The sequence below is a fragment of the Podarcis melisellensis genome, assembly GCF_964234715.1.
Source record: "Podarcis melisellensis genome assembly, chromosome: 2".
Classification (NCBI taxonomy): Eukaryota; Metazoa; Chordata; class Lepidosauria; order Squamata; family Lacertidae; genus Podarcis; species Podarcis melisellensis.
The window spans coordinates 34,476,731-34,598,626 of NC_138529.1; the positions used below are offsets into that span (position 1 = coordinate 34,476,731).

Genomic DNA, 121,896 nt, shown 5'->3' on the forward strand with positions numbered 1-121,896 from the left:
CCAGTTAATTGACACAGCTGAGGTTGATGGGCACACAATGGTGAAGGCTCCACTGATATGTCACCGTATTCCACTTCTTTGTGACAAATAGGGTAATGCAGAAATTGAAAGATGCTTTCTCTGCCTTCCGTTCCTATCCAAAGCTAGCAGATGCTTCGTATTTCAAGATGAAACCATAGCAGTTTATATCTGAAGCTGGCAATATTTTGTTGTTGTTGTTGTTTAGTCGTGTCCGACTCTTCGTGACCCCGTGGACCAGAGCACGCCAGGCACTCCTGTCTTCCACTGCCTCCCGCAGTTTGGTCAAACTCATGCTGGTAGCTTCGAGAACACTGTCCAACCATCTCGTCCTCTGTTGTCCCCTTCTCCTTGTGCCCTCCATCTTTCCCAACATCAGGGTCTTTTCCAGGGAGTCTTCTCTTCTCATGAGGTGGCCAAAGTATTGGAGCCTCAGCTTCACGATCTGTCCTTCCAGTGAGCACTCAGGGCTGATTTCCTTAAGAATGGAGAGGTTTGATCTTCTTGCAGTCCATGGGACTCTCAAGAGTCTCCTCCAACACCATAATTCAATATTTACCGGTAGATGAAACCAATGTTCACAAGTCATTTAGATCTGGGTCTTCCACAATACAGGGTCCTGTTCTCTTCCTGTCCTACTAGCACCTAGAGCAGTTTTCTATCTCCCAACCTGTATGCTTGCCATTTTCTACCTCAGCTCTGCTCCTGGTCCAGGGCCTGATCAAGACATTTTGCTGCCTGAGACGTTGTAAACTTAGGGCATTTTTGCTTACACAGCTTATACAGCAGTACCTTCGTTAATTGTCTTCTAACTTGTGGAAACCTAAATTGACCAGCATGCTCATTTGCTTTGCAAATGCCTCTTCCTCTTTTTGCATTAACAATGATTGGGCTTGACAAATAGGAGGGAGAGAAGCTCAAGAACTATTTAAGCCTCACGTGGCTTAACATAAAATCACAAAACCTTCATTATTTGGCTGCAAGCAAGGACACATCAGTCTCCCTGCAATCCCCCCTCCTTGCGTGACCTCATGACGCCTCCCCAGTGATACAAAGCGTGAGAACAGGCGGCCTGAGAGCCCACTATGCCATTTTCCCATCTCCCCCCCTCATGCAATCTAATCTTATCCATCTCACCTGGGTCATCATCTTTTAGGGCAATTACTCTTTACCCAGAAAATCATGAGCTCAAGGTTTTCAAAACATTGGAAAATTTCAGTTCTTCTCTCCCTTGTGGACAATAACAGCATCCCTGATTTAAGGGAGGGAAGAGAAACAAGGCTCAGAGTTCAAAAGCCGCACCAATATAATACAGAGTTTTATCCTTCTTGTTATGATAAATACTAGATCATCCTTCGCCAGCCTGGTACCCACTAAATGTTTTGGATTACAACTTGCAATAGAATGGGAAATACAGGTGTTTATTGAACACTGGGGATTATGTGCGCTGGAGTTGTACTGTTTCTATTGCTGGTCCTCCAGACTATCATGGAGAAGTGGATAGAGCTGTCAAAACATCTAGCTTACAGAATCATGTAATTGTAGATTTGGAAAGGGACCCTGGGGGTCATCTAGTCCAGCACCCTGCAATGCAGAAATCTAAACTAAAGCATCTCTTTAAAGAACCTCTTATGGCATCTCTATTGTCCCAACTTGATTCCACCAGTAAATTGCTGTGCAGTGGGAAATAATCCTGACAGCAGCCCACCTGCCCACATTAAAGTCCACACAGACAACTCACTTGTTGTTGTTTTTTGGTTTTTTGGTTTTTTTGGAGAAAGTAGACAGAAGGAACTTTTTCTCCCTCTCTTTTTTTTATAGTTTTCTGGTTTTGCAATTTACAATTGCCAAACAACCAAAACAAAAAATGGTCAACTTGTTTGGGTAAAAGGATGATGATTGGTTGCGCATTTATTTACTGCAGTGCGATATCTGTATGCAATTTCCTCAGGTTTTTCCAGCTCAACCTGAGAGTATGGCCAGATCATTCATAAATTGCGAACGGATCAAAGCAGCTCCTCATCATATTCTGATACAATGGAGCAAAGTGACCTTTGGATATTTAGACACTCTTCCTTGTTAATGTGTCTCGTGGCGAAAGCAGTAAAGCACTACCTCCTGCAAACCAAGCAAATGAGGCATGCATGCCTCACAGATTCCTGTAGCCGAATTCCTGCAGTGACCCTCTATTGCACACTTACCCTTCGTTGGCTTTGCTAGTGAGCAGAGGAAAAGGCACACTTACTCGTTCACAGAGACCCCTCTTCAACCCTCTGCCTTAGAACAGGAGTGGGAACCAGTGGCTCTTCAGATGTTGTTGTATTCCAACTCCTGTCAGCCCCAGCCAGTATGACCAATGGTCAGGAATGATGGAAATTGCACTCTGGCACCATGTGGACGACCATAAATTGTGACATCTCACCCTTCAAACCCTGCATGAACTAAAAATGCCACTTCGCCGGTTTCCTTCTGTATTCTCCATTGCTAATTACCCCGATAGCAAATGTTGGTAAATGTGTTTTGAGTGCCTGCTATTCTGTCAGAAATACAAGCAGATCCACCTCAAGATTAAACATTCTTAAGAAAATGCATGCATTTAAAGAAAGTTCCTTTGGAAGCTGGTGAAGGTCAGGCTATATTGCAGATTAAATAAACACAGCATAAACCACGAGCAGAGAAGTGCCTTCAGCAACGTGTAACACAGTGTGGGCTCAAGCAATAATCCTTGAAGTGAAAATGCCAACACACACGAGTGTTTCTATTTTCATCTTTGAAATCCTGAAGGGCAGGTGTTAATACATCCATGCTGAGCATATAATAATGTACCAGAACCCTTTTTGCAGGGGGTGGAAAGAGAGGAACCATCAGCAAGCAGACCTTTGCACCTTGAGTGTTCCTCAACCTCAAGATGGGCAGTTCCAAAGAAAGTCCATCTTTCACACAAATTATCGCATTTCATCTCTCTTTTGTTCTGGCATTCTAAATGTGACACTCCTTTGGATCAGAGGGCGGGAAGGGGGGCTCCATGCGGAAGACCATTTGTCCTTTATGAAGGGTCTTCCCACCTACAAATGTAGCGATGGACAGTGAAGTCGGGTCACATTTTGGAAGTGGAGAAAATATTTTCCTGGGACTGGTGGTGAAAAATACTGTTCCAGAATTAACATTCACCAAAATTCAGCAATACAGTAATTCATCTGTCGGATCAAAGGGTTTCCCCCCTCTCCCCCTAGGAACTAATCCTGAAGGGACATCCAGTAGATAGCTAACGGTTCTCACCACAGAACTGCTGAAAGGGGCTACACCACAAACACAGAGTACAGACGGATTTAATACATTCTTATTGTTTTAACTTTGCATTTACAGTGGTACCTCGGGTTAAGAACTTAATTCGTTCCGGAGGTCCGTCCTTAACCTGAAACTGTTCTTAACCTGAGGTACCATTTTAGCTAGTGGGGCCTTGCACTGCCACCACACCACCACTGCACAATTTCTATTCTCATCCTGAGGTAAAGTTCTTAACCTGAGGTACTACTTCCGGGTTAGCGGAGTCTGTAAACTGAAGCATCTGTAACCTGAAACGTTTGTAACCCGAGGTACCACTGTATTATTTCTCTTTTGGCATACCACCGCAATATTTCTAAACAGTGGGCAGTTTAAAATCCCATAATGAAATAATAGAGGAACACATTAGGGTGTTGCCAGTGCACAAGCCAAGGGGCAGAGAGAGAAGGAGGGAGGGAGGGATAGCTTGAGACCCTCCTCTAGAGGCTCTGAGAATACACTGGCAACCACACACACACCTACTGAGCCAACAGGTGCATGAGATGTTCACTACAACTGTGTCTACCAGGGTGTGGGCCGAGGGAGCCAGAGCTGACAGGAATTGTTCTCCTGGCATGCTGGCTGTGAAAGGGACAGGCTGCACCTGCGGCTTCAGGTCACTGGTAGCCTCATTCTCCCAAGCCCCTTCTTCCTTTCATGGGCATGTCCTGGCCTGCCAGCCTCATTGTGCCACACATTTGCCTCGGCCGAGAAGCACGTCAGCCAGTTAACGGCTGGGTGCCATGGATGTTGTTTATATTTGTTTACCTCTCTGGCCTCCCAAAGGTGCGCGGAAGGAAGGAGGCGAAGTAATTAAGGAGCTGGGCTCCCTGGGGCAGGTCACTCTGCAGGACGTGCATCTCGACTGCCGCCAAGCAGGCCAGCAGAGCGCAGTGACGTGGCAGAACCTCACCTGGCTATCTGTCTCTCAGCCCACCTTGGTTTTAGCCCCTATGCTCAGCAGTTGATGCAGGGCGCATTCAAGTCACATTTGCCCTTCACTTGTTAAATCCACTTGTTAAATAGGTACCACTCCGGCTGGAAGGTAAACGGCGTTTCTGTACGCTGCTCTGGTTTTGCCAGAAATAGCTTAGTCATGCTGGCCACATGACCTGGAAAAACTGTCTGCGGACAAACGTTGGCTCTCTTGGTCAGTAAAGCGAGATGAGCGCCGAAACCGCAGAGTCGTTTGCAACTGGACTTAACTGTCAGGGGTCCTTTATCTTTGCCTTTAAGGCTGCTGGGGTTTTTTAAGCGACATGTTAAGATATACCGGTATGCCAAATAATAGCTTGTTTTGTCACAATGCATCCCAGGCCTAAAACTACAAGTCATCTATTAAAATGAAGATGGAGCACACACATGCATGCGTAGGATTACCAACTTTTAAATTGCCCTTCCCTTGCCTTTAACAGCAGCTTGCTGTATAGATATCAGCAGGGGGTGGTGCTTATCTCTGTATAATGTGAAAAGTGTCACCTGCTGATTTCTGCAGTTAAAGCTGTTAAGCACCAGAGAACAGACCAGTATGGTCAGTTGGCAACCTTTCAGATAGCTTCAAAATCTCTGGGCCCTCTTTCCTCTATGAAGGATCCAATTCATAGCTGTAAATACGCAAGCTGATCCAGCATTGGAAAACAAAATCAAATGGTCCCACAGCTGCTTTGGAGAAAATACTTTGACCTGAAACACTGCTCTCTACAGGGACCAAAAAAAAAAAGAAAAAAGCCTAACACACAAGCACTGGCACAGTGTGTTCTCTGCAAATCCCCTGGGTTGGAAACTCCCTATCTGGAGACAGTGCTCTGAGCTAATGATGTTGAGATTGGGTTGAGCACACACGCTTGCCACAGCAGATGGTGTTCTTTTTTGTGCTAGGCTCTGTAAACTGCAGATCTGAAGCACACTTGAACCTAAGCTGCAGGTTAGCAGCTTTGATTTGAAGGGCCAAAGTAAAATGAAATGCCACCAGCATGGGGCACCTGTGGAGGCCACTGTAAGCATTCAGACATACATTTATAACCATGATTATCACGCATACATACCTGAATTTTAAAATAATCAGGTTGGGGTTTCTCATTTGGGCTGCTATTATGATTTCGGGACTAGTGACCGACTGTGTAAGGTCATGGGTTGTCCTTGAATTTGTATGGAGTGGGGATGGAATGCAATTTAAAGCAAACAGACAGGTATGTGTGCATGTGGAAAATCAGGAACTTCCATTGTTCCCTTGCAACAGAACTAATATTATGTGGGAACTGGCAACTGGGAAAGTATCCCTCTTGTTAGGAGGATTTTGTTAATGTCATCCAACAGAGGAGGAATAGACATAAAGAGTGAAGAGGACAAGACTGATTTACTGTCACAGCCTGATCTAGGATTTAATGCATGACAGTGTTCTGGAAAAGAAGCCAGCTGTGAGCTGATAGCCTCTCGATGCAGGAAACCTCTGTCTGGTTCCTAGCTCTGCCAACTCAGTCTCTATGCAACACCATAGGAAAATACCTTAGCCCTTTTATTCCCAAATGGCATTCTAGGACCATCTAGGCTTCCTTTACTGAAGTTCTCTTGCATAGCCAAGGGCAGTGCAAACTTTTGTGAGCAGCAAGACACCTCTAGAAGTTCAATCCATTCAAATACAAAGCACTAGACACTTGCAAACTGTCCACCCAGATTGCTCCTGTAACAATGGCAAAAAACAACAACACCCCGTTTAAGTGGGTGAAAGGAAATTCATGGCATGTGATAGGCACAGTTACCTGCTAATGACTGCAAAGCAAACCTCTTTAAAAGCACAGAAGCTGATCCCCCCCCCAAGTGTTGGCAACTCAATATGGAGGTATTGCCTTCAAGCCTGTGAGAGATCTCTCCTGTTTGTGGCACACCAAGCTAGATTATCATTGGCTGTATTCCGTATTCTGATACTCTAATAGTATTAGAATACTATTTAACAAGTGAAGGGCTATTTTTGCACTTTGATGTGTTTTTGAACTGCTAGGTTGGCGGGAGAAAGGACCAAGCAACGGGAGCTCACCCCATCGCGGGGATTCGAACTGCCGACCTTCCGATCTGCAAGCCCAAGGCTCAGTGGTTTAGACCTTAAGTAATGATAATAAAACAGAAAACCCTAGTAGATCCTTCCTAGATCCGCTCTCCAACTATGACAACAATATGAATGGCCTGGGGAACTCATGAGATCTTTTCCAGTGCTGGGTCTTTTTTAGAAGTGGTAGGATAATAAACATGATTCAGTGATAGATATTTTCAAATCAGACATCAAAACATGTCACTGAGGCTGCAACACTGCACACACTTGCCTGGGAGCAAACCTACTGAACTCTTAGGACTTGTACTTCTGAGTAGACACACTTAGGATTCCACTGTCTGTCTCTTGTGCTAATTGTGTCACTCGCAAATGTTGTGAGATGATACAACACCGAAAATAAGTCAAATGTAAGCTGTATCCGAGGCAAGCTATATTGTTGCTTTACAAACCCAGTTTCATTTTGTAGATGTATGCTGTTCTATAGCAAGTCAGATCATTGGTCCATCTAGCCCAGTAGATGAACTGGTAGCAGTTCTCCAGGGTTCCAGACAGATGTCTTCCTCAGTCCTATCTGAAGATGCCAGGGATTGAAGCTGGAACCCGGTGCATGCAAGGCATGGGCTTTACCACTGAGCTACGGGCTAGAGTCAACTAATGAGTCCCACTAGCAGAAGCCAATGCAAGGACTTCTCCTAGTGCAATGGGGCTTTCCCATCTCTTCTCCCACCCCTGCACCTACCTATTGGTTCAGTGTATGGGTCAAGGAAACCCCCAGAACACAGCACATGAATAGACGGGAGATCATTCAGCTTGCAAGCTGAAATCCTTATGCTGGGGGAACAATCTCCTTAGCGCTTGGTTGAATTCCTTCCATAGCCACCTCCCCTAAGTTAAGATGTAAAACACAAGCTTGCAGTACGTTATCTTGCAGGTGTACTAGTTGGGGAGTTCTGCCTGCAGCAATCTGTTGAGTGCACATTTAGTGGCCAACCTGAGTTTGCTTCTGCGTAATGTGTGAAATGGACTTCAGCTTCAGATTTGAGAGCAATTCTTATCTAGTAAATCCTATGGCAGTTGCGGGCGGGCGGGCTGGGCTAGAATGCCCCACAAACCAAAATTGGTTGAGGAACAAAACTGAACAATGAAGCTATTAAGCTTCAACATTTCCCATTTGGTCCTGGATTAGAACTGTAGCCCAAGACACTTGCTGCTTTTTTAAAGAGCCTAAAATTTAGACTATCCAGCTGATGAGAACAAGCACAAGAACTCCCAAAAAGAACAAAGGGGAAGAAGAAAAAAAAGAGCCCGTTCCCACGAAATCTCTGGCTTCATTTTGCCAAGCAAAGGGGCATTTGAACAACATATCTGAATTTCTGGATTCTTCTCTGCACTAGAAGCTGGATTCCTCAACTTTGGACATTTCTTCATTACTATGCACCATGTGTCCAGCCCTTCTGCTCCCCTGCACCATTCCTTATTTTTTCCCACCCTAGTGAGTAATGTTAGAAGGGGACGAATTTTCAGGATGAGGAAAAAAAATGTAAAGGGGGGTGGGTAGGGGTTGGGGAACCATCAGCTGTGACCTGCTCAGAAGGCAAGGCGTCAAATCCTCCTGAAGGAAACAAAAGCTGGGCAGATTAGCATTTCCAAACTGAGCAAAGACTGGGCCCCATTGCAGAGCTGTTTATTCTAGGCGTTGATTTTCAATATTTAGAATGATTAGCAAGTGAAAGCAGGTTGTTGCCAAGATGGCTCTGTGCCAACCCCTGTACTCAATGGAAGAGAAAGAGCAACAAATAAAAGGATGGCAAGAACCAGTGAGGGGAAAAAGAGGAGGGCTTATGTGTATATTTTTCCTCTGAAGGGGAGAGCAGTTTGAGGTGTTGGTGTTTGCCCGGCGAGAAAGGAAGATAGTTTGCAGGACAGCTGGGGGAATATGGTAAACAAGCAACAGAAAAGTAATAATCATGCTGATCCAAATGGCGGCCATTGTATTATGTTGAACCTTTGCTCCTCAATAGTCCTCTGTCATTATTTTCCCAAGAAGGAGCCAATCTCTGAAATGCTGTAGATTTGTTGCTGGCTCCAGAAAGAGCTACACAGCCCTTGGATGGAATGAAATGAATCTTACAAAGGGAGCTATGAATGGGGGGGGGGCAGAGGGTTGTCCCTAATGCATGCAACTCATACATGTTCAGATTTAAATCTCTTGTTACAGCTGCAGCAAGCTTTTATTTACGGTCATATTCAGATTTCTTACATCATTAAGATCAATCAGTTTTGACTCTACAAATGCGCTCTACCTCATGGATTGGGAACCTGTAATCCTTCAGATGTTGTTGACGCTAGTTCCTACCATCCCTGACAACTGGTCAAGCTGAGAGTTGGAACCCAACAACCAGGGGCGTACATAGGGGTTGGTCAGGTTGGTACCTGCAAAGGGCGCAGGTCCAGGTGTATGTGTGCAAAAATCACTCTGGCTTGGAGTGGCTAGGAGCACACCAGCACACTCCCTGAACCGCTCCTCCACTGCTCTGGACAGCCAGGTGAGGCATGCAGGCTCCTCTGGGCACCTTGGCAGAGGTGATGTGGGCCGTTGCAGCAACCCTGCAGGGCCCCTCCCCAGTCATCCAAGTGTCCATTGGGGCTCCAAGGGCACATAGGACGGCATGTGTGTGTGTGTGTGTTCCTTGCCAAGGGTGCAAGGAAGCCTTGGAACACCTCTGCCAACAACCTCTGGAGAGGCTCCCTTCCCATCCCTGATCTTCTCCCCAGCTCACCATATAGACTGCATCCCAGGTCACGTTTAGCCAATCTTCTGGCCCAGGCCCCTCCACAGATTTCCACTTACCAGCTAACTCAATTCTTGCAGCTATAATTAAGCCAGGTGGTTGTTTGAAAGTGAATCAACCACACCCCACTAAGCATATGGACATCCAGATGAGGACCAGGAATGGACCAAGTTTATCCTTATGTGATTCCATAAGCCTCAGTAATGCCACAGAATCCTGGAACTATCTGGAGGAGTCCTGAACTACACAGATCAACCCCTTTGGATTTCAGCCATTGCTAGAGCCAGTGTGGTGTAGTGGTTAAGAGCGATAGACTCATAATCTGGGGAACCGGGTTCGCGTCTCCGCTCCACCACATGCAGCTGCTGGGTGACTTTGGGCCAGTCACACTTCTCTGAAGTCTCTCAGCCCCACTCACCTCACAGAGTGTTTGTTGTGGGGGAGGAAGGGAAAGGAGAATGTTAGCCGCTTTGAGACTCCTTCGGGTAGTGATAAAGCGGGATATCAAATCCAAACTCTTCTTCTTCTAGTTGCTTAGGCAATGCCACCAGCCTGCTGAAAGCTGTGAATGGGCACCACTCCTGTGATGGTAGCAGTGAAACGACGGAGAGCACTCAGGTGTTACAGCAGTCTTCTGCAAGTTGGTGGTGCCCTCTAGATGTTTGGGACTACAGCCATTCTGGCTAGGGTGGACAGGAGTCATAGCCCCAAACATACAGATGGCAGCACCAAGTTGGCAAAGCTGTGCTACAATACTAAGAACAAAGAGAGGCATCCTTCCTGGCTAACAGAGGACAGGATCTCACTAACGCATTAGTTGTCAACCGGGGCACCCTTGAGAGACTTGAGGAACGTTCAGGGGAGCCCTCAGGGGGCCATTAACTTGCAACCCGCATCTTCCTGAATTATCTTTCTCTCTGAGGAAGTTTCAGGGGAGCCGGTGGGGATACAACAGGGCAGGGCAAGGGAATCCCCACTTACGCGTTGACCAGGAGTGATGGCGCCTTGGCTCGCCAGGAGCAGGATGGCTTCCAGCCATGTAGAGAGCTACAGAGAGGCAAGAGAGTCCTGCCCAGGTAAGGGGGCAAGCAGTACAGAAGGGTGGGGAAGACCTGATGCCAGCCGGGCCCAGGGAACTTCTCCACAATCATTGCCAGCGTTTGGCTTCCTGGGAACTGGCTCACTTGGAGAACTCTGTGTTGCAATTCCTGCATTGCCGGGGGTTGGCCTACATGGCCCTTAGGGTCCCTTCCAACTCTACAGCTCTGTGATTCTTGTTTTTATGGAATCAAAGTGGCAGATGCAGGCAGGGCCATCTTAAGCATATCCGGCGCCGGGGTGCAAAGATCCCTCCAGCGCTGAGGCCCACCCCACCCCCCATTTCCTAGAGTTGTTGACCTTTTTTAGGAAAGGTTCCCCAGAGTTGTGACCTTACATGCTTACACATTATCTCTAACAAGCCCTTAGAACAAAATAAAATGAAAATCTAATGAAGTCCTCAATTCCAAAGCAATAGGACCTTAAAACCCGCCGGCGTCTTTAAAGGACTTTTTGTTGGTGTTTGTTTTTAACCACTAACTGCATGGAGAACACGCTCTCAAGTCCATCCTTACCTCCGAACTGAGTCCTAATGGTAGTGCGCCCCCCCCAGCATTCCCCTCCCACCGCCCCAAATCTGAATGAATCCCTCCTCCAGCTTTTTCCTCGATGGAAGGGTCGGATGGTGACGTTCTTGGCCCCCCTCCCCATCCTCCCTGCCCCCTGCGCTGGGTAGCTTGAGGCTCACTTGCCACGTGGGGCGGGCAGGAGGGAGAAGGGCGCTGTGTAGCTTTGCGTGCCGCCGCTGCCGCTGCCTCCTCTCCTGGGCAGGAAGCAAGAGAACGCGGCTGGCCATAGGAAGAGCCGCTGCTGCCGCCACCCAGCATGCCACCGAAGCTGTGCCTGGTCGGTCCCGGACTCCTGTTGCTGGGCACCCCTGATGGGTGGGTGCCATGGCGCAGGGCACCACTAACCCTAATGGGTAAGACGGCCCTGGATGCAGGTTGTGACCTTTTTTAAGTCCCTCACCCCATAGGGCACCCCAGCCATTTTAAGTGTCTTGGTCAGGTGTTCTGGAGGCAGGAAGTGATTGTGCGCACACCAGAACAAAACATTCTCATTTGCTGTTGGGGAAAAGGCAATTTCCGCTAGCCAAGGCCCGTGGGAAAGATGCTCAGCCCCTCTACCAACAAGAGGCCTGCCTAATCCGAAGAAGCCTGCAACTAACCCATTGTCTCTAGAAGGGCTGCATTCGCCTCAGCTCGGGGATGGGGAGCAAATTGCTCTAACCCGAATTAGCTGCATGGCTATGGAAGAAAAAGAAGCAGCAAGCAGGGTCGATGGCCATTGCACAGTTTGCGTTGCACAATTCTTGTTTGATCTGCCAAACTGCAAAGCATTTGCTCTGCTCGCACACACAGGGAAGGAAAAAACCCTTCCTTTCTTCCCCGCTTTGGAAAATAGCCCTCAACGCTTTTTGTGAAACTGACTGGCTTAAACAAACAAATAAGATTCCACCACGTTCCCCCCTCCACACACAAAAACCCCTGGCAAGCTCCGCTCGCTCCTCCCCACCCTGGCCTCGCTTGTGGTTTTGCAGTTAGGGAGGGAAGCGCGCCACTTCCCCCGGGAATGGAGCGAGGCCTTGAGGTGCCTGGGTGGGGAAGAGTCCTGCCCACAAGCTTTGGTGTTGGAAAACTCCTGCTTTTACCAGGCAAGCCCGGGCAGGCCGAGCAGCGAAAGGGCCGTGACCTGCCTTTCTCGGTGTTTCTCCCCCCCCCCTTCTTTTTTCTCTCCCTGAGTACACATAGTGCTTTGTAAGAGGCGCTGTAGTCTCCCCCCAAGCTCACGTTGGAGGGCAAAGTTGACAACCCAGGGGGAGAAAGTTTTATTGTCTCGCATTCTTTGCGCTCAATCTCCTCCTTGTTGGCTGCTGGAAAGCGTCAAGCTCTGAGGGAATCGAAGTTTAAAAATAATAAGAAAAAGGGGGGGGGAAATGGGGAAAAAACAAGACCCCCGGCTCCAGGTCCCCCCCCCACCTCTCGCCCTGGTTACGCCACCGTTGTTCCCATCTACTCTCCCCGCCACCCCCGTTACAAACGCATCTTGTGGGCTGCTGTTGCACACAAACGTTTGAAAGGGTGGACCCGACGCGACCCCTCACTGGTGGGGTGGAAAACCACTCAGAAATTTGTTTCGTTTTTAAAAACTGGACAAAAGGTGGTGGTTTCTCTCTCCTCGCCTCCCACCCCTTTCCTCCTAAGCCTCGTATGACGATGCGGCTTTTATTTCGCTCTCCCTCCTGGGGCCTGGCTGACACTTTGCTGCTGCAAGAATCGTAGGAGGGTGGGGTGTTTTTTTTCATCCGCTTCCTCGTTTCCCTTTTATATTTCAAAGGGTTTCCATTTTGCAGGGGTGGGGGAGAAGCCGAAGAGAGTGGGCTGGAGGCGGGGGGGGGGTCCTTGCTTTTTTTTTTTTTTTTTAAAGCGCTGGTTGGCACAGCTGTTTTTGACAACTGCCCGGGCTAAACAACACGTAACTTGGGAGGCCTGCTGTCCCCCTGACAGACGGATTTGTATTTACTTAAAAGCCGTGGGGGTTGAGCTGGAGCAGCATTGCTTGGTGTGGGGAGGTGGTTGACCCGCCGTCAGTCCCACTTTCCCTCCGCATTTAAACCTTCCCAAGCTCTTGGTGGCCCCATGGGAGCCAAAATCATACAGGTACCTGGATTTTCCCAATCCCAGCAACTTCAAGGTGATGGAGGGGGTTTTATATTGTGAAAACAGAAGGGGGGGGGGAGAAGGATGACCACACACACAAACACGGCAATCACAGGTTTCTCTCTTGTAACTGGGTAGTTTGGGCTGCCTACAACAATAAAAGTTGAAATGTCCTGTTGTTGGGGAATTGATGTCCTTTCTACCTCAGTTGATGCCTTTTCTGCATCAGTAGATTTGCTATGGAGCCCCCTGCACAATGTGCAGACGTGGCCTCTTGGATGCTGGCAAGTGAGATACCCCAGCTGTGGTACATAATAGGAAATAAAACGAAAGGGATCTGAGCATCTCAGAATTCACTCAATGGTACTGTGGTCCACCATTATTATTATTTTAATGATAGTTTGGAAGACTTTTGTTGCAATGCCTCATGGATACCAGTCTCATTTGGTGGGAGTGGGAATATTAAGAGTTGGAGGAGAGAGAAGTTGGGGGTACAGGCAGGCGGCAGGTAAATGGGTGAGGAGGGAGGAGATGCAGGGCCCTTTGCTCATGTACAACAGGAGTGGGGAACCCATTGGACTCCAGCTCACATCATTCCTAGACAACATGGCTAATAGATAGTGCAGAGATGATGGGAAATGTAGTCCAGCAACATCTTGAGGGCCACAAAAAGTTCAGCTAGATAGAGAAGTCAGATTGTTAGGAGTTGAGGCAGGCTGAATCCCTATGCCCCCTTTTTAATTCTTGGATTATCTGAGCTAGCTTCCTGGTGAGGTGTTGGGACATTAAGTGGAACGAAGGAAGGGGCTCTGTGCAAGATTCCACACCTCCATGTAATAATGATTTTAAAGGTCTTGTGCTTCTTACTAGCTGCCAGTTTCCGCTTTCCCTATGGCTGTACCAAAGGTGAAGGTTTCATGAACCAATGCAAATTCTCTAACATACTCCCTAGCTTATGAGACTGCTGAAACTTCCTATTTAAAAAATACATGGATGCCTCCTATTGAAGCTGCCATACCCCAGTGAAGCATGGTGTCCCATAAGCTCACCATTTTGACCTGGTATCACCCTAAAACAACCCACTCACTACATGGCTTGACCAGTGTGTGGCTGGCATTCTCTCCTGTGCTGTTCCTCAAGTGCCTTTCTGCCACTCAAAGGTCATTAGTTCACCCTCCCTAACCTTTCATGTTTCCTTCTCTCTCCTTGCCTCCAACATCTTCACAGAAGCAATTGCTTCTGATCATAATTAGCCTCAAGTGGATTCATCTATTACTGTCTCCTTTGTGTGTGCTTCACTCCCGTGCTTTTCTCAGGGTACCTGGGCCATCTCTTCTCCACACCAGAGCTCTCTAGCTTGGAGTGAGCACAAGATAGTTTCCACTACAGAAATGGACTGAATTTTCTTCATTTCATCAAGTCCCACCCCCACGAGAAGGGTTGGGGGATCTTTTTCCAAATTAAAGGCCACATTTCCTTCTGTGCAACTTTCCAGCAGCCACAGGCCAGTGAGGTACCTGGCCAGAGGTAAAAGTGAGCAAAGGAACTAAATCTCACCTCTGTACCATAAACTACTTTATGCTACACAAACACACACCTCTCTCAATCCTCACCCAGAGGGCATTAGCAAAGCTCAAGGACACATTCCAAAGCAGGGCAGTTGAGGGGGGTGGCTGAGAAGGGGGGTGCAGCTTGGGGAGAGGGGTGTGGAGGGCCACAGTCAGTCCCCAGGCCTGAGGTTCTCAACACCTGCTCTAGAGTGTGAAGTGCTACCTCAGTCCCTTCTCTGTTCTCTCTGAAAAGGAAAGGACGGTAAATACACGATACTAATATACCTTTTCAGCTATGCTAAATGTCTATATCTTGAACCAGTTCCATTTTGCAGGTAAACCTTTATTTGGAACCCCACGGTGCAAAAAGATGACTAAGAGCAGGAGCAAAGCGCCTCTCTCTCTCTCTCTCTCTCTCTCTCTCTCTCTCTCTCTCTCTCTCTCTCTTTCTCTCTCTCTCTCTCTCTCACACACACACACATGCTGCTCCTCTCCTCCTGAGTGTCTTTTCCTTGTCTTCACCCTGAAAGATAGCTCACTTGGTAGAGCATGAGGCTGTTGGTCTCAGGGTTGTGAGTTTGAGCCCCACGTTGGGTAAAAGATTCCTGCATTGCAGGGAGTTGGGCTAGATGGCCCTTGTGGTCCCTTCCAACTCTACACTTCTATGATTCCCAAAGCTGCTTTTTGTCCTGGGCTTGTTAAAGGGTCCATCAGAGCAATGTAACATGCTTCTGCCCGTGATATCTAATGTGATGCTAAAATATAGGGAGCAGCTCATCCTTACCAAAGCAGAGTTTCCAGGCAGCTGGTGGTGCCTGCAAATCCCACTTATAGTAGGGTACTCTTGAGTTCAAGCTGGGCTGCCAAGTGAAAAAGAATCATTGGCTTTCCTGCTGTCAAAGTGACACCAGGTGATTGGCAGGTGATGGCTCCATCCGCCTGTTGAAGTGAACTTCAGGGGATGGGAAAATTCACCCTTGCCCTGAATCACTGAGGTCCAAAATGCTGCTCACTCCGTTTTTGGTCTTGCCTTCAGGTTGCCCTAGTACGCCTGGGTCGCTCCTCTTCACTACTGTAGCTCTCTGTCCTTCTGTGTCAACTGTTTGTGGAATTACAGCTAAGGCTCCACAAAGGAAGTAGACATCGCAGAGGAGGTTGCCTTGCTGGGTGAATGTGCAGGGAAATATAAGAAATGAAGTGCTGAGCATCATGTCTCCCTAGTAGAAATCTCACTGGTTATATAACATAGTTCAGGAAAGCCCTTCCCATAATCCCAGATCTGGTTGCATTATGCATCATTGGTGCATCAAAATGTGATTGGGAACTGCCCAAAGCCATTTCAGTCCCCAAAGTAGGCCTAAACTAGCTTGAAATGAATCCAGATGATCTGGGGAAGTGTCTGTAGCAAGCTCTGGCCATGTTTTATTGGATGAATTTCAGTTGTTACAGTCTGGAGATGCGAATAATTGTGCTACAATTGTGCTGACTACTATCAAGTTGACTTGACCTTTGTCTTTCATGGTTAATACAGTGGTACCTCAGGTTATAGACGCTTCAGGTTACAGACTCCACTAACTCAGAAATAGTACCTCGGGTTAAGAAGTTTGCTTCAGGATGAGAACAGAAATTGTGCTCCGGCGGTGCGGCAGCAGCAGGAGGCCCCATTAGCTAAAGTGGTGCTTCAGGTTAAGAACAGTTTCAGGGTAAGAATGGACCTCCAGAACGAATTAAGTTCTTAACCTGAGGTACCACTGTACTATATTAAGCTGAATAGGATCTGGAGCCATGGGGTGGGCAGTGCCACTTTACAAGAGAGGGAAGTCTTGAAAGAGCCAGCTTTAAGGATTCATCCAGAAACTTCTTAGCACTATGTTGAATTATACCCAGTCCATCAGTAGTGCTAGAAAGCCCCAGTGTGGAAGTTTGTATAGTTTGTATTTGTATAGTTTGTATTTGTAGTGTGTGCATTTTGAGAGATAGCTCCCACCTTGTTTGTATAGCACAGCCTTTGCCAACTTTGTGGCTTCCAGATGTTTTAGGGTTACAACGCACATCAACCATAGCCTGGAGCTGCTCAGAGCAGTGGTCTAAAACATCTGGAGGGCAGAAGCCTGATGCGGCAAATGATTTTTGTGAGTAACTTTATGCCATATTCCTCCACCTAGATCCTGCGAGCAACAGGTGGCCTGACGCTCCCAGGTTGTTATAAGGGGGAGGGGGGAGGAGCATAATTTGATTTTTATCTCCGATAGGTTCACCAGGAGGCAAATTGGATTTATTCCATTCTCACAACTTGCCCTTTTGTGCACAGATGAGTAGTTGGTTCAGCAAGACACATTTGCCTTTCTTATTAGAACTTCCATCTGCTGATTCTCCTCTAGACTTTGCTATGTTTCTGAAGCCATTGATCTCTAGAATTACACTGTGCTCCTGAAGCTGTATGGAGACTGGGACCAGGCTTTCAGCAGTAGGCAGTCTAGAAATTCAAGCCAACTTCCATAGACCTAAACTGATCTGTACCTCTTGAGAAAAGCTTGAACAAATTCACTATTCTAAACGTGCAAGACGAACATGAATTTAAATACCTCCTGATACTGGTCATCCTGATACTGGTCATTGACTGCAATAAAGCGACTTTACTCATTAGGAAAACACTGAAATTAGATTTGCAGCACTATTAGGTTTTTTAAAAAATAAGTTGATGCTGAGCACCGGGTCCATTTTGCATGAAAGTCCCCATTTCATTTTAGTTCTGAAATATATGCTCTTCCATAATTTAAAATAAGGGCTTTTCTTTTCCAGTAGTTACCCAAACTAATTTTTATTTTTCAATAAACAAGCAATAAGGAGAGAGAGAGACATGTACACATATCTACGGACATGATTAAGGTTTCTAATATTGTTTCCAACAGCAACAGTTCCTAGCTTGCTATTTTTCATTAATCTAAACACACTCCAAAGAAAATCTAGTATTTTAACTCACTGTAAATTAACAACATTTCCAACAGCAAAGGAGTGGATTAGAATCTGAATTGCTCATATTTCAGTTCCATGTCAGTGGTTCCCCTCTTCCCCCATTATATTTAGGTGATCCATATGGTTTCCAGATACAGTACTCTTCTACACTCCCACTACAAATCAAATAGAGGGCTGAATCCTGCTCAGCTCCAGGAAGCTCTGTTGATTTTTATTAGCAATATTAATACCAGCTGGTCCCAGAATATGAACATACTTTGCCTTCCATTACTTTGCTTTTTCAGGTACTCATATGCCTGTGACTTTTCCAGGTGTGTGTGTGTCTGTGTATCTCCAGAGCAGTCTTTACATTGACCTTTGGAGGCAATATATTTTAGACTAGAGATGGCCAGTTTGGGGGGCCATGTGCTTTAGCACCCAAGTAATGAAGACTAGGCAGGAGGTGGCAGTTCATCTGTGAATGTCACAAGGCAGAACATTTTTACTACCCAGGAGGCGTGGCTCGGTTACCCTTTAGGAGTCTAGTACTTGGCAGGGTGTAAGCTGTCCATGCTCGGGGGCAGTTTATGTTATCTGGGAATTTATGTCCTACATTCCTGCAGATGCTTCAAGGAATAAATGGCGTCTATCCCCATCCCAAAAATGGGACTACCTTGGTGCTGCCCAGAACTCATAAACTCTTGATTACACAAAAAAATTGTATCGGAGGTTGGATGTGTAGTCCACAGGTTGCCCTTTCTAGACTGTGTGCACTCTGCATATCCCAAGATAAAAAAATAAATTTGGGTCAAGTGCTTGGAAAATAGAATGTGCAGCCGATGTGTATAGACAGTGTGTAGCAACTCAGAACCAAATGCACATTTACTGCACATAAAAACACCCCTTCAGACTTCTGCCTATAGAGGGATTCAATGGCGTACCTTTGAGGGATGGTGTGAGGATGATTGTAAAGCACACTGAATACTAAAAGTGCTAGGAAATAACAATGCTTCATTGCCGCATCTCTCCTTGCACACTAATGTGAGCACAGGACTAATATTGGTGGCAGAAAGCAAAGAGCTGTGCTTGGATTCTCTGCAGATTCATCTGTGTCCATGATGCGGGTTATTTTTTTAAAAAAAACTGTGAACAAAGAGAATATAGCATGGGAAGCAGCCATCTCTAGGTGTCAAATTATTGTCCCTGGAAGTCTAGCTCTTTTGTTAAAATAAACTGGTGGGCGGGCAGAATACTCTGATGTGAACAGATGCGGTTCTAAAGAGGCATTTATCGCACTTCATCATATTTGTCACACAGAAACAGAAAGCCTGCACTTTTCTCCCCAGGTTGTAGCCTTTCCCCACTTAAAAATCATTGGGGCAGACTGATTAAGGGGATGGAAACATTAACATTTCAAAACATAATGCACGTGGGTGTACATTATTCAGGAAGGTGCAGAGAAGTAAAGAAAAAAAAAAGGATTGACGTTTGCTTGATGAACGTTCTGTTTGTTTCTGCATCTGCTAAATGCAGACAGTAGAGCTTTACCATTCCAGAAAGGTAAATACCCATAAAATATCATCATGTTCCAGACAAGACTGCCAGGTTCCCAGGGGGAATCTCCATAACTATTGGGAATATGCAGAGTTTACTTTATTTGAATGCACATAAACCTTGAGATGACTACAGTATTGGCTTAACATTAGCTGTGGGCTAAACACCTAGCTGGGTGGCAACTTCAGTTCTAGGATGGAACTAAATAAGAAGGCAGGGGGAAAGCTTTCATTTGCAGTTTCCACTGCATATACAGCCTTTGACCTGTAACCACCCACTTAAGACTATGGGCACACGTACGGTTTGAAATGCACAGGGCTTGTTATTCCACAGAGTGCTTTTGTACATAGCACTTTGCCATTGTACATAGCTTTGCACAGCAACGTTGCCTAAAGCGGGAGTTAGTCTCTGTGCTATCTGTACATACAGGTAGGAGGAGTGTTTAAGAAGCAGGGAACAGCGATGTTCTCTACTCCCCTCCATTCATGTAGTCTAGTCACACCCCCTAAGCGCTGGAATAAATGGTGCAACACCTCACCGCACTTGCACATGTGTAGTTCCTTCCTCACTTTGAAAAAAAGTGCATTTTAAAAATATACAGCGGGGTGTTGTCGGTATGTACGGCACCACAAAAATGCACTTTCATCCAGCACTGAATACAAATTATCACACAGTGTGTACCTACCATGAGTCTAGTGCCACTTATTAACATGCCCATTCAGAGTTTTGTTTTAAACTCTCGCTGGCTAGAGACTCAAATATACGGAGACATTAACTAAAGCAGAGCAATATTTTAGAAGTACCCACTTGGGATCGCTTGGCCAAAAGGAGAGGAAAAGAATAGCCCTTCATTACTGATCAGTTGTGTTGGCAACTGATTTGTCGGAGTCTGTCTTTTAATCACACAAATTCCTTCATAGCTTCCAGTTAGGAAAAGGTACGGCACTTTGTTAGTTGTTCAAGACTTTAGAGGGCCTGCCTGCCATGACTTCAAATGTCTAGGCTTTACAGTATACACAGTCAAGATTGCAAAAATGTAAAGAATTTAAGATACAAAAATAAGTAAAAAGGACCGTCTAGACTAGAATGCCAGGTCCCCATTTGTGGATTTTTAAAAATCCTCTACTGGCAGGAATTCCCACTTGCATATTTTATTACATTTCCCCGCTGTATAACAAATGCTTGATACACTTCAATCTTAATTAACATTATTTCAAACAATCCTCATTCCCCACCCCCGCTGTAAATACTCTACTGATTGTGCCCTGTAGCTAAAAATATAGGTTTTGTAATAGATATATAGATATATAGCAGGCTCTCTATTTTATAAGCCTGAAAGATCTTGCCTTGTTGATTCATTTCTGAACATACAGATGTCGACATCTAAACTAGTCCTAGATAGACTGGTGGCTGAAATTCCTAGAATACAGATGGGAATTGTATTTGCCTGCTACTTAATTGTCCCATGTTTTACCTATAAGAAATTTTCCCTGGGTAGAAACAATGCAAACACACTCACATGGAAGAGAGGGATGGAGGGAGAAGCAAATGGACAAAAGAAGGAAGAGGAAATTACAGAAATCACAGATCTAACATGTTCTTAGTAACCAGAAAAGGCCAGCTCTTCCATCCTATTCCATTATATTCAAATGTCATGCCCTCCCCTGCAAGGAAGATATGCCCTTTTCAATTCCCTCCACCCCCAAAGTAGAAAAATTCCATATTTCTTTAAAAGAACACAAAAATAAGTACTGTATTATTATTATTTTGTTGTCTTTTGGGGTACAGAGTTCCCCGTGTGTTGCTTTCAGATACATCCTGCCAAATTCTCCAGATCTTTCCCTCCCCACCCCTGACACCTCTGTGATCCACGTGGTCCCAAGAATGAAGATGTCTTGTTTGCTAGAGGATTCTACTGTTAGTGTAAAGTCCTGCAGCACTGGGCCAATCTTCTTCATACAGCAGGTCAACCTGGGATGATCTTGAGCCTTCCAGCCAGGGCTCTTGTCACTCATTAAAGACACCCAGCATTGCTCCAGTCATTCATTTCCGTCTGCAACGAAGGATCGTTGAGTTCAAAGAGTGGATCTATGTTGACAGAACTCGAGAGGTAATCGTTTCTCCCTTCATCCCAGGGATGCTGGAGGAAAGAAGTGGCAATGAAGGTCTCGTCAAAGTCCAAGCTGTTCTGGTTGGATTCGGTTAGGATGTAATCCTGCCCGGCAGGGCACCACTCCTGTGGGCAGTCAATATGTCTTCCATGCACAGTCAAGTCTACATCCCTGGTTATTGGGCTGATAGGAGGAGTGATCTCCAGATCCTCAAAGGTGGAGAAGTCACCATTTAAGGTGGTGTCGAAGATAGCTTCCCAGTCAAAGTCACCTTTCAGAGACCCAAGCTCTGTCTGCTCTTCCTGAGTAAGCAGAGGGGAGCTGGCGAGACGGGCTGTCTTGCACATTCGCTTGGGGAGTGGCTGCTTGCGTTTATGGCTCATTTTCCCGTCTGCTGGGTTCCAGTTCCGGTCGCCGGTGGCTTCTTCAAACTCTTTGAGCAGCTGCTGAGACTCCATGTTGATTTTCAGGATGCTGTTGTTTTTCCAAGATGCCGCCGCCTGGTGAGCCAATGAACTGGAGCCAGCATCCTGCTGGAGTCTTCCGGTGAAAGCTGGGTGGATTTGCACGGGGGGCATCCTGCGCTTCTTGAACGCTCCGTTCATCAGCCTGTCTGCATACTGGGGGTCGATCTTCCAGAATCCACCTTTCCCTGGTTCGTCCTTCTCTCGTGGCACCTTGATGAAGCACTTGTTCAAGGACAGGTTGTGCCTAATGGAGTTCTGAAACCAGAATTAAACAAAATGGAGTTTTAATATCAGTAACTGCAAACATAAACCCACATTGAAGTGAATACAATGAAGGCGGCTGAATCAGCTGTAAGAGTGAAGGTCTTTTCAGCAAGGAAGAAGGCTGAAGTGGCTTGCCACAGTGAAACTGAATCTGGAATAGAATAATGCTTAAATGAGCCACGTAGCCAGGCATATTTCTACAGATAAATGACCATCCTATACACCTTTGAAATATATGGATTCGTGCCTCAACTCCCATCACAATATTTTAACCATCATGATCAACCAAGAACGTCAGATCATGTCACTTTAAATTCATGGCCTATAGATGCTAATGGCAAGTGTGGGGAGATGAGGGGTGTTCTTTAGTACCCTGTCTGCTTTTTCTTGTGCATGCATTGCATAGAGTTAGGGCACATTCAACACACAGAAATTCCCAGAAATTCCCAGAAAGAACCCTGGGAACTGCAGTTAGGGGTGCTAGGAATTGTAGCTCTGTAAGGGGGAATTGATGCTTTTGAATTATGGTGCTGGAGGAGACTCTTGAGAGTCCCATGGACTGCAAGAAGATCAAACGCATCCATTCTTAAGGAAATTAGCCCTGAGTGCTCACTGGAAGGACAGATCGTGAAGCTGAGGCTCCAGTACTTTGGCCACCTTATGAGAAGAGAGGACTCCCTGGAAAAGACCCTGCTGTTGGGAAAGATGGAGGGCACAAGGAGAAGGGGATGACAGAGGACGAGATGGTTGGACAGTGTTCTCGAAGCTACAAACATGAGTCTGACCAAACTGCGGGAGGCAGTGGAAGACAGGAGTGCCTGGTGTGCTCTGGTCCATGGGGTCACGAAGAGTTGGACATGACTAAACAACAACAACAACAACAACAAGGGGGAAACTACAGTTCCTGGGACTCTTTTGGGGAAGCCATGTGTTGGATGTACTTTAAATGTAGGGTATGGATTTGCCCTTAGTGTCAAGGTTTGATTCTGCTAAAATGCTCTAAGTTGCCCTGAGCTTTCAGGAAAAGATAGGCATCTTATGCCATGTGTGTCTATATTACAAGTTTAAACGACTTTCAAAGCACACCCTGGCTTTCAAATTGCTGTTCTGTGCAGAAGTCTCTAAGAAATAATTCTCGGCACTCTTGCAAAGCTACCATTTCCAAGGTGTTGTCAAGGAAGTCAAGAAGAGAGCTAAATGAGATTAAATCTAAATCTGTACTTAAAACTTTTCATAAATAATAATACTTAAAATGTGAAAAGGGTCTTTCATCTCCCTCATAGTACACAGACACTCGTTCTCTTATTGACACACCTTTTCTAGTCTGCTGCCCTCCTTCCATCACTCCTTTAAATAACAAACATGCCAGCAGAAGTGGAGCCAAGACCGAGCCACCAAGAAACTAGAGTAATTAGGGGGAATCCCAAAATTTACAGAAGTACAAAACATCCTTAAAAACAACTGATGTGGTTAAAAAAAAGAGATGATACTCAGTAACCACAAAAAAAAAAATAGTTTCAGCTGGAAAAGAAAACCAGAAAACCATGGTGGAATAGCCTGAAGACAGGTATGGATGGATGTACAAGATAATATAATGATCCAGTACAGTGTTGGCACGAGAAAAAAATATGGATGGTGGAAGAGAAAGTGCAAAGACAGTTTTGATGGAGGCATATGTGGAAGATTAAGAGGAAAATTGACCTCTGGAAATAAGGCACCCCAACAATCTCTGCAGGTGGAGGGCAAAGAAAGAGAAGTAATTTTTAAGCAACCACATGCCCAGCCTTGCTGTCCTTTAGTGATGCTTAAGGAAAGACATTTATATTCCCACAAGCTCCAGATCATTCAGAATTACTGGAGGGGGAGAACACCTTAATATATGCAGATGCCCTCCATTTATCCTGAGTGTCAGTCATCATAAGATCAAGTGTCTCCTTTAATATGCCAACAACACCCTGCCCATCTGGCTGGGTTTCCCCAGCCCCAGTTACAATGAATAGTTTCTTTCAATCTAAGAGACTGCATATTAGGCCTGGACCAGAACAGACTGTAATGCAGTGAAATAGTGTAGTAGAAATAGCGCCTTTTTCCCTTCCATGGTGCTAGAAGAGACAGTTTCTGTTTCACTAGTTTTGGTCAGAAGTGTTCACAGCAACTTTCTGAACAGTGAGATGAAGAAGATCACCATCTCACTTCCTCAAAATCAGAAGAGAACAGACCTCAATGCTTTAGGAGACCAGAAAGGTAAGCCAGACATTTTATGGCCCTCATAGTTGGATTGTTTTTTAAACCCCATGCTAGCCAGAAAACTGATTTTGGCCTGGCTGATGTGTCACTTTAAAAACCTATGGTTTAAAATTGAACATGCAAGGTACTTGAGGCACTGTTAACATCTCAGCTGCTTTGCTCTTCCTCTACTCATGCCAGACTGCTAGGATTGTCTAAACCTGGGCTCATTGTTTTTTTCTCCCTCCAAACAAACCATAAACTGTAAATTACCTAAGTTTGTTCTTGGCTTCTGGTTTGCTTGCATAAAACAAACAGTGAGCTCAGGTTCTCAAGTGTCACTAATCCAAACCATGGTTTCATTCCTGGCAGGCGTAGGGGAGGAATGAAGCAGCTGCGGTTTTTGCTCTGTGCACCAGCACACTGCAGGTTCACCTTTTAAAGCACAGCTAAGCTTCAAATGATGTGTGAACCAACATGTCTGATGCTCAAGGATTATCCCAGAAACCACAGCTACCATGGTACACTATGGTGCTAAATATGACGACACTGTGAAAGAACCACTTCATTTGACAGAAATGGAAAAGGGGACACAACATAACCCCCCCTTGCTCTGCACACTCACTGGCCTCCTTGGTATGGATTGCTTATATTTACACACCCATGTACGACACACATTTGTGCACCATGGAACATCCTTTGGTTGGAATGGACTTCATATGAAATCACCCTCTGAATCATCATAAAAAGAAAAGAAAAATCAGAAAAGCTCTAGGAAAAAACAGCAACAAAGAGAGAAACCAAAAGAAGGGGCATTTACTGTTCCCATAGAGCTACTCCTCAGAAGAATGAATGTGCGTGTCTGGAGTGATGTGCACAATCAGAAAGGAAACTCTGTTATTGGGTAAATAACACCCTCTTATAGAGCACAAAGCCAGGAGGGTGTTAAGAGATTGGATATGGTAAAGGATTGTGTGCAAGAGTTTTTCATTCTTTTTTTTTCCTTAAAAAAAAAAGTTGCCTGGATATCTTTATGCTTATTCATCCATAATCCGTATTGCCAAAGAGCAAAAGCAAGGCTTGAATGCCTGGAGGGCTAAATAATAATAAGAAGCTATTCCTCTAGGCTGAAACTCCCTGGGTATCTTGGCTCCTTTCCAAAGCACACAGCTCCCACAGGAATCTCTCCCCATCCCCCCACCCCCCTGCTTATGGGTGGCATGACATTTTGACTTTGTGTCTGCACTTACAGGAACTGGGGTTGACGAGGCGGGTGAGAACATGGGCACGGTGGGAGAAAGGGGAAAGAAAGAAAGAAAGAAAGAAAGAAAGAAAGAAAGAAAGAAAGAAAGAAAGAAAGAAAGAAAGAAAGAAAGAAAGAAATTCCTGTGAACGCGCTGGTCTTCGATGAGTCAGAATTTACTGTTTAATGAAATTTTACAAGGGTCAGAGAATAACCCTCTTCCCTGCTAGAGTCAGTTTAAATCTGCTGGGCTTGCCTACAAGCTGATTATTACCCAGCTAGTTAGCATATTTATCATTCTTCCCTGCAAGGATCCATCAAACCACCTGCATCACGATAAAGAGGGAGTGAATACTGGGTTTTTGTTTTTTTTAAAAGGGGGAAAGAAAGAACGGGAAAGTTTGCATCAACCACATCAATATGCAAGGGTTTTTCTTTCTTTCTTTTTGTACTTATTAATCCCCATGTTGTTGTTAATTCTGTAAAACATAAAATGTTCCAATCTCATAGGAAACCTAATGGATTTAGTTTTGGTCAATACCTTTATTAGGATTTAGGACCACTAGAATGTCAGAAAATAGTGAGCAAGCTTTTGAGTTCTCCAGAAGTCCTCATCAGGCTAGATGTTACACTTGTTTTATGCATTGTGACCATGGTAGGAATCAGAAACATCCACTACACTGAGCAGCATTATTGTAGTGACTGCAAGCAATAGTGTTTTGGCACATCAAGAGAGCTGGTTGTGATACAGTCTACTAGGAGGATTGGAAACAAGTTAGTAGTGTGTAGTGGCAGCCTTTTGACAGGTGATGGAATGACAATAATTCTGTACCATGTCATGTCATCACCATCATATCCAGCCACCTAGAATCTAGCTCATTCACTAATCACTTAGGATGGAGAGGAAACTGTTTCACCTTAAGCAGGGGTGCCAACTTCAATAAAATACTGGAGGGCCCAGATAAGCCCCACCCCTCGTAATTGATCACATGACACAGTGCACGCACACCATTTGAATGGCAATGCCCATCAACTTAGTGGGGCGGTGGTCCCCTCAATTTTTTGGGGGGTGAATTCCCTTCAACCCCTAGGAGTTGGCTCTTATGATCTTAAGGATGATGTGGCAAGGAACATCTCAAGAGGGTTTCCCTCAAGGATTCAACACTAAAACTACCCATGAATATCAAACTGTCACATCAATTGTCAGAAATGAATGACATGTACTCATCATTTTCCTTTGACTGAGATGATGATGATTATTATTATTTTTAGAAAACAGTGCTTTGAGAGCAGAAGGGAAAGTACAAGGTATAGAATTAAGAGTGGATGCTTGAAATAGGCTGACTTTTGGGTCTCCGTCTATTGGTGTGGGGCTACAGATTCACTGTCTTACCAGGACTATTTGAAGGACATAAAAAAAATTGCAAGCCATATAGATGCTACAGCAATAGAGTCCAGTTAAGTACCTTATAAAGACCTGGTGAACAAATTTTATTTGGATTTTCTGATAGGCAAAACTTTCCCTCTTTTTTCCTACCCAAACTTTTACTTGTCCAGCCTACCATTGACTCAAATATTTTTAAACCTCAAGGAGCCAAAGACACAAATGAGTCTACCATGTATCACAGACATTGGGAATTGAAGGAGGTGGTGCTCAAGGACAGAGATTCCTCCTTACACTGTAGTGCTTGCTATGGGAGGGAGAGAGCCTCAACATGCATTATTTCAATTTTGTTGTTAACATGGTAACAAAAGTGAATTTATTCTCATTACAGGCCACAGCCTTCATTGCAGGCTGATGTCTTATGTCCAAGGCTGTTCAGCTGGTGGTCATGAGACTTTGGCTCTTCATATGCTGTTATTGGGTTTCAACTCTCATTACCCTCAGCCAGCATGGCCATTGATCAAGGATGATGGGAATTGTAGTCTAGCAACACCTTGCAGGTTACTTACACCTCTCCAAGAGGTTAGTGAAAAGTTATATTTCTGTCTTTGACCATTTGAGGCACTGCATACTTCTGATCCAATATCACAGCCATTCTACACTTAGATGCACCTCTTTCCTAATAACCTCTCTCAAATCTTTATTTTGCCTTATCTCAAATGCTTCTCCACAGTCAATCTTGGAAAGCATCAGCTCGCACAGAAAAGACACATCAATTTCTTTGGCACTTGCGTTTCCTCCTCAGTGGATCAAAGGGTGGGATAGGGGGGAAAGAAATTTATACCCCTGACTTTTTCTCCTCTTTCTCCCTAGAAGTGTATGAAGCAGTTGCTTGTTTTAAATGCTCTCCAGGCATGATGCAAATCGGCCAAGTATATCCTACTTGTGTGACCAACTAACTTTTGGATACAAGAAATTAAGCTTCCAGATACCAAATATGGAAGATAGTTCCATATTCAAAGAGCTGGTTTCCAAAGCCCTCCTAACAAGATTGTTCCCACTGAAATCTGGAAAAAAAAACCAAAGACATTTCAGGGTGGAGCATTAAGATTTACAGCAAAGTGCAAGGCTTATTCTTGGGTATATTCAAGATAAAATTTATTTTAAAAAAACAGGTATCCTGAGAGTGTTTGTTGTGGCTATTTTTTCTACCTCATTGTAACCAGAAATATAAACACTTGTGGGGAATAATCACATGTTATCCACAATGAAGGATGGAGTGGGGTTGACTGCCCCCTTCCCTCTCTAAATGGTACCCCTGCCTCCCAGTTGTGCAGTTAATTGACTCCAAATGTCCATTTATGACTGATTGGATTATCAGCATTAAGCATCCAATGAAAGATTGGAGGAGAATCACCTCTAGGCAACGCCACCCGCCTCTTGGCTCCTACTCTGGCCATCTTTACTTTTCTTTCGCCCTCCACCTGTTTCCTTCTCTCTTCCCCTTAACTGCCCGTGTTGTTTTTCTGTACTTTCTATGGCACTTCCTTTACGCTTGTTGGAGCCTCAAAAAAAAGGACATCCTCTCAATCATCCACAGTCTTTGTTAGATAATTGCTACCTTCAAAAGGAGAAAATGCCTGTTTACATTGCTCTGCTTTCTCATTTACCACAACCTCTGTGTGCTACTAAGTGCTTATTCCAGGCAAAACACCTTGATAGGAAACATACCAAGCAACAGTAATTGCACTCTAGGGAGAAGGAAGCACAGAAAGGAGCTGCAGCATGAATACTACAAACACTTGGTCGCTTTCTAATGTCATAGAAGGTTGACAGGAGATCTGTTCCTCATCTCGTGGCAAGAAGGTCTTACAGCCACCTCACCACAGACATAGCTGGTTCTCCTGTAAGGTGGCACAACTGACAGTGATGGAACCTTACATTATGTATGTATGACAAAAGATGATCCAGGAAAAAGGGTGCTAGTGTTTAAATTTGCACACCCACCATACATTTAAAGCACATAACCACCCCCCCTTATAATCTTGGGAACTGCAGTTTGTTATAGCTGCTGGGGATTGCAGTTCTGTCGGGGTGAGCTACAGTTCCCAGGATTTATTTGGGGTGTGAATGCTTTGAATGTGCTCAAAAGGTATGGTGTGGGTCCAGCCCCCGGTTGCAAACCTAACTCTACTTAGCTGGGAGTAAGTCCCATCAAGTAAGTCCCTGGCGTGCTCTGGTCCACAGGGTCACGAAGAGTCGGACATGACTAAACGACTAAACATCAACTGTGTTGTGTGTTAAGAATGTAGGGAGCTGTTTGCTGCTCTAAGCATGGCCATTTTTAAGGATTCTGGCCAAGTAGTTTAGATTTCCTTCATTAGCATATTAGGTGTACACAACACTTGCTCACATGGAAATTATGAGAATTTAAATAGTGGTGAAACAGTTTCACTGTCAGATAATGCAAGTCATAGAAGCATCAAGGCTGATTTGGGAGGATGGCTGGTCATGAACTGCAGTGGGTAGCCAACAGAAAACATGGAGACAGTAGCAAGTGCACTATAACCTCACCCACATGACTGGGTGGCCAAAATGCAGAGAGGCATGGGCTGTCCCATCCTAGACACCTACCTGCCATGTGGGGTCTGCATGGCGGAAATAGCAGAAATTATCTGTAATCCATTTATAGATGTCTGAGAGGGTGATTTTGGTTTTCTTGCTCGCTTCCATCGCCATGCAGATGAGCGTGGCATAGGAGTAAGGAGGCTTTACATGGGGATTAGTCTTGTAATCTATGTCTTCCAATGGCTGGCCTTGCAGGTGTGCAGTCCTGGATGTGGAAGAGGAGATTGGCTTGCCAGGGGTATGGGGCATCCCCATGCAAGCCGGGTCACCAGCTAGAGGGGAACAGGGTGCAGCAGAGCCAGGGATCTTGTGATAGCCGTGAGGATCTGTGCTGCAAGGGGAAGAGCTTGCCTTGCCCATGTTGGCGTTGATGATGGAGAATTCTTGAAGCCACTGTAGGCTGGTCAAGCTGTCGTCCAGGTTGCTCGAATCCGCCATGCTGCTTTCCTGGCCTTTCTCTTCTTCAGACTGCACGTTCAGCCAGCTGTCAGTCATGTCAGGGGAAGCCAAAATAGGCAAGTCCAACATTCAGGAATTGTGGGAGAGCAGGAAGGGGGAAGAAGGGGGAAGGGCAGGGGGTGACAATCCTGCAACAATAACACGAAGAAGTTCAAAGCCCCTAACAAATGGGCGGCTCACAAACAAACACTTGAGCAGGTTGTTTTCTAGCCAGACACTCTAAAAGCACTGGAGCCAAATATACCCTTGAGGTAATCCCAGAGAATTGAGCCATCCCTGGGTGTAGGATCCCCTTCTCAAACCAGCCTGCTTAACTAGCCTGCTTTATGCAGACTACAGCCTAAGATGGGTGGAATTCACCCAAATGCCCCTTTTTTTCTTTTGTGGCAAGATTTTTCGCAAAACTGCCAAGAATCTAAGTAGCATTTGTTCCTATTGAAACACTTAAAACCCAGCTAGAAACATGCAACTGAAATGAACATGTTAGTATCTCCTTCTAGGTAAATAAAAATTTATTCAGCTTCATAAATGCTTCAGCTTGCAAACCTGACAGTCCCTAACTCTTTTACAGATTCCATCTTAGTGATTTGAAGTAGCCTCTGTTTTAAATCTGTCATTGATTCCTCACTCAATGCACAACACCATCAGTTTTTGTTTTTGTTTTCTTCAATATTAGAGGTATGAATACTGCCCTAAAAATGGTTAAGATGGTGGGAGTTTCATGCCATTCCATAATGCCTAGAATTTCCAAGGCCATCTTGGGGATAAACGTGATTCATTTTTTTTAAAAAAGGAAAATCTACCTCCAGCAACACAATCCATAAGTTGAAGCACTTTCATTAAGGCAAGTGGCACCCCAGTGCCAAACACATTATGTGATGTATATCCCATTGATTTCAATGGGACCTACCTTCAGGTAATGGGCTTAGGGTTGTAAATTGCTCCCATTGATTTGGCAGGGAGCTAAATTGGTTTAAACCTGACTGCTTTGACTCAGCTGGTTCATAGAGCAGAGGGTAAAATCACACCTAGGCTGCTCAAGGCTGTAATCCTGTACCCAGAGAGTAAGCCCCATTTACCTCAGTGGGGCTTAATGCCCAGTATATTATGCATAGGACTGGGCTGCTTTGAAATCCTATGAATCTTGTATGCCACATATGTAAGCATAACAAGAGGGTGTTTAGGTTGGAGAACCAGAAGAAGAGTGGCCGAGTACCTGTATTTAAGCTTTACTCCTCCTGAACTAGTACATGAAGATTCATGCCAACCATCTTCACATGAAAAACACAGAATTCAATCAAGCCCCCCAAAGGCTCTTACCATGGATTATTTCTTCCCCTTTTAAATGAAAGTGTTGTTACATTTGCGTTGATGGATTCATGAGAGGGTCCATCCTCTGCATTCACGTCTGGCCAGAACCATAAAATTAAAAAATTGTGTGCTGGGAGGATTCCAGCCTCCCCAGGATAACGTGGCGGAGAAATAAAGCTGGCCTGCCCTCCCCGCCTTATGAAGAAACAAATAATTCCGTTTATCTTACCTGTTCCTACGAAGGAATCCCACTACCGCCAAGTGTTTACTACTAAGCGCCGAATATTCAGTGGGGTGAAGTGTGTGGCGGTGGGGGCCGGGTAGGGAAATAGGGTAGATTTCTACTGCTCTCCCGTTGGATGAATTATTACGCCCCTCGCTGCCAGAGCCCTTTTATTCCGGAGCCGCTGTGATTTGTAAGCAACAGAATGACTGTCAATAAGTAGCTGCTCCGAAAGGCTTCTCTGGATGCTATGGAGACGCTCCGCCCCTATAAACAGCTTCTGCCCCTCTCATTGGTCCTCGGATCTCCATGGAGAGCGCAATCACTTGGCAGGGTTTCTCTCTCTCTCTTTCTCTGCGGTTCTGCTACTTTGCACAAACTTTGTTTTGCCCCCCACCCATCTCTCTCCCCTCCATATCGCGCCCCCCTCCCACTTGCTTCATTTGCCACCAGTTAATTTTTAGTCACGGATCCTGGCTGCCGTGGTGGGAAAAGAGAAGCTTATGAAACCTTTAAAATCAAAGTGCTTTTAAATATCTGATGAAACGCGATCGCACGCATTTTCTTTTTAAAAAATAAACGACCCGGCGAGGGGGTGGGGTGGGGGGTTTCTTTTCAAAAGCGCGTGCTTGTGTGTGCGCGCGCGCGCGCCCCGTCGGCTGCTTTGCTTGTAAGGGTGGCTCGGTTGGTATGTGGCCACTGCTCACACAGAGGGGGGGCGGGGTGGGCGCTTGGGAATTATTTGCTGTGAGTTTCATTAAGACAAATTAAAGTCCACTTGAAACAGCTCCCAGATGCCCATTATTCTTCGGGATACTAAAGGAAAGCTGGAGGTGTGGGGAGAGAGATCCCCTCTGCCAAGAACAAACAACCCAGCAACCAGAAAGATTCCAGGCCTTGGAAAAAAAGGGAACGATTTCAACCGCCTGCTCCTTCCTTTCACTAGGGCAATTTCCCCCCCTCTTCTCTTTAGCTTGGCGTTGCTTTTGTCCACTCTGATCGGCAGGGCAGTTGCTGACTCTCTCCCCCCCTTCAACCCCCCCCCCCCCATCGACGAGGCATTACCTCTGCTTTGAAGTTATATTTGAGAGAAAACGATGAAGAGTCATTGCTTGCCGTTGGAGGGGTGCGGAGGAGGAGAGGGCATTCATGTGCAAAGGTCTTGGCTCTCCTTGAACCTTGGCCATGGCTGAATTAATAGTTAGCCTTTCATGATGCTAAGAAATTCCGGGGGCCAAATTGACCCCACGTGCAGTTTGGGCCCAGAAAAGGCAGCCTGCACAGCTTCTCCCCTCTGCTTACCTGCTTCAGTTCTGAGAAGTTTGCCTTCTCCCCTTGACCTTTGTGTAACCTGAAGTAATTAGATGAAAGGGGATAGGGGGAAAAATATTGTGTGTGTAGGAGAACTGCAGACCCTGCATCAAAAAGGTTGCTGGATGTGCCCCCCTCTTTAATTAAGAGGCTACAGTCACAGCCCAATATAATAGGATGCCCCCTCCCTTCTTTCAGAAAAAAGGGATGATTGAAATGGATATTAGGTATTTATTACATGTTCATGCTGTTCTTCCTCCAAATAGTCCATGTCTCTTTATTCTTACAACAAGCCTGTGAGGTAGGCAAGGCTGAGAAGTACTAATGAGCTCAAGGGGAGCTTTATGGCTGAAGTGCCATTCTACCATTCTGCCTACAATTCTCTCTCTCTCTCTCTCTCTCTCTCTCACACACACACACACACACACACTGAAATCAAGTACATTTCCCACATGGAAATCTGTCTTAGAAATGGAAGGTGAGCCTACCTCGTCCAGGTCAGCTGATGCTCTGAGGTGTGTTTTATTCTGGAGAACTTCAGCAGAGTTTTGCTGGGCAGAGCTGAACTGTGGTGACATCAACACACCTGGCTAGTAGTGTCCAAATATTTCTGTTAATCAGTCACTTCCCCTACAGTCTTTGAAAAATTAAAACAGGCTGCAGTAAGGTACGGGCAGGCAGGGGAGAAATGGACAGAAACCCTCCCCACATCAAAAGGACAGCAGAGATGTGGAACAGTTCCCAAAACCTTGTTTTGATTTTGCCCACAGCCCACCAAGACAAATGAGTCTTCTACCATGGCTGTTTTCAACTGAACAAGAGTGGTGGACTGGCTAGAATCTCAGACTAGGACTGGGTAGATCTTGGATTGGCCCGTCAGTATCCGTTAGCCTAAACTACCTCACAGGGTTGTCATGTGGATTAAATGAAGCAGTGTGCTTGTGTGGAAATCAAGTATAGTGCCTTGGACTCCTCAGAGGAAAAGCAGGATACAAATGTTATGAGACCAGTATCACTCCTTCACACATAAAGCCAATCTCTTGCCCTTAAAGATCTTTTCTCTCTCTCTCTCATATTGTTTATCTGACATTTACATTCCATTGCCCTCACAAAAGCATCAGACAATGCCCCGCTAAGACAGTTTACCCACTTTGGAAGCAGGCCCAGCGCCAACGGCAGAGGTTGCAACATACCAGTTGCTCACTCACAAAGAGCGGCGCACATCTTGAGTTAAAGGGTGCTCTCTGCCGTTTACACTTCTGCTCTGCCAATCTCAGAATGGAAATTATATTGGCGCAGTTCCTCCTCTAATGATTTTAAAGCACATTGTCTCTAGTGCACCACCCATTACGGACTGTCTCCAACCCCCCAGTTATCAACCGTCCTGTTAAATGTTCATGCGGTAAGCGTTACTGCTGTGAAACCGAAACACACACATTAGCCCCCCCCCCCCATCTTCCTGGCAACTAGTTAATAGGGCACAGTTCTATTTGCTGGCGAAGTTAGAATTGCATGGTGAGCATTGTTTAATTTTCAGTAGCAAATAAATAGCTGGTATATGTGAGAATGTGGAAGGGTGAAGGACAGTTGCAATCTGAAAGGACAAACTTAGTTCTAATTCAGTGAAGTTAATTTAACAATCTGTAAAAATAAATAATTGTTGCATCCATGTAGCTTGCTCTTGTAGAACAAAAACTGTCCTGTTTCATCATGACTATGCTTGTTTATAAAGGCAAGGGGTACAGAAGATGCTAGAAGTTGTCTTCCTTGAGCCCTTGAACCACTATTCAGGGGTTAGGGTCAGGGAGGTGTGACTCATGAGGTAAAAAAACAGCAACCCCAAACCTTCCTTTACCTGTGCTATATCGGGGGCAAGTAACGGGGGCACCTTTTTTTCTTTCTTACCCTCCAGAACCTCTCTGTCCCCCAGTCTGTATAGTAACACAATGATTGGAATCCAGCCTAAACTTGAGCCCTAGAATCCACCATCCCAGTATTTTGCGAGCAATGAGATACTATACATTTTGGAAACATTTTAAGAGTTTGCTATTTTTTAAGGAAAAGTTTTGATAAAGAAATAGGGGAGATGACAAGCATTCTGGAGCTTCTCATCACCCTACAAGTGAGCTACCCCTAACAGTCACGGCTCTTGCAGGGACAGGTGGCGCTCCAATTCTAGAACTGAAACCCATATTTGACTCACAAAATCCAACTTACAAAATCACAAGGCTGAAATTCAACATTCTGCAATATTTGGATTTGTAATAACAGATGTTCTGGTAGTACAATTCAAATTTGGGTGGCAGAGATGTTCTGCTGTTCAGACCTTGTTTGTGACCAGACTATAATTTAGTACTGGCAGATCTCTCCCACCCATTTCTTCTCAAAAAGCTTCTCGTTCATGTAATTTCTACCTCTTGTGTAATTTGCAAATCCCTTTCTCTGGGGCAATAAGAGTGTGTTTGGCTCTTGCATGCCATCTTCTGATTTCAAAGACTCACTACACCTCCCATATAACTCACTGTGGCCCTAGGCCGTTGTTTTAAGTGACGCAAATAATAGTTCCGGCTTCTATAGATCTGTTACTCAGTTCCAGGCACATCAATAAAAAGATGAATCCTGACATTTTGAAAATGGCTTTTGTGTTGCTGAGATGTAGCTGTCATAAGAAGCAGATAGGACAATATGTCCTAAGGAATGTTAGAACAGCCCCCACCCATCAAAATTTATTTTTAAACAAATGAACTGACAGGCAAGCAGCAGCCTGCCCCTATGACTTAAACCGCTGCCCATAATAGTGTGGTGGTAACACATCTTTTACCTCAGACAATGACACACACAAACAATTCCAGGCAACAGCTGTCCATCCCTTGTAAACAGCTTTATTCACTCTTTTAAAGAGCCATGCAGTCATAAATACATATTGCATTGCTGCCACTGAGGTGCACACAAGCGTGTCTAGAAGGTTTCATAGTCCCATGTTGTGGCATGTGCACCCATTAAGAACAGTCTGACTGTACTCTTCCATGGGGCACAACTTGCTTCCCTGCTGCACGTGCCTGCTTCACAGTAACAAATTCAGATGGAAACCATCTTGCACCTGCAATTTCTGTTGCCTTTGACTGTCCCCCACCCCTGTAAAGGGGGGAAATAACAAAAAGAAAATACATTTCTCCTCAATAACCCCACCCCACATTCCATCCATGTTGCCACTATTACAATTTTCTGAGAAATCTCTGGAACATAAACAAGAGTTTGCTTCAGAGGGGTATGTGAGGGAACTGAGGAAAAACACACAACCATGCTGCCTATGCCAGTCCTATGTTTCTTGTTATTGCTTTTCCCAGTCTTCAGGTCTTGCTTCATACAGCGTTTTGAATGCTTAGGTAAATCTTGAGAAAATGCACTTTATCCTACAACAGGCTTACTGGTGGAGCAGTGGGAAAAGGAGAACTTGATTAATTTAACTAAAGCAAGCATTTCTGGTGTTCACCAACCCCACTATCCCTTGTGAGGACTCCCAAGACCACACGTCCATTTTCCCAAGACTCCAATACTGAAAGCTCCTCAGCGTGGTAATTAGCAGGTTAAAGGCTGTATCCAAGGTCTAGAGTTTTGTCATGACCACCAGTCAATTACAGTAAAGGCCAGAGCCACATGACAGGCATTTCACAGTGGAAGGTGTGTATATTTACCCCTTTGTCTCTTGTAAACAGATTATACAGAAAAACCTGACTGACCAGCTGGGGTGGGGTGGACAAAATAACTATGTGCACACTTGGGACGCAATACCTCTTTGTTGTTTCTAAAGACACAACCGATGTTCTCCAGAAAAACTGAAAAGTGTCCAGCATTCTTCTTAATCCTCTCATTCCCCTCTTCAAGGAGAAACAAAAAGTAGACAGGGAAATGGAATATTGAAGGGTGTGTTGCTGGTGAAGAAAATGCAACACAAATGTTTTCTTGCTTGACCATACACAGGAAGATGCGACAGAAAGGCCTGAGACAAAGTCTTTGATGATGGGGGCCAGTTAACACAAAGCTAAAGATGTAACCTGCTCTCTTCCTTCTGGAGGATCAAAGGAGTCTGCCGAGAAAGACTTGTGAAGCCATCTTTGTGCTACACCATTAATTTTGTTCTACAGTAGGAAAGAGTTAAAGGAATGAAAGTGGTAGGAGGCGAGAGTAGTCAAGCCCAGCTTAAAAAACTCACCACCAATCTAACCTTACCTGAACAAGAGGAGACTTCACTCATCCCCACTCCACCCCCCACAGTTGCAATTGCTCAAATGCCACTTTGGCCCCACAGTTGCAATTGCTCAAATGCCACTTTATGTTCATTCCTTTTTTCTTTTCTTTTTTTGCCAGGGTGTACTAGAAATCACACCCTCAATTCAAGAACAGCAAAACTTCCAATGGTTTTAGTGCAAATATTCTCAAACAGCAGGTTCTAAAACGACTGTGTTGGTGATTCACCAGACTGCTGGCAACTAGCCTCTGCACAGTAGGGGGAGGCTTGACAATGCAGCACAAGGAAGGATGAGAATTTCGACTCAACAGGTGGGTCCCAACCAAAGACCAAATTCGACTGCTGGGATGGACAGCTTGTTAAAATGACTGGGGAACTGCTGGCTTCAGCAGGACTTGTGTACACTCATCACCAAGGAAACCAAGACCATTAACAGTGAACAAATGCATAGCTAATGATGCATTTAAAAGGCCTTTATCACATAGGGGGAAGACTGCACTTTTAAGTAATGCCATGCATGAAGTTTAAGGGACAGTCTGCCTTAATAATATCACTTTACAAGTGCACTTACTAACGCTCCTCTAACTTTGTGCCAGTTAATCTTTTCCCAACCACAAGTCCACATGCCTAACTTCACCTGTTCTGTCACCTCTGATGGGGTCCAAAATTAGCAGAAAACAGCCACTAGGGCGGTGTTGTGTTTTCACACAATGAATCTCTTTTGTCATTTTCTCTTGACTGGCTGTCTGCTTACCATTTCTCTCCCCCATTCTAAGATACAGCTGCTAGATGTTCCATATTTTAGGGGGGGGGGACCCTTTGTACTAGATCTTGCCACTTCTATGCAGCACAGAATTCAGCCCAGATCTTGAATGGATACTACATATCCCCAATATTGATTGCTTAGTTGTGACATGGAATCATTATCCGGGCAGCTCAAAAGACTTCAGGGTGAGTGTAGAATGGGTGAAGGAACTATAATCTCATTTCTTCTGCTATCAGGTCTGCTGCATGTATTAGGTGGCATCAAATACATGTCTTCCACACTGCGTGGATGTGATAGGGAGCTGTGCCAATGCATTAGTTTGCAAGTATGAATTTGTCCTCTGTGTACATTACATTTTTACAGGTACACATTCTACATGCACCTGTCAAGAATTATAAATAGGTGAAGCAGCATTAATTCCTTGATTTTTTTTTTTAAAAGGGAAACGGGTATTATGGCAATTACCAAACAATTATTCGGTTACACCATAAAGACAAAGATCAGCAGAGAACAGGGAATGCTGAGTTGACAAGATGATAACAGGAGACAAAACATCAATGTTTATGGAGGCAACCATCATTTGAACCCAACTCAAGCCATTCAGCCAGTCCTACTGTGTGTGTTCGTTTTAACATAGAATGATTACAAGGGCAATGTGGATTCTTGGCTACCATGTGTGGTGTTTAAAACAATGTCACATCATCTGCAGGGTTTGACAGGGGTAATGCCCACAGCGTTGCTGCTTTAAGTGTTTTAGGGAAACATGTTCAGTGCTGTGATTTTCCTCTCCATACAATGCAACATCATCGAGGGCACAGAAGTCCCAGCATGCATTGCAAATCTTCATCGTACTCCAGGTTGATACTGCTGGCAGAAAAGTGGCGCCTCAGGGTCTGGCTGTGATTCAGAAGATTGTCAGCTGATGCCTGGATACCTATGAGAAGAAAAGTAATGGATAATACTATTGGTGAGAGCTTAGCGGGATAATAGGAAGCAGAATACCAGCGCCAAAGAATGGAAAAACAAGAGGTTTGTGCTTTAAAATTTAGGCAAGTAATAGATGTAGTGGTCTACAGACTCTGGCAAGAGTATTGGAAGACTGGTTCTTAATAACGGCCAATAACTAGGGGTGGCAGTTTTTACAGAACTCATTTTAGGTCCTCATTGAGCCCTGGGTTCATTCTATAACACTGACATTTGTTACAAGGTATATCTGAATTTCGGTAAAACTAATTTTTATTTTATTTTTTTTAAAAATTTACCTTTTCCTACCTGCACTTAAAATATAGTAATGGAGGTTTGTCATAATTTCTTCTACCACTTTAACCATCCATTTAAAGAAAAGGAAACTTATCATGCTCTTGGGTCCTCCAGGTGATCATGAAAAATTGGACAAGCCAGCCAACATAAATAGCTGTTTATAGTATCTTCACTGCAGGTTTGACAGGTTACCCATACAAATGTGAATATGGAAGCTGCTGCTGTGGTTTCAAACAAAATGAAAGTTTCTGAAAGTACACAAAGCATGCCTACAAATGTCTTCCATATAAGAACAGGCAGATGGTGTCTGGAAGTATCTTAGGTCCCTTCCTAAACTTAGCAGCCTCACACTGTGAGAAGATCTTCAAATGGTTGCTGGATTTAGTAAAAGGAATTGCCTGTGAGCCTCTTCATTCTAGGAATATTTTGATATCTTCCATTCCGTAAGAACAGCCCTATTGGCCCAGGCCTGTGTTCTGTGATCGCAGATGGACAGACTTAGGAAGTTGATAACATAACAGGACCATTTTAACAGAGTGCTGTACATCATTCCCTATAATTCTAACTTATATTAGTTTAGCTATAGCCCAAGTATGAAAATAGCCGCCCTGGGCACAGCGCAGCTATTTATATTCTCATCTTTGATGCAGTGAATAAAAAGTAGACATTTTAATTATTTGGCATCTATGGAGCCTACAGTCAAGAAATGCCATAAGTTATAAGCTGGGATTTTCATTTACTACAGGAAGCAACTAAGTACATCTTTCATGTGCTTTAATTTGACCCCAAGGCATTATATTTGTACTAAACAAAAAAAAAAAGAAAGAAAACCACTTGCCAGCCTACAGCATAGTTATATGCTAAATGAGGCAATTAACTCCTGCAAAACAGCTCTAAATCTCATACACTTTGCAGGGATTTCATTAGGAAATCATTACTGCGTAGAGAGAAAGTGCAACTATTATATAGAAACCAAATATCCAGCAACGGTTATCTCCCTCCCTCCTGGACTTAAATCTTTGAAGTATGAGAACTCCCCCTTCATTCGGGAATGGGCCCTTGCTGAAATGTAAAGTTAATTGTAATGTGATAGCACAAGGTATGAAAGTTCATTGTTTACAGTAACCTTTTGAATAGTCAAATTTAGTCAATTCAGCAGCATAAGTCTTTTTGCACTCTTGCGAAGGAAACATTTTATGGGCATTTGCTAATCAAAGTGGCTGAGCACCCAAGACAAAAACAGTGAATATATTTCTGTAGTCAGATTAATAGATAGATATAACAGAGAGGGAATCTAGTTGATATTGTGCACTTGGACTTTCAAGCAGCTTTAGACAAGCTACCTCACCAAAAGGTCCTGAGTAAGCTTAGCAGTCACGGAATTAGAGAGTTCCTGTTGTGGATCAAGAAACAGGAAGTAGAGAGCGGGGATGGAGGGATGTTGAAAGTGGAATCTCCCAGGGATTGGTACTGGGACCTCTATTTTTTAGCAGCCTATGCTAAGGCAAAAGAGAGTCAAGAGTTGTGGTGGGTAATAATTGCTCCAGTACATGTGAACTAAAATCCATCCCACTACACCCTTTGTAACATTTGTGGATTTAGTCCCTGAACATGAAATAGCCTGGGTAACCAGTACATGGCTAGAAACAGAAAAATGCACCCAGGCACAGTTCTACTGGTCTTGAATAGATGCAAATGGTTTGCCTTACAGTGTAATCTAGTGCATGTCTCCTCAAAAGTCAGTTTCACTGGATTCAATGGCAATTACTTCTAGGTAAGCATGTGTAGGATTGCAGCCTCAGATTCTGTAGCTTGGCTTTTAAAAGTCATTTGCACCAATGAGTTAAGAAAGCCCATTCTGCAGTTGTGTTTTGGTACAAGAAGTGATTAAGAATCACTTGCCCCTGCCAATATTTCATGCGCAAGAGGCAATTTTTCCTTTTTTCAAAAAAAGTGTGCAGGGGGTAGGGACTGTGTTGATCAAACAAAGCCTTAGAGAGAAAGATTATACTGCAAAATGAAATCTAGGTTTATTCAGACGAAGTGAGCAGCAGAGGACTTCGCAAATCTCATACCTATTCCTCAATGCTTATGGGGCAGGATTCCGGAACTGCAGCTGTTTAGTAGGAAAAGACCAGAAGCAAATGGTGAACAAGAGAAAGGACAGACAACACAAATGCAAATGCATGCAACGGAGAGAGAGAGAAAGAGAAAGAGAAAGAAAGAGCACAAAAAAGGGACAAAACAAAAACTATCTTCTACGTTGTAATCCCTAATGCCAGTCTAGGAGATTTCACATAGAAGCCTGTGTGCTGAAATTCTTAGGAATTGTGTTCCAAGTCAGTGGCAATTTCCAAGCAAGTCTTGGTTACTGTGAGTAGCCTATCACAAAGGGATGGAACCCAACCCAAGGTGTCTACAAGAAGCATGGGACAGAGCATAGGTTTAATCTAAAGGCTGTTTTATTCCACAGAAACATTTCTAAAGCAGATGGGATGGGAAGCAGGGGCCCTTGATTAATAGATGTTCAAGAGAGGGCTAGGCACTCTAGAACGGTGCTGCAGCAAGCTAATCCTTGCAGCCCAACTCAATTTGAGCTCTACCCCTGTAAAACAGCTCACATCCATCATAGATATTGTTGGTTCAGACCACAGTTTGGTGGCAAGCTAGGCCATTAAACCTGTAAAGCATGCTAAGAGGAGAGCCAACAATTCCACAGAGATTCCCTGCCTCTTGCATGGCCAATGATGTCACAATATAACATTGTTATACATTCTATAGCACAGAACTGGCAGCAGATTGTGGGGTGGGGGGCACAATCCATCAGACATAACCCGCAAAGGCAGACATGGGCCGAGCTAACTTTTCTCTGGGCTAAATGTTAGGTTGTACGGTTGGTGCACAGAAGACCTAGTCTTAACTTTCCATGAGACCCCAGCATTATTCATTTAGTAGTAAAATCTATGCCCTATGTTCAAAAGGGATTCCCAAAGCAGATTACATTAATCTTGGGAAAACAAATTGCAAGACCAAAGTGTTGCCATCCAAAATTTAAGGTCGCTACACTTTGACTTTTGCACGGAACCTAAAAAAGAAGCAAGAAGTGTAAGCTACCCTGTGCCCCACATTCTTGGGCCTTCATGTTTAAACATAGGGCAGTTTCAATAAGCATTATGTATTAACACAGAAAGAAGCAACAGCTAAGGTGTGTCTGTCTGGTCATAACTGGAAAGCACAGTTGTGTAGCCTCTAGAATACACCAGATGTGCATATACCCTGTTAACAATGGCTCAGGGGTGTCCATGTTAAGAACTCAATAAACAATTCCCCCTGAGTATTCTGCTTGTAGCTGGGAGACTATCTCAGCAGAGCAAAATGCGTAGCTGGAGACACACAACAAATGATAAACATTTACCTATTACTGGGTGCCAAAGGAACACTATTTGGCCCTGTGATAGCTGCAGCACAATCCCTTGAGATGGGCCAACATGATCATTGACAGCTAACCATGCTCATCAAGCTGTTTGAGTGAATTACCACTTGCCCAGTTGCCAATTTACTTAAAGGCCCTGTTTGTACCACTTTTTTTTCTACTTGGGAAACACAAAACATGCAGAGATTTTTGAATAACAAATAATACATGCATGGACTGGTTTGCTGCCTTCCACCTCCCATATACACATGACCTTGGTGGATATTTAGAAGGGGAAACATACAACAGTATTTGACACCATTTCTGTATTTTGCTCTCTGGCATGTACACCTGAAAGAAGTGGTCTTTATTCTCTTCTGCATCTCTTATGTTGTTTTTATCAACATCTGAGAATTATTTAGTCCCACAGCTGGGCCACTACATCTGGCTATTAACCATAACAGTAGGCATTCCCTTTTGCTTTTGTCCCTGCCTTCTAATTTGTTGGTTCTGTCATGCCAATTAAGTGCTGACAGAGCATGTGCACAGATAGCTGTGTGTCCACTTCGTTATATATATATTCCCCACCCAAGAAGTGTGCAAAAGTACTTAAACAATAGTAAATTTGCTTGTGCAGCTTTTTGGTTTGTGCAAATCTTGAGTGATTTAAAGAATACATATATACATAGATGGCCAGGTTCCTGACACACCGTTATTGGCATGCTAGAAAAGAAATGAAGACAAATGTAAATTCTCAAGCACACACTTTTCAAATTGTTGCCCAATAAATCTGGTGTAGGTTTTGTGCAAATCTGAAAAAATTAACAAAAATATCTCCAGAAATGGTTACAAGCAAGGCCAGAAGAGAAATGAAAGCACTAAGGAAGTAGTGTACATAGGAAGGAGAGTAGCAGAAAGTGACAACACAGAAACAAATTGTCCATGACCCCAAATTGAGTGGCTTGGAACCTGATTTCTCCCAACTTACTGGATTTATCCCCGTATCGAATAAGCCAAAATTTATAAGGGAAAAGCATCAAGACTGGTGTTGTGTGAGGGCAATGTCATGTGCACTATATGCAAATCAATTGGGAACACAAACAGCTACAAACCCACATTAAAACCCAGTGCGGACAAGCCCTAAGCCAACTATCGCAGATTCAAAATTAATACTTTGCTTTTCCATCTCCCGTACTTACCTTTGTACCTATTCACTCTTTAAAAGGGGGGAGAGAACCCAGAGACTAAAAATCCTTAAAACAAAGAGACTGAGCTGGGGCGGGATTGCCCTCCTCAGATAAACTTAAGTGGAGTACCTAGAAGTGCTTTTTTGTTTTGTTTTTAGGAGTTCAAACTTTGGGGTGAAGGAAATGGAGTGTGAGGGGAACAAGAGGACAACTTCAGAAATGCACCCCTGCCATTAGATCAGCCAGGCACAGCATTACTCCAGCCATATACCAAAAAGCTCAAGGGCACAGCATCTGCAAATAGGCAACTCAAGAAGTCTCATTCCCCATTCTGCTTTACATATATAGCTTGTGCACCATGGAAGCAGGTACATGCTGCTTCCTGGCTGGCTGCAAAGCAAAGCATGGGTTTGCACAATAACACACTGCAGCTAGGGAAAAAAGAGGACTTGGCTTCGTCTGCTGCATAGAGTGAAGGGTGGGGGATCTGCAAAAGATTCCTGCAAGCAGCAAAGGGTATGCAAGCCAGAGGAGGCGATGACACCTCTGGTGACTGTATAGTAATTTATTCCACAGGTCTCCTGATGCCCAGCTTCCACTCCTACAGTTCAAGAAGCACTGCAGGCAATGCTAGGGAATACTTCCTATGTCTATGCAGATAACAGCTGGGATGTGATAAACATGTGATCTTTCATCCAAAACAATTCTTGAATTTAGCCAAGGTTCTGGGTTTGGAAGCTTTTCTACAACCAAGTATGCTAGGGAGTAAGTTCCACTACAACACATTTAGAGAAATATCTCATAATGCTCTCCCACTGCTGCAGTTATGTGATGAAATAAGAGACAGGAAGAATAAGAGACAGTGCTACATTAAGTTGGTCGGTAGCTAACTCATTAACTACTGCCATAGTAAAAAGTTAAAAGGTAAAGGTACCCCTGCCCATCAGGGCCAGTCGTGACCGACTCTAGGGTTGCACGCTCATCTCGCTCAAGAGGCCAGGAGCCGGCGCTGTCCGAAGGCACTTCCGGGTAACGTGGCCAGCGTGACTAAGCTGCATCTGGCGAGCCTGCACCAGCGCAGCACACAGAAATGCCGTTTACCTTCCCGCTAGAAAGCGGTCCCTATTTATCTACTTGCACTTGGGGTGCTTTCCAACTGCTAGGTAGGCAGGAGCTGGGACCGAACGACGGGAGCTCACCCCGCCGCGGGGATTCGAACCGCCGACCTTTCAATCGGCAGGTCCTAGGCTCTGTGGTTTAACCCACAGCGCCACCCGCGTCCCCTAACTGCCATAGTATAGGCCTTTAAATATGAGAAAGTTTTGCTTTCCTAAAAGTAAAACAAACAAAAAAACCTGACATCAAATGTTATGGAGATTTATCTGCAATGATGGACTTTTTGGGGGCGGGAAGAGGGAGGATTTGCTAAAAGTAATATTTTGCATGATAGTTCACATGCTGTCATTAATGCACACTGTTGTTCATTTTAAAAGGACAGAGATGCATTACAAAGCCTTTTTTTTTTACCAGTTTGCACCATATTGCACAGTATATTAAGCTACTGTTCTATGTCTTTCCTTATTCAAAAACTCATTGACAAGCCTGCTATTTCATAGGTTCTAGGCAACTTTAAATGGCTCAGCTGTGAAATATGTTGTGCAACATGTCATTCCTCCTACCCACTTTTTGTTCTTCTGAAAGAACTGCAACCGCTGTTCTGATACCTGATGCTATATTTGGAACACTTATCCACTACACCAGGTATGCAGTTTTCAAGAAAGTCAAGGACATTCATTACATCCATACTGGCGACTTTATTGAATAAGATGGGTTGCATGTGTCAGCCTCTGTTCTCTGGTTCCTTACTGCCCAATAGCCATTTTAAGACCCCTGGAAAAAAATGTTCCAGTGACTTAGTTCACTGCCCTCCAGTAGCTTGCTTGACTGAAGCAGGATTTCCCAGTTTAAAAGATCACAATTTGAAGGGTTGTGGATACGCACTAAATTGTACTTAGCAAGGCATTTGGTTAAGATTTTCCTCGGGTCTGGGCTTATACACAGAGCCATGATCGCTTGAAGGTACCAACACTGCAAGGACATAATATGGTGCAATATTTTAACCTCGTAACTATAAATGACCTTGCATGTGGCTGTGTTCAAACAATTCCTGCCCCAGAAGAAAGATGGCATTTGCCACTATTGTTAGAGGGTCTCTTATCTGCGGGCACATATGCTTTTGCAGAGCAAAGCTCGGATTAACTGCAGAATTTCCCAAGTGAAATAAATTACACAGAGGGACAGCACAACAGAGGAAGAGAGCTAGCTTGCTAGCAGCTATGTGAGAAAGCTCTCCCTCTCCGAAGCAGTGAATTAGACCAACCAAGAAAGATTCTTTCAGGTAACTCAAGTTTACAGCCTTGAAAGCTTTAGCGGAAGGCAAAATAAGCAATAGATGGGTTGCTATGGTGTTACAAATGACAACAAATTTACTGACATGGGAGGATGCGTCTGATGCACCTGCCTTTTAAAGATTTGGGGCATAAGCCAGAAGAGGTTAGGAACACTTAAATCCTATTAAAATAAACAGAAATTAAAACACACACTAGGTAAGTGTTCCAAGTCCTCTCTGGGTGCGACACATGAATGCAATCCATCAAGGGCAGAGGTGCACAAGACCCTTATATGTCAATGAACTGGCACAGAATTGTGCCCATGGCTTCCAATCATTGGAAATAAAAACCAACAAATCTTTAATTTTCATTAATCCTGGACCAGGGCAAGGCCAATTTGCTCAACTATAATGCAGGATTCTATTCCCCCCCTATTCAGTTTTGTCCAGACCCCTAAAGGTCAGTCAGTAAAATTTACAGCCATTTCAGCAACCTGGAGAAATGGAAAGGGTGGAAGCATGGGCTAAGAAAAGAAAAACAAGAAATTTGCTGGCATAGAGTGAACATGAACTTTCACACTGATGAAACCCAGTGGGGCAAAAAGATCAATGAAACAGCAAAGAGACACACAAGGCATACCCAGGGTTAATAACAAAAAGTAAGGTGGGGAATGTGATACCAGGGCTAAGCCAAGGAATTATTAAGCATGTCTCTAACATGCTTTTTCGTTAGGTTACTAATCAGGCTAGCTATGTGTAAAGAAAATAATTAAATCTGAAGGACTTTTACATATTGGTTAGAAATAGAATGAGATTGGGGGCGATGGCTGGATCTTATTTTAGTGCAGGAAGAAGTCCCCCAATAGAGCATCTTTTCCATAGATATTAGATTAGATATCATGGAACAAGTGTGGTTCCTTCTGTGCCCAACAGATCTAACCAATGCTTTGACTTCTATAAGCCTATCTAGGAGCTGACAATTTATCCCGCCACTATTAATATTGTCAAGAACTCTGCATGCTGAATCTTGGGCTCAACTTTAAAACTTAACCCTATTTCTTATGCCAGGCATATGTGAACATATCTAAACTGTACACCTAAAATGGCTTTCACTGCCATGGCTGAAGGATCTTGGGCACTGGTCCTCAACAGGTGGACGAGGACACCCAGGTGGGTTACAACCCAACCAAAAGTGGGCTGCACCAGCAGTGCTGACATTTCCTTTCCCCCCCCTGGCTTCAAAAAGTTTTAAAGATGAGGAAAAAATGTGGAGGGGGAGAGAGTAGGACACAGAAGGAGAAAGAAGGGGATGGAAATATTCAGTGAGAAATAAGAGTGGGCACCATGCTACACATGGAATTAAATGTGGCTCCCGTGTCTTATGGGCTAGGAACTCCAACAAAGATGTTTCCACACCCTCGGGGAGTTTTGGTTCCCAGGGGTCAGTGGAGAAAGCCATATTAAAAACTTGCCTTAAGTTAGGAAACCTAAAAATGATCTCTATATTGTAGTGTGATGCAGGGCTGGTCAGGTGGGGTAAGTGGGCATGGTTTAAAATATCTGGAAGATGCCATAGCTGAGCACCTTTATTTTTGCTTGTTTCAACGTGAAGTATAGCTATATGTACATGCAAGTGTTACGTTCTGGCTGCTGGCGACAGGGTGGGGTGGGGGGTATGGAATAGGCTCCCCTCCCACCTCCACACACCCACAAAAGTTCATGTTCAGCAGACTGCCACTCACCAGGTAAGCAGGCCTCAGAGCACAGCTTATTGTCCAGTGCTTTCACGCTTGCGTTGCCAATGTCATTGTTATTGTCACACTCCATACCTAGGTATGCGCCTGTCCTTTGGCCTGTAAGGGAGTTAATGTAGTTAGAGAGGGGATGGGGCTGCGCTTTGACATACGTATTCTTTCTCCTTAAAATATCGGAAGGCACAAACAGTTTGTATCAGGAGTTGGGGAAGAAAACCTCAACGGCAGCCCATGGCGGCATAGAGAGTGGACAAAAAGGCATTTGACTGGGTTGCGTCTGCATTAAGCCATCTTGGCAGGTTTCCTCAACCACTTCCATTTCTAGCCTGGTTTCCAAGAAGAAGAAAAATTGCCAGTGAGAAAGGGTACAGGCACAGGAGGATATTTAACCTTTTCTGCAAAGGCAACACATAAGCAGGCACAGAAAGGGAGATCACCAGCTCATGCTTTTGCAGGTCTCTGGCTGGTGTCTAAAGCCTTGTGGAGGAAGCTATATGAATGCTTCAAAAACCAAAACGTTCCCCCAACTTGTTACCTCTCCAGCAAACGCAACACAACAGGAACCTCAGTTGGTTGCAAAAAGAAAGCACTATTAATTTTGTATCGCAAACAAGCACAAATCCTTCTCTTCGGGTAGCTCTGGGAATGGTAGTTCTTTGTGACAGGGGTGGGGAAATTGATGGCCTCCCGATGTTCCTGGACTCCATCTCCCATAGTCCCAGACCACTGGCCATGCTGGCGGGGGCTGATGGGAGTTGGAGTTCAACAAATGTCACCTGGAGCTCAATTAGTTCCCGTTTCCAGTTCTGTTGAGTGAGTGCTAGGGATTTCTAACAGAATTCCTAGTCCCTTCACAAGAACGACAGTTCCCAGGATCCCCTGAATGATGCCTTGCACTGGTATAAAACAGATACAGAAAGGTCTGTAGCACAGATTTGTTTGCTTTGACACAGCTTAATGTTGGAAAGCAAAAACTGTGATTCCCTTAGGCTACCTTTTTCACGTTTCTCCAGTAATATTCTAAGAGGTGCTCACACATATCATAATTACTGTGGTGAGTTTCCATTTTTAACAGTTGAATGAGAAGGCTAAACTGAGTCAAATGTCTGTTTAAATGGGGGCATGTTCTTTTACCTGAAGCTCTCAAGACATTGAGTGACGCATTACTTCTGAAAACGCCCCAGCCTAACCAACAATGGCATCTGCTTTAACAAGATCTGGCTATACCCCTCTCCCTACCCTACAAAAGCCCTTAGGGTTATTCATTATTTTTCCTTGCAATATTCCAGATTAAATTTAGACTGTGTGGGTACTATTTTGTTTTTTGTTTTGTTTTTAAAGAGACAGATATATATATGTGGTAAAGGAATAAATTTACAGGACTTCCATATATTAACTCCAGAAAAGTTAATAGAAATTTTGCCATTTGGTTTTTTAAAAAAGCAAAAGACCTTGCAAGAGGAAACCTTTTCAATTGTTTTCTGGACAAGTGGTTTTGGGGGCTGGAGCAGAAGACTATGTTTAAAAAAATATTTCTGTAACAACTCTCTGAAGCCCTAAAAGAAAAACATTTCACACAATAACGTGGGTGGTTCTTTACTTAATCAACCACACAGACTATCCATCCTACTCTGGATTCCCTGCTGGTTGGACACGCAAGTGTGCAAAAACTCGCAAATCCTAAGAACACCAGAAGAGCATTCCTGGACGTCTAAAGAAGAGTGCTATTTAGAAGGCCTTCTGCTATTTCAAGCTTCAAAATAAAGTAAGTCTTTGTGGTGTCAGAATCCCTCAAAGCGGCTTTGGTTGACATGCTAAGAAGCAAAACTGATGCACAGCCAAGTACTCCAGCATGGCTGGTTTATGGAGTGGGCTGCTGGGCATGTATTGAAATATTGTGCTGCACGACTGCTGTACGAGGCAAGCATGCAACCCCACTGGAATCCCAGAAGCGCAGCTGGCACTAAAGCAGAAGCCCCAGCCATTGGAGGGGGGGGAGGGAATGGCACCTGCTGACCCACGGAAAAGCCACCAGGTTTTGGTGAACACTGTCATTATACCACTATTTAAGAATGGGTTCTCTGCCTTGTTGGTGCTTACTGAGGGTGTGAGAAGTGTTGTGCATGGAAGAGAAAAAGATCACACGATCTGTCACCCTCCCAATCACCCAGAACCAGTGGCATGCCACAGTTTAACTGAGTTACAATTTGCTCCAGTTATGGGTAAACTTGGCCCAACTCCTGCTGCAGCTTCTAAGCTAACCCTCAAATGTTAGCAAAAACACAGCAGCATGAAACATTCTGCAAGCATACCAGGAGGCAGAAGCCTGAGGCTAATTGGCATGTTCCATTGAAATTGCATATTCACTATGCATATGCTTTGTGGATGTCAACTTCCAGAATCATAACACACATGGGGGTTTAAGTTTTGTTTTAACCTTCCAATTATTAAGCATGCGGTTGCGGTATTTTCGAGCTGGTCTCCTTGCTGCTGACCATGAGCACCTGAAACTTGCCTTTTAAAAATGAGATGCTCAGAGTTCACAAGGAAAGTCCGCGAGCCAACTAAAAGCTATTTTACTTGGGGAGGGTTGTGTATGGAAACTCTTAAGAATGTTTATTATGAAGTTCTACAAAGCGGGTGGATTTCTAATCAGCCAAACACACTAAGGAAGAAGAGGAAGCCCATTTTACCTGGCTTCTCTTCCCACCACAGTGGAGAGCTTGTCTCTGCATCTTCCAAAAGTACCAAAGAGGTGTTTCGTCATCTGGGGTTATGGGAGTGCCACAGATCCCTTACTTTTGGGGGAGCAGTTTTCCACCAGGGTCCCTATGTCAGCGGCCCATGACCTAGCTCCAAAAACGTGATGATTTGCATTGACCTATGCTTTGCTGCTGCAAAGTTCTGGTGTCAATAGCCCTCTAAGTGGCTAAAGACTGAACCTAGTAGGTCATTATCTGCAACAGTGAAGATTCCCCCCACAGTTTTGCAATTTTGCACCAGAACATCCATTGCTAAGGGCATTGCCAAAGATGCTCCAGCTATCTGAAGATTGCTCTCTGCTTCATCCTTCCCTCCCCGCTCCGTTTCCCAGAGAAGTGTGTGGAATTGCTATTGCTTTAGTAAGGGACCCTGGCATTTTGAAATTGAGGACTTTTCATTTATGTCTCTACCTTGCAACATTTTAATAATTTCACTTGTGAGCGACATTACTGAAACTCTTGAAAGCTGTTTTACACTACCTTGTATTCTAGCATCTAGACCTCATATTCTAGCATCAGAAACACATAAACCCACAATATACCGGGAAAGTCTTCAAGTAGCTTTATATTACAACTCCCCCCAACACCTCCAAACTCTTTAGACCATCCATCTGCTACTACAAGATAAACAAGGCTGAGCTTGTCCAGAAGTCCCACCCCTGCTCAGCCTTGCTTTTCCTTATCCGCCACTCTGAACACTGCCAGCTGGATGTGATGGAATATAGCCAAAAAATATGGGGAAAGGAGTAATGGTCTGTTCTGTTACCATCTTCTTGTGTGGGGGAGGCAGCCTCTTCCTCCATGACGTCATTCCCCTGCCACAAAAGATGACAAGGTGCAAATGTTAAAGGTGAGGAAGACACAAAAGCTCAGTTATCAGAGCTTGGTTCCCTCCTTAAAAGAGTGTCAGGAGAAGCATTCTCCTATGCATTTTCTCCACAGAAGAAACCTGAAATTGGCTTGATCAAATGAACTCAGCAAGAGGCCGCCTGTGAAACCTAGCGCGGTGGTGCTTTGACCAATCAGAAAGCCATGGATATGAAGTTTAGTTTGCTTGTTTCTAGAACTGGAGTCCCAGTCATATGGGGGCACTAGGTTTCACAGGGAGCCTCTGGCTGAGCAGCTGCTTTGGCTGGGCAGCAAGGAATAGCAACATAGAGAATATGCTTAGCTAACAGCAATCCACGAAGACTCAGATTAGCCAGAATAACCTGTTCCTTCACCGATCCAGAGTATTTCCTCCTCTCCCCCCTTTTTATAACTTTATTTTTTTTATTTTGATGAAGTAGTAATAAAAAATAAGAATTAAAACGTGCACCCCACGCCCAAGACCATTCCATTGTAACTATCCAACCTCCAAAAATGTCAACACCTCTTGAGATGGTTTGACCCCTTTCCATTTAAACACTACAAATTCTACAAATACCTTCCATATCTCCTCAAAATTATTTCTCCTGCATATTCCCCGTCTTACCTTAATAGCACATGTTAATTTATCATTAAAAGCTACATCCCACACCTCTTTATACCATTCCTCCATTTTATAGTCACCTTGCCCCTTCCACTTCCTAGCTATAACAACTTGTTCAGCTGTCAATAAATTTGTGAGCAAGCCCTTCATATCCTGTGAACCTTCTACCCCATTGTAAATTGATAATAATGCTACCTCTGGAGCTTTAACCCAGTGATTTCTGTTATCTCCTTAAACACCCTTTGCCAAAAAAAGTTGTATGTCACTTTGTGCTGAGCTACAAACTTCATCACTGAGCAGCTCTCAGCTTCCCCTTTATCAACTACACAATTTACAGCATTTCCCATCTACAGTATTTCACTTTACTCATTGGCTCCCATCTACCTTTCTCTCCCTAACTGATGCCTAGGCTTTCAGGTTGCCAAAGCAAAACGTTTTCACAAGAAAGCTTCAGCCACTGGCTTTTACATCCAATCATTCCTTCCCTTCAACCCCCCTGTGTTAAATAGGCTTTCAAATGTGGAACTTTACCTCTGCGTCTCGTTCCTCTGCTGACATACTGACAAAATTTTCATCTGGAGATTCAACGGGGGTTGACTAAGGGAAGAGAAAGGGAAAAGGGCAGGACTTGGACTTACTGGTGCATTTCCTGTAGAGGCAGGTTACCATCACTGGCAAATTGCATCAGTGGTATCAACCCCAATGCACGTTCTGAATTTTTAAAAGTCTCGCTGGCTTCCCACCTCTTCTCAAATGAGTTTTTGCAACAAGGTACACCTGGCCAGTGCTTTTTTTTCCTAAAAAAATGTTTAGGGGTACTCTCATTTTGACTCAAGAAAATCACCATTTTATAGTACAAATCGGGGAAAATAAATACAGTAAATCGACAAAAGTACGAAGATCCACAAAATGTTTAGGGGTCTGCATCCCCCCAGAAAAAGAGCACTGCACCTGGCCGCCATATTGGTCCATTTCTGCCACACCTAGGCAATGGCTGCTTAGCCACAACCTACAATGCTGTGTGTTTGCTGCCATCTTGGATGTTAGGTGTGCCATATAATCACTGGGTTCCACCCAATAGCAGAAATGGCTTGAATAACTTTTTTTAAAAAACTAGGTGGTATTCAACTAAGTTTTACCCAGAGTAGAACTTTTATTTTATTCTGTGAACTGCCCTGAAACCCCCTGGGTATAAGGTGGTATATAAATTCAAGAAGAAGAAGAAGAAGAAGAAGACGACGACGACGAAGAGGAGGAGGAGGAGGAGGAGGAGGAGGAGGAGGAGGAGGAGGAGGAGATAATTAATGAATATGACTTAACCATGTCCATTAATTTCAATGGGTCTACTCTGATTAAAACAGTTGAATATCTCTCTCGGTTTGAGAATTTTAAAAGGTCTTGCATTATATGAAGTGCTTTGCCTGCCCCAATGGTGAACATATCCCTTAGAGTAGGGATGGGGAACATGTAACTCTCCAGTTATTGTTGGACCACAACCCCCATCATCTCTGGCTACTTTCCCTCCTGGCTGGGAGTGATGAGCGTTGAAGTTCCACCACATCTGGAAGGCCACCGGTTTCCCATCCCTGCCTTGATAAGGGTGGCTGTCATCACAGAAATGAACTATCCCGCATCGCAGTTTCTGCTGCTTGGTCATCTGAATAGGCTTGCCATACTTACATCTCCTTCTGAAGGTACCCCACTGGCAACAGCAGGCGATGGGATCATGTCCCCCTCTTCCTCAGTGCCAGGAGCTACATAGGAGCCTGACATGGAAGACATGGTGTCAGTGCTGATCTCAGAGTGCTGGCTTTGAGAGGAAGCCATGGACATGACCGACTGGGCCAGGCTGCTGCTAACAGGATCTAAGGAAAGAGAGGAGGGCGCAGGCAAGACATTACCAGGGAGGCTGGTTATAAAGGGACACACAATAAACTAGTTGAGATACAAGTTTAGCAAAAAAATTTTTAAAAACAAGCTTTTTAAGAGCTTCCAAGATCCAACCCGAGCCTCAGTCCTGTGCAAGGAAAAGGTCCACTCTGCTGTGCTCTTAACTCAGTCGGTACATGACACGTTTTCTTTACTGCATCCGGCTTCTGATCACGTGTCTTTCATGAGCTGTCTCTTCTAGCTCAAATCCTACGATAATGACTAATATACACACAATAATTACCAAAATGTATGATTTCCGTTATAATGTCTCTCTGGCTTTGCATAAGGTTCTGTATTTTTCTCAGAAGATTGATAAAGAATGTATAATCATTTTGGTAATTATTGTGTGTATATTAGTCGCCAACGTGTTGCATGAGTCGTACTACTTCTACCAACAGAACATTTTTCTGGAAAATCCTACGATAAAGCTACTCACTGATCTGCCTGCTTTCCAACTGTATAGCAGCAGCATGGGTTAATCAACCCATTAGTTAATCAACACAATATCCATAAAAGCAAGGAGGCCAAAAGGTGGAACATCTGCAAAACCTTTTTTTTATTTTAAAGCCAAGATTGTGCATCTTGTGGTCTATCCCTGTGCACTGGTGTTCAGCCTATGTCCTCTGCCAAGGTGTACAAAAAGTTGGTATAGGGGAAGAAGTGTGGGATTGAGGAAAACCACTAATATGCTTGCTGAGGGGTCTTTTGAAGATGTGTCCCCAGAATCAAAGCAAGTCAGCTTTCCTTCTATACCTTCTGGAGAAGAGATGGTAGAAGAGAGAGGTGTCCCTGTACATGAAGACTGGTCTATTGCTCCTGAGGAGGATAAGGTAAGGTTTTCACTTTCTGGCGTCACACCACATTCCTGAAAAAAATGATGATCAGATGTTAAGAGGGAAACATAATTTCCAGTGATGGAAATACTGCCATAAATTGTGTGCTTAGCCTTGCCATTACAGAGAGGCAAACTCCCCCAAACCTGCTTCGGATTAATGGACATAAGAGCTGAGGTCTTCTGAAAACAAATGAGAAAGCTCTCAGGTCATTTTACCAAGGCAATCAAAGTTCCAAAAAAATTAACCCCTTAAAACAGGAAGTGATCTAGTTCCTTGGCAGTGCTCCAACAATCTCTGGTCAAGAAAGGCTTTGCTCAATCTCTCCTGGCCTGGCAAAGCATTTAGCAACAAGGGAAGCCAGTAATTCTTCCCTGGCTCTGGATTTCAATCTGAGCCATAGAAGAATTTCTGAGTTAGCAAAGCTCACCTCCTCTTTGAGGTGGGCTTTTCCAAGCCTCTGAAATTCTTTCCTAAACCAGGTTCAGGAGAGCTCTGCCATCACGCTTCCTTAGCATGAGCAACAAAGACATCGGGTTTAACTCCTGGGATCTCTTGCAGGAAAGCTCTTTAACCCTCCTGTTCCCAGGAAGCAGAGGTGGTTTTTTAATATAAACTGAAGACCTTTCAAACAAACAATCACCTCTTCATGAGGACGAGGAGACTTCCTCCTGGAAATCCTGATTTCAGATTCACTGCCGGTCTTCTCATCCTCTTCTTCATGCAGTACTGAGGAATTCTGGGATATTGACCTGGTGGAAAACAAACCACTTCTTTCTACTAGAAACCAAAGGGAAGGGGGAGCTCTAAAGAGCTACAAGCTGCCAACAGAAGACACATCCACAAGCAGCTAGATACATCTGGAAGGCAGCAGATACAGCAAGAGACAGCAGACAAGTGCCAGCGATTGTAGCTTAGCCATTGCAGTTTGGGGAACAGCCACTGCAGTGCAGGAGACATCAGCAAGCTACTTACTTGGAGAGGCTCTTCTTCAGCTTGAGTCCTTGGCTGCCGCAATCCGACAAGCGGTCAAGGGGAGACAGGGTCCGGACGGGCGGCAGGTGGCCATCACTGCCATATGAGGGCAGCATGCCCGACACGTGGCTGTCCCCAAGTACGTGGAGCGGAAGAGTTGCTGGGGATGGAGTGAGAGGCCCATTAAGGGCTTCCAGAAGAGAGACCACCTCGTAGCCCGGAGGGATGTTCTCTGAAGACTAGAGGAACCGGGGAGATTGGTGTGAGAAGAACACTTTCCCTCTGTATCAAACATAGCTTTTTACAAGAGAGCTCAGCACAGAGGAGTAAGCCCCACCCCCTCCAAAGGAATCTGACTCATACATAAAAGGAGCGAGAGAGAGAGGGGGAGACTGAGATCACCAATGGGAGACTTGCTTATTTCACATAAAGCTGCTGATATTTGCATGCTTTATTCTGGACCAGATCTCTTGGATTTCTTAGCCTGAAATCTTTTAGCTGGAAGAAGTTGCGACTGTGTGACTGTAAAATGGGCAGAGGAACACCCTTGGGTGCTGGAGCCGTGAAGGGCACAGAAGCCACACAGGAATCATCCAACACACAACCTGCTACTATTCTAACAAACTTCCATAGTCAAGAGGATACGGTGCACACTTTTCTGTTCTAAGCTTGACGTTTCAGGCCTAGTTCCCTGACGTTGCAGATGTGGTGGTAAATTAGTTCTGGGCTCAGACCTCTTCAGACTGCCCACCGTGTGGAAAAAGTCGCATTGTTAAAATTATTTATCCATTGGGTGGTGGTGGAAGCCCACATGCACTCAAAACTAAAGTATTGAGGGGAGAAGACTAGCATTCTGCTCTTCTCCCCAGTATCTAGTTTTCTAAATGCAAAGCTATTTTAAAAAGAAAAAGGAGGAGAAATTGATATTATTACCTTCCACCTGCAGTCTGAAGCACTATTGTCTAGAACAGTGTTTCCCAACCTTGGGTCTCCAGCTGCTTTTGGACTACAACTCCCATCATCCCTAGCTAGCAATACCAGTGGTCAGGGATGGTGGGGAATGTAGTCCGAAAACAGCTAGAGACCAAAGGTTGGGAAACACTGGTCTAGAAACCTTAAATCTACTCTGCATGTGGACCTAGAATGAATCCCAGCTCTCCCCTAGATAGATACCAGATCTGCACTAAATTCTGGACATGCAGACTGGCAAGAGGTGAACAACTCACTCTATGTGGGTGCTGCTAGGGCAGAGTTAATTGCTGTAAGGCACAATGGAAGAACGCTTCCAGATCCCCAGCTCCTCTATCTTCAACCCATGGCTTCTGGCTCAAGACTGATTCGCTTGATTTTGCATGGAATTTCCTGCTACGCTACCTGAATCATTGTGAGGAAGGCTGGTAGCCCTTGTCATCAGTGGCACCTTTTCCTTGGCCCCCCAAAGCCAGTGGCTGTACAGCAGTCCCGCAACAGGCTCTGTGCCTACGATACTACAGGGAAGGTTTTTAAAGAAGCCTTCTCTGTGCCCGACTCCTCTTCAGCAAACTATTTCACAGCCCACAAGACCTGCTCAGCAAAGACAGCAGGGCAGTGTCAACACTGGGACCACCAGCACACCTATACTAACCGAGTGCTCCTCTGAGTCAGATGTCTGGGAGGCAATGATAGGGTTGAAGTTGGTTGGGGAAAGGGGTCCCAGCTTTTTTCTCATGGCTCGGATCTGTAGCAAAGCCCGAAATGCTGCAGGGCAAGAGATGAAGGGTAGGAGGAATAAAAACAGCTTCCAACAACAAATATTAAGGATGCTCATTGTCAGACAGGAACACCTCATGCACACAATTTTGTGTGGCTTCCACAAAACACCAAAACGCAATCCCATAAATTTAATCCAGATTTACCCTTACTGGGTGAAATCTGATTTGGAAACCCCTGTTGTCAACAGCCCATACGAGATATTTGAATGACTCTTTGCAATAAAGCCATTGCGTGGACAGGCGGAGTCCCCAGATCCTGCGCGGTCCCCCCGTCATGTGGAATAACGACTCAAGACAACGTGCTATGGGATTAAATTGGCCACAACTTTATTAAATTTCAAATGTGGGTAGACCTTGGCTCAGGCATTGGGCGTTCTCCCTCCCCAGTCCCCAGCCGGGGACCTAGGGAGCATCAGGGTTATCCAGTGTGTGTGGGGGGGGATGGGCCGGCTCTGGAGAACATATGTTCAAGCAGATATAGCCGCCCCCGTAACGCCGCCGCCGCAGGGGAGAGCAATGACGACCTTCCGGCGTACGGTCAAAGCCTCCCTTCAGAAACCCCTTTAACGGGGAACCCTGGTATCGCCGCCGCAAAGAGGAAGATGGACAAAAGGATTCCGCCCAAGGCCTGATACTGCCAAAGTTGTGACGTTTTGCTACGGGAAAGGCGAAACCTGCCAATGCAGGGAAATTCCTTTCCGGCCCATTAACAGCAACCTTAACGTAGCAGCGCCCGCATACCTGTGAAGAAAATTAACTTGCAAAACATGTGAGGAAAATTAACCTGCAACATAAGACATTGACTGAGGGTGGGTAGGGTGGGAGAAGCTCTGGAGTCAAGTGAGAATTCCCAGGTAAGATCCTCCCTCCTTTGTGTGGGCAGGTAATCCCTCCCCTACCTGGCCTGGTCTCCTTGGCAACTCTTTCCCCCAGGTGGGATTGGACAACTGACTGAGGTAGGCGGAGACCTCCAGGTATCCCACCTGAGGGAAGGCATAGCCTAGCCTATGCTGTTGGAGCCGCTCCAGGTCTAGGGGCTGCACGCGTCCACGCAAAGGGCGCCCCCCGTTTTAAGCGGGGAGCAGTCACTCCCGACATAAGGAGGGGGGGTTGCGGGCTCACGCCCCGCCTACATCCTCGCGGGGCTGGCTGCAGCCCCACGGGACTTGGGGAATCCCGGGATTCATTATTATTCATCAGTCACCGCACCAGCCAATCGGCTGGCGGCGGGGGTGGGCTTAGCAGGGTTCATTTAAGGTCGGGGCAGCCCGTGCTCGCCCCTTTCTTTTCTTTCAGCCAGCTGTGGTTTCCCACCCACCCACCCTCTAGGTTGTCATTTGGACTTTGCTATGGGCTTCAGCTGGTCGCCGCAAGGGGCCTGGTAGGAGTTTTTCCACTTGGCTAAATGGCATTATTTTGGAAGTAACTTGGTTTTTTCGCCTACCTCGTAGCAAATCGTCACAACACCTTTGGTTTGGGCGGTTAGGCATTGGCAGGGGTATTATCATGCAAATGAGTTGGGGGGGAGGAGCGCCATCGCCTCCCCAAAATGTTGAAGGGTAGTCCGATAAAGGGCTCCGGGGGGCATCGCCTTGTCCGAAACCTATGGAGGCTAGGGCCTAAAGCGCGCTCCCGAGCGGTAACCCCTCAGGGAGTGCCTAGGGATGTGCATCTCAGGGGCTCCCCCTGTTGGTGCTTAACCCTTCCTGGTTCTATGCCGGTTAGTCTGATAGGGCCAATGCCTAAAGCCAATACCGCTCTTAATAAGCCCCTGCCTGCAAGCTCCCTCAGGTGCAATATAACAACATATGCTATAATTTGCCCATGGTGGCCAAAAATTAATAATAATTAAAAATAAGATACTGAATGCAAAATCTGACAGGATTTTGTCAACAATGAAAAATGAATGTTAACTTTCCAAAGTCAGAGGATCAAATAGGATAAGCCACTGATTTTTCCAGGATATGGCTACCTCTAATTTGGACAAACATCAAGATGTAAAGAAGCTCGCGGACTTACGCAGCCTGCAGATGGGGCAGTTGTTGGCTTGGTAACGCAAGGTGTCAGCGCAGGTATTGCAGAGGCAAAGGTGGCGGCAAGGTAAGATCAAGGTGTCCCGGACATCAGAGAGGCAGACCACACATTCTGCACTATTGTCGCTCACCTCATCTTCTGCCACCTGGAAAGGAAAGGAAAGCAAAATACGAAACAGGTAGGTGAAATGTGACATTCAAATATTTCCTTAATGAGTTTGAATAAATGGGAATGCTGTTTTGCTGTGTTTACACAGATGTATTGGAGGTGGGGGAGAAGAGAACTGTAAAAATTGAGCAGTAGCTAAATGTTAGGAGGTCCTCCCCTTTTAAATTTTAAAATTTCTGCCACAGCAGCTTTCCAAGGCGAATTCTCTCGTATGAAAACAAATCCTTCTTAAGTCTGTTTCATGTGTATTTTTACATCAGGTGAACTTGCCCTGCATCCTCTGCTTCAGTACTCACCTTGGAATCCTGTGTATTATATTTGTTTTCTATCCCATAGATCTCTTGAAGGAGGTAGCTCACTCCGTCCACCTACATGAGCAGGGAGAGAGAATCAACACATAAATAACTGGAGGTAAGTAGAGTAAAAAAATGGGCTATTTCGGGAGGAGGGGGAGGACTACAGACAGCTTCTGTGAGAAACAAGAACTTCTCTAATCCAAAGATATCAGTCTGCTTCAGCCCACCTAAACACACACACACTAGCCCATGTTGTGGGGAAGTAAACTCCATGCTTCTCTGCAATACTTAAATGCTATGGGTGACTATGGCATGTTGAATTTTTCAACTTTCAAATTCCCAAAAGGAGGGGTGCTAAAAAGTTGTAACATGACTTGGGAAATCAAAAGATATTTTGGTTAAATATATATAATTAATTTTGTTTGGTAAGTAAAATATGTGTAAACTTGCATAGATTTTTTTTAAAAAAAGATTGCCAAATACTTGTGGTTTTATTATATATTGATTTTATTTTTATTATTATTTAGCATTGCTTGACATTTTTGAAAGGTAAAATCAGAATTCTTCATTTCTTTTCTGAAAGTAGATTGTGTGCTTCTTCATCAGACACAGGCTTCCAAACACGTATTTTTATGACCCCTCATGAAAGAAACTTGCAAAAATTAAGTTTCATCCCTAAAACAACATGTCTTAATGAGGGATCTTCCATTGGTTCTAACATCAAACCATTCTCTAATTTTCCCTAATCCATGGCTTCCCAATGCCTTTTATCTAAATGCTCTCTGCAATAGGCACAGACGGTTGAGACTAGACTGGGATGCAGATCCCAAACAAATCTGACCCCAAATCATATGCTCTCCCTCCCAACTGGCCAATATCCAGCTTAGAGGTAGCCCACTGAAATGGATGGACTTAAAATGGATCTAATCTGAGTTTGACTAATGTTGGCTATCACCCAAATACTGTATACTTGTGTCTTGGGGTCTTCAGTGATTCTAGGCAGCTTTCCCAGAAAAGTGGTAACCAGGATCACACCTGAACTAAAGCAACAGGCAGCCACCACCAAGCACCAACCACACACTCACCACTTGCTTCTGTTTGAGGGGCTTCACACAAAAGCTGCCGTCGGCATGCTGGGAGAAAAACACAAACGATCAGATAGGGCTTTAGTCTGTCAAAAGAGGCTTCACAGAATACATTTGCGATGAAACAGAATTCGCCTACTGAAGAGCATCCGCTTTAAAAAAGAACGCGTCCGCCTTGTAGCAGAATGCAAAAGGAATGCATCCTATTCATGTTGTGCCTTGTGCTCCAGGAATCTTCTAAGAATCACTCCCCTTTCAACTCTCCTAGCACTCTTCTTTACTATTCAAACGCTCACAAAAGATTGCTACAGTTCAAAAGCAGCCTCCAATCCATTGTATTTATTTCGCTGTGTAGTCACGTAAATATTTTTTACGTTCACTCAGCCTGCGTCCAAGGGGTGAGTGTGTGTTAAATTTAATTAACTAAAGGAATTGGGGGGCGGGGGCTGGATTTGTTTTGGTATAAGCGAGTTTGGGTTGTTTCCACAGGCATGTCTTCTGATTATATCCCTGTTGAACATTAATGCCCCTCTTCTTTGATGTTTGGGCGTATGGCAAATAGACAGTGCTACCAATATCACTGTGTAGCAGAGCGCCAAACAAGCAGTGTGCAACCTCAGGTGCTCAGTAGGATCACCATCCTCAGATCCCCTCCGATTCCATGAAATCCTGTTATATAGAAGAGGGCCCAAAACCTCTCTTCCTCTACCAAAAAGGCCAACATTGTTCAGAGATGCTGGCTGCTTCTTCGAAGCTTGGGCAGCTCTCCAAGCCATTCCTCTTGATACAAAGTCATGTAACTTGGAGAATGTGGTGGGAAGCAGAGGCTGGAGAAGTCTACAGAGCTTGCCCCTTGCCAACTTACCCAAGCGGCTCAGCAGTCTACCTAACCCGTTGACCACGGTCTTGCTTTCAGAGCAAACTCTTTACCCACATTTGGGAGCTCAGATTTCTGGGCATAAAAGCTAGCTTGGACAAGAAGTCAAGAGAAAGACCACACTCACCTTCTCAAACGTTGCCAGGAGTACATGGCAATGGCCCATATGCTCTGCAAGGCAACAGGCAAGAATGAGAGTGATTGACACACACATGCAAAAGCCTGTATATAGATGATATACAGGGATATCATCTTCCATAATTGGAATATCAGGGATGGCCTTCCATAATTGATTACCGTATTTTTTGCACCATAACTGTCAGGGAACTGCCATCTAAAGCGCCGGGGGCGCAAAGGCTCACTGAGGTTGAGAGAGGAGTAGCAGCGGAAGAGGGAACCAGTAGAGGGAGAGCAAGAACTCCAAGGGAAAGTGAGTCGGAGGGATGGCTCAGAGACACTTCCAGCGAAAACAGTGGGGAGGTCTCAGGACCTCCTATAGGGACACCCACACCTCGCCGGAAACTGTCACGCCGAGAGGCCAGACGACGTGTTTCCGTTAAAGAGCTTTTATGTTGGAAAAGATTCCGAAAGCAGCCACTTTCGGATACTACTAGTGATTGACGCAGCCATGCTGGAGGGGCTCCGTCACAGGCAGAGGTTTGAAAACCTGATCAAACTCTGAGGGACTTGCATTTTACGCACAAGCAGCTCATCGTCCCAACACAGCAATCCGAAAGTCACCGAAAGCCAGCTTGTGCAGGGAGAAGCATCATGAGCAACCCAGCCGGAACCGGAGGAGCAGGAGCAGCTGGAGGGGGTCCAAGCCTGGAAGAAAGGTACAGGGCGTTGGAGATCCAGTTGGCGCTGCAAACGGCGAGGCTTGAGGAGAGGAGGGCTCAGGATGCAGAAAAGGGAAAGGAGAAAACCACCCCGCTCGCCAGAAAGGTACCAGGATTGGTGCAGAAATTCGGGGGGGATCCCAGGAACTATCATGCCTTTAGAACAGAGATGCAATACGCTCTAAACTTGCAGTTTGATGACTTCCCCGACGAGGAATCGCGAGTGGCTTTTGTGATTGGCCATCTCGAATCCGGGGCGAAAGATTGGGTTAGACCCCTGATGGCAGCGAATAATGAGATCCTAAAGGACACGAGGAAGTTTTTTCGTGCCATGGACCTGATGTTTTCCAGCGATATTGAGCAGGGGGTGGTGCGAAGGCAGTTAATGGCTTGCCAGCAAGGAAGCAGATCTGTCCGTGAGTACTGGACTGAATTTACTATGCTGATTCATAAATTGGGGTGGGACCTATCGGCGGAGCCCATCCAAATGCTTTTCGAAGAGGGGCTTTCTTCAACCGTCAAAGATGAGCTTTCCAGGGGGCCCAGGGCGGAGTCTATGGATCAGTTAACCAAATCTGCGCTGTCCATAGGAGCGCGCCAGGAGGCGAGGGCTTTGGAAAAGCGGGAAGGGAAAGGAGACCGTTGGAGGGAGTTCCGCATTCCAGACATTCCAGAGCCACCTTTCCCGCCGGCAGAGCCGATGGAAGTTGGAACAGCGCGGGCGCGCGCAGTTTCAAATCCCAGTGAAGGGCGGAAGAAGGAGGGAAAGAGCGCCAAGAGATGTTATCTCTGCCAACAGCCAGGGCACTTTGCCAGAGTCTGCCCACAAAGAAAGGAATGGCAAGGGATGGCAGGAGCTGTTGGGGGAAAGGAAGAGGAAGGCAAGGAGCAAGTAAAAGCCAACGCCTGGCTGCCACCGTCGGGGCACAGCAGCCAGGCCAAAGAGCAGTGAAAGTGCCCACGCCGGAACCTCCCAGACCCGCTTTAGTGATAGAGGTGTTACTAGAACTGCCAAACGGACACCCACTAAAGATCAAGGCGCTTTTGGATTCAGGCAGCTCCTGTAATTTCATGAGTAAGGAGTTTGCAGCTGAGCATCAGATACAGACCATCCCTTTAAGTAACCCCTTGCAGGTGACTACGATTGACGGCAGAGAGCTGTTGGGGGGAGAAGTTAGCCAACAGACTGTCCCGATGATAATGAGGGTGGCAAGGCACACCGAACAGATAGCGTTTAATGTGGCCATCCTGGGAGGAGCGCCCATCATTTTGGGGATGAGCTGGCTGGCGCTACACGATCCGCTAGTGGGCTGGCATCAGAGGGTGGTCTCCTTTGGGTCAGCGCATTGCCTAGAACACTGCAAGGAGGGGAAGGTTTCGGGAGGAGACAGAGTCACCCTAGCCGGGATGGAAGTAATGGACAAAGGGAAGGTGCCCCCGCAATACGCAGATCTGAGCAACGTATTCAGCGAAAGGGAAGCAGACAAACTGCCACCGCATAGACCCTTTGACTGTCAAATCAACCTACTCCCTGGGGCCCAACTCCCAGTAGGCAAGCTGTACGCCATGTCAGACAGGGAGATGCAGGAGCTGAGGGAGTTCATTGACAAAAACCTGAAGCGAGGTTTCATCAGAGAGTCCCGAGCGGTGGGGGGGCAGCCCAGTGTTTTTTGTGGACAAAAAGAACACAGACAAACCGAGACTGGTGTGTGACTTTAGGGCCCTCAATGCAGTGTCGGAGCCCCTGGCTTTCCCTATGCCCCGAATTGATGACATTTTGACCAGAGTAAGGAAGGGAAAGATTTTTACAAAGCTGGACCTGTGGGGGGCGTACAATCTGATACGCATAAGGAAGGGAGATGAATGGAAGACCACCATGTTTACCCCTTTGGGAGCCTTTGAATACCTCGTTATGCCCTTCGGTCTACAAGGGGGCTCCGCGTGTTTTCAAGCTTTTATAAACCACGTTCTGGGACCTTTGCTCTACAAGAATTGTGTGGCCTTTTTAGACGACGTGTTGGTGTATTCGGAAGATGAGGAACAGCATGTGAGGGACGTTCGAGAAGTGTTGGGCAGGCTGCAAGCCAACCAGCTGTGGGTGAAACTGGAGAAGTGCCAGTTTCATACCAAGGAGGTGGAATTCCTGGGGTACCGCTTATCAGACAAGGGATTGGCCATGGATCCAGGCAAGGTCCAAGCGGTACTGGAATGGAAGACACCGAAGACCAAGAAGGACGTGCAAAGATTCTTGGGGTTTGGGAACTTTTATCGGAAGTTCATCAAGAACTTTGCCCACTTGACGGCGCCCATCACCGACTGCCTCAGCAGCAAGAAGAAATTTGTTTGGACGGTAGAGGCGGATCGAGCCTTTGAAGAACTGAAAAGGGCTTTCGCCTCGGAAGAACAACTTCTGCATGTGGATTTACGAAAACCCATGAGAGTGGAAACCGATGCATCCGACCGGGCGGTAGGGGCGGTCCTTCTTCAACCGGGGAGGAGTGCGTCGGAGTGGAGACCGTGTGCCTTCTTCTCGCGGAAGCTGAATAAATCCGAGAGGAATTACACGGTGTATGACAGGGAACTACTTGCCATTCACGAAGCATTCCGGAGGTGGAGACATTTATTAATTGGGGCACAACACAAGGTGCAAGTGTGCACCGACCACAAGAATTTAGAGTATTGGAGAACAGCTCGAGTGCTCAACCAACGACAAGTGAGATGGGCACAGGAATTCTCCAAATTCAACTTTGAAATTTGTTATGTGCCAGGCCCAGAAAACGTCAGGGCGGACGCGCTCTCACGCAAACCAGAGTATTGGGAAGGGGAGGGGGTGATCGAAGAGAGACATGTCATCCCTGAGGACCGCTGGGTGTGTGGGGCGGCGCTGGTGGGGCAACGAGAACTGGTAGAGGAAACGGAAAATGATGAATATGCCCAGGATAAGCTCAGAGGTCTCAGGGGGGAGGGCGAGAGCCCCGGAGGTTTTGAGGAAAGAAATGGGGCATTGTATTACAAAGGGGCACTGTATATACCCGAAGGTGAATTGAGGGGGAGAGTACTCAAGCAGTTGCATGATAGCCCCACGGCGGGACATTTTGGACAACACAAGACCATGTGGTTGGTTACCAGGGAATTTTGGTGGCCTAAGGTGAGGGAAGATGTAAGGGAGTATGTAAGAGGGTGTGACCAATGTCAGCGAGCCAAAGGGGAAAGAAGGGCGCCGGCAGGGTTATTAGAACCATTACCCACACCAGAACGGCCTTGGGAAGCGATATCAATAGATTTTATGACGGATCTGCCAAAGTCCAAGGGGAAAACAGCCATCATGGTAGTAGTAGACCTGTTAACTAAGATGTGCCACTTTGTAGCATGCTCACATGCAGTCACAGCGGAAGAAACAGCGAAGTTGTTTGTAGAACACATCTTTAGGTTGCACGGGGCTCCCTTGAGGGTGATCTCAGATCGCGGCAAACAATTTACTTCCAGGTTCTGGAGGAAGCTCATGAGCTTGCTGCACGTGGAAGTCAATTTTTCAACTGCCCGGCACCCTGAAACCAACGGGCAGGCGGAAAGAGCAAATGGCATTCTTCAACAATATCTGAGGTGTTATGTCAATGACAGAGAGAACGATTGGGTCGAAAAGTTGGCGTTGGCAGAATTTGCCTACAATAATGCGGAGAATGTGTCCACAGGGATGAGTCCCTTTTTGGCTAATTACGGGTGTCACCCCAGGGCATTTCCAGGGGAAGGAGGGGAGAGATGGAGCGTCCCAGCGGCTGAACATTTTGTAGAAGAGATGGAAGCGATCCATCATCAGCTCCAGCTCAACTTAGAAAGGGCTAAGGCACAATATAAGAAGCAGGCAGACAAGAACAGAAGGGAAGGTGAAACCATAAGGGTGGGGGATCAAGTGTGGTTGTCAACCCAAGGGTTGCCGTTCAAAGGGGGTTGTAAGAAATTGAGGCCCAGAAGATTGGGACCCTTTGAGGTCATTCAGCAGGTCAACCCGGTAGCTTTCAAACTCCGATTACCCAACCACATGAAATTGCACCCAGTGTTCCACAGGTCGTTACTGTCACCATACAGGGGGGGACGTGAAGGGGAGTACGTCAGGGGACCAGCCTTGGAAGAGAGGGAACGCCGCAACCATGTAGCGGAAATCCTCGATTCCAGGTGGAAGGGAAATCAGGTGGAGTATTTGGTGGCGTGGGAAGGGGAACCGGAGTCAGAAAACACCTGGGTAAGTGCAGAGGAAGTCAATGACGAGGTTTTAACAGAAACGTTCCACCAAAGGTTCCCGAGGAAACCTCAGCCGATAGCAAGGTTTAGAAGGGAGTATTTCGGCACCACCGATGAGGAAGAGGAAATGGAAGGGTTCGCGGAGTCGGAGTTGGAAGAGGGAGTGGACTCCGATGACGAAGATTACCGAGAGAGTAGGAACAGCAACAAGTGGAGGGAAGTGTTCGCGACGTCGGAAGATGAGGGAGGTTCTTTCAGGGGTTTTACCTCCTCACCGCCAGTAGGGGAGGAGACGGGAGGGGGTGAAGGGGGCCCTGGAGGGGAGGTGGATGTCAGGGAACTGCCATCTAAAGCGCCGGGGGCGCAAAGGCTCACTGAGGTTGAGAGAGGAGTAGCAGCGGAAGAGGGAACCAGTAGAGGGCGAGCAAGAACTCCAAGGGAAAGTGAGTCGGAGGGATGGCTCAGAGACACTTCCAGCGAAAACAGTGGGGAGGTCTCAGGACCTCCTATAGGGACACCCACACCTCGCCGGAAACTGTCACGCCGAGAGGCCAGACGACGTGTTTCCGTTAAAGAGCTTTTATGTTGGAAAAGATTCCGAAAGCAGCCACTTTCGGATACTACTAGTGATTGACGCAGCCATGCTGGAGGGGCTCCGTCACAGGCAGAGGTTTGAAAACCTGATCAAACTCTGAGGGACTTGCATTTTACGCACAAGCAGCTCATCGTCCCAACACAATAACACTCACTTTTTTCCTCCTAAAAAGTAAGGGAAAATGTCTGTGAGTGTTATGGAGGGAATGCCTACGGGTGGCATGCCTACCGATTTTCCTCCTCTAAAAACTACGTGCGTGTTATGGTCGGGTGCGTGTTATAGAGTGAAAAATACGGTAATTAATTAATTGTATCCTGCCCATTTGGCTGGGTTTCTTACAGAGTAACAAACACAGTTGCACTTCAGCTCTCATCACCTCCAGCCAGAAAGACCAATGGCCAGGGATGATGCCAGCTGCAGTTTGCCAATACGTGGAGGGTGATAGGTTTGTCACCCCTGGTACAGGTTTTCTGCAATTGCAGGTGTCCACTGACGAACACAATTCAAGTTGGTAAAACCTACAAACAGATCAATTAAATGTGCACAAATAGCTCATTATAGGCAGTTTTCAGAGTGTATTTGTTTGCTAATGTCACTCAGCAGGGCATCTGATGGATAGCTGGGATGTGGTTATCTAAACAGAGGCTGGGCTGCAAAAAGTAGAGTTACAACTTGCCAGGCAAAAATAATTGGAGCATCCATGTTAACTCAGTGCCAAAATGAATCCAAACCTTAAGAGCATCGCTTACCGTCTCCCTCATCTACCACTGCAAGAACCACCATGGGGTAGACTTCACGGTCCAGATCAAAGGCCAGCTGCAAAGAACAAGAAGGAAGAAATGAATATATACAGCGGTGAGCGAAGTGAGCAGGGGCATCGGCCCCTAGTAACACCTAGAGTTGCTAAGTGCTTCTGTATCAATACTGCATTTTTAAAAGAGATGAATGGACTCAATTTCCCTCTATACTACAGTATAGTCTGCTTGCATCTTTTCTGTTTGTAAATTCCCATGGGACAGTATCCTGCCACATTAGTATTATCAGGATGGGTCCTTACAACGTACTAAGGACTCCTTAATTATTATGCCTCTCCTCCAGTGCTGAAAATATCCCTTAAACTCCCTTCCCACATTTACAAACCTATTTTGCCTTACCTCCTCTTCAGTCCATTCCGAGGGATCGACAGTGTGGGAGGGGAGGCAGAACTGCTGGCACACCCCTCGCTTGTAGTGGACAGTCTCCGATTGCAAACTATTGTCTTTGGGGATGTAACTACCATGGAAAGGGAAGACAACAAAGAGTGAACAGCCACAGAACATCTGCTAATTATTCTTGAATCCCAACACGTAGCATCCCCCAAATGCACTCCAAGACAAAGATCTTCCTCCATGCAGCAAACCAGCTTTATCTCTAACAGGCTCTTCCTAGTTCAAAGGGATTTCAGGTCTGCGCTATATTAATATCCCCCGACAGCCACTTCCTTATTATCCAGAATATCAAGCCTCCAATCAAGATTCTCTAATGGTATCCTCAAGGCCGATTTCCAGAACAACCCCAGCGTGTGGTAGCCCACGCTGACATTGATCCATGGTGAGTCACTCATCTACATCCTGATAGCAACTACATAATTCAACTCAGATTGTCTTCGGTATGCCACTGCAACATTGCCTTTTCTGCAAATGTGCAGAGACGCTATCAGATGCCATACTGCTCTTGATTCTGTGCATGCTGTCAAATGCTGTTCTAGGATGAATTCTCCCTTGCTACAGGCTGACACTGATTCCAAGACTCCACAGCTCAAATTGCTACACAGACCCTTGCAGGTAATCTTTCTGCCCATCCATTAACTTGTGTCTAGTTGATTTCTTCCCCCTGCACATATAGCAAGCTCAACACAAGGCCCTTACAACAACCCACTTCGCGTTTTGTTGCTGTTTAGGTGCTTTTAATCTATTCTGCTTCTGGGCCCAATGTGTGTGGCCTTTTCTCTGGTCACCTGCCCTTGCTTTTCCAGAATGATTTAGACATGTTGGCTCCCTGCCTGAACCTACAGTGATTTGCAGTCTCGTCCCTTGAGGACTCTGCCAACTTAGCTTTACGGTAGCATACAAGAGAACTGCAAACTACATGCATTTTATACTAGCGTTTGCTCTATCCCAGAATGGATGTTTCAATAAACTTAGCAATGTCAGGATGTTTGTGTTATCATTCACACTGCTTTGCGAATGGTCACTGCCCTTATTTTACATGTTTATGCTGTAAAGCAATTCCAGTTTTCTTATTTTCTTGTACTTTGTTTCCCTATGGCCTCACTGCTAACATTTTCTCTCCCTTTCCACCCATATATATACAAAACCACTCATCAACTAAGGGTCAGATGAAGTAAGACCCTGGCCCACAAAAGAGTACACCATAATTAACTATGTTAGTCTTAAGGTGCCACTCAAAATACCCAGAGTTCTATTAATTATAAAGCAGGTGTTTTTTTTAACTGCTCTGCATTCTAGCCATTGGCAGATTAATTCACTTTGCACTATGTGCAGCTGTTTCCCAGGAGTTAATGCTTCTGAATACAGTGGTACCTCGGGTTACATACGCTTCAGGTTACAGACTCCGCTAACCCAGAAATTGTGCTTCGGGTTAAGAACTTTGCTTCAAGATGAGAACAGAAATCGTGCTCCGGTGGCGCGGCAGCAGCAGGAGGCCCCATTAGCTAAAGTGGTGCTTCAGGTTAAGAACAGTTTCAGGCTAAGTACAGACCTCCGGAACGAATTAAGTACTTAACCCGAGGTACCACTGTTGCTAGAAACCAAAGGAAAGGAGAGTACTTTTGTGCTTGGGTCCGGCTTGAGAGTTTTCCACAGGCATCTGGTTGGCCACTGTGAGCACGGGATGCTGGACTAGATAGGACACTGGCCTGATCCAGCAGGCTCTTCTTATGTTTAAACATACATCTAACACTAAGGTGGGGCTGGGAGAAATGGTGTAGGCTTCCCAACTGTACGGAAAGCCCATGTGCTTTCCTATGCACACGTGAATAGGCTCTCCTTTCAAATGCTGCACTGAACATATGGATGCTATTGGCAGAGCCAGGAGGTGCAGCCCACCTCTTCCCTCCATTCACTGGTGGTGTAAAAAATTCGGACACCCTGACTGAGTATGCAAGAAAAATTTCAGAAATACAGTACTATTATTAAGCTGTCTGATTCTGTGAGAAGCAAACACTCCCCAACCCAGCTTTCGTTATATTTACCTCACTACTCCATTTTGGAATTCTTCTGTAGCCTGGTAATAAATTGTTATAGCCACGCGGGCATCAGTGTCGAATGTGAATTCCACATTGTAATGGACTTTGGCTTTGCTGACTTCTTCCCCTGGAGTCTTCACTTCCTCCGCACACCTGGTAGATAAAGACGCAGGCAAAGAAATTAGTCTAGCTCTAGACCAGGCATAGGCAAACTCAGCCCTCCCGGTGTTTTGGGACTACAACTCCCATCACCCCTGACCACTGGTCCTGTTAGGTAGGGATGATGGGAGTTGTAGTCCCAAAAAACCCCGGGAGGGCCGAGTTTGCCTATGCCTGCTCTAGACCTTGCAACAAACAGAAAGGACCCAACTCAAAATGCCCAAGAAGTGATTTGACCTCTCTTCTGCTAAAACAGGTGTAGCCATCCAGATGTTGTTGGAATACGACACCCGTCAGCCCCAGCAGTCATGGCCAGCGTTCAAGGAGGGTGAGTCCAACAACAAATGCATGGTGCTACATTGGCTACCACTATGCTAAAGTAAACATTAAGAAAGTAAATGGCTTGTGCTGCAAGCACACCTGCAGCAGAACTTTAAAACATTTAACCCCTGGAGGCAACTGTATGCATGCAGCCCATCTAGCATTGACACAAACTCCAGGTCCTCAGTTAGTTAACCCTGAAGCATCCCATTTGCTAAGTCTGGCCGGATGTCCGCACCCACCTGCCACAGTAAGACAACAGAATGCGATGCCATCCCCTTCTTCCTTCCAGACACCCATTTTATACCTGCTACATCAAGTGTTTTGAAACAAATCTCTACCCAAAGCTGATGCTTCTGGCCACAACCCTCTGGGGCAAGGGGCTGAGCTGGACCCTGAAGGTAACTACTTTGGAAATGAAATCCCGTGTTTCTGTGGGGCTTTGGTGCCCCATGCTATGTTTGCAGAGTCAGTAAGTGTGGCAAGAGAAACCCAGTGTTCTTGCTGTTTTATTTTTATTATTATTTTGTTTAAAATGGATTACTATGGTGTGAGTCAATATTATCAGAAATGAAGTTGCCGGGTGTGTGAAATTGATTGTAGCAAGCAGTGCAATGAGTTAAAAAGGTGGGTGGGAGTCCGATAAAGAACTGAGAGTTTCAGCTGTGGGTACAAGTACAGCATCATCAAGATGCCAGGACTACCATGTTGAGAAATGACAGAGAAACGACAGAGGGGTCACATCCGTGCCAAACATTTAAAGCACTCTTATACCACTTTAACAGTTATGGCTTCCTACATACACACCTCAAAGACACATGGGAAGTGTAGTTTGTTAAGGGTGCTGACCTGACAATTGCCCTCCCCCCAAACCACAGTTCCCCGGATTCTCTATGACTGTTAAAGTGGTATCACAGTGCTTTAAATATATACAGTGGGACTTCGGGTTACATACGCTTCAGGTTACATATGCTTCAGGTTACAGACTCCGCTAACCCAGAAATAGTACCTCGGGTTAAGAACTTTGCTTCAGGATGAGAACAGAAATTGTGCAGTGGCGGCGCAGCAGCAGCAGGAGGCCCCATTAGCTAAAGTGGTGCTTCGGGTTAAGAACAGTTTCAGGTTAAGAACGGACCTCCAGAATGAATTAAGTACGTAACCAGAGGTACCACTGTAGTACGGATGTGGCTCTTGAGTACTAGTCTCTCAGACATCAGGCCTAACCAGGCCAACATGGTTACCAGATCTACCAGAAATGGCAGACTAATTCTGTGGTGCTAAATTTTGTATCCTTGTTTGTTTATGTATTTGGGGTATTTACTTCACACCCACCCACTGTCGGAGAGGGAGCCCCCTCTGGATACCCATGCACACAGCCACTGGCAGCAGTGGTGGGGGAAGGGCTACCAAAAGGCTTCTTCCCCCCCCCCCCCGCCCCTTTCCTCTGCCTTTTCTGCATGCCTGACTTCCCAGGCCTTGGCAACATCCCTCTGAAAATAGCTGGAAACACAAATGCAAATTGAATCCAGAACGCAAGTAAGGAAAGGGCAATCTTAGTAACCAAATTCACAGCATGTTAAACTGGTAGAGAACATCCCTTCACCCAGGCCTGTTTTATTACTGCCGCTATACTGCCCACAGTCTTTGCTAGTCTCTCCACACACACACACACACACACACCCAGCAACCCCTCAGGTCCTGAGCTCTAAACTGCTGGATTTTATTTGGCTCTGATTTTAGCCCAGCAACAGGAGTGAATTCAACTCCGTCTAATCCTGTTGTCACCTGCAGTGACCCTGAAAGCCAAGTGGAGAAGATAGAGATATAAAGGCGCAAACAGCCCGTCTCCTTGTCTTACAGGGCATCTGTGTAACTCCTCCTCCAAAACAGCCAGATAATCTCTGCACTAATCTTGAGGAGCTACAAACGGATCTCCCCTGCTGTACTGCAGCTGATGGGATTGCTTCCAGCAGACCATTATCAAAACGGAGCAAACAGACTTACCTAAATTCAAGCCTTGCTTTTTGAAGTCAAGTTCAAATGGAGGGGGGGGGGTTTAAAGGAGCAAAACAACGCATGACACTCTCATCTGTGGATGGCATGTGTGTTCTGAGCAGCTGAGTTTGCCCAGGTATGCGGGAGGCTGGGGGAAGGATGATCCTTTCATGTTTAATGAGCAGCAAAGACCTGAGCATTTAAAAGCACTAACCGAAACTGGGAAAAGGATCACGCCTCTGTTTCTTCTATTGAAGGGAAACCTGCTCATTTACACACACATGCAGCATTCATAACTAGCACACCATGCACGCATTCTGCCACTTAAACGCAGTGATTTTGTGCCCGGGAAATTAAGAAAAACCAGCTCTCAGGCACTTAACAGAGGGCACCCTTTGTTGGAATGAATAACTGCAAAGGCACACAGCACTCACTGTGTATAACACCCCACCTATCCTATTAGACAAGTGCTCATGGTCCAGGAATATTTTTGAAAACACTGCAGAGATATTTTTTTATTTAGGAAGGCCAAGGTATGTTTGGTACTTTAAAAAATTCATTTATGCCTGAAGATGCCTTTACAGAGTTATCTGATGAAGTGGGGAAGGGAAGGGACATAGCTCATAGGCAGAACATACATGCTCTCCATGTAGAAGATCCCAGATTCAGTTCATCACATAGCCACTCAAAAGGATTTCTGGTAGCAAGGCTGAAAAAGACCCAATCCTTGCAGAATTTTTGGGCTCACCAAGGTTGACAGCAGCTGCCTGGTTTACACATCACGTTAAACCGTAGTTTAAAACAATGGGCAGCATGTTAGTGCACATTGCTCAAAAAGTTCTCAGGTTGCTCCTTCCCCACTTCTGCCAGGGAAACGACAGGAGGGAAAGCAACCAGAGGTTGGCTTCACGTTACATGCAAACCAGAACTCATGGATTGTCCCCACAACCAAAGGTTTTGGGATTGGGAAGTTATAAAAGGTCAGCTCCTTGAGTTAAACTGGTTTAAAATAAATTTGTAGAGTGCTACAAACCCCTGTTGTGGAGCAACAGCAACTTACTTGACTAGGCGCAATGTGTCCTTTCGGACGTTGATCAGGCTTCGCAGTGTCTTCACTGGCTCCTGGGGCGGTGGGGCAGCATACGGAAACTAGACAGAGAGGAAAAGAAGAGAATTTGACATTTTAAGATGTCACTCGGTCTCTAAGGCCCCATCTGTTGTGACTGGCACAAGCCTAACTTCTATGTTCACTCAGTACAGTATTGCATGGGCAATAGGATCCTGACAGACACATTGCTTGCCCTTGAAAATGAAGGGAAGCAGAGACTTTTCTAAGGATCACTAGAAACAATCACCAGAAACAAGCCGGATACGTTTTGAATCATGGCAACTGAAACAGTCCCGCAACTGGAAATGCAATGGAACTTAAACTGCTGTTCCTGAACCTTTGCAAGCCGCCTCTCTGGGCTCGTCCACGCCTCTGCCCGCCCCATTACTTCCCCCTGGGAAAACCCAGAGGTTACCGCGGAGGACCAAACAGCAACTGGATTTTCTGCGGATTGCAGCTTGTTCCAAGTCAGCAGTAAAAAATGTGTTTTCCATAGGAATGTTGCAGGGCAAATGCAAAACCACTAAGGTGCATGCTTAAAAAGCAGAGGGCAAGTGCAAAACCCTTCAGCCCCATGCTTTTTAGTCTTGGGACAAGTATAGATGAGCCTGTTTGTTTGTTTGTTTCCCTCTGCTTGTCCATTTGCTTGTTCTCAACACGAGATGTTTAGGCCTATCTGGTAATGTAAAGGATGCTACAGCCAGAAAAGCACCTCCAGGTCTGTGAACAGCAGCAGCCTCTTGACTTGAAGTCAGGAATTGCATTTTAGGAGCACAGAGATGTAATGCTTCATATGCAGATGATCTCCCTGGCCTAGAACACTGGAAGGAGGTGCCAGTAAATGTATGCACCCTTCCTCCTCCTCCTCCTCCTCCTCCTTCCTCCTCGCTGCTGCTGCTAAGAATCCTGAAACAGCGGCTAAATCTGCATGGCAAATTATGAGTGGCTCCACACGTGCATTTTGAGCATCTCAAGGGATGCCATGGGGGCGGGGGACAGCTCTTAAGGCACATGCCCCCTCGGGGCACAAGAGAGACTCTGTAGTTCCCCGCAACAACCGAGATGGAGAAGGAGAAAGTGGAGGTGGCAGGCAAAAGCAGGACAACAGCTTGGAATCTGAAGACTGAGCTCCCTTCCTTGGGCTCCAGCAACGAGTAGGCCCAGTAAGTTGGTGAATGGACATTTACTTCCTGTGAAGGGCACAGCCAAGCTTGTCTCTCTCTTTTTTGGGTGTGGGTGGCGTGTTCTCTAAAATGGCTTGGTAAAAATTCTGCTCTGTGTCACATCTCTGCCATACATTAACATAGAATTGTAGAGTTGGAAGGGACCACAAGAGTCATCTAGTCCAATCCCCTGCATTGCAGGAATCTTTTGCCCTAAGTGGGGCTCGAACCCCTGTCCCCAGGATTAGGAGTCTCATGCTTATCTGACTGAGTTATCCCAGTGAGATTTTAAAGCACATGGCTTCCAGCAAAGAATTGTGGGAACTGTACTGGGGGCTGGAAATTGTAGCTCTGGCAGGGGGGTCAACTACAGTTTCCAGGATTCTTGTGTTGTAAACAAAATCTGCCCTTTTCCCCTTATGGGGTATCCAAGAGCCCACATAGAGTCCTTACATAGGCTCCCTACTGGTAGGAGAAAATAACAGAGGCCAACCAGAGAATATTAAGAAGCAAAGCAGCTAGTAAGCCTGATCTTTATTAAAGCTGTTGCAACAGGGTGCTCCCCTCACACGCAGGAAAGAAGGAGGAACCCAGAACAAAGGTGTGCCTGTTCCTTAGATAGACATTTTAAATTCCCTGCCCTAGAGCTCAAGACCACCCCTCTATACATCATACACACATCACAGAAGGGGTGTAACCCAAGACCACCACCCACAAACATCATACCTACATCACAGAAAAGGCAGTCTACAACAGAAATTTGAATGTTGTTGTTTTTCCTGTCTGTCAGGTTATCTGATAATGCCTTATCTGATTGCCTTTCCTGGTAGTCTGCCCATTCCTTTGAAATGGTGATTACCCAATTCCTGTAACAAGGAAGGTTTTTTTCACCTCCTCCCTCCTTGCAGAGAAACATTTGGTCAGCTTGGGAGTCAAAATGGTTTCAGGACTGTCTTCCTGTGCTGCTTCAGACATGTGGCTTATATATTTATGTACGTGTTTGCTTGGTACATTTATGAACATTTATTATAGATCTAAGACCTTAAAATTCTTATAACACTTGGGTGTGGGGGGGAAAGCCACATGCTCTAAATGTATGGCATGGATGAGACCCCAGACTGGTACAGTTATGGTTTATCCCTCCCTTGCTGGAAGAGTGGTTGCTTTGAAAAATCGGAATACAGTATATTTTTTCCTCTGTGCCTGCTGAGACAGTGAAAACCTCCCAAGCAGCAGAATACATCCCATGCATGCACTATGGACACATTACAGCTGCCTTGGGAACCTTTGTTCCAAGTTATTCATTTATTTAGAGCAAGCAGGATGTTTTCCATCACAGTCTTAAAATAGACAGCAACACAAGCCATTACCTGCACCGAGATTCAGTATATATACACATATACAGGTGAGGAGGTGGAAGCTGCTTTGGCACTACTTCTGCAGCCCCTTTCATGCTTTGCTTGCCTCCTCCCTGTTTTCCTATTGCTCTCGTAGAAGTCTACCGTGCCCAGTGCAGTAAACAGAGGGGATATTTTTAGCTTGCTGATGCAGCAAAATGCCGATTTAGATCAGTATCTGGAGGTGGGTGCAGAGATTATTCTCTGCCTGCCTGTCACGGAATGACTACAGATTTGCCTATTTAACCAACTGTGCTCCAGAAGCAGAAAAGGGATTATTTACGCCTGCTTGATATTAGTTAGTTGAAGCATATAAAAAAGCAGGGGAAGAGAGAGAGAGTTAAGCAAGACAGTTTCCCTAGAAGGAAAGGAAATAAGCAGGACAGGCAGTTAGCACAGCATTGTGCAACCCATGCAGGGGCTATCAATGCTGGGAAGAAAGCAGCTAACATAGATGTACTCTTGAGTTATTAGTGTTGGGGTTTGTCCACATCAGAGCAAAATGTGGACCCCCAACCCAGCGTTGTTTGAGACGTTTCTAATTTCAAATGTGGCGGTTTTAAATCCTAATGGCTTTGGACTTTCCAAAGATTAAAAGCAAGCAAGCAAGCAAGCAAGCAAGCAAGCAAGCAAGCAAGCAAGCAAGCAAGCAAACCCACATTTCAAAGGGGAACAGTTCATGACAACACTGGGATGGAGAGGGTGTCATGTTGATGCCCCTGCATTAATGGGGACACAGGCCCGTGCAAATCCACATTCTGTGCATGTGGACAAGCCCTTGGTTCACTGAAGCACTCTTGATAAAGAATATTTCAACTTTAAAGAACAGATATCAAGGCAGAATTAGGATTCATTTCAAAAGGGTTTGGTGCTATCTGAAGAAGAGCTCTGTCACACACATGGCCACTCCCAAGGGCTTATCCAGTGTTCCCTTTCCTACGCTCTTTTTAGGCATGGCCCACGCTGTGTCAGAGCAACTTTTGTTTAGCTCCAGAGCTTTCCCTGGGAAAACCCCGAATTGACATTTGCTCCGATTCAGCTTTAAAGAGTGTTAAAGCGTGGGCCTTTGCCTGGAGAGAGCTGGGCAAAAGGGTAAGCGTGGAGAAGCCCTCTGTCTTCTGTCTGGTGTGGCTCCAGTGTTGAGAATATATGGCGTTTCAAACCCTAGCATGTTGGAATGCTTGTAACAAATGAACTATATGCTTCATTCTTGCCTATTTTCACATTTGGTTGAGTGTTTGCTTGTCCTCTCTCTCTCTTTCCTTTGAAGAACCCCTGTTTTTCATTGTGACATTTTCCTGTTTGAACATGCACTGTGTTAACCAATTTGTAAATATTGCTAGATCTATTGATATAATTACAGTATACAACACATAATACAATAGACCCGTGGGTCCTAATTTGGATGAATGTTGCCTTTTCTTACCAAGTTAATATTGTTTTGTTGTTTACTGAAGGGTAATGTTGCATGTAAAAACTTTCCTTTTGTTCAGTGAAGCAGCAGATCCTGGCAGCTATGTAGATCAATCTGTCTTGTGCCTGTTTCATTAAGTACCTGCTTAATTCCTGCAGAATTTCTAATCAAGAGCTGAATAATGAATTTAAATACCTTTTAAAAAATTCTGAAACATTTATACTGTGCTGTTCAAAATTGAACATTGTCTAACAGAAAATTTAAAATAAATTAACAAAATCAGATACAAATCATAGAAAAAACTGTGGATTAAAAACCAACATCAATCACGACTCAAACCCCACTGATAAAATATCAGTGTGCACCGTACCCATTCCCCAAGTCCTCACAAACAAAAAGATACTAACAGCCTATCAGAAAAGCCAGGCCAGAGGATAAGCCTCAAGAGGGTCATTCAGACTGGATTTGTGTTTGAGGAATGAAACCTCATTGAGCTCCCATTTGGACTTGTAACAGCTGCGATATACTCATCTATAGCTTATGGATGCTACATTGCTTCACGACAAATCCTTTCATTTTGAGTCAACAGCTTCTGGCTGACATAAGCAACTACAACACAGCATAAAGAACACCCAGAAAGAATGAACTGTTAAAAGCATGCAGCCTAGCTCTACCAGATGTGGAACACAGGCATCATGACAATACCGTTGACACAGAAATGTAGGTTTTGTAGCCAATCAAACAATGGCAGGGTCCAGTCCCAGAAGGGCCACTGATGTCAGGCCACACAAGTTCATGGGAAAGTTTATTGGCTGGAGCCAAACAATGCTCTGCACTGCAAAACACCAACGTACCTTGTAGAGCACACAATACCAGCTCTGCTTTGTTCCAAGATGTTAGGAACACTATAAACCATAGAATAGTATACTCAGATTGCTGACATATCAACCCCCCAATTCACAAAGAAAGGAAAACTAGCTGGCTGCATTGCTACACACTGCAATGCAAACAAGGAGCCTTATGTCAAGCCTTTTGGTGCCACCAAGTGGTAATGTTTTGTTGTTACTTTAGCAGATGCACACAGGAAGAGGAAATAGGATAGGATTGTTGTTGTTTAGTCGTTTAGTCTGACTCTTTGTGACCCCATGGACCAGAGCACGCCAGGCACTGTCTTCCACTGCCTCCTGCAGTTTGGTCAAACTCATGCTGGTAGCTTCGAGAACACTGTCCAACCATCTCGTCCTCTGTCGTCCCCTTCTCCTTGTGCCCTCAATCTTTCACAACATCAGGGTCTTTTCCAGGGAGTCTTCTATTCTCATGAGGTGGCCAAAGTATTGGAGCCTCAGCTTCACGATCTGTCCTTCTAGTGAGCACTCAGGCCGGATTTTCTTCAGAATGGAGAGGTTTGATCTTCTTGCAGTCCATGGGACTCTCAAAAGTCTCCTCCAGCACCATAATTCAAAAGCATCAGTTCGGCAATCAGTCTTCTTTATGTTCCAGCTCTCACTTCCATACATCACTACTGGGAAAACCATAGCTTTAGCTATATGGACCTTTGTCAGCAAGGTGATGTCTCTGCTTTTTAAGATGCCTGTTTGTCATTGCTTTTCTCCCAAGAATCAGGCGTCTTTTAATTTCGTGACTGCTGTCACCGTCTGCAGTGATCATGGAGCCCAAGAAAGTAAAATCTCTCACTACCTTCATTTCTTCCCTTTCTATTTGCCAGGAGGTGATGGGACCAGTGGCCATGCTCTTAGTTTTTTTTAATGTTGAGCTTCAGACCATATTTTGCACTCTCCTCTTTCACCCTCATTAAGAGGTTCTTTAATTCCTCCTCACTGCCATCAAAGTTGTGTCATCTGCATATCTGAGGTTGTTGATATTTCTTCCGGCAATCTTAATTCTGGCTTGGGATTTATCCAGTCCAGCCTTTTGCATGATGAATTCTGCATATAAGTTATATTAGCAGGGAGACAATATATAGCCTTGTCGTACTCCTTTAGATAGGGTAGGGTGATGCCAATTAAACTTAAGCCAAAGCACCAAGCACTCTCACTGCAGGCAGTGAGGAGACTTGTACCAAATCTTGTATGTGTAGACAAATAAACAGCTGAAATCTTCCCAGCTTCCTGCAGGGAAAACTTCCTCCAAAAGCTGCTGTACTCCTACCATCCCTAACCATGGGCCACATTGAGTTGAGAGTCCAGCCATGTCCACAGGGCCAAAGGTTCAACATCCTTGTGTGTAGAGCAATAGTTCTTCTGATACTTTTATCCAGAGAGCCAATCATTGGCCTGGTTCTCATATGACACTAAGACAAATTATGACTTTGCATGATTGAGCAAGCATGCTGGTGCACAGTGAGAAACTCATGGCCACTTTGCTCCACCTCCACTGCTACCACTCTACTGGGAGCCAAGTCATGGTTTGGGGCTTGATGATACATCCAAACCTGGGTCCATGGTTTGTTTCCATGGGATGCCCCAAATCTCGCACAGCTACCAAAAGTAATCTAGACTCATCTACGTCTGGAAGAACCACACAAATTTGAGTTCTTAAAGCCACAATGTGTGCATAAATCAATGCTAAACTAATTTAAACCAATTACTAGTGGGAATGCTGCTTAAAGAAATTAAAGCAATGAACATGGTCAATCCTGAGTTCTGCTGCAAAACAAAAATCCTTAATTTTAATAACTATATTAAATGACATCCAATGTCTATGCTGATCCTTAAAGTATAATCTGGATAGAATGGGCAAGCCCCTCTAGGATTACCCAACAGGGGACCTGGCCTCACTGCAGGGAGTTTTCTAATCCTACAGCTGGATAGCTCAGTGGGTTAGAGTGTGGTGCTGATAATGCCAAGATTGCAGGTTCAATTCCTGTGTGGGACAGCTGCATATTCCTGCATTGCAGGGCATTGGACTAGATGAGCCTCAGGGTCTCTTCCAACTCTACAATTTTAAGATTCTATGATTCTCACAACCTCTGTGGCATTTTGAATTTGTCACCCCTTAACCTTCTCCCTTGACAAAACAGAATACATGTCTCCAAAAATCTGGATTTTTTGAATAATAAAGAAATTATGCAAAACAGGTAAATGCATGCACATTGACTTTTCTCATGGCTCTGTGGGTTCTGGATCCATCACCGTCTATTTTCTAGACCATGGGGTCTAGGGTATACAAAGCAGGAAATGCATTGTTGTCGCCAATGGCACACACTATCAAGACACTTGCAGCAGATAATACAGTGGTACCTCGGGTTAAGTACTTAATTCGTTCCGTAGGTCTGTTCTTAACCTGAAACTGTTCTTAACCTGAAGCACCACTTTAGCTAATGGGGCCTCCTGCTGCCGCCGTGCCGCTGGAGCACGATTTCTGTTCTCATCCTGAAGCAAAGTTCTTAACCCGAGGTACTATTTCTGGGTTAGCGGAGTCTGTAACCTGAAGCGTATGTACCACTGTATTCTAAAACAGTTGAATGTCAGTAAGCACAATCTGACTTCCTAGAAATTTTGCTATAGGTGCATGCCCACGCTTAGATGGATTTCAGCCTAAGTTCTATAGTGATTCATCTATCTCTGCCTCCAGTGTGGCTGGGTGGATTCTACCTTACAATCTGCTGCGTTGGCAGAACACTGGAAAAATGCATTGATCCTCAAGTGCTGCCAAAAATAATTCAAGAGCAAGGGCAAAAGGGGGGAGGATATCAAGTCACTCCTTGGCCAAATGGCTTTGACGCAAGAAAAGAAAAAAAAGGATGTGAATGCTGAATGCCGTTACCACAAATATGCACTTAGGTGTGCATAGACTTGGGAAATAACCCTCAAACTGCTTTATTTATTCAAAGCAGTGCAGCACTGCTTCTAACCATACTACTAGGGATTTTCAAGATGTGCTAATCTGAACCGTGGCTGGGAACTCCATATATTAGTGGGATGCCTAGCAGGAAACACGGCAGTGTTCGTGTATGCCTAAGGGGCTCACTATGTCCTTTGGAAACCTCTGCACTGGGTCTATTGCTCTTGGAAAGGTGCAAAAACAAATTAGCAGGTACCTGGTCCAGGGATAAGCAATCTCCCTTAGGGAACTAGAATACGGACACTGTCTCTGCCTGGAGAGGGAGCAATGTTTACTGTTCTACTAGTAAACTGGACAGTGTTCTCGAGGCTACAGGCATGAGTCAGACCAAACTGCGGGAGGCAGTGGAAGACAGGAGTGCCTGGCGTGCTCTGGTCCATGGGGTCACGAAGAGTCGGACACGACTGAACAACAAATAAACTGCCATGTAAAGATTAAATGAAGCTGTATTGGAGATAGAAATCTGGAGGACCCCGTATGTTTGTATATTTCAGCTTCCTATAACCACACAGATACCAAACAAGTCCATTAGACTTGACTCCTGACGTCATCCTTCTACATTTGATGGCTTTGTTCCTGCCACAAATAAATCCTTCAAACTCTTTTGATCGATGCCTTTAGAACAGAGCACAAAGTGGCAAAGTTTATTTTTCTTTCTGCGGTGTATAGTTTCAGCTTGCATGAAACTTTGTGGTGAAACCAAACATTAGCCATTGACTCAGCCAGTAGAGCATGAGACTCTGGATCTCAGGGTCGTGGGTTCGTGCCCCACATTGGACAGAATATTCCTGCAATGCAGGGGATTGGACTAGGTGGCTCTCACGATCCCTTCCAACTCTGCAGTTCTATGATTACATCTCTAACAGAATGAATGTTCAATTATTATTGCATTCTCTCATGTTTACAATGAACCACAAGAGTGCATAAAACAGGCTTCTAAAATATATTTAGAAATGTTAAAACACTCAGGATAATATTGACAGAAGTCATGTGCTAACGATTGTAGCAAGCAATTAGTGCTTTGGAATGAATTCCTAAGTAGAACAGCTGATTTCAAATCATTCTACTTTTCTTGGCGATTTAACAAATGCCAATTAATCCATCTACCCTGATTAATGGGGTTTGGTGGCTGGTGTGGCTGATATCTAGCCTGTTTAATTCAACTCTGCCTTTTATAAAATCGTTGGTGTCCTATAATAGGGGTTGCAAATCCTTTTGGGCCAACGGGTGCATTTGGAATTTTGAGAGAGCCTGTGGGTGCCAGTCACAAAATGGCTGCTGTGGGCGTAAGGCATAACACAAAATGGCTGCAATATGGACATGGGATCATGATTGCCACATCCAAAAGAGCAGAAGAGGAGATAGGAACACAAAATGGTGCAGGCATGCCTCTTCATTAGCTGCCCAATCATCTAGTCCAACCCTCTGCAATGCAGGAATCTTCACCCAACATCAGACTTGAACCCACAGCCTTGAGATGAAGAGTCTCCTGTGTTACCAACTGAGCTTTTACCTTGGGATGCCCACATAACAGATGGCATCTATTTAAACATTTTAATAAATAAACAATTTGTGGGTCGGGTAGGCAGAAATCGATACCAATCCACTCACACCACGAAAGATTTCCATGAGTGGATTAAAAAAGCGGACAGACAGTATGCACTTGTAACTTTAACACAGTTTATGTTGGCCCTGCCAAGCCAGAGAAAATCATTTCGAATCCAGCCCTGGGCTGTGACGAGACTAATCACTACAATGTGCTCAGCAAGCGATGCTCAGCAAGAGCGGGCTTCTTCACAGGCAAGCGAAAACATTATCTAGGCCAAATGCTTTGCTAGGAGGAAATGCCCCATTACTGAGTAAATGGGGGCCATTTAGAATACAAAACAAGGAAGTGGTGCCTGACAGAGGACGAAGGGAATAGGCATCTCTGCAGAAAAAGTGTCACTCTCTGTCTTGACTGAGAAGCGACACATGTGTAGCTTCTAATGCCCCTTTTCCTGCCACAGAAAGGAGCCCTCTGTATTCCACTGGATCAGAACAATCAATGGGTCAAGCATAACGAAAAGGGAAAGGGGAGTGGGGAGGAAGAAAGCTTGAATAAACAGCACACAGCATGGTCAGGAAGTTAAGGGAACAAAGAATGCTATGATATTATTTGCCAGCTCCATTTCTTAATGTGTCCTAAAACAGAGACACCAGCTCAACTTTCTGTTTCCCGGCCCTCAAAGTTTAGGAATGTCTCAGAACAGCAATTTTGTTTTAAATAAACGTTGCACTCTATTAGAGGGACCCTGCAGAGAAGCTGCTCTCAGTAGTTACTGGGTGGGTGGGTAGTACAATTGGATGAAGATTTCCTTTCTTAGGCTTTTTAGTTCTTTGGTAAAGCTGCAGGTAGTAACAAGTTTTTTTTAACGTGCTGCTACTTTTAGCTATGCTACTATTCTTTCTGCCGTGAAACTATATTGAGCATTATTTTAAACAAAATGAGAAGTGAAATATAATTGCATCACAAATCAAAACGAAGTTCCACTGCAGAGGCTTCCAGGTTCAGGGTTGATGTGATTGGGGCTGAGAATACATGGCAGAATTTTGAATTCCAGATAATAAGATATTACACAATACAGAACAGGTTATGTGCATAAACAATGCATAGACACAGGAAATGTTATGGGCACAAGCACTATACACCTGGATCTCCAACAGAGGGGGAAAAGAACTGTCCTCTCACTGTATAGCACTCTTGGGACTGGGGTGGGCACTTAGATCAAGTAATAAATTACAATGAACCTAGTGAATATCCCCATAGCTGGGCAGGACTCAACATAAGGCTTTTTTGGAAGCAGCTTTAGGCCAGGAATATTTGCAGATCATGTGGCTAGATGGTTAGCTGGGTAGGGCAAAAGAGAGTGGGGGCAGGTGTATCAAAGCTAGTAGCAAATCAATAGCTTGCCTTCGTCTTCTTTCAGTTATTATTTAATGTACATTGTAAGAAACAGGTTGCCTGTTTTGAAGAAGCTGAAAGTGGCAAAGCGTCACATTTACATGCAAAAGCTCTATAGCCAAAAGGCAAACAAACAAACACAGGGACATTGTGAGAGACATAAAGAGGAAGCTGTATCTTGGAGAGATATCCTCCAGGATATTTACTAATGCACGTGACCAAATTGGCCCAGGGAAAATGCCTCAGACAAGGTTATAGTGCTGCTGAAAAACAAGGACAAATTGGGCTACTTGTTCCTTGTTTTCAGCTACTTTCTCAATTTAAAGATGCAGATATTCCCCAAACGATGACCTGGGGTTTACTGGCTCAACACTACTACCTTTGAACCCCCTTTGTATTTGCACCAACAGAGAATTGTCTCCTGCTGGTGTCTTGTGCGAAGGTCTAGTGTGGGGACAGGTGACCTCCACCTCACAGACCTATTTTGCCCTAGTATGGGTTCCAGTTTTGGCCTGCAAAGCTGTTTTCCCCATACCATGCCCACCTGCCCCACGCCTGATGTCTAGGACTATAGATTACAGAATTGTAGAGTTGGAAGGGACCATGAGGATCAGCTAGTCCAACTCCCTGCAATGCGGGAATCATTCACCCTGTGTGGGGCTCAAGCCCATGGCCCTGTGATTAAGAGTCTCATGCTCTAGTGAGCTATCTCTCATGAGGAAGTCTGCAGCCAGTCAGTCCTTGAAGGAGCTTGCAAAGAGCCCTGCATGGCAACCTGAATAGCTGGCAATAGGCAGCACTTCAAAGAATAATGCAGGGCTCTCTGCTTCTACTCTGAAGTCTCAATGATCATAGGGGTATCAATGACCCCATCTGATGTCCCTGTGACATCAAGTGATTGACTGGTAAATGGCCACAACCACCTGTCAAATTCACCCATAAGGAAGCAAACAGTCCCATGGTTCAAATCTTAAAAGGTAAAGGGACCCCTGACCATTAGGTCCAGTCGTCCATCTTGCTTTATTGGCCGAGGGAGCTGGCGTAGAGCTTCTGGGTCATGTGGCCAGCATGACTAAGCCGCTTCTGGCGAACCAGAGCAGCGCACGGAAACGCCGTTTACCTTCCCGCTGAAGCAACACCTATTTATCTACTTGCACTTTGATGTGCTTTCGATCTGCTAGGTTGGCAGGAGCTGGGACCAAGCAACAGGAGCTCACCCCGTCGTGGGGATTCGAACTGCCAACCTTCTGATTGGCAAGTCCTAGGCTCTGTGGTTTAACTCACAGCGCCACCCACGTATCTCTGCCATAAACTCACAAGGTGATCTTAGGAAGGCCACTCCTTCCCAGCCTCAGTACCCAAGATGCAAGATGGATCACAATAACACCAACTTACCTTACAGGGCTATTATAGTATTACAATTGGATGGTGCCACGTGAAGGACTTTGAACACATGAGTAGTTCTAAACAAACATTAAGCACTGCTAATAATAATAATAATAATAATAATAATAATAATAATAATAATAATTTTATTATTTATACCCCCCCCCCAACAATCTGGCTGGGTTTCCAGTAGCAGCCACACTTAAAGTGGATGACCCCACCTCTCACACTGTAAGCAGAGTACTAATAAAGAACAGGGGTGATTTAAATCACCCTGCTAATACAAATAGTCTTTGGACACCCTCCTGCAAGATGCCCTTTACTCCCCTAGGATAGGTGCATTATTTTGGAAATTCCAGCTAACGAATCTTTGTTCTCCAAAACCTGAACAAGGAAAGAACTGAGCAGCAATAAAAGTGTTCCACTGCAGCCGTGCCACCCTTACTCTAGCCCCCCTCCACTCCTAGGTAAAAGCCCTACTCATGTATTTATTCATTACAGGGCATTCATATGCAACAAGAGGAGCGAGGGCACACTTCTAGCCCTGCCTCAATGTTGTGTCTCTGTAGCATCTCCTCAGCTATGTGTGTCAAAGGATGGAGGCCTGACATGAGAGCCCTTTGTGCGAGTGCATAAACAAGACAGTGCAACATCATGGGCATGTCTAGAACCATAGCCCTCACCCTACACGTGAGCAACCCTACAGGCAAGTCAGGGTGTGAGCACAGCAAAAAGTTCTGATGAACTGAAAAGCTGTTCTGCTTCTTCCATCCATCTCATAGAACACCAATTCTGGACGCTGTAGAAACGCACCTCCCCATCTTATCGTTTCACACAAAGGACAACGTTCTGAATGTGACAGGGAAGAAGGATAGAAGACCCTCTGTCCATAATTAATGTCTTGCACATCCTGAAGGTCTGAAACACGGTCTGACATTTAACGCTTTGCTGAGCTAGCAGGCAATAAAGCAAGGCTGCTTCAGCCTGAGAAATAGGATCAGGGACACTTTGTGGCTGCTCTTTAGAACAAACACATCAAGACACACAGACCCAAGCGGAGGAATGAAGGGTGGGGGTGGAAAAAGAGCAAAAGCTCTGTCCAGAATACTCTGCATCAAAATGTCAGGCTTCTCTTGTAAATAGTGGAAGGGAAGCTAAGAATTAACTACTTAAGACAAAGGAGCATACAGGAAATGTTGAACTGCCTGGAACCTCAAGTGTGGAAAGAACACCCTTAGGTGACGAGATACAGGCGGATCATCCAGCAATTCTAATCCATGAGAGATGCTTGTACAGTCCTCAGACACACCGTTCTTAGACACACGAATCACAAAGTTAATTAAACCAAATAATGGCACTTCCTCCTCAATTATCTGTAAAAGCACTTCGTGCCATATATAAACACACAAAGTCTATACACTTTTTTTTATTATTTGCAATGTTTATTCAGTATTGCACACATTGGATTCCTGCAAATTCTGACATGGACTTGCTCTCTGTTTAAGAGTTGTTTGTTTAAGGAAGCGCACTCTACAGTGCTAAGAAGGACACACGTCTCCTTATCATAGGGAAAAAACACATCCTCTCAAGCCCTCGCACATCAACAAGCAATCTTATTCTTGTTCTTTTTATTTAGTAAATGTGTAGCTGCCCTTCATCTATAGATCTCAGGCAAATTCGCAACAAAAAAATTACAATTCAAACGATACAAAATGCATTAACATTTCCTGCAGCAATACTATCCCTCCTACACAGTTCATGCTAACTAGATATTCCACATTTGCTTTTGAATTGAGACTCAGGGGAATATTGTATAAAGGATAACATGTGGCTGAGGGATGTTTCAGACAGCCTTCTAGATAAAGTACCCAATATTGCCTCCTGGTACCCTCAGAGAAGCGCTTGATTATGTGAATTATTGCAAACCACGCATTTCTGAGTAGTCACCAATTTGCATCTGGGTTGCCCATGTCACCAAATGGACAACACCTCAGAACCAATGAACATTCACAGCTAGATTTAAGAGCTACCTAGGCATGTTAAGAACCCTACTGTGTTTTTAGGGATCTTGAATTGGATTCTGAAACAGATCTAAAATAAAAATGCCTTCCCATCAGACTAAGTGCACATAACAGCTTACTTATTATATTTATATCCCACCTTTCCTCCAAAGAGTTCAAAGTGGTGTACATAGTCCTCCCATTTTATACGTACAGCAACCCTGAGAGGTAGGTAGAGTGAGGATGAATGCAGAACAAAACAAAAAAACTCCTAAAAAGGAATATTTGTTCCAGGTCCACTCATACCACCCCCCCAGGTACAAATCCAACTTTATTAAAATGGGATTTTTTCCCCTCCTTACCGCTACAGGCCTGTTCCCAAGGAAGTTGAGATCGCTGTTTTCTCCAAAAAGGTAGCCCTCAGGATGCGTAGAATCAAACTTCTCACCTCCCATGATGAAGTGACTGGCAAAGTAGCTTCCTGAAAAAGAGAGGGAAACAAAGAGGCTGGTTAGAATTAGGAGCAGAGAAAGGAGTTCAGTATACAGTGGTACCTCGGGTAAGTACTTAATTCGTTCCGGAGGTCCATTCTTAACCTGAAACTGTTCTTAACCTGAAGCACCACTTTAGCTAATGGGGCCTCCTGCTGCTGCTGTGCCGCTGGAGCACAATTTCTGTTCTCATCGTGAAGCAAAGTTCTTAACCTGAGGTAATATTTCTGGGTTAGCAGAGTCTGTAACCTGAAGCGTATGTAACCTGAAGCGTATGTAACCCGAGGTACCACTGTACTATGAAGGAAAGGAACCATCACAGAGGTTCTAATTATCAACATGGACACAATCAGTACAATACACTGTGGAATAACTCGCGAAAATGAATGCTTCAATTTTAAAATAACAGTAAGCTCCTAGCCCTCATGGTTGTGGAGATATTTATTGGTTTCATTCAAAACTCTGAAACCAGAAGTCAGTAGCAAACATTTTATTTCCCCATCCCTCCTTCCAGCCTGCTACCCCTACAAATGTACAGTATGCCTGCCTCCAAGCCACATGATGTTTCTCTTCCAACACCCACTTTTCCTGGCAGAGTTTTCAAATTTGCAAACTGAAAAAGGAAAGGAAAAATGGGATAGCTGGCACTTTTATAGTGCTTTTAATTGTTATGTGTATTGAACTTCACATAAATAAGTCGACTTCCTGATTTGTAGCTCAGCCGCTTAGCCACTAGGCTTAGATTTACATTATTTGTTAATAACTACATTTTATAAGTCATTGGTTGGCACACACACACACACAGTTATAGATTGCACACCATATTTTACAGCATTGCTTAACTCTGCCATCCCAGTACAGCATTTTTCACAGGTGTGCACTTAAGTCTCTCCCACAATTGTAAACCATGAATAATAATGATGCTGAGAAACAGTCCAAAGGCTATCACTTAAGGAGACTGCAACACTCGCAGGGACAACACAAGGTCTGTTGCCAGAGTAACACATACATTTCCCCGCAGTAGGGTTTAGCGGTGTTGTTCAGGTTAGCTGTACATATTCAAAATGGAAACCTCTGTGGTCGGTTTTATTCTCTATTATAGGACTCAAAACAGACAGACCTGTGCTGAATTTATTTGACATCTCTACCAGAGATACACTCCTCCCTCCCACGGAAGGAGCAAATATGTACGGGAGTACTCTTAGATGGGACGTGGGTGGTGCTGTGGGTTAAACCACAGAGCCTAGGACTTGCCGATCAGAAGGTTGGCAGTTCGAATCCCGGTTGCTCCTGCCAACCTGGCAGTTCGAAAGCACATCAAAGTGCAAGTAGATAAATAGGTACCACTCCGGCAGGAAGGTAAACTGCGTTTCTGTGCGCTGCTCTGGTTCGCCAGAAGCGGCTTAGTCATGCTGCCCACATGACCCAGAAGCTGTACACTGGCTCCCTCGGCCAATAAAGCAAGATAAGCGCCGCAACCCCAGAATCGGCCACAACTGGACAATGGTCAGGGGTCCCTTTACCTTTACTTTACTCTTAGATATCTGGAAGTCCCAGCTGGTCCTTGGGCAGTAGGTTCACCAGCTACAGCCATTCCAGTATACAAGTAGGGTTGCCATGGTAACCCATGTTCTGATAAACCTGGACTGCTGTAATGCACTCTGAGTGGCTGCCATTTCAAGATGACTTAGATGCTGCAGCTAGTACCAGCTCCTAGTTTGCCAAGTGGAGCAGCTAGCTTGAGCTACGTGACTCTGGTTTCAAAAGGAACCACACCGACTGCCAATATATTTCCCGTCCAAATTCCAAAATGTCAGCAATAACTTTAAGAAGCCCTAGACAGCCTCAGACCGAGACATTTGAAGGAGGCACCTCTCCCTCTGTTGTCTTGCCTAAGCATTAAATTCTTCTGGAGAGGCCCTTCTCTGCACCTCACCTTTGAGAGTTGTACATTACACGTTTCTTCTTCTTTGGTGATCACTCGTAGATTGTCTTCCATACACACGGTTTTAACAATGAGTCTATAAGTGGCTTTGGAGGCCAATTCTAGATCCACACATCCTTCCACAGTGGGGACGTTGCTTTCCAGGCAGAAGTTGATCACGGTGTGGATTTGCCAAGCGTGCCTTCCTCTTAGCACATTTGTCCCTTGTGTCCTGAGTTTGAGTGTCTTCAAAGCCCGTTACACCTTTGGTAAAGGCTGTTCTCCAATTGGAGTGCTCGCAGGCAAGTGTTTCCCAATTGTTGGTGTTTATACTACATTTTTAAAGATTTGCCTTGAGACAGTCTTTAGACCTCTTTTGTTGACCACCAGCATTACGCTTTCCATGTTTAAGTTTGAAACATTACTTGCAGGGGCATACCTAGTGGTTGGTCAGGTTGGCTCCTGCAAATGGTGCAGACCCAGGGAGGGGGGATGCAAAATCACTCCTATCCACTGACTCAGACTGGCTAGGAACCCACCCACCCATGTGTACACATCCCGAGCTGCTCCTCTGGGCAGCCAGTATCTCCTTGTCAAGGGTGCAAGGGATTGTGGGGCACCAATATAGCTCCTTGCCCAGGGCGCAAGGGAGCCTAGGTACACCTCAGATTATGTAGCAATAGAAGAGGAAGGGCCTTCTCTGTTGTGGCACCCTGTCTGTGGTATGACCACTCCTCTGAGGCCCAGCTAGCACCAACTTTGGCTCTGTTCTGGTACCACGTTAGTACTTGGTTCCTCAAGCATGTATGAACTGTTAATCTTGCAGCCTAATGTTACAGCTTGAAGATGAATATTTTATAGAACATTTTACTCGCTCTTGGTTTTACTGATGTCGTGTCGCCTGCACAAATTGTGAACCCCGCAAAGTGATAGAGAGCAGGGTATATAAACAAGTTAGGAAATGCATCAATGATGCATTTCTAGAAATTTGAAGTTTTCTGCAGAGAAATATAGCCATGGAAAATTTTCCAGCCCGTGTTAAAGAAAGCCTTGAGGTCATCTGCCCTGAGGCACTATGTTCCATCTTGAAAAACTAGCTTTATGCATCATATCCAAAGTTAGTCACAGTCACGAGCACACCCACTGAAATCAATGGACTTGGGAATATGACAAACTCTGTGTTTCACCCATGGCATATTTTTTTTTAAAAAAAAACAGTCTGAGGTACCACCAAAAAAAAGAACATTTGAGCAAAAATGGAAATCTTGCAATTGCTCTGAAAGCCTCCTCAGATTGTGATCGACTTCCACGGCAGTGGAATTTGAGACTACCTTGCCACATAAAAATAATAGGATATGGCAACACTTGGAAAACTCTGTATGGAATTTAAACAAAAGGGTAACAAACTTCTCTCTTTACAGCTCACATACAGCTTCCTTCACATATCTTTTATTGACTGTTTGTTTGAACATCTTAGAATAGAACCACTCACAGCAGGCTTGCAATGTGTATACATACACTACCCATGCCCCTTCTAATGCACTTTTATCCCAACTACGGGATTTAGCAAAAAAGGTCAAATGCACTTTTAACAATCTAGTATTACAATGCTAGTGGTAATAGATAGGCCTTTGCTTTTAAAGAAAACGAGGATAAGAGCTTTCCCCGGCAGAGCGGTTTCATTTGTTGTCCTTTCCACAACAGCTTGGTTAACCTTGAAGGTATTACACAGAGCATACCTTGCCATTACAAACTTTTACATGGCTACTCTCCTGAAACTGCCAATTATTCAAGTTTTGCCCGTCCTCTGATCCAAACGAGCAAAACCACATCACTGCTACTACCATAGTAACGCTTTTAAAGAACAGGCCATAGAAGTAAGAACTACACACTCATCTTTAAGGAGTATATAAACATTTCTATTTCACAAGCTATTTTCCAGTTGGATGGGTTGAGGGCCGTTATTAAAAGCCGCACGCTGCAACAGTTAATTCAAAACGTGCTCTCTTCACTCCTCTGCTGTCCTCACCTTGAGGTGAAGATTGGTGGTAGGTATACAAAAGTCAGCTGAATCATCACTTCATAGGTTACAGAAATGTGTAACGACAATTACTCTAGTAATTGCTTCCATAGCACATTTTAATCTGGTGAGGGACATTATTTTATTTTTAAAATATTGAAAGCCCACCCTTTCAACCGTAAAACTTTCAAGGTGACTTTAGAGACTATTACGTTTGGCCTCGCAATGACTCTTTTTGGTGGGTTACTATGGTTTATATAAAGAAAATTCAGCTTGGGTAACAAGCCTGCACAATGAGTCAATATCACAAATATGGATCTTAAGACAGGTCAGAGACTCTATAAAATCAAACTTTCTTTTCAATTCTCATAATATTTTGTACATGGCTTTGCACATATTGAAACAGTCTGATGAATGCTCTAGCTAGCATGATTTATCTTCATCTACTTCTATTTTCCAGACAGAACCTCAACATTTACAATACAGTGGTACCTCGGATTAAGTACTTAATTCATTCAGGCTCTTAACCTGAAACTGTTCTTAACCTGAAGCACCACTTTAGCTAATGGGGCCTCCCTGCTGCTGCCGCGCCACCGGAGCACAATTTCTGTTCTCATCCTGAAGCAAAGTTCTTAAACCGATGTACTATTTCTGGGTTAGCGGAGTCTGTAACCTGAAGCGTATGTAACCCGAGGTACCACTGTATGTTTTATCCTTTTTGTGTGTATGTAAGCTGCCCGAGGTATTACCTGCTACAGAAAGGCTATATAAACATTTTAAAACAAACAAACAATCCATTTCACAGCGCTTTTCTTCTATCTGTTCACATCAACAAGGCTTCATTAGTGTCAGATTCTTTGTGGGGGGCACTGATGGGGTGGGGATGTGTTTACCCCATGCAAAGACATTTACACCTTGGCTAGAGACAAATTAGGAATGGTCTTGTGATAAGAAACAGCAGCATCAAGTAGCAGTATCTCACAACCAAGTACAGAATATAAATGCATTTTGTATGACGTTGTCGGGTGAACATAGATTAAAAACTCTGCCCTGGAAACACAGTGGTTGCACAGTAAACGGAAGTGTGAACACTGTCCCTATCTTAGCAGGACTCTGCTTCAAATCTGTTGACCATCATCCACACAACAACTGCATCCAGGCACTGGTTCAATCTATGCACTGTCCCTCCTGACTCAGATCTGATAGCAAAGCAAAGCCTAGTGTCATCAGGATACTGACACTGTACCCCAGACCTCCTATTGGTTTGCTCCAAACAGATTCATATAGATGTTAAGTAGCATTGGGATAAGAAGAGTGTCAATGTTAAATTGCCAAAACCTAGACGTGCAGCCCCCTAGCCGCTAAGAGATCCAGCAGCAGCAGGGTTGCACTCTGCCACCTGTCCCTTGAAGGAGGTCATTTGTTAGGGCAACCAAGGCCAATTCTGTCTCAAGCCTGAATCCAGACTGAAATAGGTCCAGTTAAAACAACTGCACGTATAACAACAATTTCAAAACTAATAGAGATACCAAATGGATAAAAATAAAATCTCCACTTTGGAGGCTTGAACTTATTTGCCATTGACCTAGTAGCTGCCATTTCATTCTGAATTTTAAGTTTAACACACTCGCTTTTTGTGTGTGTACACTGCCTTTTCATGGTGTATGAAAGGCAGTGCAGAATGTTTTTAAAGAAATAAAAATTTAAAGGCAACAGTTCAAAATGAAACAAAGCTCTCTTTTATAAAACATCTACTGAAAAACCTGCAGCATCCCCTTGCAAACATCAATACTGTATATTTGTCAGCAAAAAAACAACAACCCCTGTACAATTGTTTCCAAACAAGAAGAACACGAGGCACCTCTATAAACGCCAAGATGCAGCTCATCATTTAGGAAGGTTCTGCAATCAATTATTGATGCCTGCTGCTTTCTGGCCCCATTTTTTCCATGTACATAATTTATAGGGAAACAAGAGTGGGGGGGGGGGGAGAGGCAGACAGACAGACATTTGAAAGAACCCTGGAGCTCACCAAAACCAATGCTGGCACATGACTGAGGGGCAAGAGAAAAGGAATGCAGTTTGACCAGAGAGTTAATCTAGCCTTCTAATGAAACACGGAAGAAGCTGAGAGATGAAGGACCTCATTTAAAAGTGAGCATAGTTAAAACCTTGCAACATTCTTCGAAAAACAGAAGCAGAATCACAGCAAGCCACACATTTAGGTGAACAGATGCAGTGGGAGGTCAGGATTCAGTTGTGCTGAAGAAAGCTGAGCCTGGCAAGGGCTGCAGGGCTCTGCATATAAGGTTGCCATATTCCAGAAAGTGAAAATCCAGACACAAATGCTGTTGAGCGTTTTTGTCATACATTTTTTTGCCAATTTCCACCCAGGCACTGCTTCCAACTGCAGTATTCCAGGTATGTCTGGGAATTCCATGCACAACCTTAGATCTGTACAGTACTTATCAAAAATCCCTCCTCTTGCCTCTCTATGAGCTTCCAGTTCATCTTGTCTACACATACAGTGGTACCTCGGGTTAAGTACTTAATTCGTTCCGGAGGTCCGTAGTTAACCTGAAACTGTTCTTAACCTGAAGCACCACTTTAGCTAATGGGGCCTCCTGCTGCTGCTGCACCGCTGGAGCACGATTCCTGTTCTCATCTTGAAGCAAAGTTCTTAACCTGAAGCACTATTTATGGGTTAGCTTAGTCTGTAACCTGAAGGTACCACTGTATTACCTCACCCTGCACATGTAGCTTTAGATCCTGGTCTCCAAAGAATCCATTATGAGGTGCTAAAGAGATCTTATTTGATATTTTGCAGCAAAGCAACCCATCCACAAAAAAAGGTCTATGGGAGGGAGCATAATGGCCAAATGGCTCTGAGTTCAAGTTTGCTTTTCAATGCTGAATACGCAAGAGAGTGTAGCACACACTCCCATAACCAAGGCTAAGAGACTCAGCTGTGAACTACGCAGTCCCCACTTTGAGCCTCCCCTCAGCTGCCTATCTGTTATGTGAACACAACCACCAGAAGAACGAAATTCACCTATGCTCCCTGACAGCCTAGCAAGCTGCTTGTTGTTTCCCAGTGACAAAAACGCACAGCAACAACCAAGTGTCAGGCAGGAACAGCAGAACTAGAACTACGCTTTTAGAAAACAACTGGTTAGACCCCACACAGCTGTGTGCCTTACAGATAGTGAGCAGTAGCTTTATCTTTCCAAAATTAATCTCAGGTGTCTCAACTGGCTGCTTTAATTACAAAGACCTCTCCAGAGAGACTACTCTTCATTACCCTGGTGTACAGATAGTTATTAGCAAGACAGAACCCACAAAAGTTTGCATCATCCTAGAAGCAAGGTGGACAAGCCTGGAGAGAACATGGCATAGCACCTTAATATCACTTCTGTGATAAGCAAAGATATTCTACAGTCCAACCTATTGCGATTAAAGTCTAAGCTGCACATATCCACCCTTTCCCTTTCAGCATCATTCTACTTTCTCTTTTTTTTCTTCCATTTTTTTTTGATTTTCCAGATTTTTCACACAGAAAAAAGAAAAAATATATCAAAGAAAATAAACTAAACACATAAGAAGATTATTACTTCAAATACCTAAATCTCTTAACATAGGTAACTGACTTCCTCAAATCCCCTCTATCTGAATTTCATTATATCACCTGTATAACAGATCTCCAATTTCATATTTCTAATAATATTAACTCCTTTCATTAACTAACTTCTTCTCCTTTATTATTATTCTAACCATTAATATTTAGTACCACATATTCTTATTCTACCCCAAGCCTATTTGTTAATTCCAAGAATTTCCTATTTATCTTACATTACAATATTTAGCTAAATATTCTTTAAATTTCTTCCAATCCTCTTGTATCTCCTCTTCCTTCTGGTCGCGGATTCTTCCAGTCAGGTTGGCCAGCTCCAAAAAGTCCAACATCTTCATCTGCCATTCTTCTGTTGTTGGTATCTCTTGCGATTTCCAGTTTTTGGCTACTATCACTTCTGTGTAAGCAGTAAAGATATTCTACAGTCCAACCTGTTGTGATTAGAGCACATATCCACCCATTCCCTTTCGACATCACACTACTTTCTCTGCAGCTTTGGTGGGTGGGGAATCCTGATGTTAGGTCCACTTTGGAGGGTAAGCAAGAAACGTCCTCGTCTTGGAATTATAGAGTTGGAAGGGACCTCAAGGGCCATCTAGTCCAACCCCTTGCAATGCAGGAATATTTTTACCCAACATTAAGCTTAAACTCATGACCCTGAGATTTAAAGCCTCATGCTCTACCGACCGAGCTATCCCAGTTTTAGATCTCTCCTGAAAATTACCATTGCTTATCCAGGCCTTTGCAATACGTATTTGTTTCCTTTCAAATCAACCAGTATTTACAGATGTTTTATTTGTGTTTTTCCTGATGCCTTTACTGATTCCATTGTAATCCTGTATCGCTACATACTGCTGCATTATGCCTTTATGAAAGTGCAGATTTATAAATATTTGAATAAATAAATGAACCATCACATTCTGCCAGTGCAAGGATTTCTGCTTGTGCCCTGGGACTTTCCACCCCTTGCACCCTCTGCAAAGCTGCTCCAGGTGGTTGGGGGGACCTTTGGAACCAATTTAATGGGGGCACTGGGAGGATAGGGGAGCACATTCTGTTTCACAAGGATAGATCCTTGTACTGATGGAACAAGAAGCTCAGAGCTACATTAAATTCCACCCTAAATAAATAGAAGAATCCTTAAGTTTTAGAGCTTTCATATACATGAGCATATTTAAAAGACTTGTTGCTTAAAACAGATCTTTCTGATTTTTGTGAGATGAGGGTGAGAAAGTGTACTGCACTTTAACGGGTTCAAAATGCTTCCTATAGTCTCTCACTACTTCCTACATCAAAGCTGCTAGTTGGAACGTGTTTAACATTGCTCCCATTCAGACCAACCAGAAGTTCAATAAACACAGTGGTACTTCGGGTTATATATGCTTCAGGTTACACATTCCACTAACCCAGAAATAGTGCTTCAGGTTAAGAACTTTGCTTCAGGATAAGAACAGAAACTGTGCTCCGGCGGCTCAGCGGCAGCATGAGGCCCCATTAGCTAAAGTGGTGCTTCAGGTTAAGAACAGATTCAGGTTAAGAACAGACCTCCAGAACAAATTAAGTACTTATCCCGAGGTACCACTGTAAGGCTTAAAAATCACTTGTAACATACAAAGCTAATAAATTTCCGCCGGTTGCATGCATACTCGATCACCACAGCAACAAGCATAGCAAGTGTCCAGATTAATAACAGATGCACCTTTCCTAATGACTTGCTATATATGCAGAAAACACTCTATTCATCAAAGGTGTATAGCCACTTCATATACTTCTGAGCCCCCCACCACCTGGCAAAGCCATCCGCACACCTCATCAGAAAACCACAGATCAACCTAATGCAATATAACTGTGTCAGAAGCATAGGGGGAAAGCAGGAATCGCTTGCAGATCCTATAACTCAAACAGGTAAGCCAAGCTGCAGAACACATATCAGATCACGTATATGTAGCTGATAAAACACTTAACACGCATTACAAAAAAGCATTTACTCATGTTACAAATTAGGAAAAAAATGTCCTTGGGGTGGTATTTATGATTATGATTTTAGTAGCTCTTAAAATCAGTCTATAACAAAGATCTCAAAACACAAGCGAGCAGATCCCTCAGGGAAGTAAGCCAAGCCACAGAATACAACTGAAGCCACAATATGCATTCTTAATGTCAAGGAAATGCACACCATCGCTGACTGCTACTCAATCAAACTCAAAAACACTGCCTTGCACCTTTAGACATACAGTATATTGTTAGAGGCTTGAAGGGTTGCTGTGGAAAATACTGGTGGGTTGCTTCCATGAATGTGATTCTGTAACCATGAGATTACAGGCACAGGTTAATTCCAGCCATCCAGATGTTTGGGACTACAATTCCCATCACTCATAGCTAATAGGACCAATGGTCAGGGATGATGGGAAGTATAGTCCCAAACATCTGGAGGGCCGGAGTTTTGCCTATGCCTGGAGTAGAACCCAAAAGAGGAAATGTGCTGAACTGGCCAAACCAATCTCTCTGTAAACTAATGGTCTTAGCTGGCCAGTTAAGTACTGTCATCAGCATCTTCAAGAGTGAGCCATGTTACTATAGCAACACTAAGTGGAGATGCTTCCAGGAAGAGGAGAGTGGGCATTTTCCCACCTTACCTGGCCGGATGAGTCTTGCTCTGTGCTGAATCCAAAGCTATGGTTTTGGAGAAACCCAGAAAGCTAATGGGAGTATTCATGTGGGAATGCTGTGAGCCTTTCCATCCTATGCTCAGGTTGTATACGTCTGTAAATTAAACTGTATATCCTAAAGATACCACAGTCCCCATTCCCCTTCACTCTATGGACACCAACAATATATACCGAAAACTCACTTTTTCCCTCCTAATAAGTAAGGGGAAATGTGTGTGCGTCTTATGGAGCGACTGCAAGCTGAGCAGCTATCCCAGAAGCCAGAACAGCAAGAGGGATTGCTGCTTTCGCTGAGCAGTGATCCCTCTTGTTGTTCTGGCTTCTGAGATTCAGAATATATCTTTTTCTTTTTTTCCTCCTCCAAAAACTAGGTGCGTCTTATGGTCTGGTGTGTCTTATAGAGCGAAAAATACGGTACATATACACACATAATGATCTACCTACCTACCTACCCACACCCACACACACCATCCAGATATGGTGGCAGCTACCATCACTACTTCTAACTAGCCTTCTACTTGTCAGGTAGTGGCACATTCACCATTTTAAACTGCGTGGGAGAAGTCACACATCGTTTCTAGGTCTTCTCCAAGTCCTCATTTTCCTTCACTGACATGCATAGCTGCATTAAGCTGCCCATCGACTAAAATGGCCACTTTTAAAGCTGACTTTAAAAACCACACAATGGATTGGCACCAGACCAATGAAATAGATCCTCTATTGGGATATCTGATGGTTAAAAACAACAATTTCAACCTCCAACATGGCAACTTTTAAGGTATGTGTTTGGTAAGGGGAGAGATGCTGGCAACAAAAACCACCTACTCTTCAAGCTACAATTTTTAACTTGCTGCAAACCCAGCCATTTTTTAACCAACATTTCTGAAACAATTTTATTTGCTTATACAGAGAGATCCTCCATATCGATTTTATAGGGAACAAAATTTGCATGCTTTGTAACGGCAGAAAATTCAAAGTACACTCAGCCCTCAAACCTCAGATATGCAATTGTGGCTCTATAATCATCACAGTTCTTCCTCAAAGATTTTTTAAAAAATAGCACAGCAGAACAGATAAGCTGGAAAAACCTCATTCTAAAAATGAAAAGGGTATTGCCGAGACTTGTTTCCTTGTCTGGCTCGTAGTCAGTGAAGGATCTATAAAACTGACTAGATATTCACTGACTGGAGAGAGGAAATCTCTTTGAGGCATATAGCGCCTTCTACTTCACTTGCTGCATAATCATTTGGACACCAGCAACTAAACACAGATAAAGCTCTGGATCAATGTGTGCATTAGAGAGTTCCCTCCCCTCTTCAGGGTTACATAAAAGATAGAGGAAGGCAATTTGTGTGCCCTAGTAGCTATACTCCAAAGCCAACATTAGCTGCCCACCCACCCATCACTGCCCATCTGTGAAAGTATGGCTGGAAGTCTTAATACATTAATCACTGATTAAAAGCAAGGCTTTTGGTCTAATCAGATTTTGATTAGGGTAGTAAGAGATGTTTAGCATTTCTGTTTGTCACCCAACCTATGTAAAATGCCACTACTAAAACACCATTTCCCCCCACCTCCACTTCCACAGGTCTTGGTCCTAGAAGACATATATATTATTGCTAATATAATATAATATAATTAGAAAGAAAGGCTTGGAGAGGGAAACCTCCACCTCAAGAAATAAGAACCAAATTACAGCTGTTTAACAGACACCTGCCCCAAGAGGACTAAAACCTCATTAAAGACAGTTAAATTATTGTGGGAAATGTAGTCCTTCTCAAGAAATCTGCAACTTACAAGGTCACAAAGAAAATGGGGACATGGTTGGTTGGTTAGTTAATTAGTTAGTTAGTTAGTTTATTCAACAAGGTTTATATACTGCTTAATCATCCATAACCTCTCTAAGCAGTTTACATGGAACATGACCAAGGTTTCTATAACGTAGATGCCAACACCTGAAAAATACAGATAGGAAGCTGTCCGATGCGTGTGAGAGAAGCCAAACCCAGAGCAACCGGGGGTGAAGAAGAAATATATAAGCTTGCACATCCTAATTATGCTCCCAATGACGCTTGTTTTGTGGGTTTAACATTGTGTTGAAGGCCCAGAAGGTGGAAAGCCTAGGAAAAAAATCTCAGCTGTGCCCTGGACAGAGCAGCAGGCTAATTAGCGGCCTACTTTTGCCCTGGTTTATTGTTTTGTTTTGTTTTTAATTTAAGATAGAAACATTTTATACAGATGCTTACAGAAAGGGAAGGGCTTGTGAACCGGTAAGCAGTAGGCGGCATTTATCCTGGAGCCATTTGTACATCAACAAGGGAAGCAGACAGCCCTTGTGCTGCTTGCAGTTCAGATAATCCACTTAAGTGCAGAAATCCTCCTTTCCCATGAGCCCCTTACTGCTCTCGACCGGTCTTACTGGATAGTATCTAGAGAAGCTGAAGAAGATACGTATGATGCAACTTTGGGGGTGGGGTTAGGGGGGAAATGTCTTGTCTGTTTCTCAGTTTGGAGATTTGTTTACCTGTGCATGGAAGAGAGCAGTCCTGGTCAGCCAGGCCTAATTGTGCGTCCAACGTGAAACCTCTTCTGGACATGATCTAGTTAACTAACCAGATTTAATGAAAAACCTGGAAGGCCTCGACAAGGTCAGCAATTTCTGCTTCAGCCAGAATTAGTTTATGATATATTGTAATAGATATTTTAACTAAAATATTCCTCAAGCGTTATTGTAAGGAAATGAATAGATATTTCACAATATGCTTGAGGTTCTAATAAACCAGTTTAACACAAGTGAGTTTCCATTCATATTCATGATTTATAGCCACATAAAAGAGTACCAGATCATGCACATTCCCTTATTCTAAGGAAGAAGTGATACAGCCGTTTTACTGAAGCTAAGCCAGCCCGAGTCTGGAGCCTCACATTGGAAAGTGGGAAATAAAATGCGCTAAATAGTGTAAAGCAATGATGCACCTAATGCAGGTGTGGGAAACCGCTGGCCCTCCAGATGTTGCTGGACTACAGCTCCCATCACCCCTGGCCCATTGGCCATGCTTGCTGCCAGGCTTGATGGGAGTTGTAGTTCAGCAACATCTGGCAGACCAAAGGTTCACAACACAGTGAGTATTATATTGTAATGGTTTGATTGGTTGCATAATTCTTACTATGTATATTTTTCTATTTTGATGCATGTTTAAATGCTTTCTTTTAAAAACCTCTAAACTGTCTCTCCATTACACTAGTTTACAAGTGGGTTTCTTCCCATATGGGCACACTTAAACATACAAAACCCCACCCAGGTCCAAACCACTAGAGCCTGAAATGGGCTAACCCAGGAAGAGTTTTACCACTTGATTATGTCAATTGTATTAAATTGGTTAGAAATAAAAAGCTGCGCACAGGCTTGTGAATCATCCACGCCAAGGGGTTCCAAAATCTGGTCTGCAGGCCACATTCAGGTGGTCTGCAGTGTGTGTGTGGATCTGTTTGAAGATGGCACATTCATGGCATTAAATATTCATACGAGCTTTTATTGTGTTCTTTTATTATATTGCATTTTATTGTATTATAGCTTGAATTCTATGGAATTAAAATTTCAGTACAATAAACTGCAATATACAGAGTGAGTCTTTTAAAAGAGGCCCCGAGGAACATGTATACTCTGTATCCACAGGGTCTCTTTTAAAGGACTCACCCTGTATAAGAAAGAAAAGCAGCAACAAAAATGAAGTTTAAAATCACGCAGCATCTAGCACTGCACACTACGATCACTACAACAGGAAGAAATATCATTAAATGGTCCACCTAGACCCTCAACAATTTTCAAATGGAAAAGGTTTGGGAACCACTGAAACATTTTTAGGTTGAGGGGTTAGGCTTCCATTGAACAGTAAGTACTGTATAGCACTCATGGCTAGATGATTATAAGGAACCTTATGGAAGGGTGTGTTTCTCTTAATCCTAACTCACGCTTTCTCCTCTGCCACACTGACAAACAGAAGTGGGCAATATAATCATATTTCAACAGAGAGTCAAGGTATCTTTTCCCACCTGAATCCTGCCATACCTTCAAACTCTTCCACCTCCTGATCAGATTATCAGTATCACCCCTCCCTATTTTCCTGCAAATGGGGCCAAAAAAGGGCTCCTACGTTTCATAAAGGAACCAGCAAGGCCAGGAGTGTGTTTGGGAATTTCCAGGGGGAAAACCACAGCACAGGAAAATCACAGCAGGAAGCTCCATGTATCTGGAGGCTTATTTGAAGAAGTATTTAGTATGAATGGTCAATAAATCCAAGCAGCACTTCCTTTTCTCCACAGTAAACAGCTCATCTGCTGCGACAGAATAAGCCTATGCATTTACCAGAAGTAGCTGACTGCCTCCTTCCATGGGCGCCAGTGCAAAATGGAGTAGGGGGAAAACGCATCTCTTGAGAAATCTATTGCATTACTATAAATTCAAGCCCGTTTACAATTTCTGAAGGCGTACAGCCAATAGGTATTCCACACAAGTAATTTTCAGTCCTGGGCTGAGATTTAATTACAGTCAAGTCCACCAACCACTTTTTCTTCTCACTCATAAAACTTCTGCCATTTTTACCCAGACCTACTCTGCAGAAAATATACAACCCTATTTCATGTTAAAAGAACTGACCAGATATCTATAGAGCACACCATCTGTCAAGAACTACTCATATCCAAACCTCAATCAGTGAACTGAAGCTGCAACAGAGCAGCATGGTTGCAATCGATAGTCTTTAAAATTTCGCTCCGGTAAGATTTTGTGTGGTGCTGCTGGAACTTTGCATCCTTGTTTTAAAAAAAAAAAATTCAAGAAAGTCCCCGCCAATCACTTTACTACGCAGGGCTGACTCAGGTCACCAAGACTGTCCCCCTCCAACTTTACGAAAAGTCTAACTTCCAAAATGTTGGCATTATGCCTATGCAACACTGCTATATACAGGTGGAGGCAGAACAGTTGGCACGATAGGGCCTTTTCAGGAGTGGCACCCCATATGTGGAATGCTCCCCACCCCAAGGTGAGCTGCTTCTGTCCCCATCATTAACATTCAGGAGGAATTTTAAAACATCTCTGTTCACCAAGGCATTTGATGGCTGAAAGACCGTATTCCTTGCAGCCTTGACATTATAAGCTGTGAGGATACGCGGCAATTCTCAGATGATTTTAATCTTTTTAGATATTCCTGAAGTTCAAGTGCTTATATTTTATTTGCTGATGCACTGTTTTGCTGCTTTGTAATTTGCTACCTTTTGGAGCAAGGGCAGGATAGAAATGTAAAATCACCACCATCCCAAGAGTAGTTTGTGTATCTCCATTAGCCTTGCCAGCAATTATCAGAAACATGGAATAGTAGCAAGGAGACTCATATTGTGGTCGCGCAGATCCATACAGCACTCATTACAGCCAGTAATCACTTGCCACAAGATGACCATATTTTTGGCAGCATCCATGTGGTGGTTCTGACATGTGCTCTGGCCTACTTAAGGATCTTTACGGAGATTAAGTACATCTGTCTGTATTCTTGTCCAAGAAACCCCACTGTTACAATAGCTGAATGAACATCACGGAGCCATTAATAAAGCAGCACACTCTGGAACAGGCACCGTAGAGCTTATTTATATCTGCTGCTGACAAGAGCCCAGGAACAAAAGGTAAACTTTGGGGGAGACTAGCTAGTGAGCTTGAACCTATCTCTACATACTTTTGATTGCAGCCATAACCAGTGAAGCCCTCCAAATACTACAATGGACTACAATGTCCATCATCCCCAACATTTGACCAGACTGGTTGGGACCAAGAGGAGTTGCCATTCAAAAATGTCTGGAGGGCATCAATTGGGGATCCACTGCTTTTACCCCGTACTTCAATCAAAATATTTTCAGGTTTTCTCATTTATAAGAGAACCGTATGGAAAAATGCAGGGTGCGTTGGCCTCAGAGTTCCTGGGTTTTAGGAAGTTTAGAAGGCTTTGCCAGGATAACGAGCTAGTTGCTTTGATTTTGGGCTAGGATAAGGCAGCTGGAATCTAGCCCTGCTTTCCCCCAGCAGTTTGTGAGCAGGTTGGACTGAAGAGTGCTGGGTGCAATGGTTTGGAGCCTTTGGTATATCCCAGGTCCTGTCCCATCTAGGCTGCAAGAATAAGTGAGAGGGTGGTGGCAGCAACTACCAGAGAACAGGTCCCATTGACAGCACTGCAGGGCTGTTGTGTTACAGTTGGACAGGCTCTCTTGGGGGTTCCCCCATCCTTTGTCACACTCTTCTCTCTCCTGTGTGTGCCTTCCCTACGAGTATGAATGACAATGTCCACTGTTGCTCTGGCAGAGAGCACATGGTTAAGCAGGAGGCCACTGACTGAACATAGATGCTCAATGTTCTAGCGCCGTGACAGAAAGCACTGCTGTCCAAGCAGCCAAATAAAATGATAATATTCACTAGACTCTCCTTACTCTGATGCCATCCTGTTTGCCGCCCTAACAAGTGCCACCAATTAATTGCACCATCTATTTCTTCCTTTAATTTCTTCCCACTTAATGTAGTTGACCACATTTAGCAACAACTACTTAAATACAGCAGTTTCCCCACAGACAGACACTGACCATTGCTCCATGATAGCTAACTGAATTTTCATATTTAGAGGCAGTGTGAGCTTCATGGCAGCCTAACAGCTCCTTTAAATGAAGGGGAACCATTTCCAGTGGAAGCAAAGAGGTGACACAGGAGAGACAAGTCTCTCCTAAACGAGAAAACACTTTGGTCGATTTACAGCAGTGGAAACAGCATATGTGGAAAGGAGTTAAGAACCCCTCCCTCTCACCACCTAAGCTGCATCAACAGAAGTCTAGTGTCCTGATCAAGGGAAGTAATAGTACTACTCTATTCTGCCTTGGTCAGGCCACACCTGGAGTACTGCAGCACGTTCTGGGCACCACAATTTAAGGAGGATATTGACAAGCTGGAAAGTGTGCAGAGGAGGACAACCAAGATGATCAGTGGTCTGGAAACCAAGACTTAAGATGAACAGTTGAGTATCTTTAGCCTAGTATAGTAAAGAGGAGACTGATATAATATATGATAGCCCTCTTCAAATAGCTAAAGGGCTGTCACATGGAGGATGGAGCAAGCTAGTTTTCTCCAGCTCTAGAAGCTAGGACCCAAACCAATGGATTCAAGTTACAAGAAAGGAGATTCTGACTAAACATCAGGAAGAACTTTCTGAAAGTAGGAGCTTTTCTACAGTGGAACAGATTCCCGCAAGAGGTGGCGAACTCTCCTTCCTTGGAGGTTTTTAGGCAGAGGTTGAATGACCATCTGCCATGTAGGATTTAGGTGAGATTCCTGCATTGCAGGGGGTTGGACTAAATGACCCTTGGTGGACACTGGGGGGTGGAGGGAGACTGTATGCCACAAAGGGGAGGGCAAAAGTAACTGTTGTCACCCTGTTCTCTTTCATATGCATGCATGACCACCTTCTCAGCCAGTCTGTACCCTTCCTTGCTGATAGATGATAGATCTGGAAGATGCCTAGCTGATAGACTCCAATGCTTTATCTATTCACTTTCTCTTTTTGACACCGCCACCAATCTTGGTGGATATTGGGACGTGCAGAGAAGTGTGCTTAGAACCCTGGGTCAGATTTCTCAATTAAATACTAGACATTGCCGTGTTTAAAATGTTTACAGTAAAAAACCAAAAAGGCATATAAGGTAAGAGTCAAGTATGTACAAAGTTTTTAGCCTTAGATGCTTCTACTTCTTCCTCTTGATCTTCATTTACTAGCACAAATTACTTTATGGTACCTCACAACATTATTCTGCTCTGAGGTAAGAAATACGCAGTGCATCCTCTTAGTTTGCCATAGCATATTTCAACAAAATGTTTCCCAGCAAAAATGAATCAATAGGGGGGGAAATGTAAGGCAAACTCCACATTTAAATATAAAACAATATTGTACTACTAATAAACAATTCCACACTTTAAGGAACACAATCAATCAATAGCTCTCTGAACGATGTACAAAAGAAGTAAGAGAACCACCAAAGCAAAACATACACAAATCAAAATAAATAAGAGTTACAAAAATAATTTCATTATGTATCATGAAAGAATCATAAATATTACAAACGCACACGTAATCACCAAAATCATTCACATACACATTCTAAAAAACAGAACCGCCCCCCAACAAGCACACTTTCCTTATACGCACATCACTTCAGCCGCTCAATTCTGACCTCAATAAAACACCCAAATGTTTAACCAACCTATAATCATGCAGAGAAAAATAGGTCCACTCAATAAAACAACAGCAGGGAGAAAAACACCACTCATTCCCACCTGAGGCAATACAGACACCTTCTCCCCACCTCTCACCTAGGGAGATTAAACCCTCCTCTGCCAACAAGCCCACATCCTGTGGGGAGTTAGGTACAGCCAGCCATCAGCGCACCTGATGCTCAGCACCTCTCGGGTAGCATCCCACCCTGTAGAGTAAATTAAAAACATCTCCCTTTAAAACAATGCTCCCTAAATAAACCTCACCCTTGTGGCTTCGCAGTCAGACTAGACGGGAGAGGGCCGTGGGTAATGGTAGGTAACAGTCCATCCCTACTCTCCCTTTGGCACCTGAAGCATCTTACTTGATTTAGCACACAGCCTGGGCAGAGGTGGGAAACCTTTTTTAGCTTGAGGGCTGCGTTACCTAGAGGGCAGCCTTGACGGGGGGGAGGGGGTGAAGGGGGGGTGCTAGAGGAAAAAGTGGGCAGGGCCATAGGCAAAAGAAGTGGGTGGGGCCAAGGCTGAGACCTTTGCACAGTAGGCTACATTGCAGACATGCAGAATGCAAAGGTTTCTACCTAGCTCAGTCGACAGAGCACAAGACTCTTAATCTCAAGGTTGCGGGTTCGAGCCCCACGTTGAGCAAAAGATTCCTGCATTGCAGGGGGTTGGAATAGATGAGCCTTGTGGTCCTTTCCACCACTATCACCCACCACTATCACCACAATACACACACACCTCTCCAGCCTTCATCCAGACAAAAATGAGGCACTATCACAATTCAAAGGTGCCTTCCAGCATCCAAAAACATTCTAGGAGGGGGTGGATCAGGGCCAGAGAAGGATGCAGGTTGGAGGGGGTGTAGTCCCAGGAGTGCCCCAAGGGCCAGGTAAGCAGGCCTGGAGAGCAACACTCCCCTGGTGTAAAGGCTCATGTGTTCTTGGCTGATGTTATTAACCTATTGCAGACACAGCTTCTGGGCAGGAACTGTGTGCAGCCTGTGTTTTATACAGCACCAAGCACACTGCTGATCTGTTCACTTGGCATGCTTATTCATGTGTCCGAATGACTCTCCCCACACCAAAGGCTCTTTCTTTCAAGAGGTAGCTGCTGCTGAAAAGCTTTCTGTTATAAAAAATAAACTAGTCACAAATAAGAAAACGACCAGCAGCCGTTAAAGAGATTGATGGCCCAAACGGAAAGGCCATTCCCACCGCACTCGGCCCATCAAGGACAAGGCATAACTCCACAGAAAGGGCACCATACCAATGTGTGGCCTTTTTTTAAAAAAAAAAAAATCTTAAAGGAAAAGCAGGCGTCATCTGTTTATGAATCTTTCAGAAAACACCTTCTGTCCCAATTGGTGGAAGAAAAGTTGCTAAATACCAACAGCCAGGCAGATGTTTTAGCAAACCGATTCCAGCTGCTCTGCCTACTGAAAAAGCCAGGCATGTATTCTCAATACAGAAACAGAGTTTATGTTAACAATGACTCTGCAAAGGTCCTTGCTGGTAATTAGCAAGTAATTTGGGCAATGGAGACATCATTAAGGACCCTTTTTCTTTTACCTTAACTTGATAATTAACTGCTTAACAAAATTACCACCTATTGTTAACAATCTCCAGTGCCGAACAAATCATTTTCAAGTGTAAACACAACCTCACGTCCCCCTCTTTTTAAAAGGTCATAAAGTTGTGATTTGAAAATTAAATAAAACAAAGGACTTCGAACTTCTGTGTTACTCTAACGGAAGAGAAATGCTCCTGATAAGCATTGAAGTGAGCAGTGGTTAAAAACCCTTCATGAAACAACAATAATCCTCGACATATCAAGGTAGGCCTGGGACAATATAGTGGTACCTCTGGTTATGAACTTAATTCGTTCTGGAGATCCGTTCTTAACCGGAGGTACCACTGTAGCTAATGGGGCCTCCTGCTACCACCGCACAATTTCTGTTCTCATCCCGAGGTAAAGTTCTTAACCCGAGGTACTACGTCCAGGTTAGCTGTAACCCGAAGTGTTTGTAACCCAAGGTAACACTGTACTGAGTTAGCTGGACCAATGGTCTGGCTCAATATAAGGCAGCTTTTGATATTTTCAGCAGCTACTCAATGACAGCTAGGATCAAGGAAACAGGCAGAAAGCTGCAGTCATGCAACCCAATCCTAGACATGACGACTTGGAAGTATCGTATTTTTTGCTCTATAGGACACACTTTTTCCCCTCCAAAAATTAAGGGAAATGTCTGTGTGTCCTATAGAGCGAATGCAGGCTCCTTGGCTTCAGCGATAGCAGCGCGAAGCCTCCGAAGCGCAGAGGGAGCGCTCCCTCCGTGCTCCGGAGGCTTTGCGTTGCTTTCGCTGAAGCCTGGAGAGCGAGAGGGGTCGGTGCGCACTGACCCCTCTCACTCTCCAGGCTTCAGGGATAGCTGCCTGAAGCCTTCAGAGCGCAGCGCGAGTTCCCACTGCGCTCCACAGGCTTCAGGTTCCTTTCACTGAAGCCAGGAGAGCAAGACTCTCCTGGCTTCAGCAGAGAGGGAGAGCTGCGCAGCACCCCTTCAGCCAAGTGGGAGGAGAAATGGAAGGGGCTCCATTTCTCCTGCCGCTTCGCTGAAGGGGCGCTGAGCAGAGAGGGGGAGAAATTTTTTTTCTTGTTCTCTCCTTCTAAAACAAGGTGCGTCCTATGATCCGATGCGTCCTATAGAGCGAAAAATACGGTAAATCGTGCCACAATGAATGTAGCCTACTCCCGGTTAAGTGTGCATATAAATTCAAACCAAGTCTGCAATTCTGTAGAAGCTTACGTGGGAGTAAGCCCTATTTAAAATAGTAGGCCTTACAACACAACCCTACTATGAATGTTTACTCAAAAGTAAGTCAAGCATGTTTGTAGCACCAAGAGAAACTATTGTGAAAGCTAAGGTCACAGCTTCTGCAAACATGCACTCCATATGAGTTCTTGGATGTCAACTAAGCTGAGAAATGATAAATGAAAGCAACTATTATCCAGACCTTGACAAGTGAACTCAAGAAATTCAGACAATGTGGGGCTTAAGCAAGAAGCGGTTATGATGAGGCCTCAATAGATTGCATCTTCTTTAGACATGTCCCCTGGCCTCAACACCAGTCCCAGCCCCCTGGTACTGCCATACACAGTCACAACTCCTTCCTAACAATATACTTAGTGCAGAGCTTCAACAAGAACCCTGGAATCACCTCCAAAGATTGCTCACTAGGGACTAGAAACAAAAGGGTTAGATAGATGCCCTTCTGAGTATCTGAGGGCACAAAACCCCTTTTGTTTTGAATTACACTGTCCCAATGGGAGTTAAATCTTCAAAACACACAATTAAAAATAATTAATAGAAACATGACTTCAAGGGAGCTTGATGTGCTACACTAATATTAGTAAAAATACACAGCTCCCTTTCTAAAAATTCCAGCAATAAATATGGAAAGCAGCTAAAAAAGACCACACCCTTCATTTATAATTCGTAAGATATCCTGGCACCTTCATTCTAAAGCACATGTATTCAGAAGCAGGCCCCAATGACTGAAACTGGAGTTAATCTTAAGTAATCAAGCAAAGACTACCCTATGCAAGTTTTACTCAAAAGTTAAGTCCCACTGAGGTCCATGGGATGGGTTTCTAAGTGTGCACAGGCTTGCATTCAGAATGTTGATAGCTGAATAAGAAATGAAACTATCAGTTTGTGTAGCGTAGTGTCCCAATGCAACTACTACAAGTTACTAGGATGTGCAGTACAGTTTTGCACCCATTTTTGCAAAGCATTCTCCTGTGTAATTAACTACAGTAAGGGTCCACAACCTTTTGGCCCTCACAGGCTTTAAAAAATAATAATAATACCCATTTAACACGAGGAAAAGCTGGTGATGCTCAGAATGCCCCTGAGCAGGCAAGGCATTTACACTCACCCCAAAATAAACGAACTAGAAGAAAGAAGGCAGCACCCACTCAAACAGGCAAGACCCTCCACCCAACCAAATGCAACAAAAAAGCCAACAGGAAGAGAGGGCAGAGGAGCCTTGGCTGGGGACCCCAGAACCAGAATGATCAGAGTAAAGAGTACACACCTTTAAAAGGCAGGATGAAGAATATTTGGCACTTACATGTTTTCCCAACTCCTGCATGGCTAATACTACCTGCTCAAATCCTCTCTTATGCACAATAGCTCCTAAGTACCTTCCTTTGCACATGGCCTCCTTCCTTTAATAGCTGCCTGACAAAAAATGGATCAGGAAAACCTTTTTTTAAAAATGGAAATTAACCTGTCATAATTTCTGCATGCCAGACGACTGTTAAAGTCACAGGAACAGTGTCAAGAAAGAAAAAATCAGCTACCCAACACATTGCATGCAAGCTAAATTCTAATCCCATTTTATCCTGTCTCTCCTGGCTACCATTACCTCTAGCTTCCTTTAAAAAAAAAAGGAGGAAACTTACAAGCAGACCATGAAGTTCTACACCGATATGTAGGAGAGTGAGAAAAGTACAGTAGTGTACTGTGATTTCATCCCACCTAATGCTACATGTGTGGCTTCGGTAAACCAGTATCCCTGTCCCATCAATACTGGAAAACATTCCATCGTGAGCAACAGCGTAAAAACTGTTAGACAGCAGGATGGATGGGATATTTCCAAACAGCAATTAGAATATAAACAAGCATGTGAAAATGTCAATACAGGTACCAAGTACGAAAACCACATTCCAAGGGGTGGCATAGGACACACAGATATTTTAGGGGAAAGGAACTGCAATCCTTCATTGGATTTGGGCTCGGCTTTTTTAAAAACAACAACACCTCAGAATACTTAGTATTTTTTAAAGGTTCTTTACCAACAAGCATGATGCCATGAATGTTGCTATCTCAATTCAGATGCCACCGGGAGCGCTTTAGAGGAGGTCGACCCAGGCGAAAGAAACCCGCATTCTCGGCCGCCAGACCTTCTCGAGCTACTTGCATGGGAGACCTTCTTCGACCGACACCAAAACTCTCCGAAAACTCGTTGGCTGCGCCCCCCTCCCCGCCAAAGAAGCAGCTTCAGTGCGGTAAAAGGCAAGTCCTGCTTTTCACCCCCGTCCCAGGCAGCTTGTGCAAAGCCGAAATGCAGCGACCTCCCCCCGGCTACCGCCTGGAGTTCAACTGTCCAGCCTTGCTTCGTCACACTGCTAGTTCCCCGATCTCTTCCCCTCCTCGCCTCTCCCCGCTGCTGCTGCTGCTCCTCCTCCCATCCCGGCTAAGCCTTACCGGATTTAGGAGGATATCTGTAGATGGAATTAGACGGGATGTCCACCTCTTCCACTCCTGCGTTCTGCCGGCTGGTTAGCGCTCCCATGCTTGAGACGTAGTACAGTATTAGAGGGCATCCGGGGAGGAGGCGGTCGGGGGTTGGAGAGAGACGCCTCCCTAGCTCGCACCTTTGCAAAGCGAGAGGAGAGGCGCGGAAAGGCAGCGAGGAGACACACGCGCGCAGGCACTCAGGTCAGCCGCTGCCTCCTGCAACTGCGCTGCTGGTCCCTCACTGGAGAAGCTGCCGCATTGACTTGCCTGCTGCTGCCCCCAGGGGGGTGGCGGTGCCTGCTGCTGCTGCTGCTGCTGCTGCTGCTGCTGCTGCTACCAAGCAGGGGACAGAGGCAGCCATTCCCCCCATCTTTTCCACCCCCATTCCCTCCTTTCCGCCCCTTCTCCTCCTCCGTCGCCCCACCCCTCCAGCGAAAGGAGTGAATCAACCTGGGGACCGTTTAGGCGAGCTGGGCTAACGGGAATCCCTTATAGAGCAGTGCAGCTGGGATGGGGCGGGAAGAAGCTGGCGCTGCATGCATCATCATGCACATAGCTCAAGCTCTGGGCTGCGGCCGCTGCTGCTGCTACGAGTGCAGAAGGCAACCTCGGCAGCACCAGCAGCATCTCATCTCTCCTCTCGCTGCAATTGCAGCAGCGGCGGCGGAGGCAGCTTTGCAAAGGATCTGGGCGCCGCCTTGACGTGAGCGGCAGCCCTGCTCTCCAGCCAATGGAGGCCGCCTGCTAAGCAGCCAGCGGCGCCTCCTCTCGCGGCCCCAACAGCTCCCTGGCACATGGCCCGATGGAGGGAAGGGAAGGGAGGGCGAGGGCGGCGGCAGCAGCAGCGACCGCGGTGCTGGTGGCCGTGTGGACTCCGCCGCCGGCCAGCTGCCCAAGTTCACCTTGGTAGGAGCTGGGGGACGTTTCGCTGGAATAAAAGGCGGTGCTTCCTAGAGGCATTCAGTCACCACAGGCCGGCCTGCTGCAAGGAAAGGGAAAAGTTTCGCGAGGGTGTGAACACCCGCCTGCTTGCCTGCCTCCCATCTTTTTCTGCTTCAACTTTGCAAATTTGTTTTTCAAGATGCGCCACTCTTGCTTGGGAGCGGTGGGCCGCGAGGCTGCAGGTCCGGGCCCCTCCAGCCTACAGCTGGAGCCCATCTAGCCTTGTTTACTCTCAAAAGAAGTACGGCGGTGGCGCTGTGAGGAAATTTACTTAAATGTCTTACATACATACACTATTTCCGAATCATAGGCTGCCAGCTCTTTCTGGGCCCAATTCAAGTTGTCCTCTAACATTTCCTCAATGAAAACAGCAACGTCCTATTATTATTGTTGTTGTTGTTGTTGTTGTTGTTGTTGTTGTTTTACACCCCACACCATAGCGGTCAACTTTCAGATTTGAAAATAAGGGATCAGCAGCCTCACCTGTCCCTAGGACAGTCTACGGGATATCTAACAATCCGGGGAAGCAGCGGGAAACAGTGCTGGAATAAGGGAATTTCCCGCAAAAAAAGGGAAGGTTGACAGATATGCCCCACACCCATCTGACTGGGTTGCCCCAGCCATTCTGGGCAGCTTCCAGCATATATAAAAGCATAATAAAACATTAAACACCAAAAAATTGCTGCCTTCAAATGTCTTCTAAAGGTTGTATAGTTAACTTATCTCCTTGGGTGAGGAGGCTGCATAATTCCAGACCCTCCAACATTTCTCTGGTGGAAATGGGGAGGTCCGAAGGAAAAGCGGGGCATTCTGGGATCAAATCAGAAATCAGGATGGCTTCTGTAAATCCAGGACTGTCCCTAGGAAATTGAGACACATGGAGGGTCTGTAAAGGCCCAAATGACATTAAGTGCGCCCACATTCCACCTTATTTCTGAAAGACCATCTCATTCCCTACAGACCCTCCCCTCTGCCTGCTTCAGCTTTTGGAGAATGCAGAAGATGCACCTCTTTACACCTTTGACACCTGGGATGCATGTTTTAAGGGCCCCTCTCTATTCCTTTGAGTACAATCTGTTTTTAACTGCTTTTAAATTTGAGGTTTAAATAGTAACCAACCCTGGGACCTGCTGTTGAAAGCGGGGTAATAAATTGAATTATGATAATAATATGCTTACTGCAGAAGGGTAAGCCAGCCCTGCTGAATTTTGGGGACTCCTCATCGTCCTGTTGAGGGAAAATCCTAGACTTGGCCCAATGGGGCTTGCATTTTAAGCAAGCTTGCTTGGGATTGGGTAGTTATTTCACCCTAAGCCGCAGAGGCCTACACTTACTCACCCAGAAAGGCACACTTTATTTCATTTGGACTTGCTTTCTAGTATGTATTCTTAAGGTAAAGGTAAAAGCTAGAGGACCCCTGGACAATTAAGTCCAGTCAAAGTTGACTATGGGGCTGGGCTGCTGCACTCATCTCGCTTTCAGGCCGAGGGAGCCGGTGTTTGTCCGCAGACAGCTTTAAGGGTCATGTGGCCAGCATGACTAAACCGCTTCTGGCACATGGAGGACCATGACGAGGAAACACCGTTTACCTTCCCGACGACCATGACGAGGAAACACCGTTTACCTTCCTGGAGCAGAGGTACCTATTTATCTACTTGCCCTGCTTTGCTTTCAAACAGCTAGGTTGGCAGAAGCTGGGACAAAGCAAAGGGAGGCTCAGTGGTTTAGACCACAGCGCCACCCACGTCCTTTTATGTGTACTTAAGAGTGCAGTGTAAGGTGGCCAACATTTAATCTGGCCAGACTTTTTATCAGCATGGTAGCAAGCCAGACTCAAGAAATGGGGGCACCCTGGGATTGCTCCCTTTTCCCTTGAGTCCGCACAAAGTCAATGTGCCCGAATTAGCACACAAATAAAGGAGCATGCCCATATCTCGATTGGGATAGGAACATGCTGGAATTAGAAGGCAGGACTCTTCTGTTGCCTTAAGTTGTTACCTTCTTTCAAAGAAAGGCTTACTGTGCCTTTCAATGTATGCGTGACATTCGTATACACTTTGTGTGCTTTATATTACTATGTCTCAAACCATTCACCTGTTGAATTTCTGCCTGCTGTAAAGTTACATTTGTATGACAAACACTGTATTTCATAAACCGCAGTGATAACAAACCTTCTGTGCCACCATGCTGATTCCATTATACCATGAATGGGTGCCCTTTCTGATACTGACTGATCAACAAAAGGCAACACTTAGGCTAATATTGTATTGGCAATATTTATGAAACACTATCCATTGTTTCTTAATTCACAAACAAAAGCCATATAATTCATGCAAGATGTCACGAACGAATAGAAGTCAAATAAATATTCCATCAACAGAAATGCTTAGAATGGTGTGGAACCACAAAGAAACACTGAAGTTGAGGCAGAAAGCCTTTCCACAGTTCATACCTATATCAAGGTTTGGTTGAGAATGAACTGGAGCCGGGTGGCATCTGGTTGGCCGCTATGAGAACAGGATGCTGGACAAGATGGGCCATTGGCCTGATTCAACAGGCTCTTGCATTCATAACTATGGTGTTAAACAGTACATAAATTGTTAAAAGAAATGAATAACATTTCTACCTTTGTGCCAGTTCAAACACTGTTAGCAGCCCTTCCTTAATAGCCTCTACAGTTGCATGCCAATAAGTCCCTCCTCTCCACCACACACCATAAGAAGATTAATAAGTAACATTTTAGTCACTCTGTTTAACACCCTTCCTCTGGGCAACTCAGCAATGATAATCCATCAGATTTCAATGTCACCTCTGTCATTTGATAAATAATTTGGAACTACTTGGTATGAGTATAGTTGAATAGTGAAATATACTCAGGAGTCCTGTAGTGATTTCATGCTCTTTATTGCAGCTTATAAAACAGTGATTGAATTGCCCCTCCCCAACCCTCAGGCTTTTATATACATTATTTACACAATGAGTCCCGTCTGATTGGCTGATTCTGCTTCGCTCCTGGAGCCTGATTGGTCTTTTCCTGCAGGCCAATCAGTTGTTGCATTCTGCGATCCTACCAGCCTAATAGGCTGATTATCTTCCTCCTGGAGCCTGATTGGTCTTCTCCTGCAAGCCAATCAGTTGTTGCATTCTAGGATCCTACTTGCCTATTGTATTAGGATCCAAGCTTAGCACCTAACAAATACAAAACATTCCTGCTTTTGGAGAAGCCCAGTAACCTTGACAGGAAGGGGAAAAAACTGGCAGCCTTAACTGTGCGACTTCTTTAGCCATGTCTCACAACTGCTACCCATTTAAGCTGCTGCTAACTAAACCACAAGGGACAAGACAGGACAAGCTGGGTTTGAGGTTTGTTTGTTTTTAATCTGGCCATTTAGGAAGCCTAGTAGACAGACTAGAGCAGCATAATGCCAGGAAGGGTAGATAGATTCTACTTGTCACAGCAAGTGCAGCATTCTCAGGGGTAACATCATCATAAGGTGTTCATTTTTTATTATTATACTTCAATCCTGTCCTTTGTTCAGGAAGTTCAGAGCAGGGTACGGTGGGAGCTGCTAGGTAGCAGGTCTCCCAGCCCCCTATGCTCACCCTGCTGAGACTTGCTTAGCTTTCACAATGAATCAAAGTAATTTCTCTCTGGTCATGTGCTGGGCGATTCTTAAGCTCATTTTTAAATCTGGAAGTAAAGCTATCCCTGAATGGAAATGATTTGTGGATACAGATTTGCTTTGCAGCTGATCTTTACTCCAAAGTAAAACCCTAGGGAAGTTTTTAATGTGTGACATTTTAATGTATTTTTAAACTTTGTTGGTAGCCGCCCAGAGTGGCTGGGGAACAAATAAATTATCATCATCATTATCATCATCAATGTAGCTTAGCTTTAAAGGAGCGACTGCAGTTCAAGGTGGTAACTGGATTATGTGCACACTTTAAACCAAAGGTAGAATTCAGCCATATACCTAGCACGTTCAAAGGAAAAATGGGAACAAAGAGAGATGTTTTAGCTTCTCTGATCTTTTTCTAAAAATGGAGCTAGCTGTTCGGTTTTCACACCGTTTTGCCAGTTAGTGAGGCCTCATTGAAAGAACTACAATAGTCTCTCCCTCACCACCTTAAAATATCCGTGGAAGATGGTTGAGCTTTTGTCATTCTTTGAAGGAATCGGTCTCTTAACAACGCTAAAAGTCTTATGCAGTTCCTGAACTTTACTAGCAGGTATAATCCTACTGAAACCAATGTATATGAGATTATTTGTTTCAGAAGCGAGCCTATAATAAGGTAGATCCAGGCTGCAGTTCAATATACCTGGCTGAGAGCAAGTCCCATTGCCCTCAAGGAGCCCTAGGTCTGATGTCTTCATGAAATTACCCCTCTGGCTGGCGCCTTCCTCTCAAGTGGGCAAATAGGTTGGCAGCAGGTTCTTGAGAACTGCCATTTAAATTCATTACAATAACCCAGAATAATACTGCATTGGATGCACTGTGGGGAATTTTAATGGTAGCTAGACCCAAGTACCCAAAGCATCGGGTTAGGAAAATAGTGGGCTCTGCCAGAGCAATGTGTTCCTGACAGCCGTCCAAGTGTGCCAAATGGTGACATTATCATTTATTTATACCTCATAGCTACTATAGTAATTTTATCAGTACAGCCCAAACAGTATTATCTTTTTTGGAGTAAAACAATTTGAACCTTTATCACCAAGGGATGGGTTGAAAAACCTCAGAACATAAATTTCTGGCAAGTTACTAAATTCTTTTTCTTTTTCAGGCTCCTGCCAAACTGCTGGAGAATTTCAAACTAATCCGCTCTTAAAAAGTAAGTGAAATTCCTTCCCTCATTCCCCCCCCCACTAACAAAGTGGTGCAGCTGTGGATCCAGTTTTAAATTACTACATAACAGTAACATAAATTACTACATACTCAGTGCTTTTTTTCTATATTAAAAAAATGTTTAGCTACTCTCATTTTCCTACTCATATTGAAATACTGCCCCTCAATGAGGCCAAACTTAGATTCACAAAATGTTTAGGGGTATACATACCCCTGCGTCTCCCCACAGAAAAAAGCACTGTACATACTACAGTGTAGTTTTAAATTACTACATAACAATATGTTAATATTGTTGAAAGGAGGAAGGGGTTTGGTACTCCAAGCCTATTCCTTCCTTAGTCCACTAGTATGAATTCATAACATAATTTCATTCTGTATTAACTGAGCCATACCGTTTTGAGAATTACACACACACACACACACAGAGAGAGAGAGAGAGAGAGAGAGAGAGAGAGAGAGAGAGAGAGAGAGAGAGAAACAGACCGACAGATATTTTTCAGCCATGCCCAAGCTGTTGGAGAATTTCACTTGCCCACCAGAGAATATTCAGTAATTTTTTCAATTTCACCACCCACAGTTATGACGGACAATTTGGTGGGCAAATTTTCACACAGCCTGAGGATGTATACCCATTTAAGCACTTCTGGCACTTTTTGATTTGTTGTGATATTTTAAAATGAGATTTTAGATTGTTTTCATGGTTGAGTAGGTATTATGTGTTCTTCATGTTGGAACCTGTTCTGGGTTTTATTTTAATGAAGAGCAGGCAAAGAGCCGCTCAAATAAATAAACAGTCTGCAGACAAAGCCATTGAGTTGACCAAACACGGGTGCATCTGAGGAATCGCTGCATGTGGTCTGAAACACCCCCTGAATTCGAAGGCTGTATGCACATTCCTGTTTACTCTGCATGCACTGCCCTCTGGTTTGGCAAGCAGTGTACACTTATTTGCCACAATCCATATGTATATTGTGTCCTGTCATTTTTAATGAAATGTTGCATTAAAAAAATTATACTTTTCAGTTTACAACAAACACAAAGCATAAATTTAAATTATTCCACACATCATATTTTCATTCCCCCCATTCTACTGTTTCTTATATCTATTCTACTTTTTATTGCATTTCCAAGTAAACCCTATTTGTTATGTATCCCAAATAGTCATTATAAGTTTTCTGTTACTGCACGTTTTTACTATAATCCTGCTAATGTCTTGACTTGTTTACAATAATGTTGCAAATAACCGGTTTCCATTCTGTATTTAAAAGTTTATCGTCTTGGCTTCTTATTCTTCCAGTATGCTTTGCCATTTCTGAGTATTCTAATAATTTTTCTTGCCATTCTTCTTTGGTCGGGACGGTTTCTTCTTTCCATCTTTGGGCAAAAATCACTTGAGCTGCAGTAGTCGCATACATAAATAATTTTTTGTATTGCTTAGGTAACTCTAGTCCCATAATTCCCAAAATAAATACTGCATTTTGATGCATTCCCACCCCAAACTAGTTTCAATTCAGATTGAAACAATCTGGCTACATTTCAAAATGGTAATGTATACACATCCTATACCTGTATGAGGCAGTAAAGCATGTTCCAAGTAGGATCAGCTATATAGTTTGGAAAGGTTTGTTTGTTTTGTCTGTTCTGTATAGGTACAGCTGCCTCTTGTGATATAATCGGTCTTCATCAACATTTGACCACCAGCCATTGTGAATCAAGATGGCAAACCAAAAGACTGGCTGTTTTTTGGCATTGGTCCGGCTGTTGCTCACGATACCATAGCCAAACTTGGCACAAAGTCTCCCAGTATGGAGGCAGCAGTCTTCATCAATGTTTGGAGGGCCCTACAACTCACAAATTACATTATCCATTTAAAAATTTCAATTTTCTCCTCCCCTCCCCTTTCTATTTCCCAGGCAGCACTGGAACACTTTGCACTAGTGCTAAATGCAATTATATCCAGCAGCTCCACAAAGGTTTCTTAAACTGGCACCCAAAGCTGTGCAATTAATGATGCTCCCTTTTAAAAAAATTAATCTGTCCACATGGATTCAAGCACACAACAAAAGTTACGCAAACACCTCTGGAACAAAATGGGATTCAAATGTTTGAAATATATCAAATCCTTCAGCAACCATTTTTTTCTCATTTTCCTTGCTGTGAGCGCTCAGCAAGCAACAGATGCTGCCTAAAAGAAACAGGAATTGCACATTAAAAACATTTAAGAATTTGTGTCTGTTGCATCCTGTGCTGCCAAGCTGGGAACAGATGATGCCCAAGCCTCGCAGAGTTGGCTTAAACAGAGAATCAGTTGTAATGTAGTTTAGAGACAAGCTTACAGCACAATTTGAATATCTCAGCTATACTAGCTTGAGGCTAAAATGCTAAGCACGTTTACCTGGGAGTAATTCAGTGGGACTTGCCTCCAAGTTATAAACATGCAAAGAATGGTGCTGTAAGGTGCACTGGCTAAGCTCCCAGAAACACAAAATATTCAGCATGATATATTTTATTAGTTCAACATCTTTGATAAAGGTTAGTCATGCAAGCTTTTTGAGCTGCATAGTATTCTTTAATTGACAGTTTAAGGGTGTGTTGATGTTACCACCTTAGATTGCAGAGTTGTGTGTTTTCCAGTGCATTTCACAGCACTTACACACACACACACACACACACACACACACCCCAGCTGTTCACATCAGCACTGCTTTATTAGTGTGAGGTTAAATTCTGCTTGTTTTCATATCAAGGATTGTAAAAGGGGCAGCAATCTCTTTACCCCATGCCTGCTAGATTCATACTGGGCCTTACAGCGCAGTTGTAAACACGTCTACTTGGAGTAAGTCGGGCTGAATTAATGGGGCTTACTTCCAGGTAAGCAGTTTTAGGATTGCAGCCTTAGTAACACCTTTGCAGTATATATATAAAAAATGTAGATACTCTAGGTCATTTTGCTAACAGAGGCAGTAGGATTGTAAGCAACTAAAGAACACCTAAGGAGACAAGAAAAAATTATTTGGAAGAAAATAATAAATACAATTTGGTTGGGGTTTTTTTTAAGATAATCAGAAGTCGGCGCTGTGAAGAAGGAAAAAACACAGGCAGGGAACAGGCTTCCTGATAATAATACCAGCTGATCATTTTTAGTCCTGCATTTATTTATTCAGGGTGCTATCTTATACACAGTGGCCTGGGAGTGACCCCTATTTAACTCAGTGGGACTTACTTTTGAATAGACATATATAGATTTGTGCTGACAGCATTACTGATGTGTATTTCTT

General features: G+C 44.6%; 2 protein-coding genes and 1 long non-coding RNA gene across 6 annotated transcripts; 1 reads left to right on the plus strand and 2 right to left on the minus strand.

Moving 5' to 3' along the window:
- Nucleotides 1-18,583: 18,583 nt before the first annotated feature.
- FOXJ1 (forkhead box J1) lies at nt 18,584-32,410 on the minus strand. The gene is made up of 4 exons (XM_081898026.1): nt 32,379-32,410; nt 31,320-31,497; nt 29,327-29,907; nt 18,584-21,830 (listed from the first exon to the last, which is right to left on the minus strand). Exons 3-4 carry the CDS (start codon nt 29,846-29,848, stop codon nt 21,012-21,014), a joined length of 1,341 nt encoding a protein of 446 aa, XP_081754152.1. The 5' UTR covers nt 29,849-29,907; nt 31,320-31,497; nt 32,379-32,410; the 3' UTR covers nt 18,584-21,011.
- Nucleotides 32,411-35,490: 3,080 nt separating this feature from the next.
- Nucleotides 35,491-113,152, minus strand: RNF157 (ring finger protein 157). 4 transcript variants are annotated; one of them, XM_081897720.1, is made up of 20 exons: nt 112,800-113,152; nt 88,859-88,977; nt 74,281-74,369; nt 70,752-70,898; nt 68,653-68,770; nt 68,248-68,314; nt 61,953-61,996; nt 60,949-60,996; nt 59,864-59,935; nt 59,385-59,544; nt 57,239-57,351; nt 55,615-55,853; nt 55,283-55,391; nt 54,560-54,671; nt 53,555-53,739; nt 52,406-52,471; nt 51,170-51,218; nt 47,630-47,740; nt 36,955-38,573; nt 35,491-36,919 (listed from the first exon to the last, which is right to left on the minus strand). In XM_081897720.1, exons 1-19 carry the CDS (start codon nt 112,885-112,887, stop codon nt 38,443-38,445), a joined length of 2,067 nt encoding a protein of 688 aa, XP_081753846.1. In that variant the 5' UTR covers nt 112,888-113,152; the 3' UTR covers nt 35,491-36,919; nt 36,955-38,442. The 4 variants fall into 4 exon arrangements, with proteins under 4 accessions (XP_081753846.1, XP_081753847.1, XP_081753848.1 ...); XM_081897722.1 differs by lacking the exon at nt 35,491-36,919 and adding an exon at nt 40,975-41,015 and having other exon boundaries at nt 38,437-38,573; XM_081897721.1 differs by lacking the exons at nt 35,491-36,919; nt 112,800-113,152 and adding an exon at nt 112,388-112,728 and having other exon boundaries at nt 38,177-38,573.
- Nucleotides 113,153-116,943: 3,791 nt separating this feature from the next.
- Nucleotides 116,944-121,352, plus strand: LOC309362514. The gene is made up of 3 exons (XR_014164991.1): nt 116,944-117,137; nt 118,557-118,604; nt 120,268-121,352. It is a non-coding gene; the product is annotated as an uncharacterized lncRNA (long non-coding RNA).
- Nucleotides 121,353-121,896: the final 544 nt, after the last annotated feature.

Excerpts from the sequence above, each read along its gene's own strand:
- FOXJ1 (XM_081898026.1), bottom strand. The coding sequence starts at position 29,848 with ATGTTGGACTTGCCTATTTTGGCTTCCCCTGACATGACTGACAGCTGG. Across the intron at positions 21,831-29,326 it reads ATGCAGACCCCACATGGCAG|AACTCCATTAGGCACAACCT; the intron begins GTAGGTGTCTAG and ends TTCTGGTTTCAG.
- RNF157 (XM_081897720.1), bottom strand. The coding sequence starts at position 112,887 with ATGGGAGCGCTAACCAGCCGGCAGAACGCAGGAGTGGAAGAGGTGGAC. Across the intron at positions 61,997-68,247 it reads AGTGGTAGATGAGGGAGACG|AGCATATGGGCCATTGCCAT; the intron begins GTAAGCGATGCT and ends GTTGCCTTGCAG. Across the intron at positions 38,574-47,629 it reads CTCTGAGGCCTGCTTACCTG|GTATCCAGGCATCAGCTGAC; the intron begins GTGAGTGGCAGT and ends TTCTTCTCATAG.